General features: G+C 39.4%; 3 protein-coding genes across 12 annotated transcripts; 2 read left to right on the plus strand and 1 right to left on the minus strand.

Moving 5' to 3' along the window:
* Positions 1 to 13,077: 13,077 nt before the first annotated feature.
* On the plus strand, positions 13,078 to 60,531 carry LOC139766170 (protein O-mannosyl-transferase 2-like). The gene is made up of 19 exons (XM_071694440.1): positions 13,078 to 13,253; positions 15,440 to 15,544; positions 17,297 to 17,381; positions 18,355 to 18,459; positions 22,172 to 22,280; positions 24,995 to 25,103; positions 26,258 to 26,340; positions 31,293 to 31,479; positions 31,724 to 31,809; positions 42,417 to 42,567; positions 42,831 to 43,020; positions 43,280 to 43,437; positions 44,520 to 44,611; positions 52,511 to 52,665; positions 53,937 to 54,117; positions 57,220 to 57,360; positions 58,409 to 58,677; positions 59,120 to 59,383; positions 59,523 to 60,531. The coding sequence occupies exons 1-18, from the start codon at positions 13,171 to 13,173 to the stop codon at positions 59,333 to 59,335; spliced, it is 2,505 nt and encodes an 834-aa protein (XP_071550541.1). The 5' UTR covers positions 13,078 to 13,170; the 3' UTR covers positions 59,336 to 59,383; positions 59,523 to 60,531.
* Positions 59,968 to 76,815, minus strand: LOC139766134 (uncharacterized). 7 transcript variants are annotated; one of them, XM_071694372.1, is made up of 11 exons: positions 76,701 to 76,815; positions 74,517 to 74,677; positions 72,339 to 72,471; positions 67,233 to 67,272; positions 67,058 to 67,120; positions 61,756 to 61,810; positions 61,589 to 61,655; positions 61,308 to 61,376; positions 61,178 to 61,216; positions 61,001 to 61,064; positions 59,968 to 60,893 (listed from the first exon to the last, which is right to left on the minus strand). In XM_071694372.1, the coding sequence occupies exons 3-7, from the start codon at positions 72,353 to 72,355 to the stop codon at positions 61,591 to 61,593; spliced, it is 240 nt and encodes a 79-aa protein (XP_071550473.1). In that variant the 5' UTR covers positions 72,356 to 72,471; positions 74,517 to 74,677; positions 76,701 to 76,815; the 3' UTR covers positions 59,968 to 60,893; positions 61,001 to 61,064; positions 61,178 to 61,216; positions 61,308 to 61,376; positions 61,589 to 61,590. The 7 variants fall into 7 exon arrangements, with proteins under 7 accessions (XP_071550473.1, XP_071550469.1, XP_071550472.1 ...); XM_071694368.1 differs by having other exon boundaries at positions 61,589 to 61,810; positions 74,530 to 74,677; XM_071694371.1 differs by lacking the exon at positions 61,589 to 61,655.
* A 1,602-nt stretch (positions 76,816 to 78,417) lies between these two features.
* Positions 78,418 to 98,089, plus strand: LOC139766135 (uncharacterized). Of its 4 annotated transcripts, none has more exons than XM_071694375.1 (12): positions 78,418 to 78,868; positions 81,840 to 81,927; positions 83,394 to 84,306; positions 86,374 to 86,574; positions 87,422 to 87,573; positions 89,387 to 89,546; positions 89,907 to 90,006; positions 90,491 to 90,585; positions 91,025 to 91,186; positions 91,911 to 93,472; positions 93,761 to 93,950; positions 94,210 to 98,089. In XM_071694375.1, the coding sequence occupies exons 1-12, from the start codon at positions 78,856 to 78,858 to the stop codon at positions 94,789 to 94,791; spliced, it is 4,218 nt and encodes a 1,405-aa protein (XP_071550476.1). In that variant the 5' UTR covers positions 78,418 to 78,855; the 3' UTR covers positions 94,792 to 98,089. The 4 variants fall into 4 exon arrangements, with proteins under 4 accessions (XP_071550476.1, XP_071550475.1, XP_071550478.1 ...); XM_071694374.1 differs by lacking the exon at positions 78,418 to 78,868 and adding an exon at positions 79,021 to 79,254; XM_071694377.1 differs by lacking the exon at positions 78,418 to 78,868 and adding an exon at positions 80,283 to 80,394.
* The last annotated feature ends 24,323 nt before the right edge of the window (positions 98,090 to 122,412 follow it).

The raw sequence follows: 122,412 nt of genomic DNA on the forward strand, positions 1-122,412 counted from the left end.
ATGCAAGAATTTTTGAGAGAGGGGCAGGTTTTCACTGTGTCAGGTGGAGAGGCCTAGGAGTTGAGTCAGTTGTTTGAAGATGACACAGTGCTGGCAGCAAATTCAGGAGAAACTGTAGAGGGTGGTGTTTGAGTATAGAAGAATGTGGGAAGGAAAAAGCTGAGAGTAGATTAGAATAAAAGCAAAGTTATGAGGTTTAACAGTGGAAAGAGTTAGGTAGGTGGAGTGCGAACTTTTTTTTTTATGCTGGAAGCTCCAGTCACAGTCACATACAAAAATTCACATTAAGGCTGCGCTTTAATTGAAATATGGAAAGGTTAATGAAAGGGAAAAAGAAGAGACAAGGGAAAGTATTCACGAATTTTGGAGGAAGTGGAAAAACCTGTCTTTTAAGATATGCCGGGTCATAGTTGTTGGGGAGTTCCATAGCTTCAAGGAGAAACAGTTATCAAATTGGCCCATGAATGGAGTGAACCTGGAGGAGGTTGGATGCTTTAGATACATGGCAGTGGACATGACAGTGAGTGAATCCATGGAAGTTAAAGTGGTTAGGTAAAGTTAAGGGAATACTGAGGAGTGTGTAGAAATAGTGGTCATTGTTTGTGAGGGCAAAGATAATGTAGTAGTTCCAATGGTGTTGTATGGATGCTAGGTATGGGCCCTAGATAGACAAGTACAGAAGAAGGTGGATAAGTTGGAAATGAAATGTTTGAGGACATTAAATGGTGTGAGGTGGTTTGTTCAAGTGAGGGACAAGGTAAGAAAGAAGTGTCATAGTAAAAGGCGTCTGTACGAACTTGAAGAGGATGAGGGGCAATGCTATGGACAAATGAAGAGGGTGACTGAAAGGGTATGTAGGAGGTAGTTGGTAGGCAGCCAATGACCAGGGAGGTATATTACCAATACTACTTACCTGGGTATCAGGAGGATTAGTGATGGCTGCATACTGAGCCAGCACTTCAGCAGTTCTACTTAACCTGCTCTTCTTTGACCCAGGTGGCTGTCTTTTCTTTCTGCCTCACCCACACATGGCATTCAGTCCATAAACATACAATCTCTCTGTCACACATAACACTTGACAACACTTAACTCTCACAGCTCATTCTTCATAACTCGATTTTCTTGCAGCAAGCACTATGCAGTAACCCTGCCTTTTGGCAAAATGGTAGGAACATTAAGTAAAAGTGGTAGGAAGGAACATTTAGATAGGAGCATTTGGGAGAAATATCTGGTAGAATTAGTAGGTAGGAACATTAGCCAGGAGAATTAGGTAGAACTAGTCAGCAGGAAAGTTAGGTTGTATCCTCTTCAAACACTGCATTAGAGTTGCCCTCTGCCAGTAGCCTGTTAAGAGTGAGGCACTAAAGGCTACAAAGTGGCACTGGAATTCACTAGTTATGGCCACCCCTGGAAGGGGTTCCAGGAGGGAACAGGCATCAGAGCTATATATAGAGAGAGATTGACTCAGAGGGTATATATGTCAGAAGCAAGGGAAACAAGGAGAAGGTGAAAGAATAGAGTGAAAGATGCTTTGAGTGTCTTGGGGTTGAACAAACATGAGGGTGTGCGACATGCAAGAGAGAAAGTGAATTGGAACAATTTGATATACAGAAAGAGCTATGTACTATCAATGGGATGAACCATGAAACATGAAAAGGTTTATGGGGCCTGGTTCTGGATAAGGGGCTCTTGTTTCAGTGCATTATACATGACAGATATAGAGTGCAGGGTATTGCTGTTTCTTTGTATGTTCCTGGTTCTACCTAGCTAATGAACTAAACCATAGACAAGCAATAAGTAAAGGATATTCGCTTTCTACTTTATGGGAGATCCGATATCACTCAGGATGCTGGCCACATCCACTGCTAGGGCCATAGTGATGTGTGTGTGTGTCTGTGTGCAGAGAGTGAAGGGCAGTATGAGTAGAAAGAGCTTGGTGTCTTTGTTGTGATAGTTACATTGTAGATATGAAGGATCTTAGGGATACACTGAAACAGTGCTTGTAGTGTTGTAGAGATGGGTGGTGCCCAGAGCATAGATGGGAAAGTATGACTCATTTTTGTCTGGGGCGTGTTGCTTCTTATGTGTGAGTGGCTTGTGGAGTGCAACTTAAGACCAAGTCAGGAGGGTGGTTGTTTAGTAAATAACAGGGTATATCAGTTATGTGAGTGTTATATTTGTTTTGGATTGGGGGGATCTATGTATAAAGGTTGCTGGAGTGTAAGGCAAGAGTAAACTTTTTATTTGAACTTAGAAGTTGGTGATTAATTATGGAATGGATTCTAGCTCAGCAGCACTATGGAAATTGCTGACTACATTTTGTTATTACCATGAAGGGGCTGTTTAGTATCTTTTGTGTCAGGGGAGTAATACCTGTGCTGCTGTCTATTGCCACAAATGTGCAGGAAGGAGGTTGTGGATGGTTGAAGCCACATAGGTTATGTGTGAAAGCTGTGTTTATTGTGGCACTGAAATGATTAAAGCCATGCTGTGTGGGTGAGAGTAAGATGATTAGCTTGATTTTATTGAGGATCATTTTTTTGAAGGGATTAGACACTGAAAACAGAAGTGATTATATGGCCATAGGAAATGGAGAGTTGGGTGGTTTGGAGGGTTTTGGTATTAGTCTTATGTGAGCAAGCCAGGAGTAATTTAGGAAATTCATAAGTGCGTGGATTGCATTTAAGCCAATGTTTTACATGGAAATTTGATATGTCATCGAGGTCTGTTGTAGGAAAATATTTTAAAGTTCTAATTGCACTGTATGTGATCTGTGAGAGTGAAGAGTGGATCAGCAGTGTGGTGGGTTTGTGGTATATTTTTAAGTAGTTTCATATGTACATCTGTATGTTCTTTGGGAGAAGGGATATCCTTGAATTGGATCAGATGTGCATCACAGGTGGGGTGGGGTTGATGTAGACGATGTGCATTGTCTTTCAAGTTCGTTAGAGTAGGTTATTGTAGCTTTTGTGGGTCCTGGCGTTAAGGCAGCCTCCACCTAATCTAGGTGTTCATCCTCCCATCGGGGCTGGTCAATTAATGGTCATTACATATTTTTTTTTATCATACATATTTGCCATTTCCCACATCAGCAAGGTAGCATTAAGAATAGAGGACTGAGTCTTAGAGGAAATATCCTCACTTGGCCCCCTTCTATGTTCCTTCTTTTGGAAAATTAAAAGCAGAAGGGGAGGATTTCCAGCCCCCCGCTCCCTCCCCTTTTTTCACCTTGTACAACATGCAGGGAAGACGTGGGAAGTATTCTTTCTCCCCTATCCCAAGGGATAGGTCATTATATATATTATTTTTTTTTTATTATACTTTGTCGCTGTCTCCCGCGTTTGCGAGGTAGCGCAAGGAAACAGACGAAAGAAATGGCCCAACCCCCCCCCCATACACATGTACATACATACATCCACACACGCAAATATACATACCTACACAGCTTTCCATGGTTTACCCCAGACGCTTCACATGCCTTGATTCAATCCACTGACAGCATGTCAACCCCGGTATACCACATCGCTCCAATTCACTCTATTCCTTGCCCTCCTTTCACCCTCCTGCATGTTCAGGCCCCGATCACACAAAATCTTTTTCACTCCATCTTTCCACCTCCAATTTGGTCTCCCTCTTCTCCTCGTTCCCTCCACTTCCGACACATATATCCTCTTGGTCAATCTTTCCTCACTCATTCTCTCCATGTGACCAAACCACTTCAAAACACCCTCTTCTGCTCTCTCAACCACGCTCTTTTTATTTCCACACATCTCTCTTACCTTTACATTACTTACTCGATCAAACCACCTCACACCACACATTGTCCTCAAACATCTCATTTCCAGCACATCCATCCTCCTGCGCACAACTCTATCCATAGTCCACGCCTCGCAACCATACAACATTGTTGGAACCACTATTCCTTCAAACATACCCATTTTTGCTTTCCGAGATAATGTTCTCGACTTCCACACATTCTTCAAGGCTCCCAGAATTTTCGCCCCCTCCCCCACCCTATGATCCACTTCCGCTTCCATGGTTCCATCCGCTGCCAGATCCACTCCCAGATATCTAAAACACTTCACTTCCTCCAGTTTTTCTCCATTCAAACTCACCTCCCAATTGACTTGACCCTCAACCCTACTGTACCTAATAACCTTGCTCTTATTCACATTTACTCTTAACTTTCTTCTTTCACACACTTTACCAAACTCAGTCACCAGCTTCTGCAGTTTCTTACATGAATCAGCCACCAGCGCTGTATCATCAGCGAACAACAACTGACTCACTTCCCAAGCTCTCTCATCCCCAACAGACTTCATACTTGCCCCTCTTTCCAAAACTCTTGCATTCACCTCCCTAACAACCCCATCCATAAACAAATTAAACAACCATGGAGACATCACACACCCCTGCCGCAAACCTACATTCACTGAGAACCAATCACTTTCCTCTCTTCCTACACGTACACATGACTTACATCCTCGATAAAAACTTTTCACTGCTTCTAACAACTTGCCTCCCACACCATATATTCTTAATACCTTCCACAGAGCATCTCTATCAACTCTATCATATGCCTTCTCCAGATCCATAAATGCTACATACAAATCCATTTGCTTTTCTAAGTATTTCTCACATACATTCTTCAAAGCAAACACCTGATCCACACATCCTCTACCACTTCTGAAACCACACAGCTCTTCCCCAATCTGATGCTCTGTACATGCCTTCACCCTCTCAATCAATACCCTCCCATATAATTTGCCAGGAATACTCAACAAACTTATACCTCTGTAACTTGAGCACTCACTCTTATCCCCTTTGCCTTTGTACAATGGCACTATGCACGCATTCCGCCAATCCTCAGACACCTCACCATGAGTCATACATACATTAAATAACCTTACCAACCAGTCAACAATACAGTCACCCCCTTTTTTAATAAATTCCACTGCAATACCATCCAAACCTGCTGCCTTGCCGGCTTTCATCTTCCGCAAAGCTTTTACTACCTCTTCTCTGTTTACCAAATCATTTTCCCTAACCCTCGCACTTTGCACACCACCTCGACCAAAACACCCTATATCTGCCACTCTATTATCAAACACATTCAACAAACCTTCAAAATACTCACTCCATCTCCTTCTCACATCACCACTACTTGTTATCACCTCCCCATTTGCGCCCTTCACTGAAGTTCCCATATATATATATATATATATATATATATATATATATATATATATATATATATATATATATATATATATATATATATATTTCTTTCTTTCATACTATTCGCCATTTCCTGCGTTTGCAAGGTAGCGTTAAGAACAGAGGACTGGGCCTCTGAGGGAATCCTCACCTGGCCTCGTTCTCTGTTCCTTCTTTTGGAAAATTAAAAAAAAAAACGAGAGGGGAGGAGATGAGAGGATGAGAGAGCTTGGGAAGTGAGTCAGTTGTTGTTCGCTGATGATACAGCGCTGGTGGCTGATTCATGTGAGAAACTGCAGAAGCTGGTGATTGAGTTTGGTAAAGAGTGTGAAAGAAGAAAGTTAAGAGTAAATGTGAATAAGAGCAAGGTTATTAGGTACAGTAGGATTGAGGGTCAAGTCAATTGGGAGGTAAGTTTGAATGGAGAAAAACTGGAGGAAGTAAAGTGTTTTAGATATCTGGGAGTGGATCTGGCAGCGGATGGAACCATGGAAGCGGAAGTGGATCATAGGGTGGGGGAGGGGGCGAAAATCCTGGGAGCCTTGAAGAATGCGTGAAAGTCGAGAACATTATCTCGGAAAGCAAAAATGGGTGTTTAAAGGAATAGTGGTTCCAACAATGTTGTATGGTTGCGAGGCGTGGGCTATGGATAGAGTTGTGCGCAGGAGGATGGATGTGCTGGAAATGAGATGTTTGAGGACAATGTGTGGTGTGAGGTGGTTTGATCGAGTAAGTAACGTAAGGGTAAGAGAGATGTGTGGCAATAAAAAGAGCGTGCTTGAGAGAGCAGAAGAGGGTGTTTTGAAATGGTTTGGGCACATGGAGAGAATTAGTGAGGAAAGATTGACCAAGAGGATATATATGTCGGAGGAGGAGGGAACGAGGAGAAGTGGGAGACCAAATTGGAGGTGGAAAGATGGAGTGAAAAAGATTTTGTGTGATCGGGGCCTGAACATGCAGGAGGGTGAAAGGAGGGCAAGGAATAGAGTGAATTGGATCGATGTGGTATACCAGGGTTGACGTGCTGTCAGTGGATTGAATCAGGGCATGTGAAGCATCTGGGGTAAACCATGGAAAGCTGTGTAGGTATGTATATTTGGGTGTGTGGACGTATATATATACATGTGTATGGGGGTGGGTTGGGCCATTTCTTTCGTCTGTTTCCTTGCGCTACCTCGCAAACGCACGAGACAGCGGCAAAAAAAAAAAAAATATATATATATATATATATATATATATATATATATATATATATATATATATATATATATATATATATATATTTATTTATTTTATTTATTTTGCTTTGTCACTGTCTCCCATGTTAGCGAGGTAGTGCAAGGAAACAGACAAAAGAACGGTCAAACCCACCCACATAAACATGTATATACATACACGTCCACACATGCAAATATACATACCTATACATCTCAATGTATGCATATATATACACACAGACATATACATATATACACATGTACATAATTCATACTGTCTGCCTTTATTCATTCCCATCGCCAACTCGTCACACATGGAATAACAACCCCCTCCCCCTCATGTGTGCGAGGTAGCGCAAGGAAAAGACAACAAAGGCCCCTTTCATTTACACTCAGTCTCTAGCTGTCTTGTAATAATGCACCGAAACCACAGCTCCCTTTCCACATCCAGGCCCACAGAACTTTCCATGGTTTACCCCAGATGCTTCACATGCCCTGGTTCAATCCATTGACAGGACGTTGATCACGGTATACCACATCGTTCCAATTCACTCTATTCCTTGCACGCCTTTCACCCTCCTGCATGTTCAGGCCCCGATCACTCAAAATTGTTTTCACTCCATCTTTCCACCTCCAATTTGGTCTCCCACTTCTCCTCGTTCCCTCCACCTCTGACACATATATCCTCTTGGTCAATCTTTCCTCACTCATTCTCTCCATGTGCCCAAACCACTTCAAAACACCCTCTTCTGCTCTCTCAACCACACTCTTTTTATTTCCACACATCTCTCTTACCCTTACGTTACTCACTCGAGTGTAAAACTCTTTCCCTGTAACCATAAGTAATCACACACACACACACACACACAACAGCACTACCCCTGAAACAGGAGTGGTGGGAGTGTGATAGAGTGTAAGAAAGTAAACTCTAGATTGATATGGGTAAAACGGAAAGGGGATGGAGAAAGATGGGTGGTTATTGTTGCATATCCACCTGGGTATGAGAAGAAAGACCATGAGAGTCAAATGTTTTGGGAGCAGCTGAGTGAGTGTGTTAGAAGTTTTTATGCACAAGAGCGGGTTATAGTGATGGATGATTTGAATGCAAAGGTGAGTAATGTGGCAGTTGAGAGAATAATTGGTGTACATGGGGTGTTCAGTGTTGTAAATAGAAATGGTGAAGAGCTTGTAGATTTATGTGCTGAAAAAGGACTGGTGACTTGGAATAACTGGTTTAAAAAGAGGGATATACATAAGTATATGAATGTAAGTAGGAGAGATGGCCAGAGAGCGTTATTTGATTACATGTTAATTGATAGGCGCGCGAGAGAGACTTTTGGATGTTAATGTGCTGAGAGGTGCAACTGGAGGGATGTCTGATCATTATCTTGTGGAGGCGAAGGTGAAGATTTGTAGAGATTTTCAGAAAAGAAGAGAGAATGTTGGGGTGAAGAGAGTGGTGAGAGTAAGTGAGCTTGGGAAGGAGTCTTGTGTGAGGAAGTACCAAGAGAGACTGAGTACAGAATGGAAAAAGGTGAGAACAAAGGAAGTAAGGGGAGCGGGGAGGAATGGGATGTATTTAGGGAAGCAGTGATGGCATGCGCAAAAGATGCTTGTGGCATGAGAAACGTGGAAGGTGAGCAGATTAGAAAGGGTAGTGAGTGGTGGGATGAAGAAGTAAGATTATTAGTGAAAGAGAAGACAGAGGCATTTGGACAATTTTTGCAGGGAAAAATGCAAATGACTGGAAGATGTATAAAAGAAAGAGGCAGTAGGTCAAGAGAAAGGTACAAGAGGCGAAAAAGAGGGCAAATGAGAGTTGGGGTGAGAGAGTATCATTAAATTTTAGGGAGGATAAAAAGATGTTTTGGAAGGAGGTAAACAGAAAGCATAAGACAAGGGAACAAATGGGAACATCAGTGAAGGGGGCTAATGGGAAGGTGATAACAAGTAGTGGTGATGTGAGATGGAGAGGGAGTGAGTATTTTGAAGGTTTGTTGAATGTGTTTGATAATAAGAGATGCAGATATAGGGTGTTTTGGTCGAGGTGGTGTGCAAAGTGAGAGGGTTAGGGAGAATGATTTGGTAAACAGAGAAGAGGTAGTAAAAGCTTTGCGGAAGATGAAAGCCGGCAAGGCAGTGGGTTTGGATGGTATTGCAGTGGAATTTATTAAAAAAGGGGGTGACTGTATTGTTGACTGGTTGGTAAGGATATTTGAAGTATATATGACTCATGGTGAGGTACCTGAGGACTGGCAGAATGCGTGCATAGTGCCATTGTACAAAGGCAAAGGGGATAAGAGTGAGTGCTCAAATTACAGAAGTATAACTAAATTACAGAAGTATGACTCATGGTGAGGTGCCTGAGGATTGGCGGAATGCGTGCATAGTGCCATTGTACAAAGGCAAAGGGGATAAGAGTGAGTGCTCAAATTACAGAGGTATAAGTTTGTTGAGTATTCCTGGTAAATTATATGGGAGGGTATTGATTGAGAGGGTGAAGGCATGTACAGAGCATCAGATTGGGGAAGAGCAGTGCGGTTTCAGAAGTGGTAGAGGATGTGTGGATCAGGTGTTTGCTTTGAAGAATGTATGTGAGAAATACTTAGAAAAGCAAATGGATTTGTATGTAGCATTTATGGATCTGGAGAAGGCATATGATAGAGTTGATAGAGATGCTCTGTGGAAGGTATTAAGAATATATGGTGTGGGAGGCAAGTTGTTAGAAGCAGTGAAAAGTTTTTATCGAGGATGTAAGGCATGTGTACGTGTAGGAAGAGAGGAAAGTGATTGGTTCTCAGTGAATGTAGGTCTGCGGCAGGGGTGTGTGATGTCTCCATGGTTGTTTAATTTGTTTATGGATGGGGTTGTAAAGGAGGTAAATGCAAGAGTCCTGGAAAGAGGGGCAAGTATGAAGTCTGTTGGGGATGAGAGAGCTTGGGAAGTGAGTCAGTTGTTGTTCGCTGATGATACAGCGCTGGTGGCTGATTCATGTGAGAAACTGCAGAAGCTGGTGAATGAGTTTGGTAAAGTGTGTGGAAGAAGAAAGTTGAGAGTAAATGTGAATAAGAGCAAGGTTATTAGGTACAGTAGGGGTGAGGGTCAAGTCAATTGGGAGGTGAGTTTGAATGGAGAAAAACTGGAGGAAGTGAAGTGTTTTAGATAGCTGGGAGTGGATCTGTCAGCGGATGGAACCATGGAAGCGGAAGTGGATCATAGGGTGGGGGAGGGGGCGAAAATTTTGGGAGCCTTGAAAAATGTGTGGAAGTCGAGAACATTATCTCGGAAAGCAAAAATGGGTATGTTTGAGGGAATAGTGGTTCCAACAATGCTGTATGGTTGCGAGGCGTGGGCTATGGATAGAGATGTGCGCAGGAGGATGGATGTGCTGGAAATGAGATGTTTGAGGACAATGTGTGGTGTGAGGTGGTTTGATCGAGTAAGTAACGTAAGGGTAAGAGAGATGTGTGGAAATAAAAAGAGCGTGGTTGAGAGAGCAGAAGAGGGTGTTTTGAAATGGTTTGGGCACATGGAGAGAATGAGTGAGGAGAGATTGACCAAGAGGATATATGTGTCGGAGGTGGAGGGAACGAGGAGAAGAGGGAGACCAAATTGGAGGTGGAAAGATGGAGTGAAAAAGATTTTGTGTGATCGGGGCCTGAACATGCAGGAGGGTGAAAGGAGGGCAAGAAATAGAGTGAATTGGAGTCATGTGGTATACAGGGGTTGACGTGCTGTCAGTGGATTGAAGCAAGGCATGTGAAGCGTCTGGGGTAAACCATGGAAAGCTGTGTAGGTATGTATATTTGCGTGTGTGGACGTGTGTATGTACATGTGTATGGGGGGGGGGGTTGGGCCATTTCTTTCGTCTGTTTCCTTGCGCTACCTCGCAAACGCGGGAGACAGCGACAAAGTATAAAAAAAAAAAAAAAAAAAAAAAAAAAAAAAAAAAAAAAAAGATTGTTGAGTATTCCTGGGAAATTATATGGGAGGGTACTGATTGATAGGGTGAAGGCATGTACAGAGCATCAGATTGGGGAAGAGCAGTGTGGTTTCAGAAGTGGTAGAGGATGTGTGGATCAGGTGTTAACTTTGAAAAATGTATGTGAGAAATACTTAGAAAAGCAAATGGATTTGTATGTAGCATTTATGGATCTGGAGAAGGCATATGATAGAGTCGATAGAGAAGCTCTATGGAAGGTATTAAGAATATATGGTGTGAGAGGTAAGTTGTTAGAAGCAGTGAAAAGTTTTTATCGAGGATGTAAGGCATGTATACGTGTAGGAAGAGAGGAAAGTGATTGGTTCTCAGTGAAAGTTGGTTTGCGGCAGGGGTACGTGATGTCTCCATGGTTGTTTACTTTGTTTTAGATGGAGTTGTTAGGGAGGTGAATGCAAGAGTTTTGGAAAGAGGGTCAAGTATGCAGTCTGTGGTGGATGAGAGAGCTTGGGAAGTGAGTCAGTTGTTGTTTGCTGATGATACAGCACTGGTGGCTGATTCTGGTGAGAAACTGCAGAAGCTGGTGACTGAGTTTGGTAAAGTGTGTGAAAGAAGAAAGTTAAGAGTAAATGTGAATAAGAGCAAGGTTATTAGGTACAGTAGGGTTGAGGGACAAGTCAATTGGGAGGTAAGTTTGAATAGAGAAAAACTGGAGGAAGTGAAGTGTTTTAGATATCTGGGAGTGGATTTGGCAGCAGATGGAACCATGGAAGCGGAAGTGAATCATAGGGTGGGGGAGGGGGCGAAAGTTCTGGGAGTGTTCAAAAATGTGTGGAAGTCGAGAATGTTATCTTGGAAAGCAAAAATGGGTATGTTTGAAGGAATAGTGGTTCCAACAATGTTATATGGTTGCGAGGCATGGGTTTATAGATAGAGTTATGCGCAGGAGGGTGGATGTGCTGGAAATGAGATGTTTGAGGACAATATGTGGTGTGAGGTGGTTTGATCGAGTAAGTAATGAAAGGGTAAGAGAGATGTGTGGTAATAAAAAGATTGTGGTTGAGAGAGCAGAAGAGGGTGGTTTGAAATGGTTTGGTCACATGGAGAGAATGAGTGAGGAAAGATTGACCAAGAGGATATATGTGTCAGAGGTGGAGGGAACGAGGAGAAGTGGGAGACCAAATTGGAGGTGGAAAGATGGAGTGAAAAAGATTTTGAGTAATCGGGGCCTGAACATGCAGGAGGGTGAAAAGCGTGCAAGAAATAGAGTGAATTGGAACGATGTGGTATACCGGGGTCAACGTGCTGTCAATGGATTGAACCAGGGCATGTGAAGCATCTGGGGTAAACCATGGAAAGTTCTGTGGGGCCTGGATGTGGAAAGGGAGCTGAGGTTTCGATGCATTACACATGACTGCTGGAGACTGAGTGTGAATGAATGTGGCCTTTGTTGTCTTCCTAGCGCTACCTCGCGCACATGAGGGGGGAGAGGGTTTTCATTTCATGTGTGGCGGGGTGGCGACGAGAATGAATAAGGGGAGACAGTATGAGTTATGTACATGTGTGTGTGTATATATATATATATATATATATATATATATATATATATATATATATATATATATATATATATATATATATGTTGAGATGTATCGGCATGTATATGTGCGTGTGTGGACGTGTATATACACGTGTATGTGGGTGGGTTGAGCCATTCTTTTGTCTGTTTCCTTGCGCTACCTCGCTAACGCGGGTGACAGCGACAAAGTATAATAATAAAAATATATTTATTTATATTTCCCCGTCAGCGAAGTAGCACCAGGAATCAGACGAAGACCAGCCCATTCACTCATATATGGGATTTACTTAGTGCCTCTCCCCTGTTACGAGTTGTACTAGACAGGAATGAGTGATTACAACTAACTTGGAGGAAGCTATAGGTACTGGCTAAACAAGCTATTAGAGGCAGTTATTGTTGTATTACTGAGCAGTGATAAGTTCTTGAAAGTATATGTAGTTATTTAGTTATAATGGTGCATGCATATTCAACAGATTTACTAATGTATGTAAGAAATTGTAGTTCATTTGTGGATATGATAGTAACTAGAAATGTCTGTAGGTGATTATTAAGTGATTATTCAATATATTACTGTAATTCAAATTGTCACCACTTAAACTACACATCACTCGGTATTCGAATAGCCATTCTTTTTGCTTGTTTTTGACTATCGGTAGATAAGTGATGAATGAAAAACGAATAACATTATCCTTATCCTGTGCTTTCGTCACGATTGGCGCCTCTGGCATAACACATGGCCACGTCGTCTCCCATCCCTGACAGACGTACGATTCACCGTATATTTTATATTAGTTTGAAATAGAATCCTTCTCATGATATCACTTCAAATCACCTCATATCCATTGTATTCATTAGTAAACTAGAGTTATCAAAATGTATCGTGCGACTCAAGATACCTTCATTACAAAGTGTGATTCCGAAAGGCATTAAAAAACAGAAAAACATGAAAAATATATGTAAAGTTGAACTTCGAGCAATAGATATTCTTCAATTGATTGTATGCATCCTCAAAGGTAGCACGTTCATCTGTAGGTATTTAGTTATCGTCTTCTCTATTTTATAAGATATTTTTTCCGAGAGGGACATTTGCCTGTGGTCATGACAACGTAGGCAAGTGTGTTGGCCAGCTTCACTGTTTCAGACTGCATCTGCCTCACTTGGCGTCTTGAATTTGCTTAGGGTTTTCCATTTGACTGGGATTTGAGTCAGCAGTAGACATGATGACCTGTGAAGAAGAGGCAAACTATTCCGTAGAGACGATTGGCTGTAAGGACATGATAACTAAGAAATGCAAGAAGAGGTAAGATTAAATACTTGTAACGTTTCTTATAGTTAGATGTACTCGTAATTTTGATTGTGATATGTAAGGCATATGTAGACGTTTACCACTGCATTGTATGCTGTAGTCATTTATTTAAATCACTCCCATACCAATGATAATGCGCATGTAAAACCTAACAGGTTTTTTTTTTTTAAACTAAAGAGCGCTTGTATTAGGTTAGCTGTGTAGATATATGTTTAATGAAACCCAGTTGATTACACAGAATCTACAATCAGCAAATTGTACTTGGTAGACGTCACATACCAGTTCTATCCTCTATGGGGCTCTTGAGGGGTTTTGTGGAAAAATAGATAATATATCAATTACTGAATCCCAGGACATTTAGCGAGACAATATCTTCGTCAATGGATGGAAAGTACTAAAAAAAATCGTTACATGACATACAGCAAGGGAGTCCACCATTTCCCTTATCTCGATTGTAGCGCAGTGTTAATGGTACAGCAGTCTCAGAAAAAGGGTCCTGTCTTTATATGACAATACCTCCCCTGATGGCTGTGCCGGACTAGGGGTCATACGCAAACATTTCAGCACAATCACAAGATTTTTGCCTCTGGAGCATGACGTCCCGGCCATCATCCCCCTCACTGGTAATATCAACCCCAACCCAGAGCTGTTAATCTGCCCACAAAGTCAAATCCTCCACATCAAGTGAAGAGCAATACTCCACTCAGATTCTGACCTTCATTGTACATGACACTCGCTCATAAAAGATAATCATGGAACAAACTCCCATGCAACAAACGCCCAGCGCAGCCTATCAACCACTTCCTCCCGCCATAAACACAGTACAAACAACAGCACAAAATACACAGTCCCCCACGTCATAAAGTATGAAGAACCAATGCGAAACACATCCTCACACCGTTCGCCCAGCCTTCACTCCCATTGACATAACCAACGCAATTAAGGCCCAAAAGAACTCCTACGACAAGGCTAACAACATACCAGACCTTCACATTAGATATATCTCTGGGGAAAAAAAAAAAAAAAAAAGAATCCTCGAATTACATCGGTATACCTGGCAGGTAATGTATTATATGAAAGTGGTGATTAAAATTATATGAAAGTGGTGATTGAAAATGTGGAAGCATGCACATTAGCACGAGAGGAGCAATATTCGCACAGGGGTAGTAGTGAATATGTGGAATAGGTGTTTGCTTTGGAAAAGTTGTATGGGAAATATTGAACGAAGGAACGGACTTCAATGAGGCTTCATTTATGGATCAGGAGAAAGCATATGACAGGGTAGACGACGAAAAGAACTAGTTGAGGTGCTCCGAACATCTGGTGTGGAGGGAAAGGTAGATGAAGCAAAGAGTTTGCGAGAGGATGAATCGCTGCAGGGGAGGCTAGTAGGTCTGTGGTCAGGGTATCGTAAGTTACGATGGTTGTTTAATCATGGATGGGATGGTGACTAGTGTGTGTTGAAATGGTTCGAACATATGAAGAGGAGCCCAAAAGGATATCCATTTCAGAAGTGGAGGAAACGAGGTTGAGAGGGGGAACACCAGGGAGATGGAAGGAGAGAATGAAAGGGATTTGTAGTTGTCAACATTCAGGATGGTGAGAGGCGTGCACGGGATAGAGCGAATTGAAGAAGTTAAGTATACAAGGGCAATATGTCGGGCTGAACCAGGGCACATGGAGCGGTCAAGGACCATAAAACGGTGTGTGGGGCATGACTGTGGCTGGCGAGCTATGGTTCCCGTGAATTGTACATATATGACAGACAATGGATATGAGGAAGTGAGGCCGGTTCCCTTCTGCTCCTGGCACTACCTCGCTAGCGAGAGAAGTGGCGATTAAGTATTAATGTGTATATGTATTCATAGTTGCATGTGTCGTGATTGTGAGTGTAATGGAAAATATAATAATCAGTAGTTAGAACAAGTGGACAATGATCAGGAGTAATGTAATCGGTTTACTAACCAGTCAGTAATCACTGATGCGTATTCGAATATCAGTTAATTACGGTCAGGAGTACGTCATGAGTGTCTACTAAACAGTGATTGAGTAGATATCACCGAAAGACTCCTGTTAATTAATCATTGGCAACATTAGGAGTATCTAATTAGTGATCAATATGCAGTGATAAGTCAATGAAAGATTGTGGGTGAGTGATGGGTAATACTTTTCTTTCCCAGATGGCGCATGACGGCTGCGCAGCAGTGGTGGTCTGCGCTCGCCACCCTCACCTTGCTGGCCCTTGCAACCCGTCAGGCCTTCCTTAGCCAGCCATCAGGCACCCTGTACGTACTCTTAACACTTCTTTTAGCTATGCCTCAAACATCATAACGTTCTCTTAGCTATGACCTCAAACAATATAACGTTCTCTTAGCTATGACCTCAAACAACATAACGTTCTTTTAGGTATGCCTCAAACAACATAACGTTCTTTTAGCTATGCCTCATACAACATAACGTTTTTTTAGCTATGCCTCAATATAACGTTCTCTTAGGTATGCCTCATACAACATAACGTTCTTTTAGCTATGCCTCAATATAACGTTCCCTTAGCTATGCCTCAAACAACATAACGTTCTCTTAGCTATGACCTCAAACAATATAACGTTCTCTTAGCTATGACCTCAAACAACATAACGTTCTTTTAGGTATGCCTCAAACAACATAATGTTCTTTTAGCTATGCCTCATACAACATAACGTTCTTTTAGCTATGCCTCAATATAACGTTCTCTTAGCTATGCCTCATACAACATAACGTTCTTTTAGCTATGCCTCAATATAACGTTCCCTTAGCTATGCCTCAAACAACATAACGTTCTCTTAGCTATGACCTCAAACAACATAACGTTCTCTTAGCTATGACCTCAAACAACATAACGTTCTTTTAGCTATGCCTCAAACAACATAACGTTCTTTTAGCTATGCCTCATACAACATAACGTTCTTTTAGCTATACCTCAATATAACGTTCTCTCAGCTATGCCTCAATATAACGTTCTCGTAGCTATGCCTCAATATAACGTTCTCTTAGCTATGCCTCAAACAACATAACGTTCTCTTGGCTACGCCTCAAACAACATAATGCTCCTTTAGCTATGCCTCAAACAACATAACGTTCTTTTAGCTATGCCCATAAGAACGTTTAAGTACTTTTGCGTTCTAGTCAGCCCCCAGGCAATCTGTAGACTGTACGTACTCATAAACATCTTTGTCAGCCATCAGGCAGTCTCTGAGTACTCTACTGTTCTCCAAGACACTCACCAAACACTGTATGTTCTCTCATGTTTTAGCAAGTCCCCATGTACTCTACTTAGTCTAGCATGAAAGCTTAGTACGAAATGGAACATTTGCTTAGCATATGTTATATGAAGGAAACTAGTCAGTTTTGGAACAATTGATTAACAACTGTATAAATCGAAGCTTCGTAACGACTGGGATATTTGATATACAATATTTATTTAAACGAAAGATTTGCCAGATACCGGAACATTTGATTATCAGTTATTTTATAAACGAAAATCTAGAGAAATAGAGAGGAATATTTCCATAACAACAATCATAGAACTCAAAGCAAAGAAATTTGTCTCAAACTTTTCATTTGACAAACGAAAGTTCCTTCAAAAAGTTTCTTCAAATTAACCTTTCACAAACACACCGGGAACGCTCAAGCACTACTATCAAAGTGCTCTTTATAAACCCAGTAATTCCTACATACCAGGTAGATAAGAGTCCTGTAGGACATGATAAAGAGAGCTACTACGTGCAGAAATGTATAGGTGGCAGATTGAACCTTATCATCTATCATAAGAACATTGAACCTTCTCAACACTCCAGTGTAACTTCCCAATTCTCATGCCCTTCTGAAAATATGAAATATAAGGTTTTCATTCCTGCGGAGAGATTATTGAATTACTTAAGTAATATATGTGACTATATGGTGACCATCTTGGTTTGGACGAGTATGACATATTAATGTATTGAGACCCTTACAGTACCTTGTGACATTTCTGATAATGAAGGCTGCCACTCCTGCAGGTGGGATGAAGTTCATTTTGGTACTTTTGCCAACCACTACATCAACAGGACGTTCTACCACGACGTGCACCCACCGCTGGGCAAGGTGAGCCCTCCTTTTGTTTAATCACTCTCCCCTTGTTCCCTCAGTACTCTAGATGTTGGAGTTATGCACCTACGCTGTTGCTTATTGTACTCGCGTCGCCGGAGATGTACATACATGTATGTTGCTGCTGCCACAACACTCCGTTTTGGAGTTATGTGTCTGTTCGTGGCATAGTGCTCTGTTAGAGAACAGAGGTTCTGTTCTTATCTTCGATTATAGATACTGATGCTCAGTCAAGCCCTACGAAGTGTTCTATAGATGTTAAGTCCAGTGAAGGGCCCTACAGTTGTCAGGCCATATGAAGGACCCTACAGATGCCAGGCCATATGAAGGACACAACACATGTCACGTCATGTGAGGATATTACATATGTCAGGCTACATGAAGGGTTATTGCAAATTTCAGGTCGTTTGAAGTATGCTACAGATGTCAGGCCATGTGAAGTGTCCTACAGATGTCATGTGAAGGGTATGACATATTTTAGGCCATGTTAAGGGTACTACAGATGTCAGGCCAGGTGAAGGGTCCTTCAGAAAACAGGCCATATGAAGGGCCTTAGAGAAGTCATGCCATATGAGGGTACTGTGGAAGGGAGACCACATGAAGGGTACTTTGGAAAGCCCTTTTAAGGGTACATAGGAGTGTGTACATGGGAAGGACAGATGATGGTCCTCAGGGATGGTGATATCAGGTGATGTTCTTGTTGGTATGGTGTGTGGTGTTGTGTGGATGTGATTGCTGTAGTCAGTGGTACACTGTACAATGTTGGTCATTTGATTTCATTACTCTTAATTCATTATTATTCGTTATGCAATGATGGCATTTTTTGTAGATGAATTTGTGGTCTAATATCATTTCAGTGTTTTTTGGTATTTAATGATTATTTATAAGAAATAAAGTTACTAAGAAGTATAATTCTAATTGTAAGTGTTGCCACTGATGGCTTGAGTAATAAGATGTAGCTGTCCGGCAGATGGCAATAGCTGGCGTAGCCTACCTGGCTGGCTACAACGGGACATTCGACTTCCAGATGGGCAAGCTCTACACCCACGATGTAAACTACACCGCCATAAGATCAGTGAGTTTCTCTCTCTCTCTCTCTCTCTCTCTTAGAGGAAACCGTAAAGTTAAACAACCTATTTAGGAGAATTAACTGTGGAAAGTGAATTCCACATTTATGAAACAGGTTAAAAGGGTTTTTGTGAAGTGTTCTAAATGAAGACTAGGTAATTGACAGTGGACAGGGACAGTGGGTGACTGACAGGAATGATGTACCTGTTGACAGAAGCTGTTAATGGACACAGAAAAGCAGATATACTTTAGGGAAAGTACCTAGAAAAGCAGATATACTTTGGGGAAGGTACGTAGAAAAGCAGATACACTTTGGGAAGGGTACGAACTTGGAAGTTTGAATGAGAAGTTATTTGAAACATGGGATAAATGACAGCAGTTTGAAGATTAGGGTTATTTATAAGGTAAGAGTATGATACATATTAGAAGGGTTAGTTGAACATTACAGAGAAGGAGGCGAGAAAAATAAAGAGCCTGAAGAATGAAAAACTTGGAGACGTAGATGGCGTGGCGAGGGAGATGGTGAAGAGCAAAGATATGACTGCTGTGGCATGGATTTCGACTGTGCATGTAACTTAGCATGGTAAAACATTCAAGTGCCTGATAACTAGATGAGATGTATCTTATTCCCATTTTATAAAAGTTAAGGGAATAAGAAAGGTTGAAAGATAAACAGGCTGTCATGGTGCGTGATAAATTGTAACGTGTTAGAAGGATTAGTAAACCCCTTGTGGCGGGTGAAAATTTTAATGATAATCATTTCAGTTTATATGGAAATTATATATTCATTGTATGATGTATTTGTATTATTTGTTGCTGTTTGTTGAGTTTTACGGCCATCGACCTACGATGAAGGTCATTAGGCTTGCAACCCTATTTAATGTATGACTGAAGTCATTATACCTAAATACCTATTCTAAGAAAATAAAAAAATACATATAAAGAAGTATAATTCTGATTTGTAACAGACAATTGTATCATATTTTTTTTAAAAAGACTCGTCCTGATGCACTGGATTAGGGTGCGATTCTGTATTGTTGGAACAATAACAGTACCCTGGCGGCATGTACGGAACCTCGTACTCTCGATCCCTCTGCCTTCTTCACCTTTAAGCCACCTTGATGTGGCACGTATTACATGGTGTCAGGTGAGCAGACGTCTCACGTGCTTCTGGCTATAGAGAGGAGCCATTTGTGTGAGGTGGAAGAAAGTTGGTGGCAAGAACTGAGGTGCTGTGAGGTGGCAGTCTCCCGGCGCCATTGCAGTGGTCGCCTCGAACGTTCGTTCACCTTAAAACCACCTTGACATGGCACTTATCACATGGTGCCAGGTGTCCCGACGTCTCACGTGCTTCTGGCTATAAGGAGGAGCCACTCATGGGAGGGGGAAGAAGGTTGGTGGCAAGAATTGAGGTGCTATGAGGTGGTAGTCTCCCCGCGCCATTGCAGTGGTCGCCGGGAACGCTCAGGATGGACGTCCAAGGAAGCCGACTTCCTGAACTCCTGATATTATCAGTTAAGTCCAAGGAAGCTGACTTCCTGAACCTCTGATATTATCAGGTAAGACAGCAGAGCACTGGAGAAGATTCCGCCTGGAATTTGAGATGTATCTCCTGAGTTCTGAGAAAGATGAGGTGAAGATTGCCTTATGCCAAACTATGGTGGAAGAGAGCTGCTAGATATATATATATATATATATATATATATATATATATATATATATATATAGAGAGAGAGAGAGAGAGAGAGAGAGAGAGAGAGAGAGCTACCTGTAGAGGAAGCTGATGAAAAAAGAAATACAAGACTTATAGATAAGTTGCAAGACTATTTTGAGCCAAAGAAGAATGTCACTTATGAAAGATACGTTTTTCATAGTAAGAGTCCAACAGGCTGATGAAACTATTAATAGTTTTGTTACTGACATAAGAAAGAAGCTGTAAACTATAAGTTTGGTACCTTGAATGATGAAATGATCAGAGACAAAATTATATGTGGCATCGATGATGACAAGCTAAGTGGACGGATTTTGAGGAAAGGCTGATTTATATAAGATGAAAGCGAAGAGGTACCTGTTGCTTATTGATTATTACAGCAAATATATTGAGTTTGACTTGTTAGAAAATACTCATTCCATTGCTGTTGTGAAATATTGTATCATTTTGCTAGACATGTAATACCTCAGACTATTCAGAGACAATGGCCCACAGTTTACAGCTGTTGAATTTAAAGAATTCCTTAAGTCATATGGAATAGACCACACAACTTCATCACTGTATTATCCAAAAAGTAAGTAATGGCCTGACAGAAAAAAGTGTACAGACAGTATAGAATCTGATGAAGAAGGCAGCCAAAGAGGGCAAGGATCCTTATCTCATTGTGCTGGATTATAGAAATACTCCTGTTGTGGGGACACCAAGCCCCAGTCAGTTATTGTTTGGTAGAAGACGAGCCACACTCCCCACTTCTGAAGCCTTGTTACGACCAGAGACACAAGACCCACTGACTATCAGACACCTACTTCAAGGCTCGCAAGATAGGCAGAAAATTAATTATGATAGCTCTAACTTATTGCCTGAACTGGAAGGGGGAAATGTGGTTATAATCAATGATGGCACAAGTAAGGAGTTATAAAAGGGTAAAGTGGTTGCTCCTAGATCATATTTGGTCAGATTTACAGGAGAAATAGGCAGCAACTGCATAAGACAGCAGAAAATACAAATTCTCTATAACATGCTGGTGGTTATGATGAATTAACTGATGGATGTCATGAAGGAGAGGGTTCTGTGACACCAGGAATCAACCGTAGACGAGCTGAACTGGAAGAAGTGTCAAGTGCAGAGGACACAAATGGGGAAGGTACACCAAAGAGGGGTAAGCATAATTCCAGTGAGATTAGAACATTTAGAGGTAGACTAGTACAATCCCCAAAGAGGCTAGATCTATAAATGTATGATGTAAAAATAATCTTTGTACTTTGCATATCTATGAGTAATGTTGTGTAGTTTATTTGGTATTATTTATTTTTATTTTATTTCTGTTTATTTTTCTTGTTTAGGGGAAAGATGTAATGATTATTCCAGTTTATATTGAAATTATATTTTCATTGTATGACATTATGTTTGTATTGTTGCTTTTGTAGCTGGCAATTATATCATATTTCTTTTAAAAAGACATGTCATGATGCATAGGATTAAGGGGCAATTCTGTATTGGAACAATAACTATATCTTGGCGCCTCTAATGGAAATCCCTTCTTCTCCTTAAAGCCACCTTGACATGGCATATATTACAAAAACCAAGGCAACCCAAATAAAACATTAGAAACCATAATGGGGAGGCTGCATTTGAAAGGTGAATGAAGGAAACAGATTAATCAAGTAGGTTCACTGGGGAGGAAGGGAAATTTTTGAGAGATTTTAGAGAAGCAAAAAACAAACAAAAACAGAAAGCTATTCCATAAATTCATCAGAAGTAAATGTTCATTTCAGAAACAAATGCATAGGCTAGGGAATGTGATTAAGGGTTTTCCTTGCGATGCAGAAGGGGACTTAAATGACAAGATGGGGTAACTTATATTGCAGTGAGAGATTCACTTGGCTAAGGGTGTTGAACTGGGAAGGTTTAGGTTAGGTTTGCTTGGGAACTTTTGCCCTGTTGTTTTCCAGTGTCTCAGTTTATGATGCAGAGGATGTAGTCAGCTGATTGCCAGAGTATGTTGCAGATGATGGCTGTGGTGGGATCCTCCCTGGTGCCCCTGGCCTTCCTCCTGGTGTGGGAGCTGTCCAACTCCCTCAGTGCTGCTGTCTTGGCTTCCATTTGCATCCTCTGTGGTAATTACATATTTTTACAATATGGGAATGGTTTTCTACACTTATGGGAACCTAGCTCATGAACTTTCTCTGCTATTGTATGTCTTTCAGACTTCCCTCTTATTTCTGCATTTACATCACTTACGTTACTCCAGTTTATCCAGAATTCTGATTCCATGAAAAGTCTTCTTCAAATCATTTCTTAGCATTCTTTAGCTTGAATTTGTGCTATGGTCTGTGTTTACACTTTCCTGAAATCTTTGAAAGAAATGCTGTATGTCTACATTTTCTGATTGATTTAAAATCTCTAAAGCCGGGATCAAGTATCTGAAGTGGTTTACTTTCCCATTTGCTTCTTTTCTTATGTATCTCCGTGCTGTTAATATTTCTTTCATTTTTACTTTGAAATATGAAATGTCCAGATACATCTGCACAAATGTTTCAAAGAAAACTTGATAGATGACTAAAGTTGAGTCCTGATGAATCTCTGATTGTGAGGTGTATGTGCTTAGTATTAATGCTGTCATTCCTCAAGCACAACACATGGTGAATGGTGAGCACTGAGTGCTATCCCTGTCATAGCAAAATCCCAATGTAGGTGCTTGTAGGTAAGTAGGCACACTTTCAGTTTTCATTCTGTAGAATGGGAAGAGTGATGAACTAAATATATTTGTTGATTTAGTCATATAACAAGAATTGCAGATCAGCAGACGAACAAGAGTAAGAAGTCTGAGATACTGAACCCAAAGCTGGTGATGCACATGTCAACAAGAGAGCTGTACACTGTTTCCTACTCATGTTAAGATTCTCCTCACGCATCTAAATATTTTCATTAAACGAGTATATCATCATAACGTTTTTTTATTTATTTATTTATACTTTGTCGCTGTCTCCTGCGTTAGCAAGGTAGCACAAGGAAACAGAGGAAAGAATGGCCAAACCCTCCCACGTACACATGTATATACATACCCGTCCACACACATTCATACCTATACAGTTCAACGTATACATATATGTACATACACAGACATATACATATTTATGCACATGTACATAATTCATACTTGCTGCCTTTATTCATTCCTGTCGCCACCCCGCCACACATGAAATGACAACCCCCTCCCCCACATGCGTGCGAGGTAACACTAAGAAAAGACAACAGAGTCCACATTCATTCACACTCATTCTCTAGCTGTCATGTATAATGCACCGAAACCACAGCTCTTATGGAAGTAAATACAGTTTACTATATAGAATTAGATGAAGATGTGATACAACAGTGTATGTCTGCAGATTGAATGACTTATCTTTCATTCTTATGATCTAAAGTAGAAGGATATCATGGATGTAATTATAGATATAAATTGAAATAGTTATCTTACAAACAAAGACCACAGGACTGTTTCAGAATAAACTAAAACAAATATTGAACATAATTACTATGGAAAATGTGTGGTACTAAAAAAAATGAAGGTGGACAAATAGTAAAGAATGGAAAAACAATTAGCAATAATCAAAAAGAGGACAGAAGACCTTGAAGTAAGAATAAGAAATTCTGAAAAGGAGCAAGTTGAAACATATAGAAGAAAATAAAGACTGAAAGAAGATTGAGTATCTAAAAGCATGGTACAGAGCCCAAAATGTTCACATATGTCCTTTTTGTCCACCTTTCCTTGCTCATTCTCTCCATATGTCCGAATCATTTCAGCACACACCCTTTGGCCCTCTCAACCACACTTTCTGTTGCCACTTCTCTCTCCTACCCTTTCGTAACTTTGTCAAACCACATCACACACGTCCTCAGACTTCTCATTTTCATCACATCCACTTTCTTCCACACTACCTTATCTATAACCCTTGTCTTGCATTCATACAGTATTATTGGGACTGCTGTACCTTCAGACATACTCATTTTTGCCTTCCCAGACAACAATCTCTCCTTCCACACATTCTTTAGCACTCCCACAACCTTCATACCCCTCAACCACCCTATAACCCACCATATTATTATTATTACTTTGATTTTTTTATTATTCCTTCATTTATAAAAAGGGAATTGAAATGAAGTTAGAGGTAAATCAGCTGCATTATATATTATGTTTTGAATGTTTTATTAGTATGTAGTACATCTAGATATTGCTTTTATTATACTAGCTTTATTTTTATATACATTAATGATTATATGATCATAACCATCTATTATTTTCTTTGTCCTCCACTTCGTTGTTGCTTTTATTATGTGAAAGGTAAGTGTCCAATTACCAATTGCCAAAATCCACAGCTTGGTGTTTGGTCCTAGATTCATGCGAGATCTTGTCACTGGTAGGAAAGCATACATGATGTGCCCATCTTGACTCATGCAAAAACATGATGTAACTTAACGAAAGTGCCATTTTACTGTAAAGGCAAATATGAGAATCTTGAGAATATACCATTTTCACCATCCATTTGAGGCATGGGGTTCACAAATATGAGCTCTTTCATTAATTTGAAATAATCAGATGTCCAGGTGTGGAAATTGGTATATGGTAAGCAGATCTTTAGGTCTTCTCTTTTATTTACATTTTAATGCACTGATATTTTCTTCGTTGTTTTACAGCCACACTTACCTATTAATTTGCTGAAATATTCATTAGCTTAACACATTTGTTCCTATTTTCTCATACCATTTTTATTGTCAATAAAAAACATGTTCACTCGTTATGTTTACATACAACATATTCATTATATGGCAGACACGTTTCTTCACCGCCTCAACACCTTGATTGTGCTGGACCCACTGTTGCTGGCCTCAATTATGGCAGCCATCTATGGCACCATCAAGTTTCACAACCAACGACACAGGTACCTCCTGACTTGAGCCCATTCTTTTACTTCATTTATCAAACTGATGCATTTGGGGTGTGATTCAGATGCAGTCAGTTGATATTGTTAACTATTATTAGTAAGTATGTAATATTATATTTGCACAGTACAGAAGTTTATTCTCCTGCAGACTCATCACTTGAACTTTCTTGACTTTTTAAACTTTTGTATCTTATCAGCTTATGGCTTATACAATTTCATTGAGCTTATTCCATTCATCCACCACTCTGATACAGGTAGAGTACTTCTTTACATATTCATTGCATGGTGTCTCATTGCATCATGATGTTGATCTTTCTTTGCATCTTTTGAAGCACAGATCACTGTTGACATTGTCAAACTTATTTAGAAAGGTTGATATCAAGTCACCTTTACTCTTCTCTCTTTATTGTTGGGCAAAATTATGGCCACTAACCTCTCTAGTACCATCTTTTTTTCTGTGAATGATTTATTGAACATTTTCTAGTCCATGTACTCAAGTGCAGCTCTAATATTTTTCAAAAGACAGTTCGTTTCTTTTACAGTACTCCTAAAATGGAGCTCTGGTGTACAATTGTTGCATCCCTTCACTTTGGCAAGTGTGTCTCTTCATGCATTTATACCATCACAGGATGTTGTATACTGTATTGTTCTTGTTTTAGGCCTTTTTCTTTTAGTCCTCACATTGTCTTAAGAACTGTAGATTACCTTTGTTCTTGATGTACGCACTATGTTTATTGATGAAAACAATAATGCAAGGAAAGTATTGAAAGTAGTTCACAGTACCATTAAAAGAAACAATAACACCAAAGCAGGTGGCTTTTCTTAGGCCAGGATGTTGGATGAAATGGTGCTTTGTTATTGGCCAGTTTATAGTAGAAAGCACCAGTAATGGACAATTCTGACTGCGACACATCTCAATGTCTGGGTCCCTGATTTCTTTGTATCTCTGTTAAACCTGTCTGGATGAGTACAGCTGTCCAGAAGAACATAAGTTAAAGTATTAATGTACTTTTGATTCTTAGTATATGTTTACTGTACATTCATGGGACCTCATCTCATTTAGACTCCGGTATACCATTTACATTTGCAGTCTCTTCAGTAGTTTATTCCATTTGTCCACTACTTTTATATTTACTTCTTTTGTTTCCCAGGACGATCAAGAAGGTGGACTTGGATGCTGGAGCAGTGTTAGATGGGTTTGACCCTAGCCAAGAGCCACTGCTGGTGAGGAATGGTGATTATGTGATGCTAACCCACAGTGAAACGGGCCGTTTCCCTCAGGTCCCATGGCCATCGGGCACCCATCACTAAGAGACATTTTCAAGTCTGTGGCTATGGAGATGTAAGATATCTATATGTGAATTGCATGAAAGTGGACAATGTGAATGCACAACATTGAGTCATATACTAAAAGTTAAAGATTTCATTTAATTTTTCCAAAACCTGTCTGGATGAGTACAGCTGTCCAGAAGAACATAAGTTAAAGTATTAATGTACTTTTGATTCTTAGTATATGTTTACTGTACATTCATGGGACCTCATCTCATTTAGACTCCGGTATACCATTTACATTTGCAGTCTCTTCAGTAGTTTATTCCATTTGTCCACTACTTTTATATTTACTTCTTTTGTTTCCCAGGACGATCAAGAAGGTGGACTTGGATGCTGGAGCAGTGTTAGATGGGTTTGACCCTAGCCAAGAGCCACTGCTGGTGAGGAATGGTGATTATGTGATGCTAACCCACAGTGAAACGGGCCGTTTCCCTCAGGTCCCATGGCCATCGGGCACCCATCACTAAGAGACATTTTCAAGTCTGTGGCTATGGAGATGTAAGATATCTATATGTGAATTGCATGAAAGTGGACAATGTGAATGCACAACATTGAGTCATATACTAAAAGTTAAAGATTTCATTTAATTTTTCCAAAACCTGTCTGGATGAGTACAGCTGTCCAGAAGAACATAAGTTAAAGTATTAATGTACTTTTGATTCTTAGTATATGTTTACTGCCTTGTCTCAGTAAAACTTCATCTCATTATATTTATGTTATTGCATCTCTGTGTTGCTGTCACATCACTTTAATTCAGGATGGTACAGGGGGGCCCTTCGAGACATGGCAGTTGATAATAGCAGGTGTAGAGGTCGGAGAGCCATTGGCCATCATCAACCAAGACTTTATGCTGAAACATCACAAGATGAACTGTTTCCTCAAAGCCAATGAGAAGGTCCAGCTGCCCAAGGAATGGTGAATTCTCACCTGCTTCTGTCTGTAGCCTGCATTGGACAGTTCATTTGAGGACAGAGAAGTGACAGTGTTACAGGGGAGACAGAATTAAATCCAGTTAGAACATTTACTAGTTTGAAACATAAACTATCTTTATGGAACCAGTAGACATTTTTTATGAAGTATTGTTATTACAGAATTTAGTAAAGGGAGTAATAAGTTGAAGTAAAATTGATAACAAGCATTACAGGGTAATGTCTTATTTGCATAATGTGGTCATGTGGAACTTGCCTATCTATTTGCTTGTCTGTATAACTGACACCCATTCATTCCGTGAGCTCCCTGGCACTGCAAAAGTCTCCATAACTGGTAAGCTTTAGTGCCTCACCAGTAACAGGCCACTGGGATAGGACATCTCCTAAAATGTCTGCCTAATGTTTTTCAACCTACTACTTTTCCATAATGCTTCTTTCAGATGTTCCTAACTACTACTTTTTACTAGTGTGTCTACCTAATGGAACATGGTCGATGATAGGTGGTCAAAAAGGCATATAGTTCCAGAGATGAAATCACAAGGAGGAGGAAAAGCATGCTGAAGAAGAGATAGCTAGGTTTATTGGGGAAATTTTGAAGTGTAGAGATTTTTTAGATGGAAATGCTAGCAAATAAATTGTGCTTAGTTACAATATAGGTATTTGGTGTGTGAAGGTTAAGTTGTAAAAAAAATTGGAGAGAAAAAAAGAGAAATGATGGAGATGAGCCACTTTATTGTCATCCTTCTCTTGAATCATTCTGTGTTCTCATCGTAGCAACCTTGATAACTAAACTTGTAGTTGCACCATTACCACTAACTTTGCTGTTCCTGTAAGAAAATCTTTTTGTAGAAATATTGCCATACCTACATACTTGCCATAGGAGTCATTAATGTATAAAAGCTGGTATTGCCTGTAGAGGCTACTTGAGATGAAACTATGTTCTTTCATCAAACTCACTTTTTCCTCATCCCAGGTCTCCTCATATGATCTTTCTTACAGATAGTGAATAGCATTGCAGATTTAGAATGCATTACTATGTCAATTTTGTTGCAACATCATTGTAAAACTCTTATATTAATTACAATTAGTGATAACACACATACTCAGAAATATTAGATCTAGAATGCAAATAATGTCAAGAAAGTCAATATTGTCTTGGATGCCAGTAACATCTAGGATGCCAGTAACATGTAGAATATTTCCAGTAATATCTAGGATGCCAGTAACATCTAGGATGCCAGTAACATCTAGGATGCCAGTAACATGTAGAATATTTCCAGTAATATCTAGGATGCCAGTAACATGTAGAATATTTCCAGTAATATCTAGGATGCCAGTAACATCTAGGATGCCAGTAACATGTAGAATATTTCCAGTAATATCTAGGATGCCAGTAACATCTAGGATGCCAGTAACATGTAGAATATTTCCAGTAATATCTAGGATGCCAGTAACATCTAGGATGCCAGTAACATGTAGAATATTTCCAGTAATATCTAGGATGCCAGTAACATGTAGAATATTTCCAGTAATATCTAGGATGCCAGCATTATCCAGGATGCCAGAAATATCTAGAATGTCTGTAATTTTTAGGATGCCAGTATAGTAATATCCATGATGCCAGTAATGTTGAGGATGTCAATAATCATACTGGAAATATCTAGAATGTCTGTAATTTTTAGGATGCCAGTATAGTAATATCCATGATGCCAGTAATGTTGAGGATGTCAATAATCATACTGGAAATATCTAGAATGTCTGTAATTTTTAGGATGCCAGTATAGTAATATCCATGATGCCAGTAATGTTGAGGATGTCAATAATCATACTGGAAATATCTAGAATGTCTGTAATTTTTAGGATGCCAGTATAGTAATATCCATGATGCCAGTAATGTTGAGGATGTCAATAATCATGCCAGTAATGTCTTTGTATCCAGTAGTGTCAAGGGTCCTAGTATGTTTAGGATCCCTGTAACATCTTGGATCCCAGTGGTGTCTTAAGATGCTAATAACGTCTAGGATACCTATAATATCTAGGATGCCAGCATTATCCAGGATGCCAGAAATATCTAGAATGTCAATAATCATGCCAGTAATGTCTTTGTATCCAGTAGTGTCAAGGGTCCTAGTATGTTTAGGATCCCTGTAACATCTTGGATCCCAGTGGTGTCTTAAGATGCTAATAACGTCTAGGATACCTATAATATCTAGGATGCCAGCATTATCCAGGATGCCAGAAATATCTAGAATGTCTGTAATTTTTAGGATGCCAGTATAGTAATATCCATGATGCCAGTAATGTTGAGGATGTCAATAATCATACTGGAAATATCTAGAATGTCTGTAATTTTTAGGATGCCAGTATAGTAATATCCATGATGCCAGTAATGTTGAGGATGTCAATAATCATACTGGAAATATCTAGAATGTCAATAATCATGCCAGTAATGTCTTTGTATCCAGTAGTGTCAAGGGTCCTAGTATGTTTAGGATCCCTGTAACATCTTGGATCCCAGTGGTGTCTTAAGATGCTAATAACGTCTAGGATACCTATAATATCTAGGATGCCAGCATTATCCAGGATGCCAGAAATATCTAGAATGTCAATAATCATGCCAGTAATGTCTTTGTATCCAGTAGTGTCAAGGGTCCTAGTATGTTTAGGATCCCTGTAACATCTTGGATCCCAGTGGTGTCTTAAGATGCTAATAACGTCTAGGATACCTATAATATCTAGGATGCCAGTAACATCTAGGATGCCAGTAACATCTAGGATGCCAGTAACATCTAGGATGCCAGTAACATGTAGAATATTTCCAGTAATATCTAGGATGCCAGCATTATCCAGGATGCCAGAAATATCTAGAATGTCTGTAATTTTTAGGATGCCAGTATAGTAATATCCATGATGCCAGTAATGTTGAGGATGTCAATAATCATGCCAGTAATGTCTTTGTATCCAGTAGTGTCAAGGGTCCTAGTATGTTTAGGATCCCTGTAACATCTTGGATCCCAGTGGTGTCTTAAGATGCTAATAACGTCTAGGATACCTATAATATCTAGGATGCCAGTAATGTGTAGGATGCCAGTATAGTAATATCCATGATGCCAGTAATGTTGAGGATGTCAATAATCATACTGGAAATATCTAGAATGTCTGTAATTTTTAGGATGCCAGTATAGTAATATCCATGATGCCAGTAATGTTGAGGATGTCAATAATCATGCCAGTAATGTCTATGTATCCAGTAGTGTCAAGGGTCCTAGTATGTTTAGGATCCCTGTAACATCTTGGATCCCAGTGGTGTCTTAAGATGCTAATAACGTCTAGGATACCTATAATATCTAGGATGCCAGTAACATGTAGAATATTTCCAGTAATATCTAGGATGCCAGCATTATCCAGGATGCCAGAAATATCTAGAATGTCTGTAATTTTTAGGATGCCAGTTATGTTTAGGATTTTAATATCATCTCAGATGCCAGTAATGTCAGGATGGCAGTAATGTTTAGGATTCCAGTAATGTCCAGGGTACCAGTATGTCCAAGATGCCAGTAATGTGTAGGATGCCAGTATAGTAATATCCATGATGCCAGTAATGTTGAGGATGTCAATAATCATACTGGAAATATCTAGAATGTCAATAATCATGCCAGTAATGTCTTGAATGTTAGCAGTGTTAAGGATACCAGTAATGTCTAGGATATCAGTAATGTCTCAAATGCCATTATTCTACAATGACAGTAATTTGTTTTCAGGATGTTTGTTTAACATTTACACAATTAAGAATGTGAGTGTTTACGCACATTAGGCTCTCACACTTTTCCTAGGAAAGTTGTTTGTTCTACTTTGAAATACTATTCTTATACATAATTGTTTTTCCAGAAATATTGTTCTTAAGCATATTAATGAACTGATAAAGTTACTTATGTCTATTGTAAGATTAAGTTTAGATTGGCTCTTCTGTATGAAGGTAAATTTATGATAGTTTGTGGTGAACAGTGGCAGGTGTTGCCTCACACAGTGGCCCGTGGGGCAGTGCTTATCCTGCTGCCTGTAGCTGTCTACCTCTCCTCGTTTGTCATCCATTTTTGGATACTCACAAAATGGTAAGTTTTCTATATGATTGACTTTTTATTGAAGATAGTTTTATTTAAGGAAAAAATAACTTAATTAGAGGGAAATATAATCAGAGGATTAATAACAGCATCTCTTTAGTAAAGCCTGTAGTATGTACTTTTCTTTTTTATGTACTTGTCACAGAGGTTACATATAATATAACAGAAGTTATTGTCTAACTGCAGTATCTTGAAAAGTTTTTCCCTGATGTTTATATGTTTTCATTTGTTTCAGGAGTGTTAATGGTGGTGGCTTCTACCATACCAAATTCTTTGCTGCATTCGACAACACAGAGTATGACAGCGTCAGTTTCCCTGAATGTATGTTTACATAAGTACCGAGTGAATATCACACTGGGAAAGAATGCCTGTTCCAAGTCATATACACAAAATATTTCGTTGATGTATCTTGCTGAGTGTACTTTCTTTTTCCTTATTAACAGTCATGTAGGGTGGATGATGGTAGAATACAACCCCTATCTTTCCCACTTGTTGTAGCAGGTGACTAGGATCCTTGGTCAAAGAGGATTGGGAGTGGGAGTCTAGAAATCCTCTCTTGTGTTATCACTGCCCGTAAGTAGAAACAGGAGGGGCTAATTGAAAAATTTTTCTCAAAAGCTCGTTTATTCCTGATACTTCCTTGTTTAGGCAAGAAAGAAAAGCACTGATCTTCAATATTACAAAAACACATTCACCTTAGCACAAGACCCTTCATGCCCAAGATGCATTTTCCACACCAAAGATAATGAAAACTTATTTCCCAGGTGTCTTGCACTTGCCCAACAAAGACATGCACACAACATTACCACACTTTTTTACTTATAGCCCTGTAACCCGCTCCCTGAGCACTATGGGAGCCTTGTAGCAGGGGATTCTATGGCAAATAGAAAAGTATATATTTGTATATTCAGAATGATGTATGAACACAAACTTCTGAGGCTCAGAAACCTCAAAAAGTCATATAATTTCAGGTCTTAGGACCTGATTCCAAAACTGAGAAAATCCTCCAAAATTCAGAAATTTGGATTGCCTGCAGGTGTCATTCTTGCCAGTCTTATGACCTTTCCATTATAGTGTACTGCATTCATAATTACTTTGTTTATTTGAAGTTTCAGTGCTTTTTTGTTACTATATATTGTACATGTGTACAATGTGCATGTCATTTCTACATTTTGATTACAGAACTAAAAAATACAGAAAGGACCAGGTCCCAAGGAATCTGAATCTTAGAAGTTACATTGTATTTTATATGCATTTTCATTTATAAGTACTCCAGAACCACTTCCTAAGAAAGATTCTTGATGTCACCCAGGACCCATTTCCAGAGGCTCTTGCAACCCAAGGCAGTGCTGCTTTCAGTATCAGGGCATTTTGGACTTCTTTGGCATGACTGTACTCCCAATAATACAGTCACCCCCTTTTTTAATAAGTTCCACTGCAATACCATCCAAAACCTGCTGCCTTGCCGGCTTTCATCTTCCGCAAAGCTTTTACTACCTCTTCTCTGATTACCAAATCATTTTCCCTAACCCTCTCACTTTGCACACCACCTCGACCAAAACACCCTATATCTGCCACTCTATCATCAAACACATTCAACAAACCTTCAAAATACTCACTCCATCTCCTTCTCACATCACCACTACTTATCACCTCCCCATTTGCGCCCTTCACTGAAGTTCCCATTTGCTCCCTTGTCTTACGCACTTTATTTACCTCCTTCCAGAACATCTTTTTATTCTCCCTGAAATTTAATGATACTCTCTCACCCCAACTCTCATTTGCCCTCTTTTTCACCTCTTGCACCTTTCTCTTGACCTCCTGTCTCTTTCTTTTATACATCTCCCACTCAATTGCATTTTTTCCCTGCAAAAATCGTCCAAATGCCTCTGTCTTCTCTTTCACTAATAATCTTACTTCTTCATCCCACCACTCACTATCCTTTCTAATCAACCCACCTCCCACTCTTTTCATGCCACAAGCATCTTTTGCACAATCCATCACTGATTCCCTAAATACATCCCATTCCTCCCCCACTCCCCTTACTTCCATTGTTCTCACCTTTTTCCATTCTGTACTCAGTCTCTCCTGGTACTTCCTCACACAAGTCTCCTTCCCAAGCTCACTTACTCTCACCACCCTCTTCACCCCAACATTCACTCTTCTTTTCTGAAAACCCATACAAATCTTCACCTTAGCCTCCACAAGATAATGATGTTTTGGCTCTGAGTGAAACGAAGCTCAAGGGTAAAGGGGAAGAGTGGTTTGGGAATGTCTTGGGAGTAAAGTCAGGGGTTAGTGAGAGGACAAGAGCAAGGGAAGGAGTAGCAGTACTCCTGAAACAGGAGTTGTGGGAGTATGTGATAGAATGTAAGAAAGTAAATTCTCGATTAATATGGGTAAAACTGAAAGTTGATGGAGAGAGATGGGTGATTATTGGTGCATATGCACCTGGGCATGAGAAGAAAGATCATGAGAGGCAAGTGTTTTGGGAGCAGCTGAATGAGTGTGTTAGTGGTTTTGATGCATGAGACCAGGTTATAGTGATGGGTGATTTGAATGCAAAGGTGAGTAATGTGGCAGTTGAGGGAATAATTGGTATACATGGGGTGTTCAGTGTTGTAAATGGAAATGGTGAAGAGCTTGTAGATTTATGTGCTGAAAAAGGACTGGTGATTGGGAATACCTGGTTTAAAAAGCGAGATATACATAAGTATACGTATGTAAGTAGGAGAGATGGCCAGAGAGCGTTATTGGATTACGTGTTAATTGACAGGCGCGCGAAAGAGAGACTTTTGGATGTTAATGTGCTGAGAGGTGCAATTGGAGGGATGTCTGATCATTATCTTGTGGAGGCTAAGGTGAAGATTTGTATGGGTTTTCAGAAAATAAATATAAATATGATAAATAAAGCAGGAAATAAGTTAGAAGCATTATATGATTAATATATCATTCATGTCAGTAATATGAGCATATCGAAAAGAAAATTGAGAGAAAAAAAGAGAAATGATGGAGATGAGCCACTTTATTGTCATCCTTCTCTTGAATCATTCTGTGTTCTCATCGTAGCAACCTTGATAACTAAACTTGTAGTTGCACCATTACCACTAACTTTGCTGTTCCTGTAAGAAAATCTTTTTGTAGAAATATTGCCATACCTACATACTTGCCATAGGAGTCATTAATGTATAAAAGCTGGTATTGCCTGTAGAGGCTACTTGAGATGAAACTATGTTCTTTCATCAAACTCACTTTTTCCTCATCCCAGGTCTCCTCATATGATCTTTCTTACAGATAGTGAATAGCATTGCAGATTTAGAATGCATTACTATGTCAATTTTGTTGCAACATCATTGTAAAACTCTTATATTAATTACAATTAGTGATAACACACATACTCAGAAATATTAGATCTAGAATGCAAATAATGTCAAGAAAGTCAATATTGTCTTGGATGCCAGTAACATCTAGGATGCCAGTAATGTCTTTGTATCCAGTAGTGTCAAGGGTCCTAGTATGTTTAGGATCCCTGTAACATCTTGGATCCCAGTGGTGTCTTAAGATGCTAATAACGTCTAGGATACCTATAATATCTAGGATGCCAGTAACATCTAGGATGCCAGTAACATGTAGAATATTTCCAGTAATATCTAGGATGCCAGTAACATCTAGGATGCCAGTAACATCTAGGATGCCAGTAACATCTAGGATGCCAGTAACATGTAGAATATTTCCAGTAATATCTAGGATGCCAGTAACATGTAGAATATTTCCAGTAATATCTAGGATGCCAGCATTATCCAGGATGCCAGAAATATCTAGAATGTCTGTAATTTTTAGGATGCCAGTATAGTAATATCCATGATGCCAGTAATGTTGAGGATGTCAATAATCATACTGGAAATATCTAGAATGTCAATAATCATGCCAGTAATGTCTTTGTATCCAGTAGTGTCAAGGGTCCTAGTATGTTTAGGATCCCTGTAACATCTTGGATCCCAGTGGTGTCTTAAGATGCTAATAACGTCTAGGATACCTATAATATCTAGGATGCCAGTAACATCTAGGATGCCAGTAACATCTAGGATGCCAGTAACATCTAGGATGCCAGTAACATGTAGAATATTTCCAGTAATATCTAGGATGCCAGTAACATCTAGGATGCCAGTAACATCTAGGATGCCAGTAACATGTAGAATATTTCCAGTAATATCTAGGATGCCAGTAACATCTAGGATGCCAGTAACATCTAGGATGCCAGTAACATCTAGGATGCCAGTAACATCTAGGATGCCAGTAACATCTAGGATGCCAGTAACATCTAGGATGCCAGTAACATCTAGGATGCCAGTAACATCTAGGATGCCAGTAACATCTAGGATGCCAGTAACATGTAGAATATTTCCAGTAATATCTAGGATGCCAGTAACATCTAGGATGCCAGTAACATGTAGAATATTTCCAGTAATATCTAGGATGCCAGTAACATCTAGGATGCCAGTAACATGTAGAATATTTCCAGTAATATCTAGGATGCCAGTAACATCTAGGATGCCAGTAACATGTAGAATATTTCCAGTAATATCTAGGATGCCAGTAACATCTAGGATGCCAGTAACATGTAGAATATTTCCAGTAATATCTAGGATGCCAGCATTATCCAGGATGCCAGAAATATCTAGAATGTCAATAATCATGCCAGTAATGTCTTTGTATCCAGTAGTGTCAAGGGTCCTAGTATGTTTAGGATCCCTGTAACATCTTGGATCCCAGTGGTGTCTTAAGATGCTAATAACGTCTAGGATACCTATAATATCTAGGATGCCAGCATTATCCAGGATGCCAGAAATATCTAGAATGTCTGTAATTTTTAGGATGCCAGTATAGTAATATCCATGATGCCAGTAATGTTGAGGATGTCAATAATCATACTGGAAATATCTAGAATGTCTGTAATTTTTAGGATGCCAGTATAGTAATATCCATGATGCCAGTAATGTTGAGGATGTCAATAATCATACTGGAAATATCTAGAATGTCTGTAATTTTTAGGATGCCAGTATAGTAATATCCATGATGCCAGTAATGTTGAGGATGTCAATAATCATGCCAGTAATGTCTTTGTATCCAGTAGTGTCAAGGGTCCTAGTATGTTTAGGATCCCTGTAACATCTTGGATCCCAGTGGTGTCTTAAGATGCTAATAACGTCTAGGATACCTATAATATCTAGGATGCCAGCATTATCCAGGATGCCAGAAATATCTAGAATGTCAATAATCATGCCAGTAATGTCTTTGTATCCAGTAGTGTCAAGGGTCCTAGTATGTTTAGGATCCCTGTAACATCTTGGATCCCAGTGGTGTCTTAAGATGCTAATAACGTCTAGGATACCTATAATATCTAGGATGCCAGTAACATGTAGAATATTTCCAGTAATATCTAGGATGCCAGTAACATCTAGGATGCCAGTAACATCTAGGATGCCAGTAACATCTAGGATGCCAGTAACATGTAGAATATTTCCAGTAATATCTAGGATGCCAGCATTATCCAGGATGCCAGAAATATCTAGAATGTCTGTAATTTTTAGGATGCCAGTATAGTAATATCCATGATGCCAGTAATGTTGAGGATGTCAATAATCATACTGGAAATATCTAGAATGTCAATAATCATGCCAGTAATGTCTTTGTATCCAGTAGTGTCAAGGGTCCTAGTATGTTTAGGATCCCTGTAACATCTTGGATCCCAGTGGTGTCTTAAGATGCTAATAACGTCTAGGATACCTATAATATCTAGGATGCCAGTAACATCTAGGATGCCAGTAACATCTAGGATGCCAGTAACATCTAGGATGCCAGTAACATCTAGGATGCCAGTAACATGTAGAATATTTCCAGTAATATCTAGGATGCCAGCATTATCCAGGATGCCAGAAATATCTAGAATGTCAATAATCATGCCAGTAATGTCTTTGTATCCAGTAGTGTCAAGGGTCCTAGTATGTTTAGGATCCCTGTAACATCTTGGATCCCAGTGGTGTCTTAAGATGCTAATAACGTCTAGGATACCTATAATATCTAGGATGCCAGTAACATGTAGAATATTTCCAGTAATATCTAGGATGCCAGCATTATCCAGGATGCCAGAAATATCTAGAATGTCAATAATCATGCCAGTAATGTCTTTGTATCCAGTAGTGTCAAGGGTCCTAGTATGTTTAGGATCCCTGTAACATCTTGGATCCCAGTGGTGTCTTAAGATGCTAATAACGTCTAGGATACCTATAATATCTAGGATGCCAGTAACATGTAGAATATTTCCAGTAATATCTAGGATGCCAGCATTATCCAGGATGCCAGAAATATCTAGAATGTCAATAATCGCCAGTAATGTCTTAATTTACAGTGTTAAGGTACCAGTAATTCTAGGAATCATAATGTCTCAAATGCCATTATTCTCAATGACAGTAATTTGTTTTCGGGATGTTTTGTTTAACATTTACACAATTTAAGAAGTGAGGTTTACCACATTAGGCTCTCAAAACTTTTCCTGGAAATTTTTTTTTGTTCTACTTTGAAATACTATTTTTATACATAATTGTTTTTCCAAAAATATTGTTCTTAAGCATATAATGAACTGATAAATTTACTTATTCATTGTAAATTAAGTTTAGATTGGCTCTTCGTATAAAGGGTAAATTTATGATATTTTGTGGTAACAGTGGCAGGGTTCCCCTCCACAGGGCCCGGGGGGCAGTGCTTACCGCTGCCTGTACTGTCAACCTCTCCTCTTTTTGTATCCATTTTTGGATACTCACAAAATGGTAATTTTCTAATGTTGACTTTTTTTTGAAGATTTTTTTTATTTAAAAAAATAATTTAAATTTAAAGGGGGAAATATAATCAGGGGATTAAAAACAGCATCTCTTAAGTAAAGCCTTTAGTTTTACTTTTTTTTTTTATGTACTTGTCACGGGGTTACATATAATAAACAGAAGTTATTGTCTAACTGCAGTATCTTGAAAAGTTTTTCCCTGTTTTTTATATTTTTTCATTTTTTCAGGAGTTTTTTAAGGTGGGGTTCTACCATCCCAAAATTTTTTGCTGCTTCGACAACACAGAGTAGACAGCGCAGTTTCCCTGAATGTATGTTTACAAAAGTACCGAGTGAATATCACACGGGGAAAAGAATCCTTTTTCCAAGTCATATACACAAAAATTTCGTTGTGTATCTTCTGATTGTACTTTCTTTTTCCTTTTTAACAGTCATGTAGGGGGATGATGGAGAATAAAACCCCCTATCTTTCCCATTTTTTGTAGCAGGTCTAGGATCCTTGGGTCAAAGGGGATTGGGAGGGGGAGTCTAAAATCCTCCTTGTGTTACACTGCCCGTAGTAAAACGGGAGGGCTAATTGAAAAATTTTTCTCAAAAGCTCGTTTTTTCCTGATACTTCCTTGTTTGGCAAGAAAAAAAAAGCACGATCTTCAATATTACAAAAACACTTTCACCTTACACAAGACCCTTCAGCCCAAGATGCATTTTCCACCCCAAAGATAATAAAACTTATTTCCCAGGTGTTTTGCACTTCCCCAACAAAGAAGCACACAACATTACCACATTTTTTACTTAAGCCCTGTAACCCGCTCCCTGAGCACTATGGGAGCCTTGTAGCAGGGGATTCTAGGGCAAATAGAAAAGTATATATTTGTATATTCAAATGATGAAATGAACACAAACTTCTGAGGCTCAGAAACCTAAAAAAAGCAAAAAATCAGGTTTGGGACCTTTTCCCCAAAACTGAGAAAATCCCCCAAAATTCAGAAATTTGGATTGCCTGCAGGGTCATTCTTGCCATCTTAGCCCTTTTCCTTTATAGTGTACTGCATTCATAATTACTTTGTTTATTTGAAGTTTCATGCTTTTTTGTTACTATATATTGTACATGTGTACAATATGCATGTCATTTCTACATTTTGATTACAGAACTAAAAAATACAGAAAGGCCAGGTCCCAAGGAATCTGAATCTTAAAGTTACATTGTTTTTTATTGCATTTTCATTTATAAGTACTCCAAACCATTTCCCCTAAGAAAATTCTTGATGTCACCCGGACCCTTTTCCAAGGCTCTTGAAACCCCAAGGAGTGCTGCCTCCCCGTATCAAACATTTAAACCTTTCCCAAAATCCCAAAATACAGTCACCCCCTTTTTTAATAAAATTTCCCCTGCAAAACCATCCAAACCTGCTGCCTTGCCGGCTTTCATTTCCGCAAAGCTTTTTCTACCCTTCTCTGTTTTTCCCAAAACATTTTTTTCCCTAACCCTCTCACTTTGCACACCACCTCGACCAAAACCCCTATATCTCCACCTTCATCAACACATTCAACAAACCTCAAAAAACTCATCCATCTCCTTCTCACAAACACCACACTTGTTATCACCTCCCCCTTTCCCCTTCACTGAAGTTCCCCTTTGCGTAAAGTGTGTGAAAGAGAAAGTTAAGAGTAAATGTGAATAAGAGCAAGGTTATTAGGTACAGTAGGGTTGAGGGTCAAGTCAATTGGGTGGTAAGTTTGAATGGAGAAAAACTGGAGGAAGTAAAGTGTTTTAGATATCTGGGAGTGGATCTGGCAGCGGATGGAACCATGGAAGCGGAAGTGAATCATAGGGTGGGGGAGGGGGCAAAAATTATGGGAGCCTTGAAGAATGTTTGGAAGACGAGAACATTATCTCGGAAAGCAAAAATGGGTATGTTTGAAGGAATTGTGGTTCCAACAATGTTGTATGGTTGCGAGGCGTGGGCTATGGATAGAGTTGTGCGCAGGAGGGTGGATGTGCTGGAAATGAGATGTTTGAGGACAAAATGTGGTGTGAGGTGGTTTGATTGAGTAAGTAATAATGGGTAAGAGAGATGTGTGGTAATAAAGTGTGTGTGGTTGAGAGAGCAGAAGAGGGTGTTTTGAAATGATTTGGTCACATGGAGAGAATGACTGAGGAAAAATTGATGAAGAGGATATATGTGTCAGAGGTGGAGGGAACAAGGAGAAGTGAGAGACCAAATTGGAGGTGGAAAGATGGAGTGAAAAAGAATTTGAGTGATAGGAGCTTGAACATGCAGGAGGGTGAAAGGCATGCAAGGAATAGAGGGAATTGGAACGATGTGGTATACCAGGGTCGACGTACTGTCAATGGATTGAACTAGGGCATGTGAAGCATCTGGGGTAAACCATGGAAAGTTCTGTCGGGCCTGGCTGTGGAAAGGGAGTTATGGTTTCGGTGCATTATACATGACAGCCAGAGACTGAGTGTGAACAAATGTGGCCTTTGTTGTCTTTTCCTAGCGCTACCTCGCGCACATTTGGGGGGATGTGGTTGTTATTTCATGTTCTGTGGGGTGGCGATGGGAATGAATGAAGGCAGACAGTATGAATTATGTACATGTGTATATATGCATATGTCTGTGTGTGTATATATATATGTATATTTTGAGATGTATAGATATGTATATTTGCGTGTGTGGACGTGTATGTATATGCATGTGTATGTGGGTGGGTTGGGCCTTTCTTTCCTCTGTTTCCTTACGCTGCCTCGCTAATGCGGGAGACAGCGACAAAGTAAAATGAATACATATCCCTTGGGATAGGGGAGAAAGAATAATTCCCACGTATTCCCTGCGTGACGTAGAAGGCAACTAAAAGGGGAGGGGGCGGGGGCTGGAAATCCTCCCCTCTCATTTTTTTTGATTTTCCAAAAGAAGGAACAGAGAAGGAGGCCAGGTGTGGATATTCCCTCAAGGGCCCAGTCCTCTGTTCTTAACGCTACCTCGCTTACGTGGGAAATGGTGAATAGCATAGAAGAAAAGATATATATATTATCCCTGGGGATAGGGGAGAAAGAATACTCCCCATGTATTCCCTGCATGTTGTAGAAGGCAGCTAAAAGGGGAGGTAGTGGAGGGCTGGAAATCCTCCCCTCTTGTTTTTAATTTTCAAAAGAAGGAACAGAGAAGGGGGCCAAGTGAAGGTATTCCCTCAAAGGATCTGTCCTCTGTTCGTAACACTATCTCGCTAACATGGGAAATGGTGAATAGTATGAAGGAAGGAAAAAGATATACAAATATACATAGAGTGAATTGGAACGATGTGGTATACTGGGGTCGATGTGCTGTCAGTTGATTGGACCAGGGCATGTGAAGTGTCTGGAGTAAACCATGGAAAGTTTTGTGGGGCCTGGAAGTGGAAAGGAAGCTGTGGTTTCGATGCATTACACATGACAGCAAAAGACTGAGTGTGAATGAATGTGGCCTTTGTTGTCTTTTCCTAGCGTTACCTCGCACGCACAGAGGGGTAGGGGGGTACCATTTCATGTGTGGTGGGGTGGCGGCGGGAATGGATGAAGGCAGCATGTATGAATATGTACATGTGTATGTATATGCAGGTATACATTGAAATGTATAGGTGTGTATATGTACATGTATGGGCGTTTATGTATATACATGTGTATGTGGGTGGGATGGGCCATTCTTTCGTCTGTCTGCTTGTGCTTCCTCGCTAATGCGGGAGACAGCGACAAATTATAATAAAAAAAACATAAATGCCGATGCACTACATATACACATCAACACATACACATTTACACGTACAAATTCATACTTGCTTGTCTTTATCCATTCCTGGCACTGCATCATCCCTAACAAAACACAGCATTGACAAAATAGGGTGTGCTTTTGCCTGTCAGTGTTTGGCAATTGCTGTATGGAAAAACCATTGTATCACAATATTGGCATGTTTTTGATATTTGTATCTCAGCATTAGTTGTATTGGAATATCTGTATCATGGTAGCAGTATCTATAGATCTGTATCTCTGTTTCATAGAGGTATTATTTCTTTTATTAAATCACTGAATCTGTATTAATGTATCTGCAGACATCCACTTTGGGGCAAACATAACCATTCAAAGCAGCCGACCACTCTGCGGCTTCCTGGAGTCTTGGTATGACCTTTTCCCTTCAGAGTGGACAGCACCCTGCCAACAGGTCACAACTGCCACTCTTAGGGACAATGCGACAGTTATGTGGTGAGTCTTCACCTGCAGGTGTGTGAGAGGGAAGGGGAGTGAACAGTAACCTACCAGCAGGTCACCATGACTTCCATCAGGGACAGCAAGACCCTCATGTTATGAGATCTCACGTGTAGTTACCCATTTGCAAGTATCTGTTTACTGTACATTCATGGGACCTCATCTCATTTAGACTCCGGTATACCATTTACATTTGCAGTCTCTTCAGTAGTTTATTCCATTTGTCCACTACTTTTATATTTACTTCTTTTGTTTCCCAGGACGATCAAGAAGGTGGACTTGGATGCTGGAGCAGTGTTAGATGGGTTTGACCCTAGCCAAGAGCCACTGCTGGTGAGGAATGGTGATTATGTGATGCTAACCCACAGTGAAACGGGCCGTTCCCTCAGGTCCCATGGCCATCGGGCACCCATCACTAAGAGACATTTTCAAGTCTGTGGCTATGGAGATGTAAGATATCTATATGTGAATTGCATGAAAGTGGACAATGTGAATGCACAACATTGAGTCATATACTAAAAGTTAAAGATTTCATTTAATTTTTCCAAAACCTGTCTGGATGAGTACAGCTGTCCAGAAGAACATAAGTTAAAGTATTAATGTACTTTTGATTCTTAGTATATGTTTACTGCCTTGTCTCAGTAAAACTTCATCTCATTATATTTATGTTATTGCATCTCTGTGTTGCTGTCACATCACTTTAATTCAGGATGGTACAGGGGGGCCCTTCGAGACATGGCAGTTGATAATAGCAGGTGTAGAGGTCGGAGAGCCATTGGCCATCATCAACCAAGACTTTATGCTGAAACATCACAAGATGAACTGTTTCCTCAAAGCCAATGAGAAGGTCCAGCTGCCCAAGGAATGGTGAATTCTCACCTGCTTCTGTCTGTAGCCTGCATTGGACAGTTCATTTGAGGACAGAGAAGTGACAGTGTTACAGGGGAGACAGAATTAAATCCAGTTAGAACATTTACTAGTTTGAAACATAAACTATCTTTATGGAACCAGTAGACATTCTTTATGAAGTATTGTTATTACAGAATTTAGTAAAGGGAGTAATAAGTTGAAGTAAAAATTGATAACAAGCATTACAGGGTAATGTCTTATTTGCATAATGTGGTCATGTGGAACTTGCCTATCTATTTGCTTGTCTGTATAACTGACACCCATTCATTCCGTGAGCTCCTGGCCACGGCAAAAGTCTCCATAACTGGTAAGCTTTAGTGCCTCACCAGTAACAGGCCACTGGGATAGGACATCTCCTAAAATGTCTGCCTAATGTTTTTCAACCTACTACTTTTCCATAATGCTTCTTTCAGATGTTCCTAACTACTACTTTTTACTAGTGTGTCTACCTAATGGAACATGGTCGATGATAGGTTGGTCAAAAAGGCATATAGTTCCAGAGATGAAATCACAAGGAGGGAGGAAAAGCATGCTGAAGAAGAGATAGCTAGGTGTATTGGGGAAATTTTGAAGTGTAGAGATTTTTTAGATGGAAATGCTAGCAAATAAATTGTGCTTAGTTACAATATAGGTATTTGGTGTGTGAAGGTTAAGTTGTAAATGGAGACTAAATTTTCATGTGATGCACCAGTTAAGGGTGCTAAATGGGAATGCTAGAAAGAGCTTAACTTGTGAATGTATTTAACTTTAAACACAGGGCATGGGTTGAGGATTTTGTTCTGTGAACTGAGGGGCACCACACACATGATCCACATGCTCCACATAAATGGGATTGGATTTATAGATAGAATAATTTTTCTGTAATCATTTTACCATAGAAATCAAGTTTCATAATTATCAGAGTAATTTTACAAGATAGAATAATTTTTCTGTAATTCTTGCACCATAGATGTTATATGATTATCAGGGTAATTTAGAATAATTTTTCTGTAATAATTGTACCATGGATAAGTTACATGATTATCAGGGTAATTTCACAGGGCATTCAATGGTGCAAAGGAAGTTACATGCACTAAGAACCGTGATCAGCCAGGCACAGAATGGCATGTCAACTGGAACAACAGTCCCAAATGTAAGCATCATGTATTGCCTCAAGACTACTGAAACCTCAGCTACATCCTTGTCTTGTTTCTTATACATTTACACTCTTCTGACAAAATCATAGCTAGTCATGCATCTCTGCTGCTGTTGATTACAATAATGCTGGAACATATTTCAAGAGAAATAACAGATATTTCAGCTTAACTGTTCACTTTCTGAATTAAAGAGAAATGGTAATCTGCATAAGAAAATTTTGTGGGTTGTTAGAATGGTGACAATATGATGACTTGTGATAATGATTATTTTATATTGAATGTTCCTTCTTTTGTAAACAGCTCATTAAGCCAGTGCTTATTCATCAGAGAATATGCATCGCATAAGACTGTCAACTTAAAAACTGATCTAAGTATTGTGAAAATGGAGGGTAGATGACATGGCTCCTCAGGTGCAGTAAATTTATCTGGTGTGAAACATAATCAAACAACCCTCTTCACAGTACAGTGACAGAATTCTCAACAGCTGCTTTCTCTGGACAATTGAACTTCAAAAACCATGAATAAGTATTGAAAATATCTGCAAGAAGTATGTGACCATCACTGGTGAAATATTCACAAAATGTTTATGGTCAACTTCAGTGAAATATTTGTGAGAAGCATATGGTCATCCTTAGGGAATACAGTTAAGCATAACAAACTGAATCGTGATATTTTTTCTGCAGTAATTTTTAGCATGCTTTCTTTGCCAAGGAAAATTGGGTAGTGTGTTTAGTGTTTCCTTCATTTAGCAGCATATAACAGTTTCACTCTCCTGGCCTTACACTTACTTTCTCTTGCCTTCTTAGTCTTGATTACATCACTTCATTCATGCTCATTCATTCATTCCTAAGCATTAACCCTCATAGCACAGTCCACCTCAGTAGCTTTTTCAGCAAAAGAACTCTGTTAAAGAAAAATAGTGCATGTGATCAGAATCAAATTATTGACTATAGCTGATTTGGGTGAGAAACTGCAGAAGCTGGTGACTGTGTTTGGTAAAGTGTGTGAAAGAAGAAAGCTGAGAGTAAATGTGAATAAGAGTAAGATTGTTAGGTTCATTAGAATTGAGGGGCAAGTCAATTGGGAGGTAAATTTGAATGGAAAAAAACTGGAGGAAGTGAAGTGTTTTAGATATCTAGGAGTGGATTCAGCAGCATATGGAAGCAAGTAGTGGTGATGTGAGAAGGAGATGGAGTGAGTATTTTGAAGGTTTGTTGAATGTGTTTGATGATAGAGTGGCAGATATAGGGTGTTTTGGTCGAGGTGGTGTGCAAAGTGCGAGGGTTAGGGAAAATGAGTTGGTAAACAGAGAAGAGGTAGTAAAAGCTTTGCGGAAGATGAAAGCCGGCAAGGCAGCAGGTTTGGATGGTATTGCAGTGGAATTTATTAAAAAAGGGGGTGACTGTATTGTTGACTGGTTGGTAAGGTTATTTAATGTATGTATGACTCATGGTGAGGTGCCTGAGGATTGGCGGAATGCGTGCATAGTGCCATTGTACAAAGGCAAAGGGGATAAGAGTGAGTGCTCAAATTACAGAGGTATAAGTTTGTTGAGTATTCCTGGCAAATTATATGGGAGGGTATTGATTGAGAGGGTGAAGGCATGTACAGAGCATCAGATTGGGGAAGAGCAGTGTGGTTTCAGAAGTGGTAGAGGATGTGTGGATCAGGTGTTTGCTTTGAAGAATGTATGTGAGAAATACTTAGAAAAGCAAATGGATTTGTATGTAGCATTTATGGATCTGGAGAAGGCATATGATAGAGTTGATAGAGATGCTCTGTGGAAGGTATTAAGAATATATGGTGTGGGAGGCAAGTTGTTAGAAGCAGTGAAAAGTTTTTATCGAGGATGTAAGGCATGTGTACGTGTAGGAAGAGAGGAAAGTGATTGGTTCTCAGTGAATGTAGGTTTGCGGCAGGGGTGTGTGATGTCTCCATGGTTGTTTAATTTGTTTATGGATGGGGTTGTTAGGGAGGTGAATGCAAGAGTTTTGGAAAGAGGGGCAAGTATGAAGTCTGTTGGGGATGAGAGAGCTTGGTAAGTGTCAGTTGTTGTTCGCTGATGATACAGCGCTGGTGGCTGATTCATGTGAGAAACTGCAGAAGCTGGTGACTGAGTTTGGTAAAGTGTGTGAAAGAAGAAAGTTAAGAGTAAATGTGAATAAGAGCAAGGTTATTAGGTACAGTAGGGTTGAGGGTCAATTCAATTGGGAGGTGAGTTTGAATGGAGAAAAACTGGAGGAAGTGAAGTGTTTTAGATATCTGGGAGTGGATCTGGCAGCGTATGGAACCATGGAAGCGGAAGTGGATCATAGGGTGGGGGAGGGGGCGAAAATTCTGGGAGCCTTGAAGAATGTGTGGAAGTCGAGAACATTCTCGGAAAGCAAAAATGGGTATGTTTGAAGGAATAGTGGTTCCAACAATGTTGTATGGTTGCGAGGCGTGGACTATGGATAGAGTTGTGCGCAGGAGGATGGATGTGCTGGAAATGAGATGTTTGAGGACAATGTGTGGTGTGAGGTGGTTTGATCGAGTAAGTAACGTAAGGGTAAGAGAGATGTGTGGAAATAAAAAGAGCGTGGTTGAGAGAGCAGAAGAGGGTGTTTTGAAGTGGTTTGGTCACATGGAGAGAATGAGTGAGGAAAGATTGACCAAGAGGATATATGTGTCGGAGGTGGAGGGAACGAGGAGAAGAGGGAGACCAAATTGGAGGTGGAAAGATGGAGTGAAAAAGATTTTGTGTGATCGGGGCCTGAACATGCAGGAGGGTGAAAGGAGGGCAAAGAATAGAGTGAATTGGAGCGATGTGGTATACCGGGGTTGACGTGCTGTCAGTGGATTGAATCAAGGCATGTGTATGGGGGTGGGTTGGGCCATTTCTTTCGTCTGTTTCCTTGCGCTACCTCGCAAATGCGGGAGACAGCGACAAAGCAAAAAAAAAGAAAAAAATGGAAGCAGAAGTGAGTCATAGGGTGGGGAGGGAGCGAAGGTTCTGGGAGCATTGAAGAATGTGTGGAAGGCAAGAATGTTATCTCAGAGAACAAAAATGGGTATGCTTGAAGGAATTGTGGTTCCAACAATGTTGTATGGTTGCGAGGCGTGGGCTATAGGTAGGGGATAGGGGAGAAAGAATACTTCCCATGCATTCCTCACATGTCGTAGAAGGCAACTAAAAGGGACAGGAGCGGCTAGAAACCCTCCCCTCCTTGTATTTTAACTTTCTAAAAGGGGAAACAGAAGGAGTCATGCGGGGTGTGCTCATCCTCGAAGGCTCACATTGGGGTGATAAATGTGTATGGATGTAACCAAGATGAGAAAAAAGGAGAGATAGGTAGTATGTTTGAGGAAAGAAACCTGGATGTTTTGGCTCTGAGTGAAACGAAGCTCAAGGGTAAAGGGGAAGAGTGGTTTGGGAATGTCTTAGGAGTGAAGTCAGGGGTTAGTGAGAGGACAAGAGCAAGGGAAGGAGTAGCACTACTCCTGAAACAGGAGTGGTGGGAGTATGTGATAGAGTGTAAGAAAGTAAACTCTAGATTGATATGGGTAAAACTGAAAGTGGATGGAGAGATATGGGTGATTATTGGTGCATATGCACCTGGGCATGAGAAGAATAATCGTGTGAAGCAAGTGTTTTGGGAGCAGCTGAGTGAGTGTGTTAGTAGTTTTGATGCACAAGGCCAGGTTATAGTGATGGGTCATTTGAATGCAAAGATGAGTAATGTGGCAGTTGAGGGAATAATTGGTGTACATGGGGTGTTCAGTGTTGTAAATGGAAATGGTGAAGAGCTTGTAGATTAATGTGCTGAAAAAGGACTGATGATAGGGAATACCTGGTTTAAAAAGAGAGATATACATAAGTATACGTATGTAATTAGGAGAGATGGCCAGAGAGCGTTATTGGATTACGTGTAAATTGATAGGTGCGCATAAGAGAGACTTTTGGATGTTAATGTGCTGAGAGGTGCAACTTGAGGGATGTCTGATCATTATCTTGTGGAGGCAAAGGTGAAGATTTGTAGAGGTTTTCAGAAAAGAAAGAGAGAATGTTAGGGTGAAGAGAGTGGTGAGAGTAAGTGAGCTTGGGAAGGAGACTTGTGTGAGGAAGTACCAGGAGAGACTGAGTACAGAATGGAAAAAGGTGAGAACAAAGGATGTAAGAGGAGTGGGGGAGAAATGGGATGTATTTAGGGAAGCAGTGATGGCTTGCGCAAAAGATGCCTGTGGCATGAGAAGCATGGGAGGTGGGCAGATTAGAAAGGGTATTGAGTGGTGGGATGAGGAAGTAAGATTATTAGTGAAAGAGAAGAGAGGCATTTGGACGATTCTTGCAGGGAAATAATGTAGAAAAATGGGAGATGTATAAAAGAAAGAGGCAAGAGGTCAAGAGAAGAGTGCAAGAGGTGAAAAAGAGGGGAAATGAGAGTTGGGGTGAGAGAGTATCATTAAATTTTAGGGAGAATAAAAAGATGTTTTGGAAGGAGGTAAATAAAGTGCATAAGACAAGGGAACAAATGGGAACATCAGTGAAGGGGCTAATGGGAGGTGATAAAAAGTAGTGGTGATGTTAGAAGGGGATGGAGTGAGTATTTTGAAGGTATGTTGAATGTGTTTGATGATAGAGTGGCAGATATAGGGTGTTTTGGTCGAGGTGGTGTGCAAAGTGAGAGGGTTAGGGAGAATGATTTGGTAAACAGACAAGAGGTAGTAAAAGCTTTGTGGAAGATGAAAGCTGGAAAGGCAGCGGGTTTGGATGGTATTGCAGTGGAATTTAATAAAAAAGGGGGTGACTGTGTTGTTGTCTAGTTGGTAAGGTTATTTAATGTATATATGACTCATGGTAAGGTGCCTGAGGATTGGCAGAATGCTTGCATAGTGCCATTGTACAAAGGTAAAGGGAATAAAAATAAGAGCTCAAATTACAGAGGTATAAGTTTGTTGAGTATTCCTGGTAAATTATATGGGAGGGTATTGATTAAGAGGGTGAAGGCATGTACAGAGCATCAGATTGGGGAAGAGCAGTGTGGTTTCAGAAGTGGTAGAGGATGTGTGGATAAGGTGCTTGCTTTGAAGAATGTATGTGAGAAATACTTAGAAATGCAAATGGATTTGTATGTAGCATTTATGGATCTGGAGAAGGCATATGATAGAGTTGATAGAGATGCTTTGTGGAAGGTATTAAGAATATATGGTGTGGAAAGAAAGTTGTTAGAAGCAGTGAAGAGTTTTTATCGAGGATGTAAGGCATGTGTACGAGTAGGAAGAGAGGAAAGTGATTGGTTCTCAGTGAATGTTGGTTTGCGGCAGGGGTGCGTTATGTCTTCCTGGTTGTTTAATTTGTTTATGGATTGGGTTGTTAGGGAGGTGAATGCGAGAGTTTTGGAAAGAGGGGCAAGTAGCAGTCTGTTGTGGATGAGAGAGCTTGGGAAGTGAGTCAGTTGTTGTTCGCTGATGATACAGCGCTGGTGGCAGATTCATGTGAGAAACTGCAGAAGCTGGTGTCTGAGTTTGGTAAAGTGTGTGAAAGAAGAAAGCTGAGAGTAAATGTGAATAAGAGCAAGGCTATTAGGTACAGTAGGGTTGAGGGACAAGTCAATTGGGAGGTAAGTTTGAATGGAGAAAAACTGGAGGAAGTGAAGTGTTTTGGATATCTGGGAATGGATTTGGCAGTGGATGGAACCATGGAAGCAGAAGTGAATCATAGGGTGGGGGAGGGCGTGAAAGTTCTGGGAGCGTTGGAAAATGTGTGGAAGTCGAGAATGTTATCTTGGAAAGCAAAAATGGGTATGTTTATAGGAATAGTGGTTCCAACAATGTTACATGGTTGCGAGGTGTGGCCTATAGATAGAGTTGTGCAGAAGAGGGTGGATGTGTTGGAAATGAGATGTTTGAGGACAATATGAGGTGTGAGGTGGTTTGATCAAGTAAGTAATGAAAGGGTAAGAGAGATGTGAGGTAATAAAAAGAGTGTGGTTGAGAGAGCAGAAGAGGGTGTGTTGAAATGGTTTGGTCACATGGAGAGAATGAGTGAGGAAAGATTGACTTAGAGGATATATGTGTCAGAGGTGGAGGGAACGAGGAGAAGTGGGAGACCAAATTGGAGGTGGAAAGATGGAGTGAAAAAGATTTTGAGTGATCGGGGCCTGAACATGCAGGAGGGTGAAAGGCATGCAAGGAATAGAATGAATTGGAATGATGTGGCATACCAGGGTCGACGTGCTGTCAGTGGATTGAACAAGGGCATGTGAAGCGTCTGGGGTAAACCATGGAAAGTTTTGTGCGGCCTGGATGTGGAAAGGGAGCTGTGGTTTCGGTGCATTATACATGACAGCTAGAGACTGAGTGTGAATGAATGTGGCCTTTATTGTCTTTTCCTAGCGCTACCTCGCACACATGTGGGGGGAGGATGTAGTCATTTCATGTGTGGCGGGGTGGCGACGGGAATGAATAAGGGCAGACAGTATGAATTATGTACATGAGTATATATGTATATGTCTGTGTGTGTGTTTATATATGTGTATGTTGAGATGTATAGGTATGTATATGTGCATGTGGACGTGTATGTATTTACATGTGTATGTGGGTGGGTTGGGTCATTCTTTCGTCTGTTTCCTTGCGCTACCTCGCTAACACGGGAGACAGCGACAAAGTATAATGAATAAATATAAGCTGATTTAGGTGAGAAATTGCAGAAGCAGGTGACTAAGTTTGGTAAAGTGTGTGAAAGAAGAAAGCTGAGAGTAAATATGAATAAGAGCTAGGTTGTTAGGTTCATTAGAGTTGAGGGACAAGTCAATTGGGAAGTAAATTTGAATGGAGAAAAACTGGAGGAAGTGAAGTGTTTTGGATATCTAGGAGTGGATTTAGCAGCAGATGGAAGCGGAAGTGAGTCATAGGGTGGGGGAGGGGGCGAAGGTTCTGGGAGCGTTGAAGAATGTGTGGAAGGCAAGAATGTTATCTCAGAGAACAAAAATGGGTATGATTGAAGGAATAGTGGTTCCAACAATGTTATATGGTTGCGAGGCGTGGACTATAGATAGGGTTGTGGGGGGGGGGGGGTGTTGGAAGTGAGATGTTTGAGGACATTATGTGGTGTGAGGTGGTTTGATTGAGTAAGAAGTAATGAAAGGGTAAGAGATATGTGTGGTAATAAAAAGAGTGTTGGTTGAGAGCAGAAGAGGGTGTATTGAAATTGAAATGGTTTGGTCACTTGGAGAGAATGAGTGAGCAAAGGATGACAAAGAGGATATATGTGTCAGAGGTGGAGGGAACGCCAAATTGGAGGTGGAAGGATGGAGTGAAAAAGATTTCGAGTGATCAGGGCCTGAACATAAAGAAGGGTGAAAGGCTTGCAAGGAATAGAGTGAATTGGAACGATATGGTATACCGGGGTCGACGTGCTGTCAATGGATTGAACCAGGGCATGTGAAGCGTCTAGGGTTAACCATGGAAAGTTTTGTGGGACCTAGATGTGGAAAGGAAGCTATGGTTTTGGTGTGTTACACATGACAGCTGGAGACTGAGTGTAAACGAATGTGGCTTTTGTTGTCTTTTCCTAGCACGCATGGAGGGGGGGTGCCATTTCATGTGTGGTGACAGGAATAGATGAAGGCAGCAAGTACGTATATGTACGTGTGTATATATGTATATGTCTGTGTATGTATACGTTGAAATGTATAGGTATTTATATGTACAGCGTTTGTGGGTGTGTATGTATATACATGTGGATGGGTTGGGCCATTCTTTTGTCTGTTCCTTGTGCTACCTCACTAATGTGGGAGACAGCAACAAAGTATGATAGTAATAGTTAAAATAGATTAGCAGAATATGAATTTTTGCATATGATAAGTTGATTTGACATCTAGAAGATTTTTTGATGAAGTAATGTTGTTGGTCAGTGAAGAAGAGGGTATCGGTGCGGAAGAGGACGGTGGGGCTGTGGGGCAAGATAGTGCAGCAACATCTCAATATGTTCATCGGCAACTCTATCCTCATTAACATGGAGGAGGAAGAGCGTTCAGCCAGACCATGGATGTGGCCCACACTGTGGCAGGTATGTTACACTTTCATCTATAGTCACATTGTGGTGGTGTGTCACACAGGGTAACTGTCACATCATAAAAGGAAATAATGAGGTTTTGTGATAACCACCCCAGTAATGCAGTTGTGTAAGTGTGGATACACCAGTGAATGGTGTATCAGGCAACTTCACAGAACAATCAGGTCATGGAATTTGGAATATCATGTGGGAGGTCCTTAAATTTTTTTATATTTGGGACTGGTTCCATTCTTGACAGTTCTATATATATCATGTTGTTTCTGGGGAATATCCTCATTGTGTAATATAAATTTCCAATGTTAATACTTTCAGGACTGGTATAATTTACGTAAATATATAGTTTATTTTTGAAATGTGCGAATATAAAGTCTGTGGGGCCTGGATGTGGATAGGGAGCTATGGTTTCAGAGCATTAGACATGACATCTAGAGACAATTTTTTATCCATTTTCCTGGTGCTACCTCACTAAAGTAGGGGATGGCGATGCTAATTCCTGTAGGGTGGGTTAGCACCAGAAATGGATGAAGGCAAGTGATTATGAATAGGTATGTGTGTATATATGTCTGTGTATGTGTGCATGTATATTTACGTATATATGCGTGTATAGGCATTTATGTATAGATATGTGTATACGAGTGGATGGGCCATTCTTTGTCTGTTTCCTGGTGCTACCCACTGACACAGGAAACAGCGATCAAGTATAATAAATAGATAAATAATAAAAAAATATGATTTATCCCTGGGGATAGGGGAGAAACAATACTTTCCATGTATTCCCTGCGTGTTGTAGGAGGTTATCAAAAGGGGTAGGAGCAGGGGGCTGGAAATTCTACCCTCCAGTTTTACTTTAACAGAAGAAGGAACACAGGGGAGCCAAGTGAGGAGTTTCCCTCTAAGGCTCTGTCATCTGTTCTTGAACGCTACCTCGTTAATGCAGGAAGTGGAGAATATGTACAAAAAAATTTCTACCAACCAGGATTTAAAGATTACATCCTGACTCAGTTAACATATTGTTTAGACTGCCGTAAACATAGATCATCCCAAAATTTCCTCTTTGGCCTATTTCATGTCACACTATGACCACAATTTTCACAGTGCCACTCTGTTCTTTAAAGATCAAATGACTGTTTAAATTGTTTTCGTGAAAAGTTACACAAGATTTTTTTCTTCTAGACACAATAGTTACTGGAGAAATTTTTATGATAGATTGTAACATGACTGTAGATAAGAAGCATTAAGGTCATCATTTTTCTGTCATGGCACAGGTACAAGTGATGGGTTCGTATGTGGTAAACAAGACCAGTGGCGAGGAGATGTACTCAGTGGGGATGACCAACCCTTTCCTCACATATCTCAACCTGCTCTGCCTGCTTGCTGTGCCTTTGCTCACCGTATGCCACACCTACTTCAACGTGCGCTGCTCAAATCAGTCGTCACAGGATATTGGTATGAGGATGGATGCTCTCTCGGATTTTCTTTTTTCAAGGCTCCAGTCATGGACAAAAGTCCACTTCAAGGAAAAGTATTTATGAATTTTGGAGGAAGTGAAAAACATTATTTGGAAAGACATGAATAGGGTTTCTGTATGTGTATCTTGGGGGTCGTCCTGAGGGTATGCAGATAGGGTTTGTGTATTTTTATCTTAAACATCATCATGAGGGTGTGCTGATAGGGTTTGTGTATTTTTATAAGCATCGTCGTGAGGGTTTGCAGAGAGGGCTTGTTTATGTGTATCTTGAGGGCCATCATGAAGGTGTGCAGAAAGGGCTTGTGTATGTGTATCTTGAGGGATGTTGTGAGGGTATGCCAAGAGGACTTGTGTATGTATATCTTAGAGGTTGTTGTGAGAGTGCAGATAGGGCTTATTTATGTGTATCTTGAGGGTTGTTGTGAGGGTTTCTGAATGTGTTTCTAGAGCTTTGCCGTGAGAGTGTGCAGAGAGGTCTTGTGTATGTATATCTTTGGGGTCATCGTGTGGGTGTGCATAGAGGGCTTTGTGTGTGTGTGTATCTTGGGGATGGCTGTGAGGTGGTGTAGAGAGGGTTTGTGTGCGTGTATCTTGAGAGTCGTTGTGAGGTTATGCAGAGAGGGCTTGTGTATATGTATGTCTGGGGTCATCATGAGTGTGAAGAGAGGGCTTGTGTGTGTATCCTGGCGGTCATCATTAGGGTGTGCAAAGAGGGCTTTTGTATGTGTATCGTGAGGGTCGTCATGAGGGTTTGCAGAGTAGGCGTGTTTAAGTGTATCTTTGGGGGTTGTTGTGAGAGTGTTCAGAGAGGGCTTGTGTATGTGTATTTTGGGGTCATCATGAAGATGTGCAGAAAGGGCTTGTATGTGTATATTTTGGGGACGTCGTGAGAGTGTGCAGAGAGGCCTTGTATATGTGTATCTTGAGGATCATCGTGTGGATGAGCAGAAGAGGGCATGTTAACGTGTATCTTGAGGGTCATCATTAGGGTGTGCAGAGAGGGCTTGTGTATGTACATCTTAGAGGTCGTTGAGAGTTTGCAGATAGGGCTTGTGTATCTTGAGGGTTGCTGTGAGGGTGTGCAGAGAGGGCTTGTGTGTGTGTGTCTTGGAGGTCATCATGAGGGTGTGCAGAGAGATTTGTGTGTGTATCTTAGGGGTCATTGTGAGGGTGTGCTGAGACGGCTTGTATTTAAATAAGTCTGGGGTTGTTGTGAGAGTGCAAAGCGTAGGCTTGTGTATGTATATCTGTTGTCGTGAGTGTGCAGAGAGGGCTTGTGTGTGTATCTTGGTTGTTATCGTGTAGGTGGGCAGAGAGTGTTAGTGTATGTGTATCTTGGGGTTATTGTGAGGGTGTGCAGAGGCTTGTGTATGTGTATCTTGGGGGACATCATGAGGGTGTACAGAGAGGGCATATTTATATGAATTGTAAGGGTTGTCGTGAGGGTGCAGAGATTGTTTGTGCATATGTACGTTGGGGGTTGTCATAAGGGTGTGCAGAGGGGTCTTGTGAATATGTATCTTGGGGGTCGTTGTGAGGGTGTGCAGGGAGGGCTTGTGTATGTGTATGTTGAGGGTTGTCCTGAGGGTGTGCAGAGAAGGCTTGTGAATGTTGGAAGTTGTGAAGGTGTGCAGAGGCTTGTGTATGTGTATGTTGAGGGTCATCCTGAGGGTGTGTTTGTGAATGTTGGGGGGGTCGTCATAAGGGTGCACAAAGAGGTCTTGTGAATATATATTTTGGGGGTTGTCATAAGGATGTGCAGAGTGGGCTTGTGTATGTTGAGGGTTGTTCTTTGGGTGTGCAGAGAGGGTTTGTGAATGTGTATCTTGGGAGTTGTCGTGAAGGTGTGCAGAGAGGGCTTTTGTATGTGTATCTTGAGGGTCATACTGACAGTTTGCAGAAAGGGCATGTGGATGTGTATCTTGAGGGTTGTCGTGAGAGTTTGCAGAGAGGGCTTGTTAATGTGTATCCAGAGCGTTGTTGTGAGGGTGTGCAGAACAGGCTTTTGTATGTGTATCTTGAGGGTTGTCTTCACAGTTTGCAGAAAGAGCTTACGGATGTGTATCTTAAGGGTCATTGTGAGAGTTTGCAGAGAGGGCTTGTGAATGTGTATCCAGAGCGTTGTTGTGAGGGTGTGCAGAACGGGCTTTTGTATGTGTATCTTAAGGGTTGTCTTCACGGTTTGCAGAAAGGGCTTACGGATGTGTATCTTAAGGGTCGTTGTGAGAGTTTGCAGAGAGGGCTCGTGAATGTGTATGCAAAGCATTGTCATGAGAGTGTGCAGAGAGGGCTTGTACACGTGTATCTTGGTGGTTGTCTTGAAGGTGTGCAGGGATTGTTTGTATATATGTTGGGGGTTGTTGTAAAGGTGCGCAGAGAGGTTTTGTGAATATATATCTTGGGGGTTGTCATGAGGGTGTGCAGAGAGGGCTTGTGTATGTGTATATTGAGGGTTGTTGGAGTGTGTACAGAGGTTTGTGTATGTGTATCTTTGGGTCATGAGGATATGCAGAGAGAGGTTGTGTATGTGTATCAATGTTAAGCATTGTCATTAGGGTGTGTAGAGAGGGCTTGTTTATGTGTATCTTGAGGGTCATTATTAGGGTGTGCAGAGAGGGTTTTTGTATGTGTATCTTGAGGGATGTCATGAGGGTGTGTAGAGAGAGCATGTTAATGTATATCTTGAGGGTCGGTGTTAGGGAGTGCAGAGAGGACTTGTGTATCTTGGGGGTGTGGAGCGAGGTCTTGTGTATACTTTGTTACGAACACGGTTGTGTGCCCACGTGTTCGTGTATATATATGTGTGTGTCTTTGTGTGTGATGTAAGTGCTATTTCATGTTAGGACGAGGGCCAGGGCCTTCCTCCGCTGTCGGCTCGGATTTCATGACTGAGCCATTAGGCCTGCTGTCCTCCCACACCTCTGAGGAAAACCAGATGGCCGAGATCGAGTCTTTGGCAGTGCACATTGTTGTTTGTGTTGCCAAAGATGAGGAGGAAATTTTCTGTTCATTGTGTCAGACTAAACTAACCCAAGATCTTTGAAATGGCTCGATAGTATCTTGTGTTCCTTCACCTGCAGATAGTCGCCGGAGGACCTTAGTGACCTGCTGGTGGCTCTTGCTGCTCTGGGCCACCCATTATGTGCCCTTCTTCTTCATGAGCAGAGTGCTCTACTACCATCACTACTGCCCTTCCTACATCTTCTCCTGCATGATCACAGGTTAGAATCTGACACACACACACATTCAATCTAAATAAGTTCAAGTTAATGAGAATGGAATACAGTGTAAGAAGGCCCCTGTATGAACTCTACTTTGCAGGAAATAAGCTAAAGGAATTGATGTGTGAAAGAGATGTAGAGGTCAACATTGTCCCTAATCTATTGCTGTAGTTTCACAAAAGGTGAATTGTGAAAGAAGTAAACTGTCTGCTGGCAAATATTAAGATTACATTCAAGTATATGGATAAGGAAATGTTTGGCAAGCTATTCACAACACAGATTAAAGCTGGATTATGCCTCTTAAATCTGGTCAACCAAACCAAAAAATCACAAACACGGGATTGAGAAACTTTAGAGAAGAGCAACCAAGGTGGTACTGGATTTACAAGAGCATGGTTTCAATTAAAGATTGAAGGCTACATAGCGGTCATCTTAGAGGAGAGAAGGGAGAAAGGTGACCTGATAACAGCACGAGTTCCTAGATAATATTGAAAGTCAGCAGTTCTTTACAAGGTGTAGTACTAGAGTTACCAGATCTGTGTTCCATGGGCAGAGAGTTTTACACTCATGTTGCCCCATATCTTAACCTATACATTTACCATATCTTTATTCCCATAAGTATGCACACACACACACCCCTAGTTCTTATTCATCAGCCAGCTCTTTGGAGAGGCTGAATCCTTGGGTTGGGTATAGGCCAACTTCCATTCCAAAGATTCAGGCCCATGCAGGTCTGACCTCAGGCTGCCCCTTGCTGACTCGGGTCATTACACTAACCAGTGCACCACAGAGGTCTGAGTTCAGAAGCTGAGAAAGACGGCAGTTACAGAGGGACATGGAGAAGTATTGGTTTAGTATTTAGCACAAGTTGAAATTTATGTGTATACTTTTGGCCTGAAGTTTCACATTTTATGTTACCATATTTAGAGTTTATGACTATGTTTAATGTTTATATTGTGAAGTTTGGCTTGATTAATATGTAGTACTTGGTAGTCAGGAACATACATGTCTAAGATGTTTATGCTATTGCTCTCATTGCCTTTACCAGGCGTACTGTTGACCTGGGCATGTGAGACAGTATCTAGATGGGGTAAGGAAGAACAGCGAACTACTCTCCTGTCAGCACTACAGTTAATCTCCATCACTGCCCTGCTAGCTTCTTACACCTACTTCTTCCCTCTGGCCACATACATTACAGGCTTCTTGTTTGAATACAACACCAGGTTAAACCCTGGCCTAGATGCCTTTTACTTTGGGCAGATGTGGCCCGAGTTTGGCTACCGGAAGAATGAATTTGAGACAGTGACTTCTACACATGTAAGTTATAGCACTTACTTAGTTATAAGGATTCAGGCATCATAATATCCAAATAACTATCCTTTTTCATATGATTCAAAATAAACAAATTCCTTATCAACTCAGACTACCTTCACCCCACCTAACCAACTCTAATCAGACTAAACTCACCATACTGGACTATAATTATATAACTCAAAATTATAGACCAGTTTTAGGTAAGAATATATTTGAATAAACTGACCCTATAACAGCAGTCATGCATGTGTGTATTGTATTAGGATCTGATGCTGCTACAAAGGTAGTACACTGAGTCTCATCCAGTTTTCACTTGCTGGTAGTGCAAAGTATTCAAATAAGAATGCACATATGAAGAGATGATCTTTTTTCTCTGGAACTAAGAATTAATAATACTGCTGTAGACTTTGTGGAAATTCTCATAGACTTTTGTATTTTACTACAGGTAGGAAGTTGGATCAGTGGTCACCTTGACAACCCTCATATAAATGCTACGCTGTACTACTTGACCCCACTGAACAACACTGGTGACCATCTCAATTCCATCCACCCCATCCATGCCTCGAACTTTAGTCTCTGGAGTCCAAGTGTTATTAGCCATTCAGATACTCACTGGCTGAACCCAACTGCAGTATTTAAGGATTACATAGATGGCAGATAATGATTTTGATCAAGGCCACAGTACTTCCTTTAGCTGATATATAGAAAGGTAAAGTATTACTTTAGTTATATATTTACTTGTATGCCTTATCCTGTCTTTGCAAGACAACTGAACTATACAAGTGAGACAGGTAAAAGTATGCAAAGGAGGATCCAGGGAAGAATTATCCTATGTTTTATTGTTTCAGACAGGAAAGACGTCAAGGAGTGAACATGTGAAGATAAAGGCAAGAATCCCATGAGGCAAAGTTTGTAGTTAATAAGAGCATGGAACAAGTACAGAAGGATAAGAAGAGAAAGTGTGAAAAGAATATTAAGTTATCTGTGCAGTAATTTGCTGCAATGGAGAAATTACCATTTTATGAGGGCTGAGGATTGGAGATAACAAAAGGCTCATCGAATCATTCATACAGTATCTGACACTAGTATGTGGGAGGCATATGAAGAAATGATGTACAAGGACAAGTATAGTTAAGGATGATACATTTTCATATAAATTTTGCAATACCCTAGAGATGAGGAAATTCCTTAATGAAGGGGAAAAATATGTTGGAAAGATGCCAAATTTCATTTTGAAATTGTTAATGGGGAGTCCAAAGATATAGATAGTCAAACAAAAGATGACAAATACTGTTGATAACTTTATAAATTCAGTAAACATATAATCAATGTTCCTGTTTGTACATGAACAGCATCTTTATAATTATTCCATAATTTATATTAATAGAATTTTATAATTTTCTATACAAGTATTTCAGATAATTTACTGTAACATTTAATATTCTGAATGGAACATTGATAAATCTTTTAAAACTGCTTTCTCAAGGATACAGAGCCATGATTGAACATGTAGACCAGCAAGGGCTAAACTATATTGCTGATAATGCAAAACACACAAGCTTTGACATCTATATTAATCAGCAATGATAGGAAATTAACTACAGATCCAAATCATGAGTCATCACCATTAATAATGTTGCAGTATGACAGCTACATTACTCCCAGTGAAATTGGCAATGTATTAGAAATTCTTGAATATTGCCAATGCAGTTGTCCACTTGCATGGATGTTCACTTGTTGTAGACTTTCTTGTATCATGAAGGAAACACATGCCAGTCCCATTATTCCAATACTTGCATTTCATCATTCCAACAGCAGAAAGTCTTCCATGATATGCCGTTTAGTTGTGTTTCACAATTCCAAAAGCAAAATCTTCCATGATATCCGTAGTAGTGTCCTATGAGGCCAATACTAGAGTCTTAAGATGCTGCTAGTTGTGCTTCATGATTCCAAGAGAAAGTCTTCCATATCAGCATTAGTGTGTCCTATGATGCCATTAGTAGACTGTCTCATCATGCCAGTAATTGCGTTTCATGATTCCAACAAAGTTTTCCATGATATCAACAGTAGTGTGTCTTATAATGCCAATACTAGTCAGTCTCTCCATATCAGCAGTAGCATCTCCTAAGATGCCAATAGTAATGTCTCTACTGATCCTTGAAGCAGTGAGTCCTGTGGCACCCACATTAAAGTGTCTCATAGATATGGAAACCATAGACCTGAAAAGATAGATACGTCTGTTCTTAGAAATAATAAATATAAAAAGCCTCATGATCACAAAACTCATGTTATCAAAAAATACCTTTAAAAACGACTATATTCTTACCATGAATGCCAGTAGAGTCTCAAAATGCCAAAAGTAAAGCATCTCGGAGAAGGGAACCAGAGACCTGAAGCAAATAAATACAAGTGTTCTTAAAAATCAGCAAGATAATAGAAAGCCTATCGACCAAGTTATGTATTATCAAAAAATACCTTTAGAAACATACAACTATGTCCTTACCATGAATGCCAATAGTGCTCAGAGATTACAACCATAGACCTGAAACAAATAAATGTGTCTTAGAAATCAGCAATATAATAGAAAAGTGTATCAATCAAAAAGCCCCACAATCAGAAATGTCAAAAAATACCTTTAGAAATATTCAAGTATGTCCCTTCCATGAATGCCAGTAGTGTCTCATAAGATGGAAACCACAGACCTGAAACAGATATGTCTTCTTAGAAATCAGGAAAATAATAGAAAGCTTTGCGATTATAAAAGTCATGTATCAAAAAATAAGAAACACAACAATGTCCTTACCATTAATCCCAGTAGTCTCTCTCATAGAGACCTAAAAAAAAAAAATCTTAAGAAATCAGCAATATGATAAAAAGCCTCTTGATTAAAAATTCATGTGTTATCAAAAAATACCTTTAGAAACACACAACTATGTCCTGACCAATGCTAGTGGTGTGAATCAGAGATGGGAACCATAGACCTGAAAAAATAGATGTGTGTGTTCTTAGAAATCAAGGAAGTAACAGAAAGCCTTGCAATCATACGTGTCATGTTATCAAAAAACACCTCAAAAAACATACAGCTAAGTCCTGACCATGAATGCCAGTGCAGTGTCTCAAAGAGGAAACCATAGACCTGAAAAGATAGATATGCATGCTCTTAGAAATCAGGAATTTAATAAAAAGCCCCACAATCAGAAATGTCACACGTTATCTTTTTAAAAAAATACCTTTAGAAACATACAACTATGTCCTGACCATGAATGTCACATTTATGAAAATTACTACCAGTAAGCTATTTGACCGATAAATTTTTGCTGTCGTAATGCATACATGTAAATAGCAAAGGTCCGACATGAATTTGAACTAGATATATTTATCGATTTTGGACTGACCCTTTGCTTCCTTACCTTGCTTGCTTCCAGGTCAGTCCATCCATGGCTGTACAAAGTGAAACAACCACAGTGCAGTATATGTAGTCTGCGATATATATTACGTAATGAAACGGTCAAAAGGAGGAGAATTAGGAAACGACGATATTAATGTGATCATAAAGTGCAACAACTGAGTGTTCCACTGCGAGGATAAGTGAAATAATCACTGAAAATCTGTTTGTCATTTTCAGGGGAAAAAAAGGAAATAGAATATGATTAATAAAAATGTAGGTATATTTCGGGTGATGCCAAAAAGGATAAAACTTGTGTGAAATATGCTGTTGTTTTTCTGCTTTTAACAAAAAAAATCTGTTCACTTTAAATGTACAAATTTCTCATTGTGCTATGTTTTAAGCACCATCTCGGGTTGGAAATGGTCTCTATATACCATCAGAGGACCATGATGCATTTTATGTGGAAAATTGATTACAGGTATATGAAATTAAAGATTGCAAAAGAATATTTCCCTGAATAGGATTTGGCTTTTTTTAACCTTTGGGTAGTGTAATAAGGACTTAAAAGTTAGAGAAAGCAACAGGAGTTCTGTACAAAGGTATTAATAGGAAGAACTTGTGTTATGCTGGTGCTATAACACATCCTAAATAAGTTTGACGACAGTCTCAAAAATCCCGAGGATATGATTATTGTCATTCAGGTGGGGAAGAACGATGCAGTTTATGGAAGATTAGTAGAAATAGTAGCAAGGTATAAGGAACTTATAAACTAGTTCAAGGAAAATCACGTAGGAAGCTTATAATATCAAAACTGCTGCCAATGTATGACGTTGATTCCTGTACCTTCAGTAGAATGCTGGGGATAAACAGGAAGAATCGAAGCTCTCTGTAGGGAGGACAGCGTGTTTAGTATAGACCTGTGGGACCACTTTAGTCATGATAGACATCTGTACACTATGGATGGACTTCACATAAATGGAATAGGGAAAGCCCACCTTGGCAGACTACTGGATGAGAATATTAGGCCCTTCTTTAGATAACTCGGAACAAATCACAGTCTAGCTAACGAAGGAGCTAGGAGAGTTGGCTCCTTCCTCTCCTAGCTCCTTCATTAGCTAGACTGTGATTTGTTCTGAGTAATTTATCTAAAAAAGGGCCTAGTTAGAGAGTTGGGAAGGGCAAGGGAGTACCTGTGGGGGATAGGTCCATGCAGGGGGAATCTGAGCGTGAACACGAGGATCTGAGGAAAAAGGTAGAGGATGGATGGGACCTTGGCAGTATGGATCCTCGACTAGTAGTGGTAACTTCACAGGCAGAGGGATGAGCAAAGAAAGGTCAAGTAGGGTTAATTGGGGACAACTCTGGCAGTATAAGTAGCAGGTTAGCACATATCAACTCAAAGCTAAAATATGTAGTATGGATGTGGGTAAAACTGAAAGTTGATGGAGAGAGATGGGTGATTATTGGTGCATATGCACCTGGGCATGAGAAGAAAGATCATGAGAGGCAAGTGTTTTGGGAGCAGCTGAATGAGTGTGTTAGTGGTTTTGATGCACGAGACCGGGTTATAGTGATGGGTGATTTGAATGCAAAGGTGAGTCATGTGGCAGTTGAGAGAATAATTGGTATACATGGGGTGTTCAGTGTTGTAAATGGAAATGGTGAAGAGCTTGTAGATTTATGTGCTGAAAAAGGACTGGTGATTGGGAATACCTGGTTTAAAAAGTGAGATATACATAAGTATACGTATGTAAGTAGGAGAGATGGCCAGAGAGCGTTATTGGATTACGTGTTAACTGACAGGCGCGCGAAAGAGACTTTTGGATGTTAATGTGCTGAGAGGTGCAACTGGAGGGATGTCTGATCATTATCTTGTGGAGGCTAAGGTGAAGATTTGTATGGGTTTTCAGAAAAGAAGAGTGAATGTTGGGGTGAAGAGGGTGGTGAGAGTAAGTGAGCTTGGGAAGGAGACTTGTGTGAGGAAGTACCAGGAGAGACTGAGTACAGAATGGAAAAAGGTGAGAACAATGGAAGTAAGGGGAGTGGGGGAGGAATGGGATGTATTTCGGGAATCAGTGATGGATTGCGCAAAAGATGCTTGAGGCATGAGAAGAGTGGGAGGTGGGTTGATTAGAAAGGGTAGTGAGTGGTGGGATGAAGTAAGATTATTAGTGAAAGAGAAGAGAGAGGCATTTGGACGATTTTTGCAGGGAAAAAATGCAACTGAGTGGGAGATGTATAAAAGAAAGAGACAGGAGGTCAAGAGAAAGGTGCAAGAGGTGAAAAAGAGGGCAAATGAGAGTTGGGGTGAGAGAGTATCATTAAATTTTAGGGAGAATAAAAAGAGGCTCTGGAAGGAGGTAAATAAAGTGCGTAAGACAAGGGAGCAAATGGGAACTTCAGTGAAGGGCACAAATGGGGAGGTAAAAAAAAGTAGTGGTGATGTGAGAAGGAGATGGAGTGAGTATTTTGAAGGTTTGTTGAATGTGTTTGATAATAGAGTGGCAGATATAGGGTGTTTTGGTCGAGGTGGTGTGCAAAGTGAGAGGGTTAGGGAAAATGATGTGGTAAACAGAGAAGAGGTAGTAAAAGCTTTGCGGAAGATGAAAGCCGGCAAGGCAGCAGGTTTGGATGGTATTGCAGTGGAATTTATTAAAAAAGGGGGTGACTGTATTATTGACTGGTTGGTAAGGTTATTTAATGTATGTATGACTCATGGTGAGGTGCCTGAGGATTGGCAGAATGCGTGCATAGTGCCATTGTACAAAGGCAAAGGGGATAAGAGTGAGTGCTCAAATTACAGAGGTATAAGTTTGTTGAGTATTCCTGGGAATTTATATGGGTGGGTATTGATTGAGAGGGTGAAGGCATTTACAGAGCATCAGATTGGGGAAGAGCAGTGTGGTTTCAGAAGTGGTAGAGGATGTGTGGATCAGGTGTTTGCTTTGAAGAATGTATGTGAGAAATACTTAGAAAGGCAAATGGATTTGTATGTAGCATTTATGGATCTGGAGAAAGCATATGATAGAGTTGATAGAGATGCTCTGTGGAGGGTATTAAGAATATATGGTGTGGGAGGCAAGTTGTTAGAAGCAGTGAAAAGTTTTTATCGAGGATGTAAGGCATGTGTACTTGTAGGAAGAGAGGAAAGTGATTGGTTCTCAGTGAATGTAGGTTTGCGGCAGGGGTGTGTGATGTCTCCATGGTTGTTTAATTTGTTTATGGATGGGGTTGTTAGGGAGGTGAATGCAAGAGTTTTGGAAAGAGGGGCAAGTATGAAGTCTGTTGTGGATGAGAGAGCTTGGGAAGCGAGTCAGTTGTTGTTCGATGATGATACAGCGCTGGTGGCTGATTCATGTGAGAAACTGCAGAAGCTGGTGACTGAGTTTGGTAAAGTGTGTGAAAGAAGAAAGTTAAGAGTAAATGTGAATAAGAGCAAGGTTATTACGTACAGTAGGGTTGAGGGTCAAGTCAATTGGGAGGTAAGTTTGAATGGAGAAAAACTGGAGGAAGTAAAGTGTTTTAGATATCTGGGAGTGGATCTGTCAGCGGATGGAACCATGGATGCGGAATTGGATCATAGGGTGGGGGAGGGGGCGAAAATCCTCTGAGCCTTGAAGAATGTGGAAGTCGAAAACATTACCTCGGAAAGCAAAAATGGGTATGTTTGAAGGAATAGTGGTTCCAACAATGTTGTATGGTTGCGAGGCGTGGGCTATGGATAGAGTTGTGCGCAGGAGGATGGATGTGCTGGAAATGAGATGTTTGAGGACAATGTGTGGTGTGAGGTGGTTTGATCGAGTAAGTAACGTAAGGGTAAGAGAGATGTGTGGAAATAAAAAGAGCGTGGTTGAGAGAGCAGAAGAGGGTGTTTTGAAATGGTTTGGGCACATGGAGAGAATGAGAGAGGAAAGATTGACCAAGAGGATATATGTGTTGGAGGTGGAGGGAACGAGGAGAAGTGGGAGACCAAATTGGTGGTGGAAAGATGGAGTGAAAAAGATTTTGTGTGATCGGGACCTGAACATGCAGGAGGGTGAAAGGAGGCAAGGAATAGAGTGAATTGGATCGATGTGGTATACCGGGGTTGACGTGCTGTCAGTGGATTGAATCAGGGCATGTGAAGCGTCTGGGGTAAACCATGGAAAGCTGTGTAGGTATGTATATTTGCGTGTGTGGACGTATGTATATACATGTGTATGGAGGTGGGTTGGGCCATTTCTTTCATCTGTTTCCTTGCGCTACCTCGCAAACGCGGAAAAAAAAAAAAAAAAAAATCAGGTATACTGAGAAAAAATGCCAGAATAAACGTATACATGACAGCAATAATGGGGATAATAAAAGGCTAATGTGCAGCAGCAGGGAGTCAGTGATAGCTTAAAAAAAGTACTGAGCGGAATTAAATTTCTCGTTACATTTTTTTTTCAAACCCAGTCGTGGGCCAATCATGCCTCCTGCTGTCTGTCATTCTCATGTTAACTTAGTAAAGGGTTGCCAACCTAGCCCTGTAGCACATAAGCAGAAAGTCTTCCATGATATCCATAGTACAGTGTCCTATGAGGCCAATACTAGAGTCTTAAGATGCTGCTAGTTGTGCTTCACGATTCCAACAGAGAAAGTCTTCCATGATATCAGCATTAGTGTGTCCTATGATGCCATTAGTAGACTGTCTCATCATGCCAGTAATTGCATTTCATGATTCTAACAAAGTTTTCCATGATATTAACGGTAGTGTGTCTTATGATGCCAATACTAGTCAGTCTCTCCATATCAGCAGTAGTGTCTCCTATGATGCCAATAGTAATGTGTGTCTACTGATGCTTGAAGCAGTGAAACCTGTGGCACCCACAGTAAAGTGTCTCATAAAGATGGAAACCATAGACCTAAAAAGATAGATATGTCTGTTCTTAGAAATAATAAATATCATAGAAAGCCTCATGATCACAAAACTCGTATTATCAAAAAATACCTTCAAAAACAACTATATATTCTTACCAGGAATGCCAATAGTGCCTCAAAATGCCAAAAGTACAGCATCTCAGAGAAGGAACTAGAGACCTGAAACAAATAAATACATGTGTTCTTAAAAATCAGCAATATAATAGAAAGCCTATCAATCAAGTTATGTATTACCAAAAATACCACTAGAAACATACAACTAGGTCCTTACTATGAAAGCCAATAGTGTCTCAGAGATTACAACCATAGACCTGAAACAAATAAATGTGTCTTAGAAATCAGCAATATAATAGGAAAGTGTATCAATAAAAAAAAGCCCCACAATCAGAAATGTCGTGTTATCAAAAAATACCTATAGAAATATTCAAGTATGTCCTTTCCATGAATGCCAGTAGTGTCTCATAGAGATGGAAACCACAGACCTCAAACAGATGCATGTCTTCTTAGAAATCAGGAAAATAATAGAAAGCCTTGCGATTATTAAAAGTCATGTATCAAAAAATACTTAAGAAACATACAACAATGTCCTTACCATTAATCCCAGTAGTCTCTCTCATAAAGACCTAAAAAAAAAAAAAAAAAAAAAATCTTAAGAAATCAGCAATATGATAAAAAGCCTTTTGATCAAAAAGTCATGTGTTATCAAAAAAACACCTTTAGAAACACACAACTATGTCCTGACCAATGCTAGTAGTGTGAATCAGAGATGGGAACCATAGACCTGAAAAAAATAGATATGCATGTTCTTAGAAATCAAGAAAGTAACAAAGCCTTGCAATCAATCATACATGTCATGTTATCAAGAAACACCTCAAAAAACATACAGCTAAGTCCTGACCATGAATGCCAGTGCAGTGTCTCAAAGTGGAAACCACAGGCCTGAAAAGATAGATATGCACGCTCTTAGAAGTCAGGAATTTAATAAAAAGCCCCACAATCAGAAATGTAATACGTTATCAAAAAATACCTTTAGAAACATACAACTATGTCCTGACCATGAATGTCACATTTGTGAAAATTACTACCAGTGAGCTATTTGACCGATAAATTTTTGCTGTCGTAATACATACATGTATATAGCAAAGGTCCGACATGAATTTGAACTAGATATATTTATCGATTTTGGACTGACCCTTTGCTTCCTTACCTTGCTTGCTTCCAGGTCAGTCCGTCCATGACCTACCATGGCTGTACAATGTGAAACGACCACAGTGCAGTATATGTAGTCTGCGATACATCTCATTATTACGTAATGAAACGGTGAAAAGGAGGAGAATTAGGAAACGATATTAATATGACCATAAAGTGCAACAACTGAGTGTTCCACTGCGAGGATAAAGTGTAATAATCACTGAAAATCTGTTTGTGTCATTTTCAGGGGAAAAAAAGGAAATAGAATATGATTAATAAAAATATAGTTATATTTCGGGTGATGCCAAAAAGGATAAAACTTGTGTGAAATATGCTGTTGTTTTTCTGCTTTTAACAAAAAAATCTGTTCACTTTAAATGTACAAATTTCTCATTGTGCTATGTTTTAAGCACCATCTCGGGTTGGAAATGGTCTCTATATACCATCAGAGGACCATGATGCATTTTATGTGGAAAATTGATTACAGGTATATGAAATTAAAGATTGCAAAAGAATATTTCCCTGAATAGGATTTGGCTTTTTTTAACCTTTGGGTAGTGTAATGACTAAAGTTAGAGAAAGCAACGGAGTTCTGTACAAAGGGTATTAATAGGAAGAACTTGTGATATGCTGGTGCTATAACACAGCCTAGATAAGTTTGACGACAGTCTCAAAAATCCCGAGGATATGATTATTGTCATTCAGGTGGGGAAGAATGATGCAGTTTATGGAAGATCAGTAGAAATAGTAGCAAGGTATAAGGAACTTATTAACTAGTTCAAGGAAAGTCATGTAGGAAGCTTATAATATCAAAATTGCTGCCAATGTATGACTTTGATTCCTGTACCTTCAGTAGAATGCTGGGGATAAACAGGAAGAATCGAAGCTCTCTGTACAGAGGACAGTGTGTTTAGTATAGACCTGTGGGACCATTTTAGTCATGATAGACATCTGTACACTATGGATGGACTTCACATAAATGGAATAGGGAAAGCCCGCCTTGGCAGACTACTGGATGAGAATATTAGGCCCTTTTTTAGATAAATTACTCAGAACAAATCAGTCTAGCTAACGAAGGAGCTAGGAGAGTTGAGAAGGGCAAGGGGGGGATAGGTCCATGCAGGGGAACCCAAGTGTGAACAGGATCTGAGGAAAAAGGTAGAGAGGATGGATGGGACCTTGGCGGTATGGATCCTCGACTAGTAGTGGTAACTTCACAGGCAGAGGGATTAGCAAAGAAAGGTCAAGTTGGGTTAGTTAGGGACAACTCTGGCAGTATAAGTAGCAGGTTAGCACAGATCAACTCAAAGCTAAAATATGTAGTATGGATGTGGGTAAAAGATTCTTTTCCTATAAGTGTGTTGAGCACTGGAATAAGTTACTTTCAAACGTAGTGAATGCTAATACTATAAATACCTTCAAAAGTAGTTTACACAAGTATTTTATAAATTCAGGTATACTGAGAAAAAATGCCAGAAACAAACGTATACATGACAGCAATAATGGGGACACTAAATGGCTAATGTGCAGCAGCGGCGAGTCAGTGATAGCTTAAAAAAAGTACTGAGCGGAATTAAATTTCTCGTTGCATTTTTTTTTTCAGACAACCCAGTCATGGGCCAATCATGCCTCCTGTTGTCTGTCATTCTCGTGTAAACTCCTTAGTAAAGGGTTGCCAACCTAGCCCTGTAGCACATTTTTCGGCACTTTTTTTTTAGCACTAAAATTCAAAGTGCCAAATTGAAGATATGCTTTGAAGCCCCTTTGGCAGCACCTAAGGCCATTAGAGTGGCGTGGTGGCATACAGAACCAAAGAGGTAAATTGAAGGTTTACTTTCAAGGCTCTTTGGTGGCATCCAAGAGATGAACAATGATTTGGCACTGGAGGTTTAGTCTTACCAGAAGCTTTCCTGGCTGGATGGGGAAAGGTTATGGTGTAGAGAAGTGCGTGACAATTGTAGAGATATAGTTGCAGTATGGCCTACAAAGGGACTAACACTTCCACTTTCAAGTTCAAAGCAGACCAGGCTTTAGTAAAGGGTTGGGAACATATCTGGGGAGATGCTGGACCACTGCGACCCTCAGGAGGTTGGAATGTAGAAACAGTCAGAGGAGGACAATCTTGTCCCTTCTCACATGCTGAAGAGATTGTGAGGCCTGTTTGAGAGCTGTGGTGCAGCCTTGTGATGATGAGATGGGTCAGTGAGGTTAGGCCAAGGTGCATTGGATGTGGCAGGAGATGGAGTACTGCCTTCTGATCCACAAGACTGCTCTGACGCCTGACTAACAGAACGAGTACAGTTATGATGTGAGGGGGAGTGTGTAGATGACGAAGGTGAGGAATTGTGTGAAGACATAAGAGCACATGGAGGATTTACGAGACCCTAAAATGGTGGTGATGGAGGTGTCTGCCACGACCACTGAGCCTCACCACCCTTTAAGTCCATTAGCACCTGTTCACTGGCTGGTGGAAGAGTATGGGGGTCAGCTGGGTGCTTTCCAGTTGGGTCATGACCTCATGCTAGCGACCTAACTCACATGCCAAGCCAACCTGGCCTGAGAGCATGGGCGAAGGCACAGTATCTGATGTGCTCCTCTGTCAGAGAATGGCGCACTGCTGTCCTCCGCTTCCTCCAGTGCCCCATAATGGGCCCTCAGGTCTACCACCAGTGACTCAAGAGCCTTGTTGAATTCAGAGTTCTTTCTGGCCTTCTCAGCTTTCTTTTGTAGCCGGGTTGCATTCTCCATCCTCTTCTTTATCTCTGTCCGTGCTTTCTTGTACTATTTGGTGTGGTCCTTATCAAGTGTATGTTGAAAGCGTCGCCACTACTCCACACCTTGCAGGGGAAGCATCACACAATCTACCAATGCAATAATCAAAAGATAATGGATTGTTGCTGTTTGATTTCCTCTATATTCCTTTGTATGACAAGACAATGCACCATATGACAACAATCACTCATGATATAAAACAATGTACCACACGACAACAATCCCTCATGAAAAGAGTCCACCACAATGCATCAACCCTTCATGGTGCAAGAGAACATACCATAGGCCATTAGAGTGGCATGGTGGCATCAAGAATCAAAGTGCCAATTGAAGGTTTACTTTGAAGCCCCTTTAGCGGCGTCAGAGGCCATTAGATTGGCGTGGTGGCATCCAGAATCAAAGTACCAAATTGAAGCTTTACTTTGAAGCCCTTCTGGCCAAGCCAAACCCCAATAGAATCGTCTAGTGCCATCCAATAGGAAAGTCCCATACTGAATCTTTATTATGAGGCCCCTTTGGCCACAAAAAAAAAAAAAAACACTAGAATCATCTGGAGCCAGCTATAAGAAAAGGCCCAAAGTGAGGATTTACTACTACTGCTTATACTAAGCCAGTGGCAACCAAGCAAGACGGAGTCAAAAATTAAACTATGACATCCACAAATGTTTTAATGTTTTAGGAACTTTCTAGTTTAACTCGGCACTTCTGTGATCTGTCAAATTATTCATTAAAGAAATCATTATATACAGAAAGCCACAGAGTCCATCTTCGTTTCTTACGAACTGCTACAGATAAAAGCTTGACGCTTGGAGTGAGAGGATTATAAAGGGAAAAGTAACTGACTTATAAGAAAAAAAAAAGTATGTCGGCAAAGAACATTAATCTATGGGAACATATACGATTTCAGATGGCATAATCCCCTTATCCAAAAGTAAATTTACAAGTGAAGCTATAGGTTTGACGACCCATGAGCCCGGCAAAAAATCATTAAATGGGCTGCCATAATCCAGGAAAAAAAAAAACCTAAGCGAAGCCTTATGTCTGATCACCTGTGGATCCCGGAAAACCAGAAAATATGGTATGTCGTTAGCACAACAAGAGTCCCACAGTGAAACTTTTAAGTCTGAGGGCCCTTGGGCCCCACAAAACTCGATTGAAATGGTCTGGCATAAGCCAGAACAAAAGTCCCAGAGTGGGGCTTTGATGACCATTGGGCTCTGCATAACAAGATTAGAAATGTGAGACGTTAGCCAAAAAAAAAAAAAAAAAAAAAATCCCAGATTGACGCTTTAAGTTTGGTGAACCGTGGCCCCCATATCAAGGGTTTCTACCCCTAGTTTACCTCTACCTACTCCAGCAGGGGACTCCTACCCCGGACCCCATATGGGAAAAACAAAATGGAGATACCACTTACCTTAACGAGGTGATCATAGAGCTCCAGTGGAAGTGTAGGTCAGCGATGAGCAAATTTCCTATTAAAGAGCTGGAGATGACTATGGCTGCTCGATGAATCCAGTTTTGCGATTTTTGTGTTTCCTCGGTTCAGTCTGGGAAGGAAAATCATTTTCTTACCGTCCCTCCATCACTAGATACGTATGATATAATCTTTGGCCAATTTCACTTTCATTAATTTCATGGTAAGGAATCACTAACATCTTTAAAGTTCACTCGAACAAGTGCACACACAAAAAAAAGTTGCATCATAGAATTCTAGTTCAATTAACGAGTTTGCCTCCATAACGACTTTGCCTCCATGTTTATATAATTTTGTCATAACGAATTGTTATGATATATTCACTGACACCTGCACTTCCTGTATTGCACTGCACCATCACGAGAGGAGATTTTCTCGACACCGATCTTGTAGGACACTGACCACCATGAGCACTAAACAAGCGACCTCCACACTCACCGAGCTATTTCGCGCCACTAATTCAAAGCAAATCAGTCAACAGGAATGTGCGCATGCGTCACCAAGGCGAGTGTGCGCAAAAGGTAAAAAAAACTTACGCTGCGCATGCGCAACAGATAAAAGTTACACTGAGCATGCGCAAGAGGTAAAATTTACACTGAGCATGCGCAATAAGTAAAACTTGCTCTGCGCATGCCCAAGAGGTAGAGTGACACCGAGCATGCGCGAGTTAAAAGCTGCGCCGAGGATGCACAGGGGCTGAATTTTACTCTGAGCATGAGCTAAAGAACAAATTTCAGCGAGTTTACGCATTAGAGGATTTCTTCCAGTACAAGTTTTTGTAGGATCAGGCTTACGTTTAACATCTAAAAAAAAATAATCGTAAGACTCGCCATCACAAAAAAGTGTATAATACAGTATCTGGTGGTGAAGTACTACAGGAAAAAATCCTCTTGCGCAGGCGTCATTGGTTTATTTCTCGACAATCTACTTCGACTAATTGCTTTAAATACACATTGCGGCTACCTGCCTTACACACTGCAAGGGTGAAAAATAGAGCTTAACACTCTCGACCGGCGTCGGTGACCTGTCTCTGATACACACATTACTTAGACAAACTCAAAAAGAAAGCTCTACTACTCTCCAAGCCATCGATGGCTTCGTCTCAAAAACGTCGGTAGCTCGCATCATAGCAAATTCGAATATCTGACACACAATGGTGGCTCCCTACCTGACACCCTAAAAACATTACTCACTCCCTGACAGACGTCGGTAGCTCACTCGAAGATACACTACATTGCCTAACTCCGTAACGATTGCTTCTTACCAGACACACTTCAGAGGAAAAAAAAAAAACGATTATCCCCCCCCTCAAATAAAAATGGTCCCTTGCTTCGTCTGTAACATACATCGGTATTTCACACCATGACAGTGCACGACTAACTACTACTTCATACACAAGTCTAGCATCCTACCTGACACTAGAGTGGCGACAAAGTAAACCACTGCTCACTTCCTAACACACTACCGTGGCAAAGAAAGGCTTTTGTCTCTACCACACGTCGCCACCTCACTGTAGGAGACACTATTCCTACAAACTCACTGGCACAAAAGGGCGGTATCCTGTCTGAGGGCGAAGAAACGCTACTCACTCTTGACAAGACAGACGTCAGTGGCTTAGTTTCGACACGTCGTGGGCTTATGCACCGATATACGACAGTTTACCAAGACGGCTTTTCTCTGGCACGCGAGAGGTTCTCCCCCTACCCTAACAAACAACAACGCCTGACTCGTCCTAACATCAAAGCCGCTTACTTTCAAACGACCTTCTCACCAGATGACATACGTCTGCACCTCATATCCTGGCACATTGGCACGTCCCTACCTGATACACGGCGGCAGATCACTCCAAGACACATCCCAGCGATTCATTCCGACACACAAGTGTCTTACTGCCACGCGTCGGGTTTACTCCCTTCTCTCTTCCAAGGATGCTAAATAAACTCACTTCCTAACACAAAACTATGGCCTCCCGGCTAATACTTGAGAGCATGGCGCTCCGTGAAAAACAAACGCTCCCTAACCTGAAAAGTCGAAGGGTCCCAGTCTGCCACATTCCGTCAAGTCAATCACTTACTTATGTCGGTGGTTCACGCCTTGACTCGACGAAGGTATACCCACCTATCAAACTTACACGTGAAGGAGGAGGTACCACCCTTCTTGAAGCAAGACACTTGACGAGGGCTCTCATCACAGCTTGCTTCCTCCCTCCCTCTTGGGACGTCACCAGGCAACCGAGGGTGTCGTGGTCCTCGACGGTTGTTTGAAGTTCGACTGGAATTCTGTGAATGACCGGTTTCAATTTGAATACACTACAGTATATTCTTCTATTAACATACATTAAATTACGAAATTTTGTAAATAACACCTACCAAAGTTTGTGTGGGTAATAACATTTGAAGTCATGAGTACATTATATCTCAATTTACCATCCATCTTTATATATATAAAATTGGTTGCAACTGCGAAAAAAAGCCTCTCAACAGCAATGTTACCCTTACTATTCTTGTTCTCTGAACCAACCTTTAGGATAAAAAAAAAAAGACGATTTTGTTTGTTTTCATATATCAGCACAAGGATCTTCAAAAGCTGGTCTCATATTGTTTGCATACTACAAATTCAAAATGTACGAAGTCATTCCGATGTTGATCTAAACTAGTAATTGACGCAAACAACCATATAACTGTAACAACCTATATGGCGGGTCAAACTTTTCAAGAGCAATTAAAAGCTGTCGCCTTGAACGAATACTTTCTGACTAATGACTTCATTCTAAATTTTCTTGCTGTGGGAACTCCAGAGTTGTCAACACCTCATTAACCTGGCTACAAATAAGACCTCTGTTTATAGAGCAATCAACTCCAAGCGGAGAACACGAAGCCGGCAGACTACGCTAGCTTGCTGGCTAAATGTAACCAGTGGTCACATATCCTAACCTTTTAACCTTCACTTGACAATGACAGTGACCAGTAATTACCTCCACTTCCCTGTGGCTCCACCACTACACTCGCCTCCCGATACTGTCCGTGTCACTTGCCACTACGTGACTAAAAGCTCAGCAATGAAACAGCCTATCGAGCGCTTCCCAATTTCTATACCCCTGTTAAAGAAACGTGGGAATAGAAACATTACCGTGGGGCTAACCACAGGATAACTTGCTGAAAAGATGGGTAAACACAGCGTCAAAAGGCGACACACACTTGAAAAACTATGAGGATGATATCACAGTCATCAGTGAAGTCGGAAGAGCTACGAGTGCACATTACCCTGCCCAATGTCACTGCGCATGTTATGGCTACCCCCGCTAGGGAGCAGTGGTGGCTTGCCTGACTGGCGTTTTTGAGCATGGTTATCCTTGGGAATTCATATTTCCATTAAACTAAATTCTACTTTATATATGCACAGTTATATTAGTGAGACTTGAATAACTTTAAAAACTTGCATTCTGAAAGTCTTTGAGAATTCAAGCGTTTTACATTACTAAGGCCGCCAGGCACCTAAAATTGGCAAAAATCAGAGCAGCACAGAACCACACATTTACCAGAATTTGCGAAGCCGAATTCCAAGACTTGGAAGCCAAGCAGGACGCAAGGGTCAGCGGATCTCATTAACTCAGTCTAACTATGAACCAGGCATATGCACTAGAGAAAACACTCGTTTAACACTGGTTACCGGCCCACAACATGAGAGGTTGTTGTTTGGGCTCTCACAAATGGCTGGAAGCCAATTTCAGCCCCTCCGGAAGACAATTTTGGGAGGTAAAACCAAAGTTCAGAACCCACGAACCAATGAAGTTCGCTGGCAACGAAGCAAAGCTGTCCGCTCCTTTGCTACTACTGCCGGGCTAGTCTACAACAATATTCAAAGTGAGCCACTAAAGGTAAACTTTACCCTGATCCTAGCCCACAGCACACAGAAACCAAGCATTGCATTAAGTTTAAAAAAAAAAAATTTCCTCTGTAAACACTTAACTGAGTGAAAAACACCCCAATACACACTGCTCTACAGTCAAAAAGCAATAAACATACAAGATTACCAGAGCACCACTTCACATATGTTCAAGACAAACACACGACACCAAATCTAAATAATCCGAAGAAAGCAGTAAAGATTAATGGAAGATAGAAAGGCTGAAAGAAGAGCTGATCATGGCATTCTGTACGAAACAAAAACGGTATCCTAGCTTGGAGCATTGTAATCATCCCTCCTACGTATTGATACGTGGAATAAAAGCTCAAGGAAGCCCACATGCCAAGAAAATATGCACAGAAACACTGCCATATTGTTAAACAAAGACTGACTTACCGAAAAGACGAGTAGACATTACAACATCAAAGCAAAACAGACTTAGAAATACAGAGCGTAAGCACACACTCATCGACAGAGGCGAACCAGTTAAGACTAAAAATGGCGGCCGTGCTCAGCGAGAAACAGATACAAAGAAGCGCAATTTAAGCCTTTACCATACTAACTTTTGCGATGCTTATGGTAACGCCATCTACAGGAGCAAACCAAGAACTATTAGAAAACGGGAAAAAAATAAGCTTAATTATTAGAGAAAATGAGAAATTTAAAGGTAGTTCTAAGATATTCGAATCTGTCATAACTTCTGCAGATAATAAAAGCCTTTGTTCTACTTTGTGTGGTGTAAACGTTATGTTTTGATTTAGCAGTGGATAAACTTGATATAAACTGACAATTTCTTAAATGACAAAATTTTCTCCATGGTTGAAAACCATACATTTTTTTTTTTTTTTTGCTGGTGCTGATATGAATTGTTGATTATGAATATAAGTCCTGATCCTATCTTCGGTTTGTGCCGGTAATTTATCGTAATTTAGATTTCCCTGATACTCTTAAATTTCACCTCATTCTAAAATATTGAGATAAAAGGAAACAAAAATTGTGTGGTGTGCATTTGGTGCAATAAAGTATTGATAAATACATATCAGAACATATTTTTTCACCTTATGATAGACTGTATGCACATCCATACACACATGCATGCATATTGACATTCACATGCAAACAGAAGCAGTCATAAATTTGCTTAAGATAAAAACACAGTCTTTAAAGATATCAATAGTGTATTGTACATAGATGTATAATACTTATCAAGTCTTACAAATCAAGATGATTCTTTTAAACCTTAACAACCTAATATGCAAGAGTATTTCTATCTACATACAAATATATTCAGTCATACTAGTTGAAAAATGAAAACATGCAGTAATATACAGTCAGTTAATATCCCATAAGCAATATGTTTAAGCTAGGACTATGCAGACAAACACACGATCAAAGATGAAACAAGAGAGCACATATAATTAATAGTATAAAGCACAAATTGATGTAAACTGATCTTATACTGTCCACCTGACTGTAAAATGAATGAATGAAATAATATCCAAATACAACACCTGCTAATAGTATCTGTAACTGAGCCAGAATTGATAGTAATACAACTCAAATAAGACACATGATAATGAAAAAATATCAAGCCATTTCTTGTAAACATAAAATCTTAAATTGTTGGGAACACACAGGTCCCTCTTTGTAATTACGTTTTCATTTTGCAAAATTTCATAAACATTGGCACAAAGTATCCCTCTTATAACCACTGCTTCAATATCCTACTGAAATATTTGCTTCCAATTCCTTCATATAACTTGTTCTTGCTTTTTTGGTGCAGTAAGTCAACCAAAGTAACTAATACTTTCTCTTTTTATGTATACCTGTAATTTTGGCCTGAAGGCTTGTGGAACAGAACAATGTTTATAAATATTTGTGGTACATGTATACAACTATACATAGTGCCATTATCTTGTGTGGATGAAAGATGTTTCTTGTCTATATACCATCAACTTTTACGATAGTCGACTAGTGACATTCATCCTCATTCATCATCCTAGCAATGAAAATGTACCTCAGGCATCTCAGTTAGAGTGGGTGTAATGTCTATAAAGTTATCTTGAAGGTTTACCTTGAAGCCCCTATGGCGGTGCCAAGGGCACCTGGAATACTGGAGCTAGCAAAGACGTTTAATGATGAAATTCATACACGCAGAGTCCCAGTGGAGGAAGCTTCATCATGTATTATGCAAGCAGAACAATGGCACCTTAGCACTCTGAACTGAAATAACCTCGTCCAGGGATGCAAAAGGAGAAAATGCCTCCAGTGACCTCCCTGAGCTGACTTTGACTGTGCTGACATTGCCTCACTCCAACGCTGATGTGTGATGTCATATGAGCATCGTGAGGTCAAAGCTTTGAACTAGATACTCAAAAGCTTAAATGCAGTACTAACTATCAAGTATGGACTAAGAGGAAATGGAAACTGTTGTTATGATTACAAATTGTTAAAGGAAGGACTGAAAATAACACTGAGTAATTGAAAACATACGAGTCAACGAACCTCAACCTTACACTGGGACGAAGAGTGGCGGAATGGGAATTAGCAGATGTGGAATAATGGTGATTGTTTAATGTTTGAGTAGTCAGTCGTACCTGTTATTAATAATCTGGCACGTCAAAGAGCAAAAAATGATTTGAAAAGCATTTTTTTTTTTCCGCTATTTTAGTAAGTTTAGCGCTTTTCGAAAGTTGGCAACCCTCTCATTCTCCCATGGCCCTAGACTCCCAGTTTTAATCCATGTGTCCCCTTTCCATATTTTCCCCAGACTCTGTAATAATCGCTGAAGTCTGTAGAAATATGTTCTGTTGAATAGTTTCCTCCTGTAGCTCTCAAAAAAGTTAGGTGTAGTTGAAGTGGTCGGAGACGATATGCAATTCACACAAGTGCAGCTGTTAGACAAGGAAGTGTTAAGGTAGACAAATGGCCAGAATGGAGCCCAGCAAATGTGAGTTGTATATATAGTTTGAAAGTTTGAATGGATATATAGTGTTAGCTCTATATGCACAGGTGAATATAGGAAACTTAGAATGAATTTGTGATGTAGAAGTCACATCATATATTCCTGTTGAACTGGTAAAATAAAGTTTATCACCTTTCGTATAGGAAAGTGCCATGCATTGCAATCATATTCCTTCATTAGCTTTAATGAAAAAAATGTATTCTTTCGTGATGAATGAAGTCCCGGGGAATATTGGGGACGAGCATGGAATTGATTACTCATTCTCTTTCAGTATCAACAAAAGTCAGATTTAGCCCTGCATTGAAACTTTGGAAGATGTTTTAGGTGATCTATGCAGGAGGGTGAAAAGCGTGCATGGGATAGAGTGAATTGGAACGATGTGGTATACTGGGGTCGACGTCCTGTTGACATGCTGTTAATGGAAAACCAGAGAATGTGAAGTATCTACGGTAGACCATGGAAAGTTCTGTGGAGCCTTGATGTGGATAGGGGCTGTGATTTAGGTACATCACAAATGACAGCTAGAGAATGGATGTGAACAGATGAGGCCTATCATCATCTGTTCCTGGCGCTATCTTGCTTATGCTCGGAATTGTGGTCAAGTATGAAAAATGAAAAGCAAATATTGTGCAGTATGATGTAAGTTCCAATGTAGACCTGATATATTTTATCATTTTGTATTGAACGATATCAGTTATGGCAATGATAGTATATTTGAAACGGATTAAGTAATTTTGAAATAATAGATATATAAAATCACACATGAAAATACACCTCCAACATAACACTGGATGTCAATAAATAGCAAGCAGCCATGTCATCCCAACAGGGGACTGATAGAATTCTATATATATTTTGATTAGATATGTGCTATAGGTCTTGTGTCAGGTTAGCAGAAATAAGGAGCATATTGTTTTTGTGTGTGTGTGTTCATTGATTTAGAGAAGAGAGTACAGGTTGGGAAAATTATATGTTGGTGCCACTTGTGCTGTATTTGTTTTCACACGTTTCAGAACAGGGATGATGTATAGTGGGTGCTTAGGGGATTTGCCTCAGACACATACAGATGTCATTGACCTGCCCCTTGCTGATTGGTGAAACTTGTGTTTCATTTCATAATTTTAGGTGTGTATGTTTTCATTAGTGGCTTTTAGTTTGACTGCAACCTTGTGAGTGAAATGAGTAAATTTTACCTTTTGTGTGGGCCATTTTTCTAGTTTTTTGTAAGAATTACTTCAGGTAACAGTAATTCATAAATTGAGATCTCCAGTACTGCAGTAGCTCAGTAAGAAAGACGGAAATAGAAGTCTTTGTAGAGAGTACCAAAATACTGTAGGAAATTTATGCATGAGATATGTATTTAGGACGTACCTCTTAAGGATAAGGCAGGGAAATGAACAGAAAAAAAATTTAGTATCTAACAAAAAGTTTGAAGGAGTAGCAGATGGAACCGATTTGATGATAACCTGTCTGGAGGAATTCAAGGAACTGTGTTAGCTTCAGCTCCCCACTTTGATAATGATATTAGATATTGACTGAGAAGTAAAAGAGAGTATAGTAAGGGAATGTAAAATGTAAAATGACCTAGACACAGTATACAAATGGACAAAAATGAACCTGATGGACTTTGAGCTGATAAGTTATGAAACAAGAAAGAACATGTTACCAGTACTACCCACTTTGGTATAAGCAGGTTTAGTGACAGTTGCGTAGTGAGCCAGCACTTAATAGTTGTCGAGTTGCACTCCTGTGACCCAGTTAGCTGTCTTTCCTTTCTGCTCACCCACACGTGGACTACTGGATTTCTGTCCACAAACATACAATCTCTCCTTGTTACACAGAACACTTAACTCACACTACTTATTCTTCGTAACTAAATTTTCCTGTGGTAAGAACTATGCAATACCCCTGCCTTTAGGCAAAATTGCAAGAGCAGTAGTAGGTAGGAACATTTAGGCCAGAGCATTAGGTAGAAACATTAGGCAGAAGTAGTAGGCAGGAGCATTAGGTGGACACATTAGTAGTCGGTAGGAACATTAGGTAGGATTTTGCAGATAGAATTACTACCTTTAGGAAAAGGAATGTATGAAAAAAATATCTGTCAACGATGAAAGCAGTCAAGATGCCGAGACTTAATAAGATGATCGTAGTGAGGGAGCATTTCTTGGATATACATTATCATTGAAGCCAGAAATGTATTTGAAAGTAAGTAGGAGATGGTAGTAAAGTTGATCATATTTATAAAAATTACATAGAAAGGAGCAAAAGTGATTATAAATCACAGTCTTTGAATACAAAACTCAATGATTTCAGTATTTCATTAAACTATACCATTTTTATTATTGTTAGATTGTGTATTAGACAAAAGCCATATCCTTGTTGGTTGTAGAATCATAGAACAGTATTGTCTAATTGAATAAGGCCCTGATAATGTCTCACTTGCTGTTTTTACTTTCTGTGGCAACCCTGCTTCCTGTCACAAAGAAAGCCTAAGGCAGCTGATAAGTAGTTCAAGCTTAGAATCAGGTTTTACACGTCAAAACATGATTTTCTTTTTCTTGATTTTGTAGATCCTTTGAAAACCTCTTCCCCAAACAACACATGTGATTCAGATGATGAGGATGTGCTCTCCATATATGCTAGCAGCTGGACTGAACTGTAAGTTGAGGTTGAATTTTTTTGTGATATTGGTCTAGCTTTTCCTCCTATTTCATTATACCTCCCTTTATCCAGCAATGTAACTAATGCAGAACCGTATTCCAATACTTGTACCTTGACACATTTCCAAGATCAGTTTGTCCCATAATCTGTAACAAAATCTCTTAAGATCCTCAGGCATGCGAGACCTGTAACCCCTGCCATCTGGTAAGGTTTGCCCCTCTCATCCCTTATTAACCTTATTAATCTGCTAGTCAGTAACCTTAACTCAGTAATGTCACTGGCTGACACACTGGAAATGCTGAATGTCTTAAAATTCTTGGGATCTCATCATGATACAGATGTTTACCAGCCTTCCACCTCCCCATAGATGAAATTCTTTGGTTTGCCTATGGTTTATTGCCATGTTCATAATTGTGGCAGAAACAACTTATTTCCGCAATAGGGCCAAGCATTTTATATACAGTGGTTACGTAGGTTAGCTTGTTTTCTGGGTTTCTGCATCTTTCATGAAGTGTTTATGTCCACTGAAATTGTTTTGTTTCTCTTGTTGATGATTTTAAATTTTTGAGGGAATAAAGTCAAAACGTTTTGTTAGATGGGCTGACTTATAAGAGAGAAATGGCTAGTTAGCTAGCTTAACCTTTTTCAATAATAGGTAACTCTGTAGGATTATTTTGTACAAGTTTTTTGTACAAGTTTTTTGCTCTTCTCTGAACTCCTACTTGTCAGGTGACCCACGTTAAATGTATTCAGAGTTTTGGATGTACCATAGCAATTCTCTCATTCCCCAAGTCATCATTAGAAGGTACAGTAGATATTCATTAGCCATTCTTGTTTATAAAAGGTCACTATGCCTTGTGTAATTCATTTGTTATGTTGATGATTTATTACTATACTGTAGTTGACCCTTTTGGCAATGGTTTGCTAGTTCAGGCAAGATCAATGTTCCCCTCAGAGCTGGATTCTTTTACAGTGTTCGTGAAGTGGGGGTCATCAGCATTAGTGCATGATGGGGTCTTGTCCTCTGACATATACGATAGTGTATTGCAAGAGGTCACAGTGGTGCATGTGATCAAGTATATGCATATAACTAAAAGGAAAATTAATTTTCTTTGGGGTTATATGCATAACAGTGAATGTCAAGATCTAATCCTTTGCAGAGTTGAGGAAAAGCTCATTTTTTTTTTTTAGAAATGCTGAATGAGTTGTGAAGACATGCATGGGACATAGTGTGCTTCCCACCTTAATAACTGGTTTTAATATAATGAAATTATACATTCATATCCTCTATGATGAGAACTGATACATGTGGAAAACAGATTTGAATTGGAAGTATTGTATTATTCGCCAGTTCTAAGGAGTCAGGGATATGTAGTACCTTTCCGTAATAGCTCAATTTATAGTCCATGATCATATTGTATACTTGTCAGAATTTATAGGTGATACATTCTTTTAAATTTCAGGGACACTGATATTGAGCAGGAAAATTATGTGGACTGTAAGCAGAAAAAATCATATAAAGATAATGTGATCAGTAGCACAAGTGTAAATGAAAATGATCACATGAAAACTATTGGAATGTGCTTAAAAATGGCTAAGGAGAGAAGTGAGTATGGACAAGAAATCAACCCAAATATAAATTATGATAGTTATGTTACATATGAGGCATCAAATGGGGAATTCTGTGAAAGAAACTCAGACATCGCTGATGGTGAGCCTTTTCATGATGTAGGCTTTAACAAAGATTTATGGCATTTATTTGATGCTAAAAAGTACTCTAGAAAAGATAGAGTTAGTCAAAGCTTATATAGAGAGACTGAGACTTCAGATAAGATGGATTTTGGTGATAGTTCAAGACAAAAGATACACTTTTCAGAGAGGTCCTGTGATATAAAAGCATTGTCAGGGAAATCTGTTGAAAACTGCGTTAAGAAACCAGTTTTAGATAGAAAGGGCAATGATGTAAAAGTAGATAGTGATTCTAACAACATAGGACTGTCAATAGACTCAACATTTTCTCGAAAAGTGATAAAAACAGAGAAGTATTTGTCTCTTTTAAACAGTTTGCAGGAACTTAATCTTACAGAAAATGTTGGATATCAAGAGGAGGTAGAAGAAGAAATAAGTGGAAGAGAGGTGAAAGAAAAGCATGTATCTGTGGATGAGATTTACTCCAAAAAGGGAAGTAAGATGATCGGGATAACCTTTATGTTACGAGATTCAGAGCCTCAGATATCACCTTACATACACACCCTAAAGGAAATAAGCAAGTTTGTTCCTATGCCTAAGTTGCCAGTCAATTGTGAATACCGATACTGCTTAACTTTCATCTATCAAGGTGTTTGTCTCCAACCTGCATGCCCATATCACCACGAGGTAGGTTTCTTAGTTATATTACATGTTCAATTGAAGCATAATCAAGTGTATTGCAAGTATTTATAGCAGCTTTGTTGAGTCCCTTATTCCATAGAAGATCAGTGAAGCTCAATCTTTTGAATATTTTATAGTACGAGTTAAGAATGATACAAATAAATCCATTGAGCTTTGCCTGATATCCATCATATTATTTGTGAAACAAACTTTATCTTGCCTTTTTTATCCTCGTACATTTATTTCATATACACCCATGTAACATTAGTGTTATCTGAATTTGTGCTGATCTTTTCTTGTACAGTCTGTTGTTTCCTATTGTATATGTTTCTCTTATATTACCATATCTCGCATGAAATTTATGATTAATTTTCTGCTGTCTTTAACACAGAGTTACAACAAAAGTAATTTTTGAATGAGGGAGAAGACAGTTTTTGAAAAGCAACTACATTGGTTTAGTTTGCCTCCTTATGAAATTTGCCGACCAATCAGCTATCTTCCACACAAGTGAGATATTGGTAAACTAGAAAAATAAAGAAAAAATTTTAAATTAATCCAGAAGTCACTTATGAACAAAAACAAAATGAGTTTGAGGTAATAGTACCAATGGAAGGGATATGACTAAAAATTTCAGTCAAGATTCAAGGAACATGATCTTTTATTTTGGAAACCGAGTTGATGGTCAGATGTTGATCTTTTTCTTCTGAGAATTTAACAGTTATATCTTTGATCATTATTTTGATACCTTAGAGTAGAACAGAAGTGAGAGCAATGGGACAGTACTTTGAAGCACATTTCTTATCATCATTTTTGAAAATTGGTTTTACACTGCCTAGCATCCATCATCATTATCAAAATTGCTTTGAAGTACATGAATATGCACAGAAAGGTATTTTTTAGCATTTGTTGGACCAAGACAGTTTGTAAAACTAATTTAGTCACCTCTTATGAGAAAATAAACTGATTTACTGGAGAAAATCCAGCAGCAAGCAGGACATATTGTACCATTAGTTAGGGAACTTAGCTACAGAGAAAGGCTAGGTTTCCGATGAGATTTGATAGTGGCAATGAGTTATTCTGTAGAATTATCAGTGACAATTTTGAGAGGATATTGAGGGGAACTTACTACTTAAGATTCAAATTATGAAAAATATGAAGAAATACAGCTCAGTAACAGTTGTGGGTGGATGTAACAAGCTAAGAGAGGAAATGTAACTATTTGTAAACTTGGTATATGGTATAAAACAGTTTGAGATGGAGCTACACAGGCATGAAAATTCTCTTCCCATATTGTACAAACAGGTAATAACTTATGTAACAGCATGGAACCCAGAGGAGTACACGTGTATTGCGTTACGTGTTAACACATTCATAGGACAAACAAGCTAATACTGAATAATCAATAAGTGTGAATTTTAGTTGTACTGGCGCCTGCATAAAGAATGAATCTTCATAATTCCAAGTCGCATCATCATCATCTTGAATATTTCCTGATTTGAATAATCGCAGTGACTTAAATGCATCATTCCTAGAAATTTAAGTCACATTGAGTTAACTGCATAGCTGTCATACTCACTCTTGTCTTCTCAGTAAAATGCATGATTATGTGTCATTTCTTTGTCACTTCATAGAACTTCTTTACTACTTATATCACCATTTTACAAGCTATTTCAATCTCTATGATTAAATGATTATCATTGAATGTCAGTAAGTGTGGGCAGCAGAACAATTGGGAAGAAGTGATTGTGTATATAGCTATGAATACCTATCACTGAGAAGCAGCATGTCATGTAAGAAAAATGATGACTGTTGATTCATCCATGCTTCATGTATGGTTTTAATTTTTGGCACCCATGAGACATGTGACTTTTATTGTAAATGCTTTATTATATAGTATTTAGTGAACTAGAAAGTTCTTTTGTATTGGCTGGTAGGCAGCTAGTTACTTGTAATTATCAAGGTCCAGCAGATGGCAGATAATGAAACTTTTCTAGCACTGTTGCATTTTTATATTTTAGCAGGCTGTATGAATGATTAGTTCCCTAACAGTTGTGATTTATTTTTGCTTGCCAGATGTGTTTGGAGCTGGAGAATTATTTAGGTCTTCTCGTTCTACATTATGCAACACACCAGCAGGAACACCAAGCATGGAAACTCATTGACGGTCACACTGCCAATTCTCATTATGCTCCTTTGCTAGCTGTGTCATTGCTTGTACCACTAGCTAGATTTTTTTTGGTGTTAGATGAGCACCATGAGTTTTCTGTTATTGAGGTTGGTATATGTTTGGAATACTAGTAATTAAATCATACTTTGGAACTCCAAGGTTTCTGAAACAGCACACTTTCTTCAGGTGCTCTTTATTCAAACTCACACTCCACCCATCCAGTCACTATCTGCTGCTAAACATGATAACCTTACTTTAATTCATATTGACACTCAACTTGCAGATTTCACAAGCATTTCTAAATTCAGATTTTCTCTCGAATCTGTCACCAGCACTATGACATCAGCAAACATTAACTAACTTACCTCCCAGGAACTCCCACCCCCAATAGCCCTATCCTTCTCTCCAGGACCATTGCATTCACATCCTTCTCCACCCTATCCATAAAGATTAAACATCCATGGTGTTGTTTGTAATGTTCAGGAACTTATGTCAAGTGTTTAATCATTTGTTCCAAATCATCAAGGAAGGAAAAAGAAAAGACATCAGCCCCATTAGGATCATACTGGGTTTAGTAATTGAAAGCACCTCCATAGAAGATTCACTGCTAGATTATCCTCAGACAGTTTACTGTACTCCTAAAACATGTAACTCCGTCATGAGTACTACCTTTTCTTTAAAAAACGCAACTGACAATACTTCTTTGCAGATGCATGACTTTTTATGCTTAAGATCCAACTTGGATCTTTAGTAGTTAGATGAAAATCTAGACACTATTCTTTAAATGTATTGGTATTGTTAATTGATTTTTTTCACATTTCCATTATTGATATTGGTTATACTTTCTCTATCCTTAGTCTTCTTTTTTTATGTTTTTAAAAACAGACAAGGTAATTAGTGAATGTTGATGTAACAGGATTATATGATGGTGATTGTTTTTCTTGCAATTTCCAGGTTCCCTCGTACTTGACTTCTCCATTGGTTGTTGCTAAGGTCTATGCTTTGTGTGAGGCTCATCGGGGATATGATGGTTACAAGTTGCTTCAATCCTTTATTGATAATGTGACTTCTCATTATGTCGAGATTCTAACTGGAATTTTTGTCAGGTAATCCAGTTGCTAAGAGACAAAGTTTAATTTACATGTTTTTGAACAACAGTTTGTTTAAGAAATATATAGATTGTGCACTATTTAGAGTTGTGGGAACATGAATTTTGTGTTTGGGATGAGTGTGAGAGGAATTAGAGAGAAACTGGTATGAAGCAAAATCAAGAAGAAACTGAAATGTTAATGAGGTTTATACTTTTGGAAGTGATAATCTTTTAGGATTGGGAAAGATTTAGAGATCTCATTCTTCTCTAAACCTTTCCCCATCCTGAGAATTTTGGTTTGTGGGGAGAATTTAGGAGAAGTGTAAGGAAAACCTTTGTATGGATAATTCCTAACTCTGATGTGCAGTTGTAAAACCTTAGTTTTCTTAGAACCAGGTAAGTAAAGAAGAACAGTAAAGATGGAAAATCCAATTTTTTTTCTAGTAGGAGAATAGATGGGAGAATAGAGAATTGAGAGATGATGAGAAAGACATGTGGAGTTAGGAAACTTAGAAAGTTGCCTGTTTTAAAACCTTAAGTTCAATTTACCTTAGTCAAGTTAGAAAGTTGCCTGTTTTAAAACCTTAAGTTCAAAATATCTTAGTCAAGTTTAGTTTACCTCGTGATTCTAGTGTGCAGCAGTTCAGATTTAATATACTTCAGAAGTCAAGTTTACCTCAGAATTTTTTTTTACTGTTCTGTATGTCTCCCTGCTTCAAGACATGATCAGGGCACGTGGTTAGTTTTTACTGTGTAATCATTTTCATAAAGAGTTTATGCTGGAGGCTGGCTTCCACCCTGCTTAGCACCTACTCCTCAGTGGACACTTAATTTTTTCTCCTCAACAAACTTTTGTATTTTTGTATATTAGTTTATGTTTATTTATGTCTGGTATGCCTGCGTGAGTATATACAGGGCTTATGACATGATAGTACGTTAGTCCAGCCATGTAAGCAAAAGATTTTGTTTGCATTTTTATCATTTTTCTATTTTTAATATCAAAATATTACTTTTATGGTTTTAGATTTTCAGAATTGAAATTTTACTTTTATGCTTTTTAATTGTTTTCTAAGTGTACCGAATAGCAGATAACCTTTGAGATCCTGCGTAATGCATGTTGCATTGGTTTTGAGATTTTATCATTACAATTAACTTTGTGGATATCATAGCATTGACAAATGGTCATACAACAACTGAATAGGTCTTATGCAGCCATTCTACTGGTGTACTGTTTTTAGTTATGCACTTCTTTAACAGGTAGAGAGCTGTCTTGCAGCATGATCTTCTCCGACTTAATGTATTACTGCCAAATTTTATCCCAGATTAATGAATTTTTGAATTGATGCCTAGACAAATTTTTACTTCTGAAGGCATTATTGTGAATCACAGGGATACATTAATGTGGATGATGTTAACCCAGTGATTGCTGATATGCCATTTATAGTACTGTATGTTGTACATGATTTAGGGTATTTGAAAACCCCAGACATAGTAGATAACGGAGCAGTTACTCAGGGAAAAAAAAATGGCAGCTCAGACAGTGTTTCCTTACCCTTCACTTAAAATTTTTCTAACTCAACTTGTTGCTTACCATCAAAATGCCATGGAAGATAGTACATTATTTTATGCTGCCTAGGCAGCAAAGAAAATATCAGTTTACATTCATAATGCATTTAGACTTTTGAAAATGATAGAACATATATAACTGTTCATCATCCTTTTGGGGCTGGTGAGTGACCAACTTCTGTATACTGCCTTTTGTTCTAAGGAAACTTGAAACTATAATATACTGCTGAAAATACCTTTTTCTTTTTTTCTCTCATCCATAGGTACTGTGAGTATTGTCCAGAGACCATGGCTGCAAGTCCATGGGAAAAGGTCCTGCTGTGGAAATATGAAAAATCAGGGAGCCAGTGTGAAGAAAGAATAAAGAATATCCTTGATATTGGATGGTTAAAGGTCCTCATGGAATACAAAGATATTAGTAGGGTTAGTACATGCATTGAAACACTACTGTCATGATTTTGGTATAATTGTTATCATCATCATTGTTGTTTGTATTTTTGTATACCATTTTCTGCATGAATGTGGTGCCATCTAGAACAGATGACCATTGAAGAAAAAAATCGTCTTTCAACGTTTCTCTGTTACTCATTTTGGAATTTAATAAAGGTCAGGAGGATTTTCAACCTCTCCCCCTTAATTGTCGTCTGAGACATGCATGATATATGTGGGCAATATCCTTTCTCCCCAGGTATTATTATTAATTTTTCTTTAATAGTTTTTACCTTTTCCATTGTTTCATTTTAGTAGACATATTTTAATCCATTTGTGTTTTCTGTTTTGCAGGTATGTGATGCCTACAGCCACTTATGCAAAACAATCTCTCTACCATCTAAAATCTTTACATACTTTACTTGTTCTGTCATCACCTTCTTAAATGAAATAGGTAAAGTTGATAAGTTCAGATGATTTTCTTGAAGGATTGGGGTAAACCACAAGATAGGAATGTAGGAAAATTCAGAAGTTTTAAACATTCATCATTGGAAATTATGAAGAGATTTTGAAAGCCTAGATTAGGATATAGAAGTGGAGGTGAGAAGATAAAAGGACTGGTTGATTGAAATTAAGACCGAGAACTGAACTCATGGAAGACATTTATTTTGACAGTAGATTTGTGTTGGATAAGCAGGAATAGGAACAAGGAATGTTTTAGGTATGAATGAAACAATGAAGGAATTTGTCCATAAGGGATCTTACTGTGTATGAAAGTGCATAGATATATAGGGATTATTGTTAAAGGAAGTTTTACTTTGACCAGATTGCTGCATTTATAGAAACAGTTTAGAAGGTGTACTACAGTAGAAAGATGGGAGTATCACAGTAATCAGTTTGCTAATGTTTTTTATTGCAATTCTGTTCTTTTTTTCTAGGTGAGAGGAAGACTAGTTTCTGGGTGTTGAAGGAAGTACGAAGGCTGAAGTCAGATGATGCTGCTATCTATATCTCCCTGGTACCCACAGACAAGGTAATTATCCCTCGTAGTGTGATGGGCTAATGGCACAATACCCATATTGTTTAGCAGAATTTTGGAAGGTCAGAGAAAATTTATATATATTTTTTGCTTTGAGTGGCAGTGAATAAAGTCCTTTCCTCCGATTTAGAAAATATAGAACTGTTTTGGATCCAATTGCTTATACTACTGCTGAACATTATCTTTCTATCCAGTATAACAAGCACCAGTTCAGCATATCGAAAAACTCCTCATGCTTATGATGTACTTTCAAATGAATCTTAGTAGTCTACATCACACAGTTATACACACATCACACTTTTTACATTTATACACACATCACACTTCTTTACCTATTGATGTTCCTTCACACCTTTACTCCTACCTTTTTTTTCTTATTTCTTATTAATTGCCCCTTCTTTGTTAGCATTATGTTTTTTCACATTATTATCAGGAAAGTGCCATGTCAGTTCTTCCTGAACTGGCAGAGCTGGGACAGTTGGCGTGTGAACTACGTGTGCCATTGCCTACTTGTACCTGGGACTTGCTGTCAACTCTGATGATGATCTTTGGGAACTTAACCCTTGGTATTGACCTTCTCATCTGTGCAATGCAGGTGAAACCTAGCTTAGAAAATCTTGATAGCATAATACTTCACTATCCATATTAGTAAAATTTTGTTTCACATCATGACCATAAAGTATGTCCACTACACTCATGGTTCTCTTTTCATATATTCACTGTTCATATAGTTGTTTATTTCTTAGATAATGCAGCCTGTTGTCATGTCACAAAATCTTTGAATACTGCCCAATACATTTCTTAAATTTGCTCCTCTGCTTTAGAGAAAACTCATCTAATACTTTCATAATTTACAGTTAAACCATTGATGGTTAATGTCATATATGGTATAGTATGCCTTTGGCAGATGACTACAGATGTGCCTCATACAGTATAAGGCTTTAAGAAATCCTTCACATAGTAATTAGTTTTGTAATGAATTATAAAGCAATTCAATGCAACTTGTTTGGTGTTTCCATAGCCTTGCTTGTATATTTTTCCTTTTGGATAGTTAGCACACATCAACAATGTGCTGTAGGTGATAATTAAATTACACAGGAGAAATCAAGTTATGGTATATGAAAACGTGGGGAAACTGGAATTTTTTTATGGAATTTGTACCATTGAGTAATGTTTCCTATGCTACACTTTTCCTTTGATCTTACCTTTGGATAGATTCATATTTATTATAGAGGATATGAGACTCTGAAAATGTATAATGGTTGTAGACAGAAGTATTTACAGGTGAGCTGTTAAACTTTTATTACTTTGTGTTACAGATAAGCAGTTTTCAACCAGATGTGAATATGTTAGAGAAGCTCATGCTTGAATGCAGCAGGGGTGATCCTACTTTGTTGGTCCCCCTATCCAACCTTGTGTGTGCCTTGTCTGCAGACTCCCTCACCAAGCTTAGCCCATTACTTCATTACCTAGTGAATTTTTTAGCACATGGTCCTCTATGTGCTCAGCAAGCAAAATACAACATTATCCGTCACTGTCAAGCACAGGGAATAAACCTGTCACATGGAGGGATTATTGCTAACATACCACAGATTAAGGGTAGATTTTATGACAGTGTCACAGAAAGTCAAGTACTTTGTCCATTTGAAGTACATGTTGGAGAGACTTCAGTTGCAGAATTTAGCGGTTTGTCAGAGAATCCTGTTAACCAGACTGCAGAAATTTCTAAGAAAAGAAACTCTGACTGTCTGGATGTACAGGATTTGAAGAAAAGAGGGTTACCAGTTGGTTGTGGATATCATTGTGAAGGTCATAAAAAAAGGTTTGTGGAGAAATGCCGTAACTCTGACAAAGAAATAGTTATGCCCACTGAAAATTATACCATATATCCAGACATGTATAGGTTAAAGGAAAACGGAAGTACTGGATCATTTGGCTCTCCTTGCTGGGATATGCATCACAAAGATAACATAGGATCAGCAAGTCTTGGATGCCAAGATCAATTTGTATCATCATCAGCTTTTGGGTATCAAGATCATCTAGAACCAGCACTTGAATCAGTTTGCCAAAGTCAAATCCTGTCATTGTCTGACTCACAGTCAGGTTACCAGAATCTGCAAAGATCAAGAGCTTATTTTGAAGAACAGATATTGTTATCTGGAGAGAGTGAGGGTTTTGCAACAGAGTTTGGTACCCTGAAAAGAAGTAATCAGTTTAAATCTTATTTGGAAGACAAAAGAAAGCATGGACAGGCTGTCAGAAAAGGAGAATGTAATGAAGAAAGAGAAGAGTGTACTCAACCATATCATTCACAGTCATCAATATATTCTCAAATGGATTCTCAAACAAATTATTTTGAACCCATACTTGAATTGTCTCAGGTATATAGAGGATCACTTAGGCAAGGTTCTCTGTTTGGTGAGGTACCCTCATCTCATCTTTCAGTTTCATCAGAATCTTTGGCAAGAGCTTCATGCTTCCCTGATAATTCTTATGAAAAAGGTAGTGATGTAAGCATAGCACTTAGACATAATTCTATTCAGAATCTTCCACATGAAACAAGAAATAATGCAAAGTTCTTTAAACATACACAATCACAGTTGTGCTCATCCCATAAACTAGCAGTAAGTTTTGATCCTCAAGAAAAGGCCCTCCACAGCTCAACTAACAAGATAAGACTTAGAGATATGAATAAATTAGATTATAAAGGCCAGAAAATGAGTGATTCAACCAAAGGGCTGAAGATGGTTAAGACAAATGAAACAAGAGAAGTCTTATCTAAAAGTCCCTCGTTTACTGATGATTATGATGAGCACTTGAGTACCAGGGATGAAAAATTGTCACAGTTAACTGAAACCACTAATGAACACCAAAGCCTCAGGTGAGTAAATGTTATCATGATTCGATTAGTATTAGTAATCATATATTTATTTACAGTCTAGATCTAGTAAGTCTTCATTTGAGGAAAGCACTGCCTGTGCTAGCATAACAGTTGGTTTACACAACCCATTGATTCATCATGGTTTGTACACAAATTAGTTTTCTGGAATGAAGATATGGATGCTATAATTTCCAGCGTTATTGTCTTGAAAGAGATATGGGAGGTTTATATACTTCCTTTTTATTTTATGTAGATGTTGTAGTAATAATTGTTTGCATTCCCATTCAGGTGCTTCTTGCCAGAAATAACACACTGTAATGGTACACTGAAAAATTCAAATAAGAACTCTACCAAGGCAACACTGTCTGCAACTTCAACTCTTCAGGGATCATCTAACTCATCCTCTTTGGAATACATAATAATTGATAAGGAAGGGTGTTCTTTCTCTCCAAACTCTCTCAAAACAAGTAATCCAGAGGTAAAGTACTTTTTGTACTTTGTAAGTGATGTAAGGAACACAGGTTGTTACTGTTTGCAATTATGAATTATTTGTCTTTGAATAAAGTAAGATTATTTCAACTCCTCTTGAAAACATTGCATAACAATAAGTTTAGCTTTAATAGGAAAATCTTGTAATTTTTTTTTTTTTCCAGTGTATTCACATAATTTCTGATGATTATGAATCATACATACAGTTATGGTGCTGGAGACTTATATTGCTTTTCTATATGAAATAGGTTGCTCTTGCAAGAAGCACAGTGTCTCAGAACAAAAGGAGACCTTGGCAGCAGCAGCAAAATTCAGGAAGTACTCGTCAAAGAAAAAGAATAACAAGACTAGAAGAAATAAGACGTCACAATATTCTTGGTCTGTCAAGTCACCATAAGAAATCTCGACTGAAGTTTAAAGACTTTACTTCGATGAATATGGATTCAAGAAATGTATTGCAGGAAGATAATTCAGGGACCACAAATAAGATGCCACAGCTCACAGGTAATGTAACAGATAGGACATGTATCAGTATGCCTTACCAAGGTCAAGGAGAGTCAGCAGCAACCAGATTAAATGTGACAGGCAGTCATGTTTCAGCTAATATTACAATTCAAGGGGATATTGCTTTAAGAAAGTTGAATGAGTTATTAGAATATGATAACAGAACAGCTTATGTAAATAAAATGAAAGGAACTCTGGGTAGCACTACTAGTTACAATAGTAGAGAAAGGAGACTTTGTTTGAATGTAATCAGGAAAATGAAACGAATACGACGTAAGCCATGGAAAGGAAGTAAACGACCACTTCACCGTAATTTCCATAACTAAATGAGCATCTTGTTCTAGGTCTAATACAGTACCAGAAAGTTAGTGGTATTTATATCTAATCATATAAATTGCCAGGATCATAAATTGAATTCATGTTGAAAGAGTTTATGCACTGGTGAAAAATCAATTATTGTTTTGCATGGGATCTAAATTATTATTTGACCTAAAAACTTGATTTTGAGTTACAATAGTTATACATGTTATATGCATAAATTACTTTATGTCCTTAGAATTAGGCTATGGAAGTCTGTCATTCTGTAGACAAAATTGCTTAGTGTTCCCAAGTGTCCACAAAATACACTAAAAAATTTGTAGTTGAGATCAGAAAAAACATTTCAGTAGCAACTAGTAAAGAGGAAGTGAAACACTCAAGGTGAAGAAGTAAATGATGTATCAATCTTTTTGTTTGTTTCCCTGATGTCTCACTTCCTTCCCTGTTCAAACATCCCATCTGCTAGCACCACAGGCACCCTGTGGGTGAATTATTTCAGCTTCATAATCTTAAAATTGTATGCTTTTTTCTGTTCATACTTTATACCCATAGGTTAGGTTTGGCTTAACTATGGGTGCCTTTTTTAATTTCATGGTCTCATTTTTCTTCCTCTTTAAAGTTCCAGTAGATTTTCTACTTTGGACAACTATATCTACTGTCTCTTTTATTTCTTTTGTCATCCTATGCATTGCAATGTTCTTGTAAAACCTGTCATTATGCAGAATGTTATAATGCAAGCAGTTAAAGTCATATCATGAGGAAATTTGTAGTCTTGAGCACTTAATTCCCATGCTTCTTTAAGAATGGAATACAACACAACCTATGGACTGCTTTACACAGATTTTCATCTCTTTATTTAGGTGATATTTAATAAGAACTTAACAGAAAGTGTGATGATAACAGTTTGAAGTGGTAACAGAGTGGGATGGGATAACTGGGTGGGGCATTAGGGTTGTCTACGTTATCTTGGAAGTATCTGAAAAAGCAACTGTTTTAGCTGGAAGTTAGGTTTGCATAGGCCTTTTGAGAAAGAGGTCTAATTTTAGTTTTGCAACATGTCTCTCTTTCTTATAAAGCTTTCTTTAACTGTGATTTGTAAAACATCAACCAGCTCATCAAGAAACTAAATTGAAATGTATCTGATGGAAAAGTTTCCGAGTTGTAGAGAAACCAAACAGTGAAAGTGCAAATTTCTGCAGCATACAAAAGTTTGAAAAAATTCATGATGGCAAATCCATACTGCTTAAATAGGTAAAAAAAAAAGTCAGCTATTTATGAAAAGAGATAGATTGACAGAGAATTGAACTATCTGTGTATCTAAAATCTCTGATGCCTGTTCCCTCTGGGAACTCCCTCAAGGGGGTGGCCATGGCAAGAAATTCTCCATATTTGGCAAATTCCAGGGCTGCTTGGTAGTCTTAATGTCTCATCCTTAACAGACTACTGGCAGAGGGTAACTCTAGCACTAGAGAATTAAACCAAGAAATGTAATCGGTCAGTAAGTTGAGTGCATTAGATCCACAGCACTTGCCCCTGTGGCTACTTGGCACACCCACCACACGTGTGTGTGCATCTTTGATCCCACTTATATCAGAATACAAGTGCCACCTCATGTATCTATACATTCATAAAGCAAAGGGAGAGTTTTACTCATGGGGCCACTTTTTCTAAATTTTCTTTATCATAAAGTATGTAGCCTTTCAAACCTTGGTAAACTGCCAGCATTGATCATCTCCATCAGTCTATTTCAGTCTAACACTAAACCAGTACTTCCCTACATTCTTTCTCTTTTTGTCATTACATCTAGTTACTCTGGTATCTATTAAAGAACTTACTGTCAACATCATCCAGCTAATATAGGAACTTTAAGGATATCAGGTCCCCCCCTCCTCTCTCTCTTGGTCTTTCCTCTTTCTTGGTGGACAGCTTGTAGCTTTCAGCCTCTTATTGCTGAGTACTCTTTATTCAGGTACTATCTTAATTGCTTTTCTTAGTACTCTTTTGATTAGATATTTATACTTCTTAAGGTGTGGTAACCAGACTTACCAGGCATAATGCAGTTTTTGTCTCATATCAATGTCCTGGAACACATTTCTTATATTTGTAGGCAGATAGTTTGCCTGTTGCATATTTCTTCTGATATGCAGCTGAGACGATAGCTTAAACACAATGCGGGCTCTTAGGTAATTCTTACTTAGATTCATGTAAGTTATATCCCGCTGAGGACCTTCTTTTAAACTGTCCAATCTTCATTACCTTGTCTTTATTTGGATTAAAATTCATCATCCTTTTATATGAAAACCTTTGGAGTTTGTATGAGTCCTCCATACAGCAGATGCAGTCATTTCTAACTTTTCTTATGATCCAGGATTTAAGACCTACATTATGCTTTCATGGTCACAGGCCTGCAAGAGTTCAAATCCTGGCTTCACCAGTCTGTATAAGTCTACCCAAGTGTTCAACCTCCCATATGGGCTGGTCGATAAATTTGGCACTTAGCTTAGGGTTAGCTTGGGTTCCATCTTTAGAACTTTTCCTAATATCTTAAAAATTTTTAAACTGTTTTTATGGTTTCCTCTTTAACTACCCACCACTACCACTAGGGCACTGACAAAATATGCCCCAGAGGCCATTTTGGGTAAAGAAAAAAGTAAGAGAAAAAAGTACAAATTAAACTGGGTTCTGCAGGTGTTTGTAGACCTCCTCATAAAGAGAGACAAGTTATATGAGGAAGGAAAGATAAAAAGACAAAATAATTCTACAGGTTAGCTATGTAAGAAAAAAATGTGTAAGAACTAAGAGGAAGTGATTGGAAAAAGATGAAATAAAAAATAGGCAAGTACAATGAAGTATATTGTTAAACTGCGGTAGTGTTAACATGGTTCCATTTTCATACTTACATTAAAACCAGCAAAGATATACTGAGCAAAACAGTAAGGCTTAAGAGATACACATTTTGTTTCTCTAGTTTAATTTGTACTTTGTACAGTGATTATTCAAATATATATATATATATATATATATATATATATATATATATATATATATATATATATGTATACACAGTTTTTCATTATGAAAGTTAGGAAAGCCAAAGTGATATCAGTAACCATACTACTGAAAATTCACTAAAGCTAGCACTTGCTATATGTTTGTATGCAAGTTTCTAAGAATACATTGGATATTCTGCATACCTATGTATGAAGATAGATAAGTAATATGAATAACAAAGGATGAATGACAAACAAGGAAAGGATAACTCTTCAGTTTTCAGCTGTCTCGAATAATATGGCAAAGCCTTAAGGAAATGCCCATTAGTTGAACATTTGAAAAGAAATAAATGTTCAATTAGTGTAGGATAACACTTTTGTTTTTAGTTCTTTTGTCTCACTTAATATGGCAAAATCTTAAGGAAATGCCCATCAGTTAGAAGTTTGAATAGAAACAAGAGGCATGAAAATTTGAGAACAATCTAATAGTTCCTTTCATCTCTAGGTTTTTGTTTGATTTTTTTAATTCATTTTTTGGTTACATATCTTTAATCAGTAGTTCCAAGTAGTAGTAAGGAGAAAGAATGCAGCAGGGTAGTGTGAATTTGAAGTTGAACTGTGTAATGAGAAGCCAAACATAATTATAATGAGATGCCATATGCTTTACATTCCTGGTCTGTACTTTTTTAAAGCCTGTATTTAGCCCTTACTATTCCACTCCAGACTTACACATTCTCTCCATAAACATGTTTGATTGTCTCCCACTAATTATTGTCTACTTATCAGGCATCATGTTTCTCTGCAGGTTTTTATATGAAAGTAATAAACATAAAAGGTTTATGGGCACCACTGAAATACACTTTAGCTTGCACTACTCACTAAAAATCTATTATGGATATTTGAGTATATATTTTGTAGTTTAAAGTGCACACTAACCTGTTGTGGGAAAGGAATTACTAAAACTATAATTGTTCTATATTACCCAAAATGTGAAAATACAAATATTTTTGAAGTGGCAATCAAAACTATTTTTTAATAATGAGAATGAGACAAATTTACCATTTAGTATATATACTTTACTATTATAGAATCACTTATGAAAAACCATTTAAAAAGGAAGTGTAATAATTTGATAACTATGGTAAACATATCTATCTATATATCTGATGCCTATTTCTCCAGGAACTCCCTCAAGCTGTTGGCAATGGCAAAAGAATATCCATAACTGGTGAACTCTAATGCTGCCTTCTAGCCTTTAGTGCCTCACCACTGGCAAGGGGCAACTCTAGTGCAGACTAACTTTTATCTGATGTGTCTACCTAATGTTGCATCCTGCTACATTTACCTAAGCTCCTGCCTAATATTTCTACCTCCTATCTATTGCTCTTTCCATTTTGCCAAAATGGAAGACATGCGCATAGCGCTCACCACAGGAAGAATTTAGAGTTATGAAAAAGGAATTGTGTGAGTTAAATTTTGTCAAGTGTTGTGTAACAAGAGATTGTATTTTTGTAGATATATTGTGAACAGTCCATATATGGATAAGGCAGAAAGTAAACACAGTTGTACTGCTGTCACTAACCCTTCTGATACCCAGACATAATATATTTATACCGGTGTTTAGCAGGTACAACACAACATTTTTGCTAGATTTAAGTGTTTGTCATGTTCTGAACATATATGTATACTAAAAACTGAACATATATATATACCAGATCTACACCATTATTAACTACCCTTTTCACAAGAGTAAATGGAAGTTGTTCCTAGATTCTGCCTGCAAGTGGTAATGCCATGAGTTAGAGGTCGCTTTCACCCAGATTGTATCATCATTAGTAAATGGAAATGAGTACAGCCATGTTGAGGGCATTCCAGCCACAGAGGAGCCTCCCTTACCTGTTCACACACGGACCTCAGCCTTGAGTTGTACAAGTCCTATAAAAGGAATCCAGTGGTTGCATAATGTAATGCAGAGGAATTACCCAAAAGAAAATGCATGTCTTAAAAGCCATGGTTTCATCATTAGGATCACATTAATATAGAAGCACCATAATGATGGTGACAATTGCATAGTGAGCCAGCACTTCATTGGTTGTCAGGTTGCCCTCCTTTGACCTAGGTAGCTGTCCTCTTTCTGCCTCACCCACACATACACTGGTGGCATTCTGTCCACAAATACACAATCTCTCCTTGTTACACATACCACATGACAGACTTTTAACACACAAACCATTCTTCTGAGGTGAGTGCTATGCACTAGCCCTGCCTTTTAGTAAAATGGCTGGAGCAATAGATAGAAGTAGTAGGTAGGAACATTAGACAGGAGTATTATGTAGTAGAAGTAGGTTGGAACATTAGACAGGAGTATTATGTAGAAGTAGTAGGTTGGAACATTAGTAGTAATGTAAGAACACTAGTAGGGAGCATTAAGTAGAAGTAGTAGGTTGGAACATTAGTAGACATATTAGGTTGTTGTAATTGGTGGGATCATTTGATAGGAGCCTGTAAAAACACTGCCCTCTGTCAGTGGCCTGCAGGGTGAGGCACTAAAGGCTAGGAAAAGCACTGGAGTTCACCTGTTATAAAGACTTTTGCCATGGCCACCCCCTCAAGGTAGTTCCCAAAGGGAACAGGCATCAGAAACATAGATGGACAATGATGTGAAAATTCTTTGTTTTTCGATAGTTATCTTCTTTTCATGTAAACTGTTTGACCACAGTTACTTAAAGAGTATCCTTAATTTTCATTTGTACTCTTGTTTCCTGTATTAAAAGTCATCCAAGATTGCATTTTTAATGTAATAGCCTGTACAATGTCAAGATTTCTCTTGTAAATGTTTCTAATATTGATATTGACTTTTTCACTACCGTAATTGGTAGATGAAGAAAAATGTCCTCACTCATGACTAGTTTTGATGTATAATCGAGTTAAAAAGTGGATTAATTTAGAGTAGATTGTCAGTGAATACAGTGTTAGAGCAACCTCAGATGTAAGAGCAGTATTCTTCAGAACAAATTAATCTTTGTATTATCAAAGTAACTACTGAGAAAGGAACAGTCTATAGCATCTAAACAAGATCCATTATTTTAAAGAGGATGACTTGATTACTCATGTATTTTGGGGGTTCCAAGACATTTGTAACAACCAAGTTGATTATTGTGTTTAGTGTAATTGTAGAGCCAATTATAGATGAAAAGGATAGGTGATCTGGAAGAAAAATGAATTCAAATGAATTTCCTTTTCAAGACAAGATGTAGATCAGACAAGAGATGATGGAGTGGACTTGAAAGAGTGAGTAAATGAAGGAGTGCTTTATCAGAATGTGAGAATTGGGTTGTAGTGAATGAAAGTCGTTAAATAAATGGAGGGAAAGGAGACGGAACTGAACCATGAGGAACAAGTGCTGATCAGAAAAGTGAAGGCTGGTCCATGAAGTTACTGAAATAAACCAACCATAAATAAGTATGGATGCAATAAAACACCAAGGGAGAAGAGAGCTTGGAGACCTGATTATCTGCTGACTCAACAGCTATGGTTATTGCCAGCCTCAACTTAATCATTAGTAGATAGAATTGCTTTGTGGCACTGAAATAAGTGGAACAAGCTTCTTTGATTTGTAGCCATACATGATGCAGAGTGATTATCACATTGTTGGGTGCAGACAGTGGCACCATTTCCTTAACATTAGTGTATTTATTAAAGCCATATACAGCATCACCAAATTAAGTATCATTTAGTTCACCTTGCTATGAAGCAAACACTACTAATTTTCCTTTGCAATTAACTGCAGTATTCTCTTGACACTATGACTGAATGGTAACTGAAAAACTTATATGTAATACGGTGAAAGGAGACCTCAGGCATGTCATGCTACCATCTGAGGTTTGCTGAAATTCAATTCTTGGCTTGAAAACGAAGGTAGTCTATACTACAGTCCCCTCTATGCAGCGACATAGATATACAGAATGCAAGCTCAAGGTGAATGTGAAAGGATGAAAGTTACAGTGTTTTACAAAGGATAAATGAAACATCTTAAATCTGTATGAAACAGTATTAAGAGGTATTCACTGTGACCTTTCAAGGGATTAGATATGTGTGTGAATTAAGAGTGCACGATAATATGGATGATTATGTGTGTGAATGTTTCTGAAGAATGAGTGTTCAAAAAAGATATTTGATTGCATGTTAGTTTAGGACCTGTACATATGACATTAGTACATTTAGTAGGTAGACACCATGTTGATGAGGAGTAAAAAGATACCTTTTGGAGAAAGCAAGGGGCAGTTGATGTGAATGATACAGGGTAGAAACTGCATTTTACATGACTTAAGTGGATGTGAGTGATAGATATTTATAGGATCTTGAGTATGAATGACAATGATGAAATTTTGTATGGGACACATGCACCATTCAGTATGGAAATCGTAAATTCATAACCATATGTTCTGCCAGTACAAAAGAGTAGGTGGCATATTACTGTATGCTGTCACCCCTACATTTATGTGTGGATACATTCTTGTTGGTTAGAAATCTTACAGAAAAATATAGGACAAACTTCATACTTACACCACATATATCTCTTGTAGAGTTTACAATTTTAATAACTTTTGGGACATGCACTTGCTTAAATTCACATATTAGAAAAAGTTTTCTAACAGCTATAACTCAAGAATGTTGAATGATTGGAACTTTATAATGTACATGTATTAGGGAAAGAAATAGGATGGCATACTTTTTTGTTTGCTCATGGCAGGATATTAGCTAATGCAGTACTTATGGCAGGGTATTAGGCAGTGCAGTTGCCAACTTACAGATGTTCATAAATACTAAAGTTTGACTAGCTTATGATTTTTGTGTAACTCATAAAGAAAAATATGAAGTGATGTGCCTAATGTTTTCTATTTGAGGATTGGGCGAGGTCTTATTGGATTAAATTTTTTTTTCTGTAACTGCCTCCCCTGCTGTTTCAAGGCTGCACTACTTCCATTATCAGAAAATGATGGGCTCCATTGGAGTCAAAAGTCCTTCGGAGAGACTGTACTACCATTTGTCAACAGACAATAATTCACCAAAGGTGACTCCTCACTCATGACATAACCACAAGCAGGAAGAGTCTGGTAACATCACCAAATGGTTATTCAGCACTTTGAAGCTTGAAAAGATAAAAAAAAACTCACAAGTATATATACAGAAATGTTAGATCATAAATTATTATAAGAAAAAGGAAGAGATTTTCCTGCTAAACTTAGTAAAATAACTTTTTGAATGTGCACAAAACCTTTAGAAAGTATCACCCCACCTAGGTTATGCACTGAGACTGGAAAGGTTCTAGCTCAGAACACCTTTCTCAATTACTTAAATGTCCTGAAATTATGCCTGCAAAGCTTTCCACCAGCTTCCTCATGGGGATTCTTGAAATTAGCCAATACTGGAAATTTATGCCCTAGAAATTTAAATGTTATGAAAGTAACAACAAATTTCTCCTATTACACATTAAGATTTATATCTGATGTACCTGAATCTAAAAAAAAGATTCATCCAAAAAGTGTCCTGACCTAGAAGGATAAACAAAGCATTTAGATCAAAAGTACACTGGATTCCATCTTTAACTAATTGGGTCTCGTAATCCTGATAAATACCAAGTTATGCATGTTTAATCTAAGATGAATTGAATAACATGTCATAAAAGGTGACAAAAAGGGGTGGGAGTGGGGGGCTGGAAATCCTCCCCTCCAGTTTATACTTTTCCAACAGAAGGAACAGAGAAGGGCACCAAGTGAGGATTTTCCCTCTAAGGCTCAGTCCTCTGTTCTTGATGCTACCTCGCTAATGTGGGAAATGGCGAATATGTAGAGAAAGAGAGAGAAAAAAGTCCTTACAAAAGGCATAAACAACTTTAATATTCTTCTGAAGTGAAAAATATAAAAAGTATCTCATCTATATATCTATCTATATCTTTGATGCCCATTCCCTCTAGGAGCTCCCATCAAGGGGTTGGCCATGGTAAAAGTCTCCAATTACCCCTATCCCTACATGCCTTCCTCGCATATATCTCCCAAACTTATAAATACAACCAACACAAAACAGTGGTCTTTGTCTCGTTGATATATTTATCTATCTATATCTCTGACACCTATTACAGTTGGAACTACCTCAAAGGGGTGGCCACGGCAACAGATTCTCCATAACTAAAGAGCTCCAATGCTACATCTTAACCTTTAGTGCCTCACCCTTAATAGGCCACTGGAGTTAACCAGTTATTACCATGGCCAACCCCATGAGGGAGTTCCAGTTGGGAACAGGCAACAGAGATGTAGACAGATAATAGATAGATATGAGCTAAGCAATACTGGACAATAATTTTCTTCACATTTCTCCTTTTATCTAAAAATTAGGTGCAGAATCCCTTTTATCTGGCTTATTCCTAGAAAATTCACAGGATGGGAAAACAATGAGTTTGAAAGATAACCCAAAGATATCATCCTTTTGATTCCCAAAGCTTTTTTTTTTTTTTTTTTTACTCAATAGAAACCATCCAACCATCAGAATAACACTCTTAGATAAAATACAGTATTTCTGAATCTTCTTCATTCCAACATTGATTCAATGAATACATGTGTCCGCCTATCCTTATAAAGCAGAAACAGTCTCTTGTACTTGATGAATTGGAGAAAAGAAAGATATTTACGTTCACTGACTCTAAAACTTACCCATATTTATAATCACAAAAATTATTTGTTTTTGAGTAAAAAAGTATTCAACACCATTAACACTTGCATGCAGGTGACTCAATATGCATCCTCCAGAATACTTATGACAAACACTGGATGTAATGTGTACCCAAATCTTTAAAAATAAACCAATGAATTCATTTAAGAGTCTACAGGTACATTTAGTGGTTCGAAATGCATGCTATTCTTTTGCAAAGAATGAATTATTAACCATATGTCAGCAGGTTTGGGATAAAAAAAATGTGACCATAGCAGCAATTTTCCAAAAAAAAATTTAAGAAATTCTATTAATTTCTTGTTTTACATTTTTTTTTTTTTAAATACAGTATGTGAAACAACCAGGGTAAACTACTAAAAGGTTTGTGAGGCCTGGTTGTGGTTTCAGGACATTGCACATGGCAACTAGAGAATGTACGTGAGTGATTGCAGTCTGCAGTCTTTCTTCGTCTATTCCTTTGTGTTACCTTGTTAACATGGGAAATGGCAATCAATTATGAAAAAAAAAGCATATTTTTCATGCATGTTAGCTACTTCCTATGTAAGTGAGGTAGTGCATGGAACCGACGAAGAAATGGCCTCATTCACTTGCATCCACTCTCCAACTTCTATATATAATTACCATAACCAAAGCAACCTATTCATGCCCTGGCCCCACAGACCTTTCCATGATTTTCCCCAAATGCTTTTTTTTGCATGTATACACTTATTTTGCAAGTCCACAGTACACTCTCGACTTAATTCAAATACTGATTTAACACAACTGTAAATTGACTTAAGTAATGTAAATGTAAAGAAAATTCTAAAACCTAAGTAACAACACATTTTGTATGTTGTATGTTTCATCCCTGGTGATAGGTGAGAAAGAATACTTCCTACATATTCCATTCATGTCATAGAAGGCGACTACAAAAGGTGGAAATGGTGGGCTGATAATCCTTCCCCTCTGTTTTCACATTTCCAAAACAAGGAACAGAGACGAAGACCAGGTGAGGATTTTCCCTCTAAGGCTGCCATTTGTTCTTGATGCTACCTCACTAACACAGGTGATTATGTATAATATAATAACGTACAATATATACATATATTTTTCTTAAAACATAATTGCCGTTTCCCTAATCAGTGAGGTAGAGCCAGAAAACAGACGGAAGAATGGCCCATCCACTCATATACACGTATATGTGGATAAATGCCCATATATATCAACATACTTATCAACATATGCATACACGTGTACATATTCAAACTTGCCTTCATCCATTCCTGTGGCTACCCTGTCCCACAGGGAGCAGCATTGCTACCCCCTGCTTCAGTGAGGTAGCACCAGGAAAAGACAAAAAAGACCACATTTGTTCACATTCGGTTTCTAGCTGTTATGTGTAATGCATCGAAACCACAGCTCACCCTGTCCACATCCAGGCCCCACAAACCTTTCCATGGTTTACCCCAGACGTTTCACAAGCCCTGGTTCAGTCCATTGACTGTTCATCCACCCCTAGAGGTTGGTCTATAAATTGGGTACCTGGCTCAGGCTAGGGTATGTATATATAACATTGATGGGATGGCCTTGATTAGGGTTTCAGCTGCCCGTTCCATCTCAACTAGCATGGAAAAAAAGAGAACTTAGATATTGCTGAACCCCTGAAAGGTGTTATCCAAGGCTCAGAGTAACTTTTGTATATTATGGATATGTTATCTATTTATCTAAAAGTGCAAGTGTAGTTTTAGACTTATGGATAACACATCTATTAAGAGCATAAATTAGCAAAAAATTTCACATAAAAAAGGGAGGACATCATTTGGCAGACAGCTTAGGAGTTTCAATTACCAAAACAACAGAAATTATTATCACAGTTTAACTAACAGAATTATCTAGTATACCCAGTCACTGTACATCCCTTACTCTGGACCAATATACCATTTTCAAGGTATCAAAAAGTGCTAAAGTATGTCTGAATGGGAAGATGACTAATTGCCATTCTACCCCAGATGATACCAAGTAACATGATGTCACCTTTCTAAATAAAATACAAGAGAAATAAGTGAAACACCTTTAAATCTTGATAATTCTAACAAGTGTAGATTTTTCATTAATACAAATATATATTCTTATTACATACGTGTAAATAAAATGAAAATAGAATTTACTATGATTATACTAACTTGGAACTTTTTTTGAGAATGTCCTGCAAAAAGACTTAATATTTATGAAGTAATAGTTTTATAGAAGAGAAACTTCATAAATATATGTCAGAGCTTTGAAAATTATCAAGTACCACTGAAATGTATGAAGTTCAAGCATATGATAAAAAACACTGTTATATTCAAATCAAGAACCTGACTGGGTGATTTTTAGTTCCCAAATATCTTGGACTGAATGGCTTACTTGTGGCATGCAAGCCTGCCTCTCGCGGTCTGACTACAAGGCATGGCTGAGAAGCCACACGCCGTACTGAGCTCCCATGTGAAGCCACTCTGTAAAGTGATGGCAAATGCTTTCTTCTACATTGGGCTTTGATGGGGGAAGCAAGATGAAGTGTGTCCCTTAGCCTCCTCTCTCGCATTTGATCCACAGTGGGAAAGTAAGTTGAAGTCGCTGGAGTGACCTCCAAGATGGAAGAATGAATAACTTCTTTACGACATCTCTCACCAATGCCAGCCTATTCACAAATAAGAAAGTGTCATATGTTGTACAGATGAATGTGATAGCTTATACAGCAATTTATATCATTAAGATTAATGAAAACAAACATTTTGAATAGGATATCTGGAAGATCCCAGTGCCACTTCTTAGGCTTTTTTGCATCACCATTGACAGGTACTGGCAGAGGGCAACTCCAGCGCAGTATTTGCAGAGGCAGCGGGCTCCAAAATTGTCAAAAAACTAAAAAGTGAAATTGGGTAAAAGTCAATATGAACAAAGTTATTAGGTTTAGAAGGTTAGCTGGAGTGCAAGTTCAAAAGGAGGAAATTTATAGAGGGTGGAAAGTTATAGAAACCTGGGAGTGGGCATGGCAGTGAATGGAACCATAGAAGCACAAATGAGTCACAGGGTTGGTAAGGGAGCAAAACTTGAAGCAGTAAGAACTGTATGGAAAGAGAGGTTATTTGTTAGGGCAAAAATGTGCATGTTTGAGGGTCTAGTAGTCCCAATAATGTATGAATGCTAGGCATGGGCTGTAGATGAGAATGGGCAGAGCGTGGATGTGTTAGAAATGAAATGTATAAAGACAATATATGGTGGTTTTGACAAATGAAGAGAATGAGTAAGGAGAGGTTCTTAGAAAGGTTGTATATGTCAGAAGTGAATGGGACAAGGAGAAGCCAACTAAACCAGAGATGGAAGGATAAAGGGAGGTACATTACCAGTACTACCCGCTTAGGTAATGGAAGGGTTAGTGACATCTGCTTAGTGAGCCACCACTTGCAGTGGTTGTCCAGTCGCACTCCTCTGACCAAGGCAGCTGTCTTTTCTTTCTGCCTTGCCAACATGTAGCCTACTGGCATTCTGTCCACAAATGTACAATCTCTTCTTGTCATACGTAACACCTGACAACACTTAACTCACATCACTCATTCTTCATAACTAGATTTTCCTGCGGTGAGCACTGTTTGCTAGCCCTGCTTTTTAGCAAAATAGTAGGAGCAGTAGACAGAAGTAGTAGGTAGGAACATTTAGGCAAGAGCATTAGGCAAAAATATTGGGTTGAAGTATTTGGAAGGAGCATTAGACAGAAGTAGTCTGTTGGAACATTAGGTAGGAGCCTCAGCAAATACTGCACAAGAGTTGCCCTATGCCAGCAGCATATTAAGGGTGAGGCACTAAAGGCTAAGGAGTGGCACTGGAGTTCACTAGTTATGGAGACTATTGCTGTGGCCACCCCTTTGAGCGAGTTCCAATTGGAACAGGCATCAGAGATATAGAGAGATAGACAGGAAGGTTAAAGTCAAATAGATTTTGAGTGATCAAGGTCTGAACGTGCAGGAGGGTGACAAGCATGCATGGGACATAGTGAATTGGAACAATGTGGTCTACAGAGGACGACATGCTGTTAATGGACTGAACTAGGGCATACGAAGCAGCCAGGGACCTGGTTGTGGAGAGAGGGCTTTGGTTTTAGTCCATTACACATGACAGCTAAGGAATGAACTTGATGAGGCTAATGAGGCCTTATCTTCATCTGTTTCTGATGCTCCTTTGCTAATGAATGAAATGGCAAACAAAAAATATGACAAAATTCAAAAAAGAAAATCACAAGCAGATGAAGGAATACTTTGTATGATGACCTACCTATCTGACACCCATTCCCCTTCAGGAAGAGGCCACAGCAAAAGACTCCATAAGTGGTGAACTGTAGGTAAATGATCTCAGAGCAATCTGTTCTCATAAAGTTAAAAGCAAATAAATCATACTTTATTTACTTGCTTGCTATTTCCCATGTTAGCAAGGTAGTGCCAGGAACATACAAAGAAAAAAGCCTCATTAACTCACAACCAATCTCTAGCTGTCATGCATAATTCACCAAAAACCACAGCCTCCTCTCCACAAACAGGATCCATGGACTTTTCCATGATTTCTCCTAACTGCTTCAGAGGAAAAAAGATAATAATTAATGACCTTCCCACAGCAACTGGTCTTCATAAAATTAAAAAAATATTCACACATTACACTTTACACTTATAAAAGAGGACAGAAAAATTGAAGTTTATATAGACAAACAAGAAATGAGCAGCATTAGACACAAGTAAACCACAGACCTCAAGAATATTTGAAGACATGAACACAATTAAGGTGTTGAGACATTGATGAAAATTAATATAAGGTTTTTCTTGTTTCTGATTCAGCTTGATCAAATGTTGTACTGTTGAGATATTCACTGCTACTCCTTAGTTTGTCCTGCAAGTTGATAAACCCATGAGCTGCTTAGTAAAATACAACCCCAAGCATAAAACCACCTAAGCATGAATATGAAGTAAACAACTTTCATGAAAAAATTATCAAAACTGAAATGAAAAGCATGATAATAAGACTTTAAAAGTTTTATGAGATATGATTAAACCCATATCAGGTTACAAAAGAGTAAGAAAAAATACACAGAAAGAGAGTATGGATGTGAAGGCAACATAAACATTTCACAAAAGGTAAGATGCAATTAGCTTTAGTGTATGCAACACAATAGGAAAGAAAGCATTTTATACAAAACATTTAACATTTAGATATAATTCATATATACAGGTATTAAGAATAACCCTCTCACTGTTATTATTATTATTATTATTATTATTATTATTTGAAATGGTTTGGGCACATATTATTATTATTATTTGAAATGGTTTGGGCACATGGAGAGAATGAGTGAGGAAAGATTGACCAAGAGGATATATGTGTCGGAGGTGGAGGGAATGAGGAGAAGTGGGAGACCAAATTGGAGGTGGAAAGATGGAGTGAAAAAGATTTTGTGTGATCGGGACCTGAACATGCAGGAGGGTGAAAGGAGGGCAAGGAATAGAGTGAATTGGATCGATGTGGTATACCGGGGTTGACGTGCTGTCAGCAGATTGAATCAGGGCATGTGAAGCGTCTGGGGTAAACCATGGAAAGGTGTGTAGGTATGTATATTTGCGTGTGTGGACGTATGTATATACATGTGTATGGGGATGGGTTGGGCCATTTCTTTCGTCTGTTTCCTTGCGCTACCTCGCAAACACGGGAGACAGCGGCAAAAAAAAAAAAAAAAAAATGTATTCCATGTGTGGCGAGGTGGCGATGGAATGAATAAAGGCAGACAGTGTGAATTGTGTGCATGGGTATATATGTATGTGTCTGTGTGTGTATATATATGTGTACACTGAGATGTACAGATATGTATATTTGCGTGTGTGGACGTGTATGTATATACATGTGCATGGGGGTGGGTTGGGCCATTTCTTTCGTCTGTTTCCTAGCCCTACCTCGCAGATGCGGGAGACAGTGACAAAGCAAAATAAAAAATAATAATAATATATATTTTCCCTGGGGATAGGGGAGAAAGAATACTTCCCACGTATTCCCTGCGTGTCGTAGAAGTCGACTAAAAGGGAGGGAGCGGGGGGCTGGAAATCCTCCCCTCTCATTATTTTTTTTTCCCAAAAGGAACAGAGAAGGGGGCCAGGTGTAAAGGCCCAGTTCTCTGTTCTTAACGCTACCTCGCTAATGTGGGAAATGGCGAATAGTTTGAAAGAAAGAAAAAGAAATCTATATATATATATATATATATATATATATATATATATATATATATATATATATATATATATATATATATATTTTTTTTTTTTGCCGCTGTCTCCCGCGTTTGCGAGGTAGCGCAAGGAAACAGACGAAAGAAATGGCCCAACCCACCCCCATACACATGTATATACATACGTCCACACACGCAAATATACATACCTACACAGCTTTCCATGGTTTACCCCAGACGCTTCACATGCCTTGATTCAATCCACTGCCAGCACGTCAACCCCGGTATACCACATCGCTCCAAATCACTCTATTCCTTGCCCTCCTTTCACCCTCCTGCATGTTCAGGCCCCGATCACACAAAATCTTTTTCACTCCATCTTTCCACCTCCAATTTGGTCTCCCTCTTCTCCTCGTTCCCTCCACCTCCGACACATATATCCTCTTGGTCAATCTTTCCTCACTCATTCTCTCCATGTGCCCAAACCACTTCAAAACACCCTCTTCTGCTCTCTCAACCACGCTCTTTTTATTTCCACACATCTCTCTTACCCTTACGTTACTCACTCGATCAAACCACCTCACACCACACATTGTCCTCAAACATCTCATTTCCAGCACATCCATCCTCCTGCGCACAACTATATATCCATAGCCCACGCCTCGAACCATACAACATTGTTGGAACCACTATTCCTTCAAACATACCCATTTTTGCTTTCCGAGATAATGTTCTCGACTTCCACACATTCTTCAAGGCTCCCAGAATTTTCGCCCCCTCCCCCACCCTATGATTCCATTTCCGCTTCCATGGTTCCATCCGCTGCCAGACCCACTCCCAGATATCTAAAACACTTCACTTCCTCCAGTTTTTCTCCATTCAAACTCACCTCCCAATTGACTTGACCCTCAACCCTACTGTACCTAATAACCTTGCTCTTATTCACATTTACTCTTAACTTTCTTCTTTCTCACTCCATCTTTCCACCTCCAATTTGGTCTCCCTCTTCTCCTCGTTCCCTCCACCTCCGACACATATATCCTCTTGGTCAATCTTTCCTCACTCATTCTCTCCATGTGCACAAACCACTTCAAAACACCCTCTTCTGCTCTCTCAACCACGCTCTTTTTATTTCCACACATCTCTCTTACCCTTACGTTACTCACTCGATCAAACCACCTCACACCACACATTGTCCTCAAACATCTCATTTCCAGCACATCCATCCTCCTGCGCACAACTCTATCCATAGCCCACGCCTCGCAACCATACAACATTGTTGGAACCACTATTCCTTCAAACATACCCATTTTTGCTTTCCGAGATAATGTTCTCGAGTTCCACACATTCTTCAAGGCCCCCAGAATTTTCGCCCCCTCCCCCACCCTATGATCCACTTCCGCTTCCATGGTTCCATCCGCTGCCAGATCCACTCCCAGATATCTAAAACACTTCACTTCCTCCAGTTTTTCTCCATTCAAAATCACCTCCCAATTGACTTGACCCTCAACCCTACTGTACCTAATAACCTTGCTCTTATTCACATTTACTCTTAACTTTCTTCTTTCACACACTTTACCAAACTCAATCACCAGCTTCTGCAGTTTCTCACATGAATCAGCCACCAGCGCTGTATCATCAGCGAACAACAACTGACTCACTTCCCAAGCTCTCTCATATATATATATATATACATATATATATATATATATATATATATATATATATATATATATATATATATATATATACATATATATATATATATATACATACATATATTTTTTTTTTTTTATACTTTGTCGCTGTCTCCCGCGTTTGCGAGGTAGCGCAAGGAAACAGACGAAAGAAATGGCCCAACCCCCCCCCCCCATACACATGTACATACACACGTCCACACACGCAAATATACATACCTACACAGCTTTCCATGGTTTACCCCAGACGCTTCACATGCCTTGATTCAATCCACTGCCAGCACGTCAACCCCGGTATACCACATCGCTCCAAATCACTCTATTCCTTGCCCTCCTTTCACCCTCCTGCATGTTCAGGCCCCGATCACACAAAATCTTTTTCACTCCATCTTTCCACCTCCAATTTGGTCTCCCTCTTCTCCTCGTTCCCTCCACCTCCGACACATATATTCTCTTGGTCAATCTTTCCTCACTCATTCTCTCCATGTGCCCGAACCATTTCAAAACACCCTCTTCTGCTTTCTCAACCACGCTCTTTTTATTTCCACACATCTCTCTTACCCTTACGTTACTTACTCGATCAAACCACCTCACACCACATATTGTCCTCAAACATCTCATTTCCAGCACATCCAACCTCCTGCGCACAACTCTATCCATAGCCCACGCCTCGCAACCATACAACATTGTTGGAACCACTATTCCTTCAAACATACCCATTTTTGCTTTCCGAGATAATGTTCTCGACTTCCACACATTCTTCAAGGCTCCCAGAATTTTCGCCCCCTCCCCCACCCTATGATATATATATATATATATATGTATACCCTCTCAATCAATACCCTCCCATATAATTTACCAGGAATACTCAACAAACTTATACCTCTGTAATTTGAGCACTCACTCTTATCCCCTTTGCCTTTGTACAATGGCACTATGCACGCATTCCGCCAATCCTCAGGCACCTCACCATGAGTCATACATACATTAAATAACCTTACCAACCAGTCAACAATACAGTCACCCCCCTTTTTAATAAATTCCACTGCAATACCATCCAAACCTGCTGCCTTGCCGGCTTTCATCTTCCGCAAAGCTTTTACTACCTCTTCTCTGTTTACCAAATCATTTTCCCTAACCCTCTCACTTTGCACACCACCTCGACCAAAACACCCTATATCTGCCACTCTGTCATCAGACACATTCAACAAACCTTCAAAATACTCATTCCATCTCCTTCTCACATCACCGCTACTTGTTATCACCTCCCCATTTACGCCCTTCACTGAAGTTCCCATTTGCTCCCTTGTCTTACGTACCCTATTTACCTCCTTCCAGAACATCTTTTTATTCTCCCTAAAATTTACTGATAGTCTCTCACCCCAACTCTCATTTGCCCTTTTTTTCACCTCTTGCACCTTTCTCTTGACCTCCTGTCTCTTTCTTTTATACTTCTCCCACTCAATTGCATTTTTTCCCTGCAAAAATCGTCCAAATGCCTCTCTCTTCTCTTTCACTAATACATGTACAGAGCATCAGATTGGGGAAGAGCAGTGCGGTTTCAGAAGTGGTAGAGGATGTGTGGATCAGGTGTTTGCTTTGAAGAATGTATGTGAGAAATACTTAGAAAAGCAAATGGATTTGTATGTAGCATTTATGGATCTGGAGAAGGCATATGATAGAGTTGATAGGGATGCTCTGTGGAAGGTATTAAGAATATATGGTGTGGGAGGCAAGTTGTTAGAAGCAGTGAAAAGTTTTTATCGAGGATGTAAGGCATGTGTACGTGTAGGAAGAGAGGAAAGTGATTGGTTCTCAGTGAATGTAGGTTTGCGGCAGGGGTGTGTGATGTCTCCATGGTTGTTTAATTTGTTTATGGATGGGGTTGTTAGGGAGGTAAATGCAAGAGTCCTGGAAAGAGGGGCAAGTATGAAGTCTGTTGGGGATGAGAGAGCTTGGGAAGTGAGTCAGTTGTTGTTCGCTGATGATACAGCGCTGGTGGCTGATTCATGTGAGAAACTGCAGAAGCTGGTGACTGAGTTTGGTAAAGTGTGTGGAAGAAGAAAGTTAAGAGTAAATGTGAATAAGAGCAAGGTTATTAGGTACAGTAGGGGTGAGGGTCAAGTCAATTGGGAGGTGAGTTTGAATGGAGAAAAACTGGAGGAAGTGAAGTGTTTTAGATATCTGGGAGTGGATCTGTCAGCGGATGGAACCATGGAAGCGGAAGTGGATCATAGGGTGGGAGAGGGGGCGAAAATTTTGGGAGCCTTGAAAAATGTGTGGAAGTCGAGAACATTATCTCGGAAAGCAAAAATGGGTATGTTTGAAGGAATAGTGGTTCCAACAATGTTGTATGGTTGCGAGGCGTGGGCTATGGATAGAGATGTGCGCAGGAGGATGGATGTGCTGGAAATGAGATGTTTGAGGACAATGTGTGGTGTGAGGTGGTTTGATCGAGTAAGTAACGTAAGGGTAAGAGAGATGTGTGGAAATAAAAAGAGCGTGGTTGAGAGAGCAGAAGAGGGTGTTTTGAAATGTTTTGGGCACATGGAGAGAATGAGTGAGGAAAGATTGACCAAGAGGATATATGTGTCGGAGGTGGAGGGAACGAGGAGAAGAGGGAGACCAAATTGGAGGTGGAAAGATGGAGTGAAAAAGATTTTGTGTGATCGGGGCCTGAACATGCAGGAGGGTGAAAGGAGGGCAAGGAATAGAGTGAATTGGAGCGATGTGGTATACAGGGGTTGACGTGCTGTCAGTGGATTGAATCAAGGCATGTGAAGCGTCTGGGGTAAACCATGGAAGGCTGTGTAGGTATGTATATTTGCGTGTGTGGACGTATGTACATGTGTATGGGGGAGGGTTGGGCCATTTCTTTCGTCTGTTTCCTTGCGCTACCTCGCAAACGCGGGAGACAGCGACAAAGTATGAAAAAAAAAAAAAAAAAAAATATATGTATACATTGAGATGTATAGGTTTGCATATATGCGTGTGTGGATGTGTATGTATATACATGTGTATGTGGGTGGGGTGGGCCATTCGTTCATGTTTCCTTGTGCTACCTCGCTAACGCAGGAGACGGTGACAAAGTGTAATAAAATATGAATAATAATAATTTTTTATTAAATTATACTGATCGCCGTTTCTTGCATCAACAAAGTAGTGCCAGGAAACAAACAAAGAAGACGAAGAGAGGCCCATCCACTCATATACACATTTATGTACATGAATGTCCAAACATGTACATACACATACATGTCAACACATACACATACAGATATATACATATAGACACATGCACATATTCATACTTGCTTGCCTTAACCCATTCCTGGCACTACCCCGCCACACAGAGAACAACATCACTAACCCATACTTCAGAGAGGTAGTGCCAGGAAAACAGACAAAAAGGCCACATTTGTTCACACTCAGTCTCTGTCCGTCATGCGGAATGCACCGAAGCCACATCTCCCTATCCACATCCAGGCCCAACCGACCTCAGTATACCACATCATTCCAATTCACTCTATACCTTGCATGCCTCTCACCCTCCTGCATGTTCAGGCCCCAATAACTCAAAATCTTTTTCACTCTATCCTTCCATCTCTAATTTGGTCTCCTGCTTCTCCTTGTTCCCTTCACCACTGACACATATATCCTCTTTGTCAATCTTTCCTCACTCATTCTCTCCATATGTCCAAACCATTTCAACACCCTCTTTTGCTCTCTCAACCATACTCTTTTTATTACCACACATCTCTCTTACCCTATTATTACTTACTCGATCAAACCACCTCACACCACATATTGTCCTCAAACATCTCATTTCCAGCACATCCAACCTCCTCCGCACAACTCTATCTATAGCCCATGCCTCGCAATCATATAACATTGTTGGAACCACTATTCCTTCAAACATACCCATTTTTGCTTTCCGAGATAATGTTCTCGACTTCCACACATTCTTCAACGCTCCCAGAACTTTCGCCCCCTCCCCCACCCAATGATTCACTTCTGCTTCCATGGTTCCATCCACTGCCAAATTCACTCCCAGATATCTAAAACACTTCACTTCCTCCAGTTTTTCTCCATTCAAACTTACCTCCCAATTGACTTGTCCCTCAATCGTACTGTACCTAATAACCTTGATCTTATTCACATTTACTCTCAGCTTTCTTCTTTCACACACTTTACCAAACTCAGTCACCAGCTTCTGCAGTTTCTCACATGAATCAGCCACCAGCGCTGTATCATCAGCGAACAACAACTGACTCACTACCCAAGCTCTCTCATCCACAACAGACTACATACTTGCCCCTCTTTCCAAAACTCTTGCATTCACCTCCCTAACAACCCCATCCATAAACAAATTAAACAACCATGGAGACATCACACACCCCTGCCGCAAACCTACATTCACTGAGAACCAATCACTTTCCTCTCTTCCTACACGTACACATGCCTTACATCATCAATAGAAACTTTTCACTGCTTCTAATAACTTGCCTCCCACACCATATATTCTTAATACCTTCCACAGAGCATCTCTATCAACTCTATCATATGCCTTCTCCATATCCATAAGTGCTACATACAAATCCATTTGCTTTTCTAAGTTTTTCTCACATACATTCTTCAAAGCAAACACCTGATCCACACATCCTCTACCACTTCTGAAACCCCACTGCTCTTCCCCAATCTGATGCTCTGTACATGCTTTCACCCTTTCAAACCCCAATCTGATGCTCTGTACATGCTTTCACCCTTTCAATCATTTTTTTTTTTTTTTTTTTTTGCTTTGTCGCTGTCTCCCGCGTTTGCGAGGTAGCGCAAGGAAACAGACGAAAGAAATGGCCCAACCCACCCCCATACACATGTATATACATACGTCCACACACGCAAATATACATACCTACACAGCTTTCCATGGTTTACCCCAGACACTTCACATGCCCTGATTCAATCCACTGACAGCACGTCAACCCCGGTATACCACATCGCTCCAATTCACTCTATTCCTTGCCCTCCTTTCACCCTCCTGCATGTTCAGGCCCCAATCACACAAAATCTTTTTCACTCCATCTTTCCACCTCCAATTTGGTCTCCCTCTTCTCCTCGTTCCCTCCACCTCCGACACATATATTCTCTTGGTCAATCTTTCCTCACTCATTCTCTCCATGGGCCCGAACCATTTCAAAACACCCTCTTCTACTCTCTCAACCACGCTCTTTTTATTTCCACACATCTCTCTTACCCTTACGTTACTTACTCGATCAAACCACCTCACACCACACATTGTCCTCAAACATCTCATTTCTAGCACATCCATCCTCCTGCGCACAACTCTATCCATAGCCCACGCCTCGTAACCATACAACATTGTTGGAACCACTATTCCTTCAAACATACCCATTTTTGCTTTCCGAGATAATGTTCTCGACTTCCACACATTCTTCAAGGCTCCCAGAAATTTCGCCCCCTCCCCCACCCTATGATCCACTTCCGCTTCCATGGTTCCATCCGCTGCCAGATCCACTCCCAGATATCTAAAACACTTCACTTCCTCCAGTTTTTCTCCATTCAAACTCACCTCCCAATTGACTTGACCCTCAACACTACTGTACCTAATAACCTTGCTCTTATTCACATTTACTCTTAACTTTCTTCTTTCACACACTTTACCAAACTCAGTCACCAGCTTCTGCAGTTTCTCACATGAATCAGCCACCAGCGCTGTATCATCAGCGAACAACAACTGACTCACTTCCCAAGCTCTCTCATCCCCAACAGACTTCATACTTGCCCCTCTTTCCAAAACTCTTGCATTCACCTCCCTAACAACCCCATCCATAAACAAATTAAACAACCATGGAGACCTTTCAATCAATACCCTCCCATATAATTTCCCAGCAATACTCAACAAACTTATACCTCTGTAATTTGAGCACTCACTTTTATCTCCTTTGCCTTTGTACAATGGCACTATGCAAGTATTCCGCCAATCCTCAGGCACCTCGCCATGAGTCATACATACATTAAATAACCTTACCAACCAGTCAACAATACAGTCACCCCCTTTTTTAATAAATTCCACTCCAATACCATCCAAACCCGCTGCCTTGCCATCTTTCATCTTCTGCAAAGCTTTTACTACCTCCTCTCTCTTTACCAAATCATTCTCCCTAACCCTCTCACTTCATACACCACCTCGTCCAAAACACCCTATATCTGCCACTCTATCATCAACCACATTCAACAAACCTTCAAAATACTCATTCCATCTCCTTCTCACATCACCACTACTTGTTATCACCTCCCCATTAGCCCCCTTCACTGATGTTCCCATTTGTTCCCTTGTCTTATGCACTTTATTTACCTCCTTCCAAAACATCTTTTTATTCTCCCTAAAATCTAATGATACCCTCTCACCCCAACTCTCATTTGCCCTCTTTTTCACCTCCTGCACCTTTCTCTTGACCTCCTGTCTCTTTCTTTTATACATCTCCCACTCATTTGCATTATTTCCTTGCAAAAATCGTCCAAATGCCTCTCTTCTCTTTCACTAATAATCTTACTTCTTCATCCCACCACTCACTACCCTTTCTAATCTGCCCATCTTCCATGCTTCTCATGCCACAAGCATCTTTGGTGCATGCCATCACTGATTCCCTAAATACATCCCATTCCTCCCCCACTCCCCTTACCTCCTTTGTACTCACCTTTTTCCATTCTGTACTTAGTCTCTCCTGGTATTTCCTCACACAAATCTCCTTCCCAAGCTCACTTACTCTCACCACTCTTTTCACTCCAACATTCTCTCTTCTTTTCTGAAAACCTCTACAAATCTTCACCTTCGCCTCCAAAAGATAATGATCAGACATCCCTCCAGTTGCACCTCTCAGCACATTAACATCCAAAAGTCTCTCTTTCGCACACCTATCAGTTAACATGTAATCCAATAACGCTCTCTGGCCATCTCTCCTACTTACATACGTATACTTATGCATATCTCTCTTTTTAAACCAGGTATTCCCAATCACCAGTCCTTTCTCAGCACATAAATCTACAAGCTCTTCACCATTTCCATTGACAATACTGAACACCCCATGTACACCAATTATTCCCTCAACTGCCACGTTACTCACCTTTGCATTCAAATCACCCATCACTGTAACCCGGTCTTGTGCATCAGAGCTACTAACACACTCACTCAGCTGCTCCCAAAACACTTGCCTCTCATGATCTTTCTTCTCCTGCCCAGGTGCATATGCACCAATAATCACCCATCTCTCTCCATCAACTTTCAGTTTTACCCATATCAATCTAGAGTTTACTTTCTTACACTCTATCACATACTCCCACCACTGCTGTTTCAGAAGCAGTGCTACTCCTTCCCTTGCTCTTGTCCTCTCACTAACCCCTGACTTTACACCCAAGACATTCCCAAACCACTCTGCCTCTTTACCCTTGAGCTTCGTTTCACTCCGAGCCAAAACATCCAGGTATCTTTCCTCAAACATACTACCTATCTCTCCTTTTTCTCATCTTGGTTACATCCACACACATTTAAACACCCCAATCTGAGCCTTCAAGGAGGATGAGCACTCCCCGCATGACTCCTTCTTCTGTTTCTCCTTTTAGAAAGTTAAAATACAAGGAGGGGAGGGTTTCCAGACCCCCGCTCCCGTCCCCTTTAGTCGCCTTCTATGACACATGAGGAATGCATGGAAAGTATTCTTTCTCCCCTATCCCCAGAGATACATATATACACATGTACATATTCATACTTGCAGCCTTCATCCATTCCCATCGCCACGCTGCTACACATGAAATAGCATGTCCTCCCCCTCCAGCGAGGTAGTGCCAAGAAAAGACAAAAAAGGCCACATTCGTTCACTCTGTCTCTAGCTGTCATGTGGAATGCACCAAAACCACAGCTCCCTTTCCACATCCAGGCCCCATAGACCTTTCCATGGTTTACCCCATATGCTTCTCATGCCCTGGTTCAATCCACTGACAGCACATCGACTCCAGTATACCACATCATTCCAATTCACTCTATTCCTTGCACGTCTTTCACCCTCCTGTATGTCCAGACCCCGATCACCCAAAATCTTTTTCACTCCATCATTCCACCTCCAATTTGGTCTCCTGCTTCTCCTCATTCCCTCCACCTCTGACACATATATCCTCTTTGTCAATCTTTCCTTACTCATTCTCTCCATGCATCCAAACCATTTCAACACACCCTCTCCTGCTCTCTCAACCACACTCTTTTTATTACCATACATCTCTCTTACCCATTCATGACTTCCTCAACCAAACCACCTCACACCACATATTGTCCTCAACATTACATTTCCAACACATCCACCCTCCTCTGCACAACCCTATCTATAGCCCATGCCTCACAACCATATAACATTGTTAGAACCACTTTTCCTTTAAACACCCACTTTTGCTCTCTAAGATAACATTCTCGCCCTCCTCACATTCTTCAACGCTCCCAGAACCTTTGCTCCCTCACCTACCCTGTGACTCATTTCTGCTTCCATGGTTCTATCTGCTGCTAAGTCCACTCCCAGATAATTAAAACACTTCAATTCCTCAATTTTTTTCCACTCAAACTTACCTCCCAATTAACTTGTCCCTCAACCCTATTGAACCTAATAACCAAGCTCTTATTCACATTTACTCCCAGATTTCTCCTTTCACACTCTTTATCAAACTCAGTCACTAACTTCTGCAGTTTCTCACACAAATCAGCCACCAGCACTGTATCATCAGTGAACAACAATATATACCCCTGGGGATAGGGAAGAAAGAATACTTCCTACGTATTCCATGTGTGTCATACAAGGCAACTAAAAGGGGAGGGAGCAGGGGGCTGGAAATCCTCCCCTCCAGTTTTTACTTTTTCAAAAGAAGGAACAGAGAAAAGGGCCAAGTGAAGACTTTCCCTCTTAGGCTCAGTCCTCTGTTCTTAACTCTATCTCATTAATGTGGGAAATGGCGAATACGTATGAAAAAAATGTATATTTCTTTTTACTTTCTTCCATATTTCCATACTTGTTTGCCATTTCCTGCATTAGCAAGACAGTATAAAAAGGGGAGAAGGCTTCTTTTGCCTACATCCCTTCTCTGTCTTGTGCAATGCACTGAAACCATAGCACCCTATTCAAAACCAGGCCCCACAGACCCTTCTGGGGTTTCTCCAGGTTGATTCATAAGCCCTAGTTCAGTACATTTACATCATGTCTCTCCCTGTATACTATACTGTTCCATTTCACTTTGTTCCATGCATGCTTTTCATCCCCCTGTATGTTTAAGCCCCAGGCACTCAAAATTTTATTCATGCCATCCCTCCATCTCCAATACGGTCTCTCCCTTCTCCTTGTCCCTTCCACTTTAACACATATATCCTCTTTGTCAACCTTTCCTTATTTATTTTCTCTATATGTCCAAACCATTTCAGCACGTCCTCTTCAGCTTTCTCAACCATATTCTTCTCATTACCATGCCTCTCTCTTACCCTATAATTTCTTACTTGCTTACTCCCCCACCATATACTGTCCTTAAGTATTTAATTTTCAACACATTCATCATCTGCATATCCTCATCTTTAGCTCATACCTCATATCCATGCAACATTGTTAGGACTACTATACCTTTCATTATACCCACCTTCACCCTCCAAGGTAATGACCTTACTTTCTGCACATTCTGCAGTGCACCCAAGGCCTTTGCCTATTCACCCACCCTCTGGGTCACTTCAGTACCCACAGTTCCATTCATTGTCACATCTACTCACAGATGTCCAAAACATTTCACTTTCTCAAAGTTCTCTCCATTCCACTCCACAGTCCAAATAACCAGTTTCTTTTTCCCTACTTGAATAATAACTTTACTCTCACTTCCCTTTCACACAGTTCCCAAAACTCGAACACGAAATTCATGTTTCTTACTTAAATCTACCACAAGCACCATATCTTC

The sequence above is a fragment of the Panulirus ornatus genome, chromosome 57, assembly GCF_036320965.1.
Source record: "Panulirus ornatus isolate Po-2019 chromosome 57, ASM3632096v1, whole genome shotgun sequence".
Lineage (NCBI taxonomy): Eukaryota > Metazoa > Arthropoda > Malacostraca > Decapoda > Palinuridae > Panulirus > Panulirus ornatus.

What these genes read in the sequence shown, in the direction of transcription:
- LOC139766170 (XM_071694440.1), top strand. Translation starts at nt 13,171, where the DNA reads ATGATGACCTGTGAAGAAGAGGCAAACTATTCCGTAGAGACGATTGGC. An exon ending in TTTTGGATACTCACAAAATG is followed by an intron (nt 31,480 to 31,723) that starts GTAAGTTTTCTA and finishes CATTTGTTTCAG; the next exon opens with GAGTGTTAATGGTGGTGGCT. An exon ending in GACAATGCGACAGTTATGTG is followed by an intron (nt 42,568 to 42,830) that starts GTGAGTCTTCAC and finishes TTTGTTTCCCAG; the next exon opens with GACGATCAAGAAGGTGGACT.
- LOC139766134 (XM_071694368.1), bottom strand. An exon ending in AGACACTATTGGCTTTCATA is followed by an intron (nt 67,121 to 67,232) that starts GTAAGGACCTAG and finishes TATTTGTTTCAG; the next exon opens with GTCTCTAGTTCCTTCTCTGA. An exon ending in AGGCACTATTGGCATTCCTG is followed by an intron (nt 61,811 to 67,057) that starts GTAAGAATATAT and finishes CTATCTTTTCAG; the next exon opens with GTCTATGGTTTCCTCTTTGA.
- LOC139766135 (XM_071694374.1), top strand. Translation starts at nt 79,230, where the DNA reads ATGGCCAGAATGGAGCCCAGCAAAT. An exon ending in CTAACTGGAATTTTTGTCAG is followed by an intron (nt 87,574 to 89,386) that starts GTAATCCAGTTG and finishes TCTCATCCATAG; the next exon opens with GTACTGTGAGTATTGTCCAG. An exon ending in CCCTGGTACCCACAGACAAG is followed by an intron (nt 90,586 to 91,024) that starts GTAATTATCCCT and finishes CATTATTATCAG; the next exon opens with GAAAGTGCCATGTCAGTTCT.